Raw genomic sequence first — 144,179 nt, forward strand, 5'->3', positions numbered from 1 at the left:
ACTATTTTTTATTTATTTTGAATACCATTTTACTCATCTTGCAGATTTTCCAAGCTTGTCCCATGTGGGCGAGCGGGGCCCAGGCCCCATGTATAGCACCCCAGCCAGATCATACAGCACCCCAGCCAGACCAGGTAAGAGTGGCATGTACTGCTGTGGTGTTGTGGGGTCTACCTGTCTTGTCTTTATTTAGTTTCCCTCCAAATGCCAGAAGCCAAAGCCAACACCATAAAGTTTCCTGCTAATCCCTTTAGGTTTTCAGTTAGCTCTGTGATTGGCTTTTTTAGATTGAATACCATTTACTCATCTTGCAGATTTTCCGAGCTCATCCCCTGTGAGCGAAAACCATGCGAGCCCAGGCTTCATGTATAGCACCCCAGCCAGACCAGGTAAGAGTGGCATGTACTGCTGTGGTGTTGTGATGTCTACCTGTTAATGTCTTAATTTATTTTCCTTCAAATGCTAGAAGCCAAAGCATGCTGCCAACACCATACAGTTTCCTGCTAATCCCTTTCCTTTATCCCTTTTGTTTTTCAGTTAGTTCTGTGATGCCGTCGCCCAAAAAAACGGCTCCAGCACCATTGACTCCATGTACCCCTCTACCTAATCGATGCTGCTCTGCAGATGCTGGTATGGGACTACTTCATGTTGCATGCAGGGATATATTTTGAGTTTCATTTAGTTTTATGTCAATGTACTTATAGCCACATCTGTGTTTATCTAGATTTCCAGAGGTCTGTACATCAGCAGTTCTCAGAGATGCGGGAGCAACTCCGTGAGCTTGCACGGACTGTGAGGGAACTGGCCCAGAGCATGCGGCCTGGGGAGTCTGGAGCCCAGGGAGAAGTGCTGGATGTACTGAACCCTGCCCAAACGGACGAGGAGCTGCAGGTCTGTGAGGCCAGGTTGAAGGACCGGGAACATCAGAGGAAGATGGTGAGTGTCTGCAGGGCAGAACTTTGTCTTATTTTTGCAGTGCAGGGAAGGGTACAGTAAATGACTGTCTTTGTTTTGCAGACACAATACCTAGGTGCCATTGGTGGCAGAGACTTGGGGAACACAGTCCGGCGGGTGCTGTCAGCTGTAGCCACACATGCGGTGTGGAGCGCCTACAGTGTGCGCGGGAAGAAGGGGAAGAAGCCACTGAAGAGTATGACACTCTTCAATGTTCTAACACGTAAGAAATGGTTCATATTTTGAATATTTTTTAATACATCGTCTTTGTTCCATGACCGATGTGAATTGACACCATTACCTTTCTTGATAACTTAAAGGTGCAGTGATGGTCTCCATGCCAAAGGCTACGATGGCGGAGGTGGCCGCCCAGCTGCAGGAGACATTGAAACATCTCATCTCATCTCTCTCTCATCATGAGATGAGAGATGAGACATTGAAACATGCCCCTGCTAAATGCAGAAGGGTAAGTGATGTCTTTTTTTTTGGTTTCTCCTACCCAGTGACACTGCATGGTTCCAAAGATTGTGTACCACTTTTTTGTGCATTTATGTGCGTTGTGTATTTACGGCCATTTCATTGTGTCTTTAGGTATCTGCAGAAGTCCGCCTGAGCACAGCCCATCCAAGAACAGTCCATCTGAGCACTCCCCAGCATTCTGATGAGAAATAAATAACTTTTTTTGTAAATAACTGTTTTTGTATTATTTTGTTTTAAATCCTTTTTGTTTTTAAACTTGTTTATCATGTTGCAGGCCAGACATTGTGTACTTTTTTAATAAAATAAATTGTTCGTGACTGAATGGTGTTGTCATAACTTTTGTACCATAATTTTGCTTGCTGCATTGACTATGACATTAATAGGCTCTTTGCACAAGCTCCCCTACTTCCTGACACTCTACAGGCGTATTTCTTTCCTGTCCTATACTAGTGGATGGAAGTGATTGATCAGGTGTGCTGCACACCGGATTCATCGCAATTGCTATCCAATAGTATAGGACGGTAAAGAAATATGCCTGTAGAGTTTCAGGAAGTAGTGGAGCTTGTGCAAGGAGCTGATTTGTTTTGTAATGCAAATTATATATGTAGCCAACGGAAGTGTAGACCACGTTGCAGCAACGTAACAAAGTAATATATTAACGTGTATACAACGTTGCAGCAACATATATCGAAAACATCACGGAAATCACAACGTTGTGTACACATTGCAGGCACGTTGCAGACACGTTGGACCTGCACGTTGCAGCAACTTGTGTGCAGATACCGCGTTTGCGTTGCATGCACGTTTAACTTGACGTTGAGTGGACCATACAAAAGTCTAAATTGCACATTTCTGCAACATTGCTGCAACCTGATTGTGTTAGTAGGGAACTAACACAAACCCTACAACATAGGTATGTATTAGTTTAGAGTTTAGTTTATTGGTTTGAGTGTAAAATGTTTATCTTTTCAATTATATTTATAGTAATACATGCTTATTGATGGGTTTGTGAAAACCATTACTAGTACACCACGCTGCCTGCGTCACATGGTTGCAGATAATATATTAGATATTATGACACGGGAGAAATAGGGCTACTATAGCTGTTCTAGCAAAGTTGCTATGAGGACTTATATTTTGATTTAGAAAAATGTTTTTCAGTTTCTAACTAAACGTAGAATGTCCCCCAGTTAAAGGTATAACATGGTCATTTTCACTTTTTTTGAGTTTGTAAGTGCTATTTGCACAAGAGGACATTGAAGAAACACAATAAAAACATTAAATATATCCGTTTTGTAGTTTTGAAGAAACTGAAAGCTTAACATTTTCAGTCCAATTTGACTCGGGGTGAAAATGCTCCAAATTCGTGACGTTTTTCCCTTTGTTGACGTCACCCTAAAGTTTGAAAAACCCTCCTCCACTCCCCTGCACCCGCCTCCAACAGAAATCTGTCTGGCCCGCGCACCTGCTGTCTGCGCCGTTTCACCATCTATCCAACATGGTAAGGCAGCTCTGAACCATTTCTCATCTTGAGAATAATTGAATAGTTGCAGTCTCAATGATGACCACCTCTTATTTTAATATAATTTGTACGTTTTATAGGCCTTATTGTATTTGTGGTTGTCATACAAATTGGGAAGTTTTTACCATGATCTCCGTGTCTGAGTAGCCAACCTAGCTAATGTTAGATAAACAAACCATAACGTTAGCTGTAATTGGCAACAGTTTTTAAAAAGTTGTCTGATCCAGCTAGCTATCTGTCTTTATCCAGCATGTTGATGTTAGCTAGCCTAATGTTTGGAATGTCAGCTAGCTGTGTTAATTATCCTAGCATGCTAACCTTAGCTCTCAATGCATTTGCTTTTGGTAACGTTAGCCCTCCTGAGCAATGGCAGAAACACAGCGCACCATACTGTACTCTTCCCTGGCATAAAATCTACTTGCACCAGGTGCAAACTGTGCTGTAAGGTTTCCGAAGGGATAGCCTACCATAACTGTTGTGAGCGTGCTTTGTTGTATAGGCCAATACAATAGGCAACGTTACGAAGTCAAAGTTGGATATAAGTCAGTTTGTCTCCACAAGAATCTCCCGATTATCTCTCGCTCAAACTTAATTCGATATAATGTAGACTTACTGATAAATAGCCTATTGTTGTAATTTATGCTGTTTTGCATATGCAAAATAACGATGCTATTACTAATCGCTTTTATAATTTGCCCTCTTTTCTTGTAACCAGATCACCAACTACATTTCCAATACTGGGACTCGGGAGGTCCAGGTCCCGCGCTTCAGGGCTCGAGGTGTGCAGGTCCTGGACAGGTTGCAGCCAATGTCACCTAATGATATTATAAATATGTTACAACACCGCCCTGTTTTAAGAGAAAGTAGCCTGTGTCTTAATTTAATGTCATGTTGTATGCGCAACAATTACCTCGGAAAATAAAGACGTAGTCCTACAGTACCCGTGCGGGTTTTTGTCATTTATTTATTCTCACATTTGAACTTGATCAAACACACCTGCTGTGTACTGAATCGTTTGTCCTAAGGTCTTGTATTGCAGTGTTGTGATGCGCATATAGAGGCTATTGTGCTAAAATTATGACTTCATTTCAGGGTGGGTGGAGGTGAAGATATTAAGTCAAGTTATTATGTTCCTTTCATAATTTACAACTCCAAATAATTGTAATTCTGCAAAACATTCTGAAAGTTGTGTAAGCCTAATCATCACTGTGGCATCTGCTCCACATAATGTTGATCATCCCAGTACCTCGATCCGACCCAACTTCAGGAAGCATCGCGCATTTTGGGATTAAACAGCTCCAGTAGCGATATTCTATTATAACCAGAGGGCATTACAATAACATTCAAAACGAGATCTATTGACTGCATGACCTGTTAGTCTCCAGACTCCGGAGTAGGCTATACCCCTTGACCTTGAGTCTTGGAGCACGGCCCTCTGTCTCCAAACTCATCGATTATGTTGAATCGCTGCGCTACGCATGCAGTCTGCCACATATTAGTAGGATCAGTAGGCTAGCCTATATGTAGGCTACATCCCCAGCCCCTTTCTGCAAAACTTATTGTGTTGCCTTTGTATGTGAAATGAGCTATAATGATTTAATTGATCTGACTAATAATCAGTTATTGCAGTAGTATTCCGCTTGATTCCTTATATCACCACAACTGACAGATGTTGAACCCAGAACAGTAACGTTTCAGTGTTCAACTGACTTTGTTGGAAACCTACTTAGATAAATAACGTTAGACTGGTGAACAATGCGGATGTTATGTCGGTTTCACAGTGCAAATGATCTGTCTTCTGGCAAGACCCACAATTGCAATCATTTGACTAAATAGGTACTGTTCGTAGCTGGCTGAAAGCTATAACGTTAGTCTAATAGCCCAAGCCTCCAAGCTTGCGTGGCCGGCTTCAGGGTGCTTTTTCCTCTGTGTCGTGGGGGAGACGTGTCGTCGTCATACCTTTATCGTACTTTTCCCAAATAGGCCTAATGCAAATTCGAGGATACGGCCTGTTAGGTAGCGTGTATCTTTATAATGTTTGGGGGTTAATATAATATTAAGGACTTTGTAAATGCCCCTGGTTAGCAGCTAGAAAAATGGCTATTGATCTGGCTGTTGCGCGATCTAGCTCTTGTGTTGTCTAGCTCGGAGCGGTGGTAGCTATGGTAACGGGGCACACGCATGTCAATCATAATGATTCCAGCTGGTCATTTGCTCCAGAGAACTGTCAATCAGTTGTTATGAATCACGCCCAGTTTTGAGTGAGTGAACTTTTTGAGTGGCAGATTCAGACCTATAAAAACATATTTTAAAAGATTTTTTATGGATGAATTCTGAAATAGTTAAACACATTTGTTTTGTTGTTGCCTAAAGATATCTGTAAAGTGTTATATTGAATTACCATGTTAATCCTTTAAGGGTGGTGGTTGGGTTCTGACACTTCATAGTTTGTTAAAATAAAAACATACAGGATGATAAGGAGGAGGAATTATACTTAATAATTAATAACAATAATAATAATATATGTAAACAGCAATTCTGATGTGTTGAAAGCACAGCAATTGCAATGCCAATTAATATTACGCTAAAGAAATGACATTTCCCCTCAGTTTAAACCGTTTTGAACCGACTTCCGGTTTAAGCCCCGCCCACTTCCGATTACGAATAATTAGCTGTCAAATACAAATACAAATAGTGGGCTCCCGGCACACCCCTACAAGGTACCATGACATATTTTGTCACTGGATGTTATAGAAGTAATGTAACGAGCGTGGGTCATATTTGTTAATTATAGACCCTTACAGCCTAGTCAGCACAAGTATGCGCACGTGTATTCTTGAAAAAATAGCAGAGGAAGACAGACAAATTCGCCTGTGGCTACAAGCCATTATTAAGCGTACGGACTGAACTGAGGACATCATCAGAAATGCCCGTGTTTGCAGTGCCCATTTTATATCAGGCAAGTTATTTTGACTACCTGGTTTCACTGGAATGTCTGGTTGAAATGTAGAGTAATATCTGAAGTAAACTGTAACCCATAACCTGGCTGCACGCCAAGCTAAAGCTTAGTTCAGGAAATGAAGCCCAATGATAGCTAGATAATGTTAGTGTTAGCTAGCTAACTCAAGGCCCGGGGAGTCGGAGATACTGTGCACTTTCTCTCAAAGTGCTTTAGCTAAGGTTAGCTACTACAAGCTAGCTAGTCCTTGTCACCAACACTTGCCTCACAACGTACGTAGCTAAACTATTCACACAGCAAGCAAACTTGTAATCTAAAGCTATGCTACGTCAGCTGACTGGGACATTACCGTCCTACCAGTCCCGCACAGAAACAAGCCAGCCAACGCATATAAGCCAGGCTGGACCTGGCCTGGTTCATTACAGCGATGCATGCGCAATGTTGAAAGAGGATGATGACGTTGCACAGATTATGTTCTAGACAGTGTGCGCATTTTGGCAACCAGGTCCATCAGTCAAATGCATCGATTTTGACCTGGTGGTGCTATGTCAGTTTTTGAATTCCTGTGGTAGAGCCATCGCCCATAAATAATCGAGCATGGGTCATATTTGTTTATAATTAAATTGTCCCAAGTGTTGCAAATTATTGGTACCCCTACCAGTGGCGATTGCTCCTATAAACCATGGTAAGCCTGGCTTACCCATACAAATCCAAATAAAACTTGATTTTTGCGACTTTCAGACTGTTTTTGACTTAAATGCGTCTTGTTTTCTGCCATATTGCTTCATTTTCATCCGTGTTTAGCATTTTGGTAGTGCTCGGTCGCCCCCTACAGTCCTCATTCAAATACAGTCCACGTTACGGTCCGTTGACACCGATCTTACTAGCACGAGGCTGAAGTTAGAACCCGTTCCTCAGAACCCGTTTGGAATTATCCAGTCCACCTTAAAAAAAGGTTAAAATCGGGATTAAATCAAGATTAAAAGAACACTACCCAAAATGTCACAGATTCTATACGACACAGTGGTAGTAGACCCCCTCCCGGTCTGACTCGTGGAGTTTCACGAGATTCTGATGTGTCATTTCATAATAAATAAAATAAAAGCCTTCTAAAGTCTCAAACTGCTTAAATCAGGATTAAAAGAACTACCCAAGATGCCACGGGTTCTATGCTACACAGTGGTAGTAGACCAGGCCCCCAGGATTCGAAATCTTAAGTGAAGCCCTATAGGACCGCGCCATCTTTGGAAAAAAAACACCTCATTGGCGCCTTTGACATGCGCAGTCAAGGCGCCAATGACGCGTTTTTGTAGTCCACGAACAGTTGTGAAATGCAAACGCGTGTTCATGGCTCTCCGCACTCTGAGTTAGCAATGGAAATCGGCTTGCTTATTAATCTACTTTCATCAAATATATCCATTGGAAAACATTTTTTTATCCAGGCATCTTAGTTTTAACAGTATAATTGTGACTGAACATGTTTTGTTTGCCAGTAGGTGGTATTCATTCTGTTCACAACAACGCGATGGACAGCCAGGCGAAATAGCTTCAGAGGACCTGGTCCCAGGCGAGTTAACAGCTGTCCACCCAGAGACGGGATCTCTCGTTGCGGCATGAAGTTTGCGGCTAACCCGCCGAGCTCGGGGGGCTCACAGGCCAGTGCGGAGATGTATTACCAGTAGGCTAATTATAGTGGAATTGCTGAATGACAGTTTATCATTTAATCTTTATGCCTACACATCAACTCATTTCCATGTATGTGAATAAAGTTAATTCCAGTTATTTACAAAATATCACGTCTCTGTCCATTTCTGGAAAAGGCAAATCATTTCTGTCAAATGATCACTCAAGTTTTATCACCAACCCCACAACTATTTTGAGTGACTATTGTGAAAAGCGCTACACATAAAATGCATTAGTATGCATAGGATGTTGTGCTGTGGTCATTTTAACACATTTGATTAATCAGTCAGTGTAACCTTATGCAGCCTATTCCGAAAGTATGGAGTAGGCTATACTGCATCGAAGGTGGGTTGGCTTACACTTGACAGTGCACGGTGAACTGCGGGAGAGACGACCTTGGCTACAACCTGCAGGACCTCCACGAGCGGTTTCCGTTAATGAAGATCACCATCTCCCTCATCAACGAGACGCAAGTGGAGGATCCCCGTCAAGCAGGCGAGACTCAACAAAGCTCGGAAATTCGTGAACAATGTGATGGTCACATTTATTAGGGAACTGGGCGGCAACAGTGTTGGGCATCCTGAAATAAAACATGACAACTCAGATTTATTTGAGCCTGATGGATGTCATTTATCCACTTTGGGTAATGACCTTTTTTTTTGTAGAAACATCTCGCGGGCCCTTGAAGCCACACGGAGTGTGTTAAGTTGCTTTGGCCTACACCTCCTCTGGATTGCAACTTCAACGAACTAAGCATTATTTTTTAATAAGAACAGCTCATTCCCTCTCTTTCTCAAGATCAGGCTGCTGTACTAGACTGCCCTATCAGTCTTGAAGAACTTAAAGCTGCTTTATCATCCATGAACAGAGGCAGATCTCCAGGGTCTGATGGATTGCCGCCCGAATTTCTGCTGGCAATATGGGATTCAATGGGCCAATTGATAATCAACTCAATTAACTACTCCATTTCCATATAGATCAAAACATAGCTCTTATATCCCTACTCCTTAAAAAAGGGAAGGACCCCCTGAACTGTTCCAGCTATCGGCCTATAAGCTTGATCAACAGTGATGTTAAACCTTTTGCTAAAGTCTTAAATACTAGAATGGAGAAATATATGACACATTTGATCCATCCAGATCAGACTGGATTTTTGAAGGGGTGACTATCATCCGCTAATATTCGACGACTCCTCAACATCATCCACTCAGGCCCTACCTCAGACTCGTCATGCGCCGTTTTCTCACTGGATGCTGAGAAGGCGTTTGACCGCCTAGAGTGGCCATATATATGGGCCACACTGAAACGGTTTGGATTCGGCAACATATTTATTCACATGGTCCGTACCTTATATAGTAACCCCACTGCGATGATTCTAACTGGACATAAAGACACTCCCCAGTTTTCTATTCAGAGGAACGCGTCAAGGCTGTCCTTTGTCTCCGGTAATTTTCCGGTCTCTCTCTCGAACCTTTAGCCCAAGCCATAAAACAGAGCCCACACATCTCTCCCATTTTCATAAATGGAACTCAGCACCATATCTCATTATATGCTGATGATGTGCTTCTTTATCTATCAAATATTGCAAATGCTGTACCAAAGGCCTTAGACATTTTCAAAATTTTGCTCACTGTCCGGTTACAAGATCAATTGGTCAAAGTAAATTTTAATCCCATTAAACTCTGCAGCTCATTTGGATCCCCTTCCATCGATAATCCCAAAAGGTACCAGTTTCACCTACTTGGGAATAAAAATGTCTCCACATTGCAAAGACAATTAAAAATAACTACACCAATACAGTGGAATATATAAAGAAGGACCTTGTTAGGTGGTTACCAGTCCACCAAACTATGCAGAGCCGAATCTCTACTATCAAAATGAATATTTTGCCTCGTGTGAATTTTCTGTTCTCCTCTCTTCCTCTACCTCCTGGGAAATAATTCTTCAGTCACTTAGATAAAATGTGCAGGGACTTCATCTGGGGGAACAAGAGACCAAGAATAAGCTACTCGGTTCTGCAATTGCCAAAGTCTCAAGGTGGTCTTTCAGTACCTAACTTTAAACTGTATTACTGGGCCTTTCAATTGAGATCTATAAGAATATGGCTATAGATCCTAACTCCAAAGTATCATGGAGGACTATAGAAGAATCCACAGTTAAACCAATCAAGATACAAGACATATTATTGTCAGGGACAAAGAGATCTTCATTTACCAATCCAATTATTTTAAATTCTCTGCTGGTTTGGAATGATGTCACGCATTATATGGGAATAACTAATAACTTCTATTCACAATCTCCTATTTGGAATAACAACCTATTCCGCTCTGGCACTAAACCTTTTACCTCTTCTTTATGGAATAACAAGAATATACATACTTTTGGTCATCTATACAATCACAATGGATTACTCTCCTCGGACCTGAAGGGGACATCTGCTCTTCCTGGTTCTGCCTATTTTTTATATTTACGGCTTCGTTCAGCCATGAAGGCCTACGGAGTACCTTGGGACTCTCCACTACCATCGCATCCTCTAATTGATGCACTTACTTCTATGAGTTCATTTACTGGACTTACCTCAATTCTTTATAGGAAATTTCAATCTAACCAAAGGAAATCCCTAGCTGTTGTTCATGTCTGGAACAGAGAGCTGGTTGGAATGGCTCCCGAAATCAACTGGAAGCTGGTATGGGAAAATGTACTCTCCTCTAAAAACGTATCCCATCAACTCCTACACTTTAAGTTTATTCACAAATTCTATTATACTCCACTCAGACGGTTCCAAATGAAACTTGTGGAAGAAAATACTTGTAAGAGATGCAATATGAGCGCCATTGGAACATACCTTCACATGTTCTGGGAATGTTCAACTGTCTCCAGGGCTGGACTGGGACAAAAAATCGGCCCTGGCATTTTTGGCCCAGACCGGCCCACCACAATCGGTCGGACACAGGGCTGGACTGGGTGAATATTTCCTGCCGGGAAATGTAGCCCCAGTCAGGCCACAAGCCGAGCCGACGCGGTGAGATGGAACACCTTCAGTTTTGTTTTGTTGACGGGGGGGGGGGGGGGGGGGGTGCTGCTGCGCGATTTGTTGACGGGGGGGGGGGGGGGGTGCTGCTGCTCTCCCCACAGAGGGAGGGGTGGGGCCTACATATGCTTGGGCCAGCCCAGTGTCAGTATAGAAAATGGACCAATGGGCCGCTGTCCCTGCTCTATGGGCCGTTCGTTAGCCCTTTTTTTTTTTAGATCGGCCCACAAGTAGGTCCGGCCCACCGGGCATTTGCCCGGTACGCCACATGGCCAGTCCGGCCCTGACTGTCTCTCAATTATGGACTGACGTGTCAACTACTCTTTCAGACATGTTGGCAATGCCTGTTCCTAGGTCTCCAGCTGCTCTGTTGCTGGGCGACATTTCTGCTCTTTCATTGAACCATCAGAAAATGAGCATCCTTGTGGCGGCATCAACAGAAGCGAAGATATCCATCATTAAGGCTTGGTTCGACCCAGATATCAATTTGAAGATCACATGGCTAACATTTTATCTAGACATTCTAATCTTGGAGAAGTCCACCGCCAGGATCCATGGAGCTAATGCATCCACAGTAGCAGCATGGTCCACTGCTGTCGACCAGATATGTTTGCTTATGAGTCCTAGAAGCTAGTTTATTGTTTAAATTTAAACTGTTTAAAAGTTAAATGTACTGGTTTGTCTTATTATGTCCTGTCTTGTCATGCATTGTCCATGTTCTGTCTTGTCATGCATTGTCCCTGTCCTGTCATGCATTGTCCCTGTCCTGTCTTGTATTTTATGTTATTGTGTTTGTTTGTTTGTTTGTTTGTCCTGTATTGTATGAATGGTGGAGTGAATGTATGCGGCTCTTGTCTGGTATGATTGAATGAATGGATGAGGGAGTGAATGGTTGTGTGAGAGGATGACTGTCTTGTAGGAGTGGGTGAATGAGTGAATATGGGTGGATGTATGAGTGAGAGGATGGGAGGACATGCTGTTTTCTTGGTCCTTTGTAAGTTCTTTTGTTTAAACAAGATAAAATTATATCTCAATAAAATACATGTAATTAATTAAAGATAAAGGACTATGATGGAAAAAAAAGAACAGCTCAAATAAATCAGTAATTTTTATGTGATGAACATACTGCTGTTGCTCCTTTTTTGTTAGTTTAGTATACATAGGCTAGTACATTTTTGTACCAAGACACATATTTGTTGCCATCACATTGTTCATTAATTTCACTGTTCTTCCTCATCCCCTTCCCAACCCCCTCCTCCTCTCCCTCCTCCCCAGCCAAACCACCCAGTGGGTCTGTTCTGTTCTCTCCTATATCCTATTATGGATGTAGCTGTCCCAGTGGTGTCTGTCAGTTCTATGTGCTCCATGGCCATGAGTCCCCACATAATTGTTTACTTTTAATTATCTTTTTTTCATCATTATAAATAAATACTTAAAACTATCAGTAAAGTATGTTCGTCTGTCTGTGCAAATTACAGTAGGCTATGTGTATAACTATCACATTACATCTGCTAAACGGGTACATATTGCAGTGTTTCCGAGCGAATTTTGTGAAACTATGGGAGATGGACCTTGGAACAAACAACTACATGAAGACATTCACAGTTTGACTGCTGTAACCATTACATTTTGGAGTAGGCTGCATAAGGTTACACTTAACACTGCATACAGAAAACGATCAAAAAGATTATTTGCCTTTTCCAGAAAGTGACAGACGTGATATTTTGTAAATAACTGGAATAAACTTTATTCACATACATGGAAATTAGTTGATGTGTAGGCATAAAGAATAAATGATAAACTGTCATTCAGCAATTCCACTATAATTAGCCTACTGGTAATACATCTCCGTCCCAACACGTCATTGTCTTGATGAATCGCTAGTTGTGCTTACATAGAGCATAGGCCTGTTGTGGTTTTTACATGCCATGATCTGTAGAAACGTCTTTCGAAACGAAATAGCTTCCTCACTTGCTCCAGCACTAATGCGCACAGTGCGCAATCGTTGCTCCAGCACGCTGTGCGCATGCGTGCTGGAGCAAGTGAGGAAGCTATTTCGTGTATAAAGACGTTTCTAAAGATCATATTACAGAGGCATGTGAAATACCACAACAGGCCTATGCTCTCTATGTAAGCACAACTAGCGGTTCATCAAGACAGATTGATGAAAACAACCGTTTCGCGGCAGAAAATTTATTTTTAGAAACTGCATTCTAAGTGCCCCGACCACCGCCATTACATGGATATACTGGCTCGCGCTGGATTTTTAATTTCTTCTACATGCCTCCGAACTACACCAAAGTGATCTCGGTGAGTCAAACATCTTATAATATGTCGTAAATAAGGTCCAGGTTGTCAAAAACAAGCATTGTCCTTTAACATTGTAGGCCAGGTAAAATGATTCTCTTACGGAAGTCAAGACCAAATCAAATCAAGACCAAATTAAGACCTGGAGCAGTGGGCTAATACGCCTAGTAGGCTAGTAACCCAAACTGATTAGTGAAGTAGGGGAGTAGGCTGTAGTAGTGCTGTGCCCTAAGGGGGTGTATTTTATCGTCCTGTCATTCTTTTCGTGGTGCTTGGCCATTGTTGTCATATAATGGCTCTGTAGTTTATTTAGGGTGTCCCTAAAAGCTTGGTTGTTTCAGCCTAATTGCCCTCTTATTTGCTTGCTCTCAAATTATTGGCCTTTGTTGATGCGTTTAAAAAAACATCAGTAGCCTAGGCTACTATAGTTAGCCTAGGCTACTATAGTTTTCCCGTATGTTTTTACATATAAATGCCAATCCTCAGCGCCCTTCTGGTGCTGTGAAACCCATCAGGGCATGCTTTGAAAGCGCACACCCCAAAAAAATCGTTGGTCCTGGCTTACCCGGTTCTAGGACCCACCAGACGCCACTGAACCCTACGTGCGTAGTTTCTCTCCCTATCTGTGTGTTTACGGGGTGGGCGGGCACAGGTTGGGGGGCATTGGGAGTAATAACAATGTCGGAGAAGACCCTGTGCAAGACCCCACGGTACGCTACTGCATTATAGACAGACAGTCCTCATTACAATAGGAGTAGGACACTTCAAATCCTATAGCAAAATCAACCCGCCGATCTCCACTGCACAAGTAGAGTAGTGGGGAGAGCATTGGACTCCCACCCTGGAGACTGGGGTTGAAGACCCGGTAAGGATGACTTTATCATCAGTTTAACTGCTTTAGCCACTGACCGCTACCATTAATGTTATGGAAACTGCTGCTAGTTGTTGTGAGCCCATGAGCTGACTGGCTATCCTGCTCTCATTGTGCTGAATTAGCATTGGAAGCATTGGAACTGATGTGTCCAGGTGACAAGACCCATCTTTATTTATCAGACATTATTTCATGTCATTTCAATTCACAGCTATTTCAGTGGCATGACTAGCTTCCGTCCTACCAGTCCTGAACAGAAACAAGCCAGCCAACGCACATAAGCCAGGCTGGACCTTGTCTGGTTCAACTATCCTGTCCCCATTTCACAACAAAACTGCCAGTGTAGATATTGTCCGTATAGTAGCCTACCGCTCAACAGCAGGCCCATAGGATCCACCTTTAGAGGACAAACATGCAGCATAGTATGTACTCTGGTAAAACGGCACACATTCACAAACTCCCCATTCTTCTGCTTCCTACATTCTTCCACAATTTTAAAACATTTTTCCTCATCACAGGCAGTGTTTGTCTCATGCGCCGCTAAGCAGAGACAACCCGCTACCGTTTCTCATAATGAGTGTTGCCTGACGTTTACTCTGGCCAACTCAAATCCAGCGCAGTAGACTACAATAATTGAAATCCTCCCAGTTAATCCAGCTACCCTGTCCCCATTTCACATAACACGGCTACACAGGCATAAGTGTGTATATTATAAATCCGTTCTTACGTTCACATATCATTGCTAGGTCTGTCCACCTTCCTCCTTTACAGGTGCGGTAGGCTTTGCCGCCTGTCCACGCAAATCCCAGGTCACATCTGTAATGCACCCGAACCCCGTCAGGGAAGGACGTCGGTCTTCTGTACTGGTCCTTCAGGTGGAAGTTGGACACGTTGTCTGGTTTTCCACAGTCTACGGACCGACAGATGGAAAAATAATTTACACACCAACATCTTTTGACAGGTGAATGTTGTGAATTTTACCACTGGGGGTAACAGACACTCAAGGAGGCGACAGAGGACGCAAAAAAGGTGACATTTAAATATCAGGTCCATTAAGGTGTCTGCACACAGCCACAACCAACTCCCAACACTCTAAAGCTGTTGTTAGAATGTTGGAAGTTAAAAATTCAGCTGCAAAATCCATCCAACCGACAGTCACCAACAAACGTGGCGCACCAATCCAACGTTGGTGTTGGTTGGGGCAGTGTACAGATACCTCTACATTGTAAAGGTATATTCAGAGATTGCATTGAGAAAACATTGTGATTTAGAAACCTTACCTGAGGAACATGTAGGAATCTCACCAACCCACTTTCCCTCCGGGGAACAGGTAACTTGTGCTGCACCTTTGAGTCGGAACCGTTTCTTGCAGGCGATGTCAATGACTGAGCCGGCTTTTTTGTTCTTTTTGTGCTTACCGTTTGGTATGTTCAATTCGGGGCAAAACGCGACTCCTATGACACACACACAGGCACACACGCACACAAAGATGGATAAATACCACACGCTTTATTAAAAAGATGGATAAATACCACAATCTTTGAAAGACAAACTTGCATTATATACACTGTAACCAAACATATTTTGGCTTGAGAAGATTTTGAGAGATGCTCGGTGCCCTGTGCACAGTGGCTCAGGTTGCTTTGCATTCCATGGCCGAGGAAAGATGCAGATAGAGGATTTATCTCATGCTAAGAACATGGCCAGGCCCTATAAATTCATGCAACACAAACATTTTTTGAAGGAGGGTCATTAAAATGGAAGCCAATATTAAATATAGGGACCGTGGCAAACAGTCTCAGCATTGAGAGGATCTCATTACTCCCCCTTCGACTTCAGACACTGAGGGGGCTGGGGCTGCTATTGGCTGTCTTGACCACTGGTGACCTGCTGGGATCCAGTCGTAGAATCCCTGGGAGCAGGTGAAGTTCACAGAGTCTCCGAAGTGGTACACTGACCCAGCGCCACTAGTCATCACACCATTGGCTACTGAGGGGTCGTGGCAGGTGATGTCGACAGCACCTCCCTCTGTTTACCAACAGGACATCACACTTAATATATGTCTCTTTTTTGCACTCTTGTGTGCAAAATGATTTGAAAGATAGCACCTCAGAGTTGACACTAAACAGCATGAAGCTATGCATCAGCATCTTGTGGTTGGTGGTGCATCAGCATCTTGTGGTTGGTGAATGACTAAAGTCCCATCAGAACTCAACAACAGAACCATGGTGTGGAGTGTCTGAACTTGGGCTCCCCCGTCCCACATCTCTTCGCTTTAGGATGGAGAGTACATGGACCAAACCACTCAGGACTGAAGTTTGGGGTGAAACCTGCCATGCCAATGGAGACTCACTGGGCACAATAAGCCACAGTAAGAAGCCTGTAAGTACTGTAGTTATCACCCCACTGGGCCATGTTATTAGGCTACTCCAAGCACTAGCTAGTTTGTGGGGAAATCTCCAAAGTATGTTTAGAAGTAACGTCATTTCAATATTCATAAGAAATTAGAGAACAAGCATTAGGTAGGTTAGAAATGTTTGTCAGTAGGAGGGGAGAAAAAAAAAAAAAAAAAACTTACTTTGACACTCTAATGTGAATGGTGGGGTCCATTGTCCATTTACACACTGGGTGGAAAGACTTCCTGTGCGCCGTTCGTAACCTTCGATGCATTTGTATCGTACTTTATCTCCATCGCTGTACTTCCCAACCTCGGTGAAGGAGTTGGAGGGAGGTGGACTGCAATCTGTTGAGTCTGCAATGTTAGAATCAACAACAAATCGCCATTAGCTGTGCATGTTTTCCAAACAAGTAAACATGTTGTCCCACAGACCCCCACCCATAATGCTTGTTCCTTTGTGGTAATGAAGGAGTGGAAACGTGATATTTAATTCATGAATACAGGTATGTGAAATATTTTAACTCATTGATTTTATGTGCATTTAAATCCAGGAGCTCTAAAGTCTGTGAAAAGTAAAATGGCCCCTGAGCACTTCTCTCTTAAATCAGAGTGAATCGGGCAGTGTACTGTATGGTGTTGACATTCGGCAGGGTGTACTGCTCAGAACCCAAGTAGAGAACTTGTCCCAAGCGGGGATCAAAGTGTTGGTCTCTCCAGATCTGACTATGGCCGGATCCCACAATTTTGGGATCTCTATCGAGCTTGTCCAGACTGATGTGCGGAGAGAAACAGAATGTGTGGAGAGAAACAGAATGTGAGCTTGCAAGATCATGATGGTCTGGTCTCACGTAGACTCATGAATCAGTCTCTAAATGCTGCGCTCAGCTAGAGACTGAAGGCACATCCTGATTTCTGGCATAAAAGTGGGTGGAAACAATTTGTGTTAAAAAAAACTGCATTGCAAAACCAATCCAACATCTTTAGGGCGGCCCTTCCTAATGGGGCGTTGACATGGAGAAATTGTGTGTGAAACACAGCGTTACCATACTGTCAAACATTCATCTGTTAGAAATGGACTGTTTTATTAGGACAGGATTCGTCCAACTGGCCTGACGTCTCATGTATGATTGAGGCTGGATGATGCCTGCACGTTCTTGTTCTAGTGGGAACTAGCTAGTAAAAGTCTATCTAGACCTCATAATTATTTTCATGAATAACCAAAGACATATTACCGAACGGGCCTACCGGGCCCAGGAGCCCAAGAGCTCAGGGGGCACTTTCTTGTCGCATAGTCAAAGGGCTTAAGTCATTCATGTCAATAAGAGACCCAGAAATCCTGCTGAAAAAGTGAAGTAGCCTCAACAGTCACTTTTGAAGACATCACAAGAAAGAAACCATCATGATACTTTTTCAGTGAGTGTTTACTGTATCTATAGTACTTTAGAGGGGCAGAGTACTCTATGCAGGCCCTATAACTCTTTTAGGGAAAAATCCCCAAAGTCCGCCCCACAGAGTTGAGGTACCTCAAGTCAAAACTGAGCTGGGTAAAGTTGCTTTTATTGTGAGTTCTCTCAAATTATCTTCAAATACAGAGTGCCTATAGAGTGCCTAAGCAGAAGCAGGAAGAGAAAATCCCCATGGGACCTTAAATCAGAAAACATATGAACAGTAGTATACTGTAATTTCTTGATCCCGATTGAATTGTGCCATAACTATCACATATGTTTGTCAATTTAAAAAAACATACATTTTACTCATCTCTGTTAACTCACAAGTTAGCTAATATTAGCTAGCTGACATTACACTCGTTTAACACTCACCAAAACCTTGCAAAGCCGACCTCGCATGCCAGCTCTTGCATAACTGACTAACTCGCATTCCTGCAGCTCTCAACATGGCCACTAATAGTGATTTTCACCTCTTTTAAACATTTTAAATACACTATATGGATTAACGTATTAATCATTGAAGTCAGGTGTTCCATTCAGTCCCATTGCCACAGGTATAAAATCAAGAAGCCATGCACTCTGCCTCTACAAACATTTGTGAAAGAATGAGTCGCTCCAAAGAGCTCACTGAATTGCAGCGTGGTACTGTAATAGGATCACACTGTTGAAACAAGTCAGTTCGTGAAACGTCTTTCCTCCTAGATATTCCACGATCAACTGTAAGTGGTATTATTGCAAAGTGGAAGCGTTTAGGACCCACAGCAACTCAGCCAGGAAGTGGCAGACCATGTAAAGTTACAGAGCGGGGACACCGAGTGCTGAGGCGCATAGTGTGTGAAACTCACCAGCGCTCTGCTGACTCAATAACTGCAGAGTTCCAACCTCCTCTGGGTGAACATCAGCATTAACATCAGCACACAACCTGTGCGCCGGGAGCTTAATGACATGGGTTTCCATGGTCGAGCGGCTGCATGCAAGCCTTACCTCACCAAGCGCAATGCCAAGCGTCGGATGGAGTGGTGTAAAGCATGCCGCCACTGGACTCTGGAGCAGTGGAAACCTGTTCTGTGGAGTGACGAATCACACTTCTCTATCTGGCAGTCTGATCAACGAGTCTGGGTTTGGCGAATGCCAGGAGAACGTTACCTGCCTGACTGCATTGTGTCAACTGCCCAATACCTTTGTCCATTTTAGTGTAACTGCTTTACAGTCTTGCGAAAAACTGTGACTTTCTTGACTTGCAAAATTATGTTTTAAATACAAAAACGTGTATGGCCATGGCACAATTCAAACAAAATCAAGAAATTATTTGTTTACCGACATTCACTGCCATACATATTTTTGTGAGTGGCTGTAAGCCAGTGCACCATAGATAGCGTTTGTCGGGTTGTCACTGCCTCAGTTTCCCCCTCCCTTACTCTGTTGGATGTTGACCTGGATTTCTCTGTTGGCACCACAAGAGGCAGTAGTCCTAGCACACCAAAATAAAGAAGGACACCAAAATCAACCCACTGGTCTCCACTGCACGAGTAGAGTAGAAGTGAAAGCATCGGACTCCCACCCGGGAGATCGGGTTTCAAGGCCCCGGTGGGGACGATTTTAGGAAACCATACCCACACCCTCTGCTAGCCTGTGGGTTTATTCCTACATTTACTTTCGGCCTTTCAATCCCTCTCCCTCCCTCCTTTCACTCTCCTTTCCCCTTTTTTGGAGAGCCATGCGGCAGATCAGGGTTCGGTCCCCGGTTGAGGACGAACATGTTTGAATCCTAACTTTAGCCATGACCATTCTTCCTCCCTTCTCTGCCCCCTTCTTTTTTTTTTTTTTAGACGGATGGGAGAAATCCCATGGGAACAAAACTTTTTTTTTTAAAGGAAAGGTACAGTCTATTTTGCAGATGAATTATCTGTGTCAAACTGATTGCAGAAACTGGGTGACCAATTAAGTGACCAATTACAAGTCCCATTGATATACTAGACTTACTGTTATGTTTCTCTGTATATGCAGCTCTGTGTTTTGTTTTCTGCTCCTCCTGTTCTCAGTCCACTCCCAGATTCCTGAGTGGATCCAGTTATAATAAATATAATTAAAAGCATTTTAATAAATATGAGCATTGGGATTTGTTATTTGTGTTTGTCACCGGAAGTTATGTAAAAATGTGGTTACTTGGTGGTGCCATGTCAGTTATTGAATTTATGTGCAGTAATTGAACATTTGAAATAATCCTGTTTTGAAATTATATCTACAGTATAGGTGTCTCAGTAATTACCCATTATATATATATATATTAGGCTATACTTTGCATGTATTTACCAGGTAAATGTTTAGTAATTGGGGGACTATGAAAAAAAGGGTTACCCAAAAACAATTCAGAGTAAGTTCATTTAGCAATAGAAATCCATAAGCCTAGGGCCAATGGATATAGACAATAAACTACCGGTGGAATGGTATTGGAGCAATAGCGGGAGCATTTCGGATTACTAGCGGACTGCTGTCCCTGACGCTAATAATCCACCAGAGGTCCGCTTGCCATTCAATGTGCAAATTGCCAGGAACCCGCCAGCGGATTCACAGCTATTTCAGTGGCATGACTAGCTTCTGTCTTACCAGTCCTGAACAGAAACAAGCCAGCCACGCACATAAGCCAGGCTGGACCTAGCCTGGTTTCAAAAATACGGTCCACCTAGGCACTCTTGAGACGTCTCCAATCTCCAAAGTCTGGCATCACAAGAGGTCTCATGAGGCTAACAGCCCCTCTCTCTGCTGGGGATATACAGTACTTTATACAACGGTTAGTTCTGGTTCTTGATTCTGATTGGCTGGAAGCCGTGTTAAAATACTTTATAACACACCTGGGACCGCATATCATTCCATTTTCAGTATTAATGCGCCTCCCATTTGATCCAATGCATTGTAGTTGTTGTTGTTGCTTGGCAACTCATTTGTTAGGGGAACTATTTTGCTCGGCGGAATTGAGGGAATGATGCTTCGTTTTGAATAAATGTTAATATTTTACATTGCTGTGTGTTTATTTTACACTAATAGCTGTAGTAACTGTTGTATAAAAGCAATAAACCACTTGAGGCCGTGTGTTAGTGATTTTATAACAGCTATGGGGGTTTTAGGCACTCCGCTTCGCGTCGTGCCCAACAACGTCCCCTAGCCGTTTTAAAATCACTATAACACACGGCCTCTCATGGTTTATTGCTTAAGTAGAACCCCAAGACCATCCTTCCATTCATCCATCAACTGAGGACACTACTGTAGCCTAACCTACTAATCACTAAGCACTTAAGTCCAGCCCATGAAGATATGAAGCCGTCTCTTTAAATCAGCCAAAATGCCCTGAAGTCCAGCCCACAAAGAACTGAAGCCTGCATGCATAGTTTGATGCTGCATTTGTGTCGGAGCTGGGAAAATGAGCATAAATGCCCCCTCAAGTCGGAACAAGTCGACAAGTCTGCGAAGATTTTGGTATACGACTTGCCGACTTCTGACATCATAGGCAGGAAGTAGTGGATGAAAGCGGACGAAAGTAGGTTAAATGTTTAGTTGTGGTGGTAATAAAGTTTATTTTTGGTTCACATGTAATTTGTTAGGCAAGCCATATGGTATTAGGTTGTAACCGTTAGTTGCTGTCCACAGAATGATCTAAATCAGGGTTTCACAACCTGGGGTCCGGGCCCCCCTTAGGGGGCGCCAACGATTGAGGGGGTGTGCCAGGCCTCAGATAAATCGAGGCCTTAATATCATATATACAGTAGCTAGACAAATATTTGTTTAAATAATCATGTCATTGACATGTCACACAGCAGTTACAGTATAACAAAATACATGATTATGTCTGATAAGGCCAAAAGCCTACTACACTACAATTCCACGTATATAAATTCAACAAATTAACCTGAGACTGAATCGCGTCAACATTGACGTTACTGCTAAATTGTCGAAGTGCTTCATTGTGCATTATTGTCTAGCTTACACCTAATGGAATTTTATTTTATATATTTTATTAAAGGGTTGAGATTCAAGTCTTGCCATGATACACAGAAATGTTAACCTGAGCACAGATTTACCTATAGGCCATCTGCTGGGGGAAACATGTGAATCAAAGTAGCCTAGGCTATGTAGTAAATGTGCGGTAAAATGCAGCTTCCAAAATTGTAGGAAATTCTGTCTGCGGATCCGACCTGAGGAGGGCGCCACAGAGCTGTTCAAACACAGCCGCCCATTCACCTCCATTCAGTTTTTGGACTTGGGACTGTCAATTGTGTGTGTGTGTGTGTGGGGGGGGGGGGGGTCTTGAAACTGCCATAATATACCAATCTCCACATGGGGAGGTCACAGAGACACTAGGGCCCAATCCCAAACCAGCCCCTACCCACTCCACCACCAAGTGTCACTCCAAATGAAGTGTGTCACTCCAAATGGAGGGAACTCTCAATCGAGGGGGAGGGTATATAAATGGACAGCCAAACGTGGGACGGATTCCTTACTCCACCGGAAATGACCGGAACAGGGCCATCACCATGGCATGTTTAGGTGATTAATGGGAAAAATGTTTATGATTTACAAAACATATAAGCTAAATCACTATAATTAAATATATAGCCTATATAATGAGAAATGGTCCAAAATCCAAACGGAGTTATGTTTTTACAAATGAACTCGAACTCTAAATGAATACCTTAACACTGTACCGAGACAAATACAGCGAGAGCAAGGGCGTAGGTTTGGTTTCAACAATGGTAGGGACCATATAACAGTGTAGCCTGCATACACAATTTTTGCTGGGGACGAGAGGTTAAAGCTCTTATATATTCATATATTTATGAAATTGAATAATACTAATACAATGTTGTTAGTCTACTGTATCACATCCTGCCTGCTGCTGCTGCGTCCCTCCACACTCTCTCTCTCTCTCTCTCCTGGTTGCTGCCGTTTCATGCATAAAAATGATTTGATTAAAATTGAGATTTTCATTGGATTTTTAGACTGACATTCATAAATTGATATATCTGTCCATTGGGGGAGTAACAAAATACCAGACAGTAGGCAATACCAATTGCGAAATTCCACAATCCTGGATACTCAATTCAATACCCTAGTTGGAAAAAATAAATCCCATGTACTTCAACATACACTTCTTTATTTAAAACACCTTCCGGCCAATATAGTGAGAGGAAAATTATGAGATTCCAGTTAGCAAGTATACATTAGCTTATAACTAAGAGAACAGGCTACACAGGGACGGGCTATAAAGAAAAACAGACCTGAGCCCTCATAAAAGTAACGTTAATGGCTCTAATGGGCTGGCTAACCTCTAGATCAGTGTTTTTCAACCTTTTTTGAGCTACGGCACATTTTTTACATTAAAAAAATCCCACGGCTCACCACCATCCCAAAATGAATAATTAACATGGAAAGAAGTATATAACTGGTGCACACGGTCAAATTTAGGCACTTTTATTAAATGGAGCGCATGAATATGAAACGACACCCTTTAGGCCTACAAAACAAAGAGCATTTAACACTTTTAATATAATACCTGACAGGCACACGCGCAGCTCTTGTTCAACAGCTCTCAGTCTCTCTCTGTTTTTTGTTTTAATTTCAGTTAGGCTTGAGAAGCTGAGCTCGCAAAGATATGTTGTGGAAAAGGGAAGCAGAGTTGAAAGGTCCTGTCTCAGTTCAATTAGTTCTTCTTGCTCCTGCAAAGTCATGTCCTTTCCGAAAAGAACAGATGAGCTGTATGGGTTCCTCACCCAGTCCAATGAGTCAGTGGAGGCTAAGAGGAAATAAAATGACATCTCCTCGAGGCTTTCCAAATGTTCCCCTATTGTCTCGTACAACGCTGCATGTCCTTGACATTCTTGAGTGAGAGGTAACATGTCAAGCGATTTCTACTTGATTGCATACGATTGCATAGCCTACATGTCGGCTAAAAAAGTAATTGTCAGTCAGTCATGTCAGTCACTCAAAATAATAATTATAATTTTAATATTATTACTGACATTTGTCAATTTTCCACGGCACACCTGACAATCTCTCACGGTACACTAGTGTGCCGCGGAACACCGGTTGAAAAACACTGCTCTAGATAACGTTACCGTATGAGTATTCAGTTTCCCCTATAATTGTAACAAGAACCCCAATACCCCAATGTATTTATTTTTATATCAAAACTTACGACTTTAATATCACTGACATTTTTAGCATAAGTTAGTGGGAGTTTAATATAGCGAAAATTAGCATCACGTCTAGCACAGACTGGGTTTTACAAAGCTATAGCTAATAGACCATCGGCTAGTATTCATTGCGGACTCTTACGGTCATTAGTTGTGAGGACGCCATGATGTCCTATTCAATTAAATCTCTGGTGGGCAGCTAATGTAAAATAATGTAATGGCTGCTGCTATCCTAATGTTACAGGAGGATAGAAGCCATCTTAACAGTTCGCTAGCTAGCCAGCTTATATCACCGGTTGATAATTTGCCACAATGGAAAGACAAGTGATGTTAGTTTAGGTAACATTAGCTAGCACCAACCTAGCTGGTTTTCAAGTGGCTACTGCCTAACGTTAGCTACTTAGTTTACCAGCAGCTAGCTAACCTAGCTAACGCTAACGTTACTTACAGTTGCGGAGAAAAAGCTCCTGAAATCTATCATCCTCTTCAGAGGGGGAGGCGACATGGTGGTGGATGTAGCCTACCTAAATGGCTGTCAGAATCACAACTGTATGGCTTGCTGTCAGGGTCTGTCTGTAAGGCTGTTGCTGGTCTTCAGATCAAGCGGAAATTTGAAAAATGTAATGATCTATCTCAGCCAAATGAGCCAATCAAACGTGAGTTAAAAAAATATAAAAAGAATACTGGGATGGCACATTCACAGTGGAGGAAAGGGGTAGGCTAACGGTCTAATATCTATAATGCTAAATGATTGGTACGGTCAAGGTTGCTTAAAAGTTGGTAGGGACAATTGGGCCTCCCAAAATGTTGGTAGGGACATGTCCCGACCGTCCATACGCAAACTTACGCCCTTGGGCGAGAGTTTAGGAGTTGGTTTGAGATTGGGCACAGGATTGGAGTGGTAGAAAGCTCTCAACCAAGCACGTGCACAGAGCCATGCAATGTAGGCTATTCATGGGCGGAGGCCTGTGCTCTGAGCACCATTTGTTATCCATATCGTATTGAGGATGTGTATCTACCAAAGTAGACTAGTAAACGGCGGTAATGGTTTGAATTAATGAGAAACTATATAAATTGCTCACCCGTAGTGTTTGGTCTTGCGAGTGAAATTTAAAGTAGGCTAACTAAAGTGAATTCCGAGATTTTCTCAACACATGAGCCTATACTACGTAGAAAGTGATTGCTGTAAACATGTGGAAATTCCGTTAACTATGTAGACCGGTAAACTTTTTCAACATTTTTATTTTCCTGACTTTTAAAACAAGATGTCATGGAGCCCTTTTTTAGGAACGCGCATTATGCGTAGTGTTGCGTTGATAGTCTTGAGAAAGTCTTGAGAAAATCTTGACCCAGGTTTTCTAAAGAGTTCTGAATGTTTATTACTCAGATTATTGCTTAATGTGCTTAACTTGACATAATATAAATTTTTACTGTTTCGAACCATTTTTTCAGGCACTTTAAAACCAGACGTAGGCAATTTAGTTGTTTAACACCTTCGTTATAAAATGTGGCTGCGTGTGTCTAGGCTATACTCATAGGCTACATCATATCTCTGCCTATAGATAGATACGTCCTCGCGGACGAACAGCTAATCTGTTTGAACGACGTAGAACTGGAGCTTGAAGAAATATCCAACAGCGAACTGTAGCCATGCAGCGGTGGAACGTGTCAAACAGGTCTAAATAAATAATACAAGTAGCCTAGGACGGCCAATGTGCCTAAAATGGGCATATTAACATAGCGGAATGCAGAATTCTGATTTTGTAAACTAGGTCAGATTACATAATATATTTTCTGCGTGCACCCTATAATAGCGATGGAACACTGAAAACGGGGTCCAAATTTCTAAAAACGGACATACAAAACATTCTAAACATGAGTAGGCTATATCAAAAGTATGTCGGCCTAGGCTACTGTACGTCAGATAACGTTATAATGTAATAATGTCTTACCCGAGGCATGTACAAACGACAAGAACACGATACACCATCCAACATTCTCCATTTCTTTATCATAAGCTGCTATTTAGGATATAACGTTGCACAACGAGCGTGCTCTTTATACGATAAACGGAGAGGCGGTGACTAAACGCTTGAGGTCAAACTTGAACATCACTCACCCTAAAAGCCTACGTCCGCTTAATCGCTCATTTGCATATGCCACAGGTGATGGTGGGTAGCTCATCAATATTGCCATTCCTCACGAGCGCCGGTAACACGGGGAAAGGGGCAGAAACAGCTGCACCTTCAGATAATTGAGAGGTAGGTCTGTGGTTTGCTTTTAACATACAGTTAGGTTACACCAGTGGACAAACAGCGCTTACATGTGTAGGCTGTTACAGTAGGAAACAGTAGGTGTAGGCTGTTACAGTAGGAAACGGGTGTAGGCAGGTTACAGAGATAATTACAGTAGGCTGTTACAGTAGGAAACAGTAGGTGTAGGCTGTTACAGTAGGAAACGGGTGTAGGCAGGTTACAGAGATAATTACAGTAGGCTGTTACAGTAGGAAACAGTAGGTGTAGGCTGTTACAGTAGAAAACGGGTGTAGGCTGTTACAGTTGGAAACAGTAGGTGTAGGCTGTTACAGTAGGAAACGGATGTAGGCAGGTTACAGAGATAATAGTAACAAGGGGGGAGGCAGCTTGTATGTCCACTATGTGGCACTGACTGACTGGACGTTTCCTAATGATGAGGGAACTGACTCATCACAATGCGAGATGAGGCTATCAAAATTTAAGTTAGCGTAGCTATAAAAAGTACATAGAAAGCAGATAGCGAATATGGTGGATGGATGTCCATATCCAGAGTGTAATCTACTATAAACAGTAAAACATGTTGTTTCTAGTACCATGTCTCTGACGTCGGGGGGATAGGCCTTCCATTCCAGTAGAATCTTTGTTAAAGTATATCTGCTACAGTACAGTATGTCCCTAATATATCTGTTTGTCACACACTCAAGAGCTGGTTGATTCACTGCACTCATTCAGGGTCTCGCACTGTGTCAGCAACACAACACAGCAGTTAGAAACATAGGATACACCAACCTATCCTACTGACTGGATACACCAACCTATCCTACTGACTGTATGTGACTAAGCCATACATTGTCACCTGATCCACACCTTGTTTTATTCTATCATACAGTACTCTCAAAATAAACCAACACTACAGACAGGTAGGCATACTTAGCTCATGCACTTACAGTAGCTCAGGTTGGAAAATAACATATCCATTCAAAACATCATTTCTGATCTGATTAAAGCCATTATACAGTATCACTAAACCTGGGCACACAAGGGCACTTTTTAACCAGCACTGATTTTAACACCACGGCAGTAACAGTTTCATACACATTGCTGGACATAGTGTTTGGTAAATAACTACATTTCCTTACTTCCTTATTCAAGGGCGTTAAGTTGTTTTCTTTCTCAGAAGTAATCAAGAATAAATTACATCTGCAGACACAGACAGGAAAAGTATAGTGCCAAACATAGAAAATAAAACACAATTTAATTATAAATATGATTGAAACATTTAAAACTTCAAATAATTGCATCCCAGCCCCCCTACCCAGTGATCAACAAGTACAGTGCAAATATCCATCATTATCTATTATACTACTCCTTGTGGTATCATTCAATCATACACTAGGTTGTCAGCCTAGGTGGCACAATGACATTGACAGGAATGCTCCATACACATAACATGAAGAATGAAGCCATATCCAGCATGTTTAACAATATGATCTATGAATTGGAGTTCAAAATCAGCTTCCAGCATTTCCATCCATCTGTCTGAGGAGAAACAGTGTGGAATGGGAATGCTCCTAGAAATGTCCCATTAAGTTCTTTTTGGCAGGTGATTTACAATAGATGTAAGGCAATGCATCATTATATATCTTAAGGCTGTGAATAGCTTGTTGTTCAAGGTACTGTATATAGAAGACCAGAATCATAATTGTGCATGGTGCAACAACAGTACAGTGGACATAATAAAAATCACAAAAATCACTGAAAGGGTTTAAAATATATCACTTGTGCCTGCAACTTTGTGTACAGCTAATTCAACATTGACTGCTGTGAAAAGGCATGTTGGTGTAATACACACCCACACACATGACCATAGAAAAGATGACCACAGAAAAACACTGGCCACTGCATGGCCATATTTAGACATCTGTAGCTGTGGTTACTGGCGCTTATTCAACATCTTTCTATTGGTGAGTATGGTACGGATATGACCTTATATTGGCCTTGTAAAGGCCTTGTAATGGACGAACGAGGGACTAGAAAGAGACGAGGGCTGAGAATGAGGACAAGTGGAGACGTCTGCTTCCTCTTCAACTACGCACACAGTCGTCTGCTTCTCCTGGGCTGAAACAGTTCAGAGACACCTGGAGGGGACAAGAGGAGGAGACAGGGAGGAGACAAGAGGAGGAGACAGGGAGGAGACAAGAGGAGGAGACGAGGGGAAGATGGACGGAACAAGAGGAGGAGACGAAGAGACGAGGAGGAGGCAAGAGGAGGAGACGAGGGGAAGATGGACGGAACAACAGGAGGAGACGAAGAGACAAGAGGAGGAGACGAGGGGAAGATGGACGGAACAAGAGGAGGAGACAAAGAGACGAGGAGGAGGCAAGAGGAGGAGACGAGGGGAAGATGGACGGAACAACAGGAGGAGACGAAGAGACAAGAGGAGGAGACAGAGAAGACGAGGAGGAGACAAGAGGAGGAGACGAGGAGACGGAGAAGACAAGAGGAGGAGACAAGAAGAGGAGACGGAGAAGACAAGAGGAGGAGACGGAGAAGACAAGGAGGAGACAAGAGGAGGAGACGAGGAGACAGAGAAGACAAGAGGAGGAGACAAGAGGAAGAGATGGAGGAGACAAGAGGAGGAGACAAGAGGGGAAAATGGATGGAACAAGAGGACACGGGGAGGAGACATGGAAGGGAAGGAAGGGGGAGAGATAGAGAAGGAGACAGGGGAGACAGACAAAACAGATAGAAAGAGAGAAGGAGAGAGAGAGACAGGAAATGGGGAGGGGGAGACAGCGTGAGTAAGGCTGGGCATCGTTGAGAATCTTTCGATTCCGGTACCAATTTCAGTACTTGAATTCCATACTGGTTCCTAAACTTATTTTTTTCCATTCCTATGGTGAATGAGTGCATTTAAATCTTCCATTAACTTGTATATACTCCTCTCATTAATGTAGTCCGTTATGCACCAACGCCTAACAGAAGGACAAGGGATCATGTTGCTATGAAGCTAGTTGCCCCCAGTCAAATCAAATTCAAATTTATTTTGAGCAATACAGCCTTATTGCTCACACACAATTAACAAATAAGCACACAAAACCAGTGCAAAGTCTGGGACCACCACGAAACAGAACCCCATGGAGTCAACATGAAGATGGAAAGTTATAGTTTTTTGACTGCCGGGAAAAAACAAACAAAGCAGAAACGTTGAGGGGCAGCAGCGCCCCCGTCCCCTGCTGGGCCGTCCTCCAGTGAGCCCTTATAACACGCCCCCGTCCCCTGCTGCCCTTATAACACGCCCCCACCCACAGAAAACCGTCCTATCCTAACTAACGTGAAGCTGCAGGTTCTGACTTCACTGCATTTGTTGGATCTGTTGGAATGGTCATTGTGTTTCCTGAAGTGAAGCCACACTTTAGACCGGCGCCGAGGCATCTTGCTTCTTAATACGTAAATGTGCGTGAAGTCGGCAGGCAGATTATCTCCCACGCTCGATCGCGACCCCTTGCCATTGGCTGACAGTGAGATTAATTCTTACGACACACTCTATTTGTTTTATGTCATTCAAAAGAACCAACAGCTGGAACTGAACTGTCGGACAGGTTTCGGTTCTACTTGGAATCAATGGACCTCATTCCTGAACGCAGTTAAGAAGAAGTTAAGAAGAAATTTCTTCTTAACTCCACTTACAGTACGAAGTTCCCGGGACAATTCTGGCATTCCTGAATGGTTTCTTATCTCGGATTTGTTTTTATCTAAGGATCTAACAGGATTTAAGAACGCGGAAATGCAGTCGTAGGTAGGCCAGATTGGAGTGCGCCCGTTCGCAAGGGCTGAATTTATGAGAAATCCGAGGTGATTGCGTTCACATCAAGTCTACAGATATCCTAGGCTTGAATAATAATCATAATCATAAATACGAGGATATTTGTATCATTTCCAATTACGTTTCACATTCATGAAGGCATCGCGGTGTCCTAAAATAAATAAAAGCACTACCCAGCAAACACGCGACGTCAGAGAGACGTTCAGTTCATGTCTTATTAACGTCCGTCGGTCCAGAACCCCATTTGTACGTCCGCTGGACGTGCAAAAAGGGTTCAATATTCAAACGTTTGGCTTGGACCCCTCTAAGACGTCTGGGGACGTGCAAAACGGGTTCAATATCTGAACGTCTGGCTAGGACCCCTCTTAGACGTCTATGGACGTGCAGAATAGGTTCAATATCTGTACGTCTGGCTTTGGACCCTTTACCACGTCTATGGGCGTGCAAAATGGGTTCAGAATTTGAACGTCTGGCTTGGACTCTTCTGAGACGTCTGTGGACGTGCAGAACGGGTTCAATATCTGAACGTCTGGCTAGGACCCCTCTTAGACGTCTATGGACGTGCAGAATAGGTTCAATATCTGTACATCTGGCTTTGGACCCTTTACCACGTCTATGGGCGTGCAAAATGGGTTCAGAATTTGAACGTCTGGCTTGGACTCTTCTGAGACGTCTGTGGACGTGCAGAACGGGTTCAATATCTGAACGTCTGGCTATGGACCCTCTTGAAGGTCTATGGACGTGCAAAACGGGTGCAGTATTTGAACGTCTGACTAGGACCCCTGTTGGACGTCAAGTAGACATGCGAGATGGGCTCATTATCTGAACGTCTGGCTAGGACCCGTCTTGGACGTCTGTGGACGTGCAGAACGGGTTCAATATCTAAACGTCTGACTCGGACCCCTGTTGGATGTCTGTGGACATGCAAGACTGGTTCAATAATTGAACGTCTGGCTATGGACTCTCTTCCACGTCTATGGACGTGCAAAACGGGTTCAGTATTTGAACGTCTGGCTAGGACTCCTTTTAGACATCAGTGGACGTGCAAGACTAGTTCAATATCTGAACGTCTGGCTATGGACCCCCTTCCACATCTATGGACGTGCAAAACGGGTTCAGTATTTTAACATTTGGCTAGGACTCCTCTTAGACGTCTGTAGACGTACAAGACTGGTTCAATATCTGCACGTCTGGTTATGGACTCTCTTCCACGTCTATGGATGTGCAAAATGGGTGCAGTATTTGAACGTCTGACTAGGACCCCTTTTGGACGTCAGGTATACATTCAAGATGAGTTCAATATCTGAACGTCTGGCTAGGACCCGTCTTGGACGTCTGTGGATGTGCAGAACAGGTTCAATATCTGAACGTCTGGCTATGAACCCTCTTGAAGGTCTATGGACGTGCAAAACGGGTTCAGTATTTGATCGTCTGGCTAGGACTCCTCTTAGACGTCTGTGGACGTGCAAGACTGGTTAAATAATTGAACGTCTGGCTAGGACTTCTCTTAGACGTCTGTGGACGTGCAAGACTGGTTCAATATCTGAATGTCTGGCTATGGACCCTCTTCCACGTCTATGGACGTGCAAAATGGGTGCAGTATTTGAGCGTCTGACTAGGACCCATTTTGGACGTCAAGGATACATTCAAGATGGGTTCAATATCTGAACGTCTGGATATGGACCCTCTTCCACGTCTATGGACGTGCAAAACGGGTTCAGTATTTGAACGTCTGGCTAGGACTTCTCTTAGACATCTGTAGACGTGCAAGACTGGTTCAATATCTGAACGTCTGGCTAGGACTCCACAGGCTAAACACTGAAGAAGGCAGAGCCGAAATGCATCTGTCAGGTCTGTCCACCATTATGAATTAAAAGAGCATAAACATAGTTTTGAGTGCGGACCCTTCTTTATTGTTGATCAAAGTTTTTGTATATTGGTCCTGCACCGGTTCTGAGTGCTGTGGCCCCGATTATTATTGATAGGACTCCTCTTGTTCAATATCTGAATGTCTGGCTATGGACCCTCTTGGAGGTCTATGGACCTGCAAGACGAGTTCAATATCTGAACGTCTGACTCGACCCCTGTTGGACATCAGGTGAACATGCAAGATGGGTTCAATATTTGAACGTATAGCTAAGGACCCTCTTGGACGTCCTTGGATGTGCAAGACTTGTTCAATATCTGAACGTCTAGCTATGGACCCTCTTGGAGGTCTATGGACCTGCAAAACAGGTTCAATATCTGAACGTCTGACTAGAACCCCTCTAGGATGTCTATGGTCTAGAGGTTCATTATCTAAACGTCTGATCATCAATTCAGTAGAATTACACGCACAGAGCATTCACTTATTGAACACTGTTAGTAGATCTTGTTTGCAGGTGGTATTAGTTTAGCACACGTTTTTACACACGCAAACCTGTTGGCTGTCTTCATCATAAGGTCATAAAATTGTCTATAAAAATATTGCACAAACTTGATGAAACATGATACACAATCAATAAAAACACTGCAGGTTTACATTTTTGGAATTATGTTGGTTATGTTGTCCCATCTGGTGATTATGACAGTTTGGGACCCTCAGTGCCCTCACCCAAGCCTTCAAGCTAGTGCCTACCATCCGTGAGTTTCCTACCACAAGCAAGCAAGCTTCCACCTCACAAGGCACACTTTGAATATATGGCAAGCAAGTGTGACAGCTAGGTTCATTGCGTCACTCGTCGGTTTTGCTTCACTTGCCCACGGGTTCAATCTCGGGTCCTCTGACTGGCCAACACACATGACAAACTCTCATAATCGCTGCTTTAGCCATACACCACTAAAAAGCTAGCATTTTGAGGGTGTGGGTGGGCTGTGAGTTTAACCAAACCAACTTGGTTACCAAACCAACTAACCCCCCCAGCTGGTCGAGCTGATCTCAGGGTAGCTGGATCACGGCACCACTGTCACAGGTTTCACAGAGTCACTCGTCAGTATCGCTTCAACCCTCGACTTGCCCATGCTGGGTTCTATCTCTGGTTCTCTGACATTGTTTTAGACATCATAAAAACTGCTTTAGCCAGAGTTATTGTCTGCAGCAATATGAGGAAACAAGCACAAATTGCCTATTGAATGCAGGTGAGATGCCCCCCCCCTCAGCCCTGAGCTGACCTTCCACCCCCTGGTCCTGAGCTGACCCCCCAACCCTGGTCCTGAGCTGCACCCCCCTCATTCTCAGCCCCCCCCCCCCCCCCCCCCCTGTCCTGAGCTCATCCTGGGATGCCCCCCTCGGTCCTGAGCTGCCCCCCCCTGTCCTGAGTATCAGTTTAAATCTGTTTAATTAATGTACTGAATATTAATTAAATCAAAGTTTGTAATTTGAATATGCTTAGTCTGCTGCCCAATTAGGCTACAAAGGTTTTGGATTAGTTTACCCAAAAACGTATGCTATGCCTCCATATCCTCAAATGGACAGGTAACATTGTCAGACTTATAGAAATGTATCGTGTTGGGGTAATGTTTTAAATTTATGGCAAGAAGGCAAAGAGATCCCCAAACTGTCACCCTTCACCACTCAGTGTGTGCCTGTCCCTTTAAGAAAGCAGCAGCGCCATTTTTGAGCAGTCGTACTTAAAATGTCTAGTCTGCAAGTCGTACATATTGCTTCAGTGCTATTATCATTTATATGATTATATTTAACAAATACAATATTTTATGATAAATATCATTTTATTATATATACTACTGGCCAATCGCACCTTGATCATGCACTCATTGTCCAATCAAAAGCAGAGAAGCTGTACGAGCACACCTTCCTGTCATGCCTGTCTTTTCCGGTGGTGAAAACAGGTGAACAAGACGGCGAGTGTTTTTAGGTGATCGAATTACGTTTGGTAGCGAGGAAGATTGTCTGCAGCCTTCTCGCGATTGTGGACGTTTGTTGGTAAGGAACGATTCTTTCAGTCTCTTCGAATTTTCTTTAACGCGGGGCATGATTTATTTTTAGAGGTACCAGCATGTAACAGCTGGCTACTAGCCATAGATGCTTCTGGCTAACGTTAGCTAGCTAGCATAATGGCGCATGGAAGCTGCGTTCCTGTTCCGATGCCTAGGGCCTATGCTGCGTATCCCCCAACTGTTATCTGAGGACCCTCTTTTGTATGCGCAAAATCCAGCGTAGTGCGTTATCTACAGGTTTGGCAAACAAAGCTAGTTAATGTCCATCTTTGTTCCAAGCTGTAGTTTGTCTACTGTAACACGGTTACCTCGTGGGTGACGTCTTTCTCCGTCTCTCCCACCTAATGCTGCGTTCGATTTTAACTGGGAGGTCGCAGATTCCCAGTTCAGCACCAACGTTAGCTGGCTTATGCTAATGTTAGCTAGGAAAAGCTAGCTCATGCTAACGTTAGCTAGATTGAAAACGCTAGCGTTTGCTAACGTTAGCTACGGTTAGCTACAGTCAGTACGTTACTGGTCACACACTGTGATATGCGTCATTGAAATGTTTCACTCAGTAATATAATTTCAATATGTCTCATTGGCACAGTTCTATATCGTGGAGCTCCGCCCCACAGGCTTCGCTCCTAGTGGCTTGACCAATCGTAGCTAGCTACGCGCACTGAACAATTTTTACTATGCACGCACCTCGACCAATGGGAGTAAACCGGTGCCTTGCCAGAAAACCCGCAAACCCAGGGTATAAATAGCCTGTCATACCATCAGTTCGGCTCCTTAAAATCTTCAGCTCGCGAAAGAACAATGAGAGAGAAGATTCCTCCGATTAAGAGGATGCCTTCGGCGGCGCTGGCAGCATCAGCGCCCCCGCCGCTACCTTCTTCTTCTTTCCGCTGCCGCTGCCCCAACCCACGGCGGGCAGAAGACCGGCACTCCCTGTGCTTCATCTGCCTGGGGCAGCGTCATGCCACCGAGGGACTGGATCCCTCTCCTGCATGTGGGGAATGCCGTCTGCTTCCTGCGGCGGCTAGGATGGAGCGGGCGGCGTTTTTCTTCAAGCAACAGCCAGAAGATACGCTGGACCGGCTCGACTCCTTCCAACCCACACCTGCCTTGGATACTACACTCCCGGCGTGCCAGCTGTCACCGCCGGCAGACGCCGTTTCCGTCCCCCTTCAACCCGACGCCGTCAGTGATGAGGAAGGGGAGGAAGTTTGCTCGGTGCCGGATTCAGAGCTGTCTGGCCTCGAAGATTCTGCCGCGGTTTCCGACGCTGGGGCGTCCACCGCTCCCTCTGCTGCTCTGGGAGACGACCGTGAGTTTCGCCGTGACCTACCGCTTCTCATCGGCAGGGCGGCATCCCTCCTCGGTGTCCAGAGTCCGGAGGATGAGGCGGAAGAGGGGCTTCCGCTCTGGAGTCTGGTACGCTACGGCCAACCCGGTCGGCGTAAACGCCAGCTCCTACCCGCCATGCCTGGCCTGGAGGTCTGGGTCAGGGCGGAATGGGAGAGCCCTATCAACATCAGGGCTCCCCTCAGGGCTCACGCTGCAGCTACTCGAGTCCACGGCTGGAGTGCCTGCTCCCAGGCCGTCTCCCCGCCGCTGGAAGCGGAGCTTGCTGCGGTCCTCGTCCCTGGTTCTTCTGCCTGGGGGTCCTCCAAGAGACCTTCCATGCCTGCGGCCAGGGATAAGACCACCATGGCCTTAGCGGAGAAGAGCTTCGAACTAGCTGCCCAGGCAGTGGCAGCCTGTTCATCCATCGCTCTTCTGGCCTGCTACATATCCAACCTGGTGCTATACGACAACAACGCTCCAACTGAGTCCCTCAAATCCGAAGTCGCGGATGCGGCGGGAGCCATCAGCAGGCTGGTCACCACCAACGCTTCCTGCCTCGGGGGTGTTATGGCTTCCAGCGTGGTGCAACAGCGCCATCTATGGTTGTCACTCACCGGTCTCAAAGAGGAGAGCAAGGCTGCTCTCATCAACAGCCCCATTTCTACGGAGGGTCTATTCGGCTTGGCCGTTTCCAACCTCCTGGAACAGTGCAAGGCTCGTGACCAGGATGTGGCGGTCCTCTCGCGCCATCTTCACACCCAGAGGGGCTCTCGGGCACCACCATCTCGCCCTCCCGACGGCCGTCCCGCCTCCTCAGGCGCCGCCAGACGCAGGGCTCGAGGTAAGACGGCTGTCTCTCGTCCCGAACGGCACGGTGAGGCTCCGGCTTTGCAGCGGCCGCCCTCCCAGCCTCCATCGATGCAGCCCCGTGTCGCCCCGGCTTGGGGCTCACGGGCACACAAGAGGCAGCCCACGACTACTCCCATCAGACCTCCGGTGCCCAAGTTGCCGCGTAGCTACTGACGGGTTGCGGGGATGTCAGACAGTGTTGAGTGTCCCAGTTCTGCTCTGTGTTCGGGTCCTCCGAGCGAGTTAGCATCGGAGAGTGCCCATGTAACTAGGACCGAGTTCAATAAACACGCAGCTGCACTTTATTCAAGTTGTCACGGCTCGGTTTATGGGTTTTCACAGTCTGCATCCCCTGCTAGTCATTCTACTGTTTTCACTCCGGTTCTGAGCCCCGCGCGAGCGCTCGGAACCGTAGAGAGAGACGGTACTTTATCCGCCAGCGTTTCTGGGCCCCATGCGAGCAGCCCAGTCACGCCCCACGCCTCGGTTCCGAGCCCCGTGAGAGCGCTCGGAACAGGTGAGACAGCTGATGGTAACTCAGTCAATTCTCTGAGAATGTTGCCTCAGTTTTTTCCGGGGGGCGTTACGAAAACTGCGCATGTTTCATGGTCGCGCAGTTCGTCGTATGACCACAAGCCGGCGACATACACCACGCCATCGGTGGGCCCCATGAGAGAGCCTGCACTCGCTAGCTCGGGGTTCACATTTGCACTGCCCCGAGCTACGCTACCCGGTGTGAGTTTCAACGCTTCCTTTTCGGTAGCGGGCCCTGCGAGAATGCCCTTCCCCGTTCAGGGGAACAAGTCGGCGGCTAGCTTTGTGAATGCGTCTAGCTCCGCTTGTGCTAAGGGTCACACAGAGCCTACGGGCTCGTGTGTTTCTGTCAATGAGACCTCGCGGTGTGACATGCCTGTTAATGACAGTTCAGCACGTCACCGCTCGGCCAGCATGTCTGCATCTGGGTGCACGTCAAATAACACACCCACTAATAATGACAGTGTGGCCTGTCATCGACGGCACTCGCTGGTCAATGCAAAGAGCTTTGTCCCCTCTGTTTGCTTATCTGCTAAATACAAGGGGCGCTCGCAGTCTGCCTCAAACGGTATCTCTCGCAGGGTTGGCTGTTCGCCTAGTAAGGCTAAAAACCCCAGCGCGATTCAGCCAGCCTTTTCGAGAGACGTGTCAGTACCGGTTTCGCAGAGGTTTTCGCCCAGTGTAGAGGGCTTGATTTCCTCGCAACCGGCTACCGATCTCAGGGGTACAGCCGGGTTTTCACCTGGTGGGTCTTGCTCGTTAGCTTTTAACCCCTCGGTGCCCAGCTCACATTCGCTGCGCGCGCCGGCCCCCCCTCCAGTCAACCTGCGGGTTTCGCGGGAGAGAGGGAGGGGGAAACGGCCTCTCGTTCGGCATAACGCGCGGAGCTCTTCCGCCGTGATGTCTGATGCGGCGCGTTTTCAGCAGGCTGATAACCGGGTGGGGACTTCTGGGCCTCATGTGGTTTCTCCGGAGCCCTTTCGGGGGCGACCCCCCATGGCCCGTGATTCTGATAAATTTCAGTTTTACGGGGGCGGTCAGGGTCGAGGAGGAATATACCCAATTCCTCTCCCAAATACCAAGGTTTTCAGCCCAGCCTCTCTCAGACCACTTCTCCACCTGGATGGCGTTATGCTCCCCATCCAGCTGGCTCAGTCGAGTTCTGAGGGAGGGATACTCCATCCAGTTCCGCTGTCCCCCACCTCCTTTCCGGGGCGTGGTGGAGACTGCGGTCTCGTCCCCTGCCCAGGCCATGGCTCTCATGGGAGAGATCACGGAGCTATTGGCCAAAGGGGCAATTACAGTGGTCCCTCCGGAGCAGAGGAATACGGGTTATTATTCCCGCTACTTCCTCGTGCCCAAAAAGACGGGCGGTGTGCGGCCAGTTTTGGACCTGAGCCTCTTCAACAAGTCAGTCTCCAAACTGAAATTCCGCATGCTGACGGTGCGTCAGTTACTGGAGATGTTTCTCCCTGGCGACTTCTGCACCAGCATAGACCTGAAGGATGCTTACTTTCACGTTCCTATGGTGCCTCGGCACAGACGGTTCCTGAGGTTCGCTTTTCAGGGCGTGGCTTACGAGTATACCAGACTCCCGTTCGGTTATGCTCTAGCACCGCGGACATTCACGAAATGTCTGGACACAGCTCTTGCACCGCTGCGCAGACAGGGCGTCAGAGTACTAGCCTACCTCGACGACCTGCTGGTGTTAGCGCCGTCTGCACGGCTGGCGATGGTACATACCGCATGTCTAGTGAGCCATCTCACTCGCCTTGGATTTGCCATCAATTGGGAAAAGAGCTCTCCATGGCCCTCAGGCCAGGTGACCTATTTAGGTCTCAATCTGGACACGATAGCCATGTCAGCGTCTCTTTCCGTGCCAAGGAGGGGAGCCCTGGAGATTTCTCTCCGGAGGGCTCGCCCATTAGCGACGGTCTCAGCGCATTCTGTCATGCGTCTGCTCGGTCTCATGGCAGCAGCTCATGTGGTGGTCTCCCTCGGCCTGCTTTACATGAGACCGTTTCAGAGATGGTTCGCCCAGCTTCGTCTGCATCCTGTGCGTCACAGACGTCGCCGTGTGCGGTTACCCCTGTCACTGTCGACGGGTCTGGCTTATTGGATGGACCGGCGCGTCGTCGCTCGCGGGGTTCCACTGGGCCGAGTGTCAAATTACGTTGTGGTGTTCACAGACGCTTCCCTCGATGGTTGGGGAGGGACTTGCGAGTCCCAGGCCGTCGGGGGAGTGTGGGCCGCGGGAGAGCGGCGGCACATCAACCTCCTGGAGTTAGAGACAGTGTTGCTGGTTCTGCGCCACTTCGCACAGCTGGTGCACAGCCGCCATGTGCTAGTGAGGTCGGACAACCAGACGACGGTGTCCTATATCAATCGCCAGGGCGGTGTTCGCTCTCAGTCACTTCACCTCCTGGCCGTGGACCTGTGGGTGTGGGCGGCAACCAACCTCAAGTCCTTGAAAGCCCTTCACATAGCTGGGCGTCTGAATGTCGGGGCCGACCTGATGTCTCGAGGCGGCCCTAGACGGGACGATTGGAGCTTGCACCCCCAGATTGTGAAACTTCTGTGGGCCCGCTTCGGGAGGGCGGAGGTGGACCTGTTCGCGTCGAGAGAGAACGCGAAGTGTCCCCTCTGGTACTCCCTAGCTCCTCAGGACAACCCCCCGCTAGGAACGGACGCTTTCGCTCATGCTCCGTGGCCGGGGGTTCTCTTATACGCATTCCCTCCAACAGCCCTCATTCTGCCGCTGTTGGCCAGGGTGCGGGCAGAGGGGGCCTCAGTGATTCTGATAGCCCCGGCTCTCCCCACAGCCAGATGGTACGCGGAAGTGGCGGCGTTGGCATCGGAACAGCCATGGCCCCTTCCGCTGTGGCCGAACGCGTTGTCCCAGGCCAGGGGCGCGATTCGCGTTCCCCCGGTACTGGGCAAGCCATTGGTGGCCTGGCGGCTGAGCGGCGGAGACTGTCCCGCAGAGGGCTGTCTCCAGCCGTAATCAGTACTATCCAGAGCGCCCGTGCTAGCTCCACTGCTAAGCTTTATTCTAGCAAGTGGGCGGCCTTTGCACGCTGGTGCGAAGAGAGAGATTTGCTCCCCGAGTGCTGCTCTGTGGAGGCTATTCTCGAGTTCCTTCAGCACCTTCTGGATCATGAAAACGGGCTAGCGGCGTCTACTATCCGAGTGTATGCCTCTGCTATCTCCGCCTGTCACGAGGGCTTTGCGAGGACTACGGTCTTCGCACACCCCTTGGTCAGAAGTTTTTTGACGGGGGTTCGGCGCCTACACCCTGTGAGGAGGGCAACGGCGCCGCAGTGGGATCTTCCTCTGGTGCTGAACGCGCTTTGTGAACCGCCGTTCGAACCCATAGAGGAGGTGTCGCTCAAGTGGCTCTCAATTAAGACCGCTTTGCTCTTAGCTCTTGTCTCAGGCAAGCGGGTCAGTGAATTACGGGCGCTGTCCATACAGCCAGGATGTCTCGTCATCACTGGTGACGCGAGTAAGGCTGTTCTGCGACCGAACCCTTCGTTTGTTCCGAAAGTGGTTCAGAGTGCATTCAGCGCGCTCCCGGTTGAGTTATCGGCCTTCTTCCCTCCGCCACAGGCAAACCAGGAAGAGGCTCGTTTTCATCGGTTGTGCCCAGTACGTGCTTTGGCACAGTATGTCCGGCGCACGGCCGGGGTCAGGACCACATCCCAGTTACTAGTCTGTTATGGACCTGGGAAAGTGGGCTCGCCCCTCTCTAAGCAGCGTCTCTCCCACTGGTTGTGCAAGATGACACGCCTATGAGGCGGCAGGTCGCCCTCTGCCTGAGACTGTGAGGGCGCACTCCACAAGAGGGGTGGCCGCTTCGGCGGCCCTCTTTGGAGGAGTAGCGGTTGCGGATATTTGTGCGGCAGCCTCTTGGGCTTCGCCTTCGCCTTTTATCCGGTACTATCTCTTGTACTATCTCTTGGATATGCCCCCCTCCTCTTTCGCCGCCTCTGTTCTGGGCACGGCGGCTCTGGGCGCACGGTAGGTTTCTGTGTTCCACCTTGGGGGGCTTATCTTATTATGGGTTGAGTCCTGTTCTGGCCGTTTCCATGCGTATTCGCCTCGGGTAGGACTCCCCGCATGCACCTTACCGCCTCTTGTCAAGGGGCGAGTGGGCGGGACTTCGGGTACAAACACTTGTGTGTGTGTCTTTGTACTTGGGGCGTGGCCCTCGGCCAGGCTGACCTATGTTGCAGGAATGGGTCCAGCAAGAGTACATTGTGCGGTTCGCTCCGCTCCGCCTATGCCACTAGGAGCGAAGCCTGTGGGGCGGAGCTCCACGATATAGAACGATGGTTACGACTTGTAACCCCAGTTCTATGAGTGGAGCGAAGCCCCACAGGCAAGATTACTTTGCTGAACCCCCTTTGGCTCGCTGAAGATTTCTTTAGGAGCCGAACTGATGGTATGACAGGCTATTTATACCCTGGGTTCGCGGGTTTTCTGGCAAGGCACCGGTTTACTCCCATTGGTCGAGGTGCGTGCATAGTAAAAATTGTTCAGTGCGCGTAGCTAGCTACGATTGGTCAAGCCACTAGGAGCGAAGCCTGTGGGGCTTCGCTCCACTCATAGAACTGGGGTTACAAGTCGTAACCATAGTTTTAGCAGTGCTTACACACTCTTTTCTAACATCTACTAATGTGTGCATCTTTCCTTCTACAGATGTGTTGTTGACGTGTCTAAGCATTGACTGTCCAATACGACATCCAACGAGGTGAGTTGCTCATTAGGACCTTAAAATTCAACTTTGGCTTGGAGTGTGAATGTAAAACTAAGGCAGGTGGGTTTAATTATTTAGGCTTCACCCTTGTCAGGAGGTTAAGCTCTGGTCCTGGGCGTGTTAGAGAGGTTCTCTCTAGCACCCTGTCACACACTGTGATATGTGCCATGTCCAACAGCCACTTAATTCTGTAATAAAATTCCCTACCTACCAGGACCACAAGGGAAATTAGCCTTCGGGGTTTCAAATTTAAGGTACCTGTACGTGTATTTGTATTTTGATGATTATTTAAAGTTAGAAAATCAGATGACAATAAAAAAAAAATCCTGATTTTGGGGCAGCCACCTCAGTCAAATTTCATGCAGCCTTGCGCTTCAACCCCCCAAAAACATAATTGCAACGTCTTGACTCCATGTGTTTTCATCATTTGTAACTGCAATTGCAGTATTGCCCATGTGGTGGTGCTGTATCGTAATCCACACTGCAACTGCCCAGGCAAAGACAGGACAAAAGCTCTGGAATGTTGAAGTGTTTGACGCTCAAACGACAACAGTCTATTGCCAAGCAGTGACATCAGAAGCACACAGATTTGGCTGATAAAATGTTGAAATGGTAGTCTCACTAGATCAGTCAGACCTGCAAGTCAGTCATTTTGACAGATTAACAGAGGGTGGCGAAGCAGCACAGGTTCGCAGAAGCATTGCAGGTTAGCAGCGATCCTAGCGCAATGGAACCATGAAAGTATATGAAGGGAACAAGTAGAGTTTGATGGCGAACTTCTGCAACGCTCTTTTCGCTAACATCCGCCATCTCCTTGCAAATCTTTGAAAAAATTGCATTACATTTATTGTTGTATTAACCAGACTAATTTTACTAGGGATGGGTCGAAACTCAATTCTTTTTTGTTATCTACGGAATCACTTCTGGGTATCAAAGCATAAAAAAATGCCAATTTTCAATACTTAAAATACTTTTATCCAATCTCTACCTGTTAAAAATCTAACGATTAAATCACCTCAGCGACTGGATGAGGTGGGAAAACAAATGTTCATCCATGCTTCACTTCAACCCAGCCCTAAATGTTACATCACAATCTTTGACTAGTGCATGATTTTCAACGACATCCTATTCATTCAAATGATTCTATTATACCAGGGGTGCCCAATACGTCGATCGCGATCGACCGGTCGATCGCAAAGGTAGTGTGGGTAGATCGCATGGCATTGAAAAAAAATAATAAACACCCCCCGCCCCCCAAAAAAAGGTTAGCCTATCATCCATCCTCACTATGGCATTTGCCACTTGATTGACGTACAGGTATGCCAGTCTGAGATCTCATCTTTTCAAACACACGGTTCACCACGCATGCGCGCCAGTTGCAAATCTCCGGCGAGCTGATTAGCCTACCTAGTTAGCCTTCAAATTTTACTATTAAAAAGGGTATAAAAATGAGTGGGGAAGCTGGACCAAGTAAGAAACCAAAAACGTACAACTTTCATACAGAATGGGAGGAGGACTTTTTTTTCACGATGTCATATTCGAAGTGCGTTTGTCTAATCTGCAAATCTGCTATCGCCATTTCGAAGAAGGGAAATGTGGAGCGGCACTTTCGGACCGTTCACAGAACGTACGACACTAACTTCCCTCAGTTCCGAGAGCTCTGTCCGGAGATAAAGGAGTTTCTCCTTGTCACTAAACATGCAGAATACAACCAACTAAATGGCTGCTGGACTTGGCATTTTTAACCGATCTGACCAACATGTTGAATGATCTTAATTTAGAGCTGCAAGGAAAAGACAAAACCGTGGTCAATAATTAGGTCAGTTAATGCTTTCAAACGAAAATTGCAACATGTGTCCTCAAAACTGCAGCGCAATGATTTGGCGAACTTCCAAAACCTTGCGTCAGAGTTGGAGATGCAAAAGAAGGCTTGTGCGCAACTTGACAGTGCGCGTTTCGCAGAGCAGATTGGGACAATTGTATCAGAGTTTGACAAACGCTTTCAAGACTTTGCTGTACTCGAGCCAGTCGCTACATTTATGTGCTACCCATTTCAGGAAGATGTTGAGGTTGATTCACTCGCATCAAAAATCGCAACGCTGTTTCACCTGAACCCGTCTGGAGTGGAGGACGAGATGTTGACACTACAAGCTGACATTCAGCTGAAGGCCAGGGCTCATGGACAGTTCTGGAACTTACTCACAGAGGAAAAGTACCCAAACATGAGGAAATGTGCTACCTTCTTGACTGCATTATTTGGCTCCACTTATTTATGTGAGTCAGCCTTTTCCCACATGAAGATTATTAAGTCCAAATACCGTTCCACCATGACTGATGATCATTTGGAAGCCTGCTTGAGGATGGCTACCAGCAGCTACTGCCCGGACTATGCAACCCTGGCTGATTCCATTCAGTGCAAGTCATCAGAGTAAGGTAGGCTAATGACCAAAAATGTTGTGTTGTATTGTGCCATACGGGTTCATGCAGGTATGCAAGGTACACCAACATAAGATATACTCAGTGTATATATATATATATATATATAAATATGTTTAGCATTTTTAATGTAGGTAGATCATTTGGACTTGGTCATTTTAAAAGTAGCTCCCAAGCTGAAAAGGTGTGGGCACCCCTGTATTATACCATATGTATTACAGATGGCTTACTTAAGAGAATGGCGCAGACGGAGAAAAGAATTGGATCAGTTCCTGCGTTCAGACAGTGACGATGACCATGAAAGTCAGACTTCAATCTCTGACCGATCAACCAGTGTGTCACATGACGAGCAGGCTGGCAGTGTGACCAGTTTCATTTCGGCAACTGACAGTTTGACCGAAGAAGAATTGGACTTTGAAACCGACGTGGAGTATGCATCTTCTGAATCGGAAAAGGAAGTTTTAAATGAAGCTGAGTTGGATTTGCCTGATTTTGAAGAGAACTTAAGACAATGGTCTACAAATAACAAAATCACACTAAGATCCTTGAATGAATTATTGGCAATATTAAGAGAGCAAGGACACCGGCTACCAAAGGATGCAAGGACACTCCTTGCTACACCACGAGCTGTAGGATCTGAGCTGAAATGTGGTGGGCAATACATTTATTATGGATTAGAAACGGGAATTTGCCATTTACTAAGTCAGGCAACGTCTTTCAGACATGATCAGGATTCTATAAACCTCAGCATCAATATTGATGGAGTCCCACTCTTCAAAAGCAGCAAAGTCCAGTTCTGGCCAATACTGGCTAAGTTTCATAACTTTGAACCATTTGTGGTAGCTCTCTTCTGTGGAGACAAGAAACCAGATCCACTTGATGAATATCTTGATGACTTTTTGATTGAGTACAAACGTCTTACAGACAATGGGCTGATTTTTTATGAGAAGACCTACACTGTCCATATTAAAGCATTGATCTGCGACGCACCAGCTAGATCTTATCTGAAGTGCATAAAAAATCATAATTCCAATCACAGTTGCGAGAGGTGCATCACCAAAGGTGCTTACGTCACAAGAAGAGTGGTGTTCAATGAACAGGGATGCACCTTGCGAACCGATGACGCTTTCAGTACAGTACAATACAAGGACCATCAAACTGGTACCAGCCCTTTCATTGCAGCAGGTGTTTCTTGTGTTCGCTCTTTTGTCTTGGACTACATGCATATGGTCAACTTGGGAGTAGTTCGACGCATGCTGATATTTCTGACTCGGGGCCCACCAGTTTGCCGCTTATCTGTAAGGCAAAGGGGAGACATTTCTCGACAGCTAAATGCACTGAGAGGAAAAATGCCTAGTGAATTTGCTCGCCAACCCCGCGGTCTAGAAGAGTTGGACAGGTGGAAGGCCACAGAATTCCGTCAGTTTTTGTTGTATACTGGACCAGTCGTGCTGAAGAATGTGTTGTCTTCTGAAACATATTACCACTTCCTGTCCTTCACTGTAGCCATATCAATAATGTTGGAGTCAGATGACAGGACTCGGAATGCATACCTCCCATACAGTATGCCCAAGAACTCATGGCACACTTTGTCACCCGCTGTGCTGACCTGTATGGAAAATATTTTGCAGTGTACAATGTACATGGACTGACTCACCTTCATGAAGATGTCCGCCACTTCAATTGCTCACTGAATGATATTTTAGCTTTTCCTTTTGAAAATCATCTCCAACAAATCAAAAAACATGTGCGGAGTGGAATACATCCCCTAGCACAGGCGACCAGACGAATTTCAGAGATCGAATATGCACATGCAAACAAAAGCAAAACACAGCCTGAAACACTGCCTCGAATGTATGTTTCGACAAAAGAAAAGGACAGTTGTTTTCTGTTGCAAGATGAAAGATTTGCATTCGTCAGGGAAAGAAGAGATGGCACTGTAGTGTGTGATGTCCTGCATAAGCGTCATACATCAGCATTGTTTGATAAGCCATGCAGCTCCAAACTTCTCAATATAGTATTCACAAGAAATGGGCATGGCAGGATGAAAAGAGAACTGCTTCTTGAAACCGATCTGTTCCGCAAGGTGGCCTGCCTCCCTTGTGAAAAAGGGGGTTTTGTCCTCATACCCCTCCTCCATGATATGGAACACAGCATTTGAAGGTTGGCTATTATCTGCCATGTAGAAGTGCCACTGCTACCAGTTTAACATAACTTTCATGAAACATTTGGTTTATAAATGGGTATATAATAGCAAAATGAAAATTCTTGGCCGAAACACTGAGCGCGTACCGGCATTTTTGTACCAGATCAGTCAAAAAAGTGACACACTGCCCATTGAAGCAGTGTGTGTGTGCGCTAGTGTTGCACCGATACCATTTTTATCAGACCGAGTATGAGTACTCAGTTTTCAGTAGCCTATTGATAACAGTACTTTTAAAAGAAAGTTGTATGACTGTAAATCCAATTGGGGTGGAATTTTTCTGTTTGTAGCAATTTCATAGTTAAGTAGTGTCCAAACATGCTAACACTTTGAATGTGCTGTTACTTTCCAGATGTATGCCAGGGCTGTGTGGGTGGAGAATGGGAAGGAAGTGGAGGGATGTGCCCCAGATAATTGGATAAATGTTCCTGAGAAAACCATTAGATGGCCGAAAACAAAGGAAAAGGCAGCCTTCCATAATCGACACCTCCCCCAGGATAACTGGAAGACGTTCCAATTAATTAAATGCAAAATGACCTCTGGTAAATTTGTATAATCTATTAAGGTTTATTACTCCTTGTCCAAAATAAATATTGTAAGGCTGCCAGATGAAACATGATAAAGTATATAAAATGATAAAAGTGATAAGAGTACAAGGCTGTACTTGTTGTACTTGCTGTAATTGTATTGTCTATGACTTAACCTTGCAGTTGACATGCAAGAATGTGAAGATTATAATGAAACGAGCCATGTTGAGGAGCAGCTGGATGAGGAGGACAATGTTAGGAGGAAAAAGAAAAGCCACAAGCTGGATGACTACATTCTTGGTATACTTTTGAGAAATGCTATATTCAGTGAATAGATCAAAGTCAATTAACAATGTATACAGGGCCTCAAGTTTTAGGTCACTTTTTAAAAAACGTAATGCATGTTATAAAATGTCAATTTGTACAATTACAGAATCTGACGATATGACAGAGGAAGAGGAGAGCGAGGAAGAGAGCATGACTGGCAAGTTTCCAAAGCTGACATTTCTCAAGTAGTTATAGAGTTCCAAGTTTAGTGCTCTATTTTAACAAACCCTTACATTTTATTTACTGCATCTAATGATGGGTGCCAAGGGAACCCTCTTTCCAACTCCTCCACAAAAGTTGAGGCCCACCCAGATGGGTTCCGAGTCTAGGTCCACAGGTCAGTGAGTTATCACATGAAACCAGTCACCATCCCAAGTGATTTAATCAACCACATTGGGTATGAATCCAACATATTTCTTTTGTATGTCTCTTGTATTTCCATTAACCTGCATTTAGCTGTAAATTTACTTTAAATCATGAGCACAAAACAAAAAATATTGACCATTATGAAAAAATGATGTTTGACCATTATGAAAAAATGATGTTATCTTAACGTGACCACCTTTTGCCAGAAGTGAGTATGTTCCATAGACTGTTATAACTGAATAGATTCTCTTTTACTTTGGATTTGTTCAATTGTGATTTTGTGAAAAAGTGACAGCCCCTACCATGCCGGTATCACATTGCTCACCACATTTGCTGTTTATAGTAACAGACTGCAAAATGTATGTTCTATATAAGATCTACTTTCTATTTCTCTACACTGTTCAAGCATTCAACAAACTTATATTTGGCATTTTCTTTCAGATTCTGAAAGTGTTGCATCCACGCGTGCAGAGTCTCCAAAAGACTCACGATTTCCAATGCCTACAGCAAGTAAGTGGAAGTGCCAGTATAAAACCGCACCCAAAATTGATTGAACAGGGAAATATAGCACAGCCAGGGTTAAGTTTGTACAATGGTTAACAATAGCATAATTTTCCCACTGGCACCTTTAAACCATCGTGGTGACTTAACTCGGGAGTAGGAAGGTCTGATCGACACGACCACATAGCCCGAGCACGAGTTAAAGAAAACTTGCAATGCATGTTGGTTTTTGAGTCCCTCAAAATTTTCTTGACTTTGCGATCATTATTTTGTTTACATGGAGCGAGTCCAGAGGCCTGTACTACGAAACAGGATTATGGGATTAGCTTGATAACCTCTGGTTTAAGACAGGATTTTCAGTGTCACGAAGGTGGTTCGCCTCTAATCAGGATATCACCATGGTAACCCATGCTGCACACCAAACCTGGTTTCGTTTGAGATCACGAATCAACTCGTATAAAGCACTGCCCACTGACCAATCATTGACGCCCCCTTCCTAGACAATCATGTATTCTGGCTTATATTGGCCAGCTGTTAGATCTGTACATTGCTAATCCAGCACGTCGCAGGCGTGCGCTCACTGTCCCGCAGACGATATAGGATAGTTTACTATATGCTGATGCAGAGAACACTTATTTTTATTCAATTTTCAAATCTTTATTGTTAATGTATTAGACTAGCCTCCCGTTCCTAGGAACAAAGAGAAGTAGCCTACATTTTAGTTGAATTGTTAGCACCCATGCCTCGCTATAATTGACGTTGTACTGAAATACTTTTTCGTATGCTAGGCTACTTCTCCACCTCAAGCTTCACTTTTCCATCTTAATATATTTTATCTTAATCTTTAGTTCAGAACTCCTTGAATAGAAAAATCACATTGTCTGCTTCAACCTGAAACAAAAAATAAATTATAGCCTACACTTGCTTTATGCGTCCCTTGCCAGGCTCACAGGGTTGCAGCTGAAATAATAAGATATAGGAATAGGTTACAATTGCTTTACAAGCCATAAGAATAGGCTATACATATGAAGCCCAAATATAGTGATCTACCCTACTCGTGTTCATGGGGGTAGTGATAAAACATAGCCTTCAGTCTGCAATATTTTGCCAATTTTCATTCTTGCCTTTGGCAGCAATGACTGTGTTGTGCCTGGATTATATAGTTCATATTTCTATAATAGTGCTGCTCTTTTAAAATGCGGTGGACAGAGTTATATTGGTTATTATGCGTGCTTGCTGTCAGTGCTGTTTGCCTTGTCGATGGCCGTGTCCAAATACCCATACTAAGGTTGCGATTGGTCATTTTGTGCAAATACCTCCCTTCTTACCGTGAACGCACTCATATCTAGATTGGACCAGCTGGGTCGATTTACCGACATCATAACCACCTTCATGATACCACTTATTCCCGAGTGTGCTTGTTAGGGTTAGTGAAGCCGGATGACTGAAGATAATCCCAGATTTCTCAAACTTGCTTCGTAGTACAGGCCCCTGGCAATTGAATCCCCATCACCTATATTTATGTATTGGACTTTATTTGTATTTCACTTAAAGGAACTATATTCACCAATGCTCTATGAATGGGATATCCTTCTTCCCGGTGGCAGTATATAGAATTAATGAAGTACCGTCAATGGGGTGTGATGCATCTCTTTAGACTTTGCAGATTTGTGCAGGGGGTCACTGCGCCTTTTAACTCCGCAGGCCTAATAGTTGTTGTCTGAGCTGGCTACCCCACTGCTTCTGCACTGCGTGTTTCTAAGTCTAATTAGCTACAGCTGCGCTTACCAGCTCTTTTGTGAGCGCACGGTTGTGTATCGCGCCGCTTGCCTTCGTGCCAGCGCTGGAGAAAGCTCTGGCTGCACTCATTACCATTCAAGGAGAGAAGCTGTATTTCTTTAAACCATTCACAATCGTCTTGGGCTAAGCTAAGCCCCAACAGCAAATGTTGTAAAACATATTCTTTGTATCTTTACAGTTATCCCCTGAAAAGAACCAAGCTGGTCTGCCTTATTGCACAATCCAAATCTTTGTTAAATAAATAAAAATAAATATCAGTGTGTAGGTTGCGAGCTCCAAGGTTATTTTTATTGCACATTTTTTCATAGTGCCCAAATATCTCCAAAGCTGTCGCTGCTAATCGCTCGTTGACAAAATCTCTGAATAGCTGTAGTTTGGATATTTTTACGGTGTTAAAATGGTGCAGTGAACAGCATGAGGTTTCATGTGATATCAGTCTGTTCTAGATTTCTTGCGATCTCTGTTATGGTATGGTATTTAGTACGGGCCGTGCTGTGTCCACTCAAGTGTAAAATCAGCAATGAGGTTGTGCGAGGGAACATGAATGCAAGCACAAGTTTATTTTTTCCCCTCAGAGTTCCAGAAGAAAATGTTGGAGAAATTAGTGCAAATCCAAGCCGGGATAACGAGGCTTGAGAGAAGAGAGCGTGACCCTATCCCTCCATCTTCCCAGTTTGAGAAGCTGGGGACCATAGAGGACTTTGAGAGGGAGGAGGAAGCGCTTAAGGATGAGCGGACCTTCGAAGCTCTGGTATGATTTGCAAGACACACTCTCGCAATTGTATGCTACCTTTTAATTATCAATATTATTCAGGAGTATGTCAGTGAAAATAGGTATGACTTAGTGTTTTGCAAACATTGACAGGAATAATTACCCCCTCTCAGGTGTTGAAACTTCAAAGAGTTGGAGGGAAAGATGTAAGGGACTGTGTCCACAAAAGTCTTGACAGGTATCTGCCCTACATATAGAACTCCCTACATGAAACGGATAAAGCTAACGTTACTGTGGTTAGATATTAGTGTTGAAGTAGTCTTGCATAGACAGACCTATTTCCACACTTGAGGTCTGGCTGGACTCCTTTCCATTTGTGGATAATCAGATAGTAATGCAGCCTTTTTTATTTATTTATTCATTTTCTTTTCAATCAAGGCTATGCTTGGAAATAGAGTACCGCAGTGTTGGGCATGTTTTTGTAGTCCCGACCCTATGGAGGGAACGTCTATGGCAAAAACAATGGGGTTTTCGGTTATATGCATAAATGAAGCCTGTGGTTAACACAAGCTTATGCGGATGCGAACGTGGGTTCATCATGGGTCTTAGCATTCATCCTCTTCCGGACTCATTACTGCGGTACTCTATATGAAACTTTTCCCATAACCGGTTGGCAAACATGCAAGGACGTCCTATGTATATCAAGTGTATATCATTATAATCATCCACCCTAAGAAATAAGCAGGCCTGCCTTATTGCACAATCAAACTTTGTCAAAACTTGCCATTTTCCACATGAAGATGCTACCTCCGATGTTGTAGCGAAGGGGACTTTGAAAACAGTAACACAGACACCAGAAGGGGAGAAGTCTTGTCTAAATTGAATCTGATTGGGACCGATCACTATAGTTGCCGATTGTTGATACTGCAGGGACAATGTCAGGGACGTCATTGAGCTATCAAATGGTTGCCTTCCATCAGACGCTTTAATTGGTTCCAGAAATAGACGGTGTCCCAGAACCACATCTAGTCTACTCGTGGCGCACTCACCCATGCTACAGTTGATGTGGATCACTACACAAGTAATTTCTAAATTGTGTAATTTCGGTTCCTTCAGACTCTTCACTAATGGCTTGATGACCAAATTCAACATGAAGGGCAAGGGCAAACAACAGAAACGCCCTCTGGAGTTGACAAGAACATTTGAAGCGCTAAAAGGTATGTTGTCTTGCACCAATTCTCACATATAGAATCAGTGGGTCAAGCAGCAAACTGATATGATTTCAAATACACAGGACATGTTAATCCAAGTGCCACCTCTTATTACCCTGTGATCCTGATGGTGATGGAAGACCTGCAGAACAGTGATTACTCTATCTAAAAATGGAAGTTAATAGTACCCAAAGCCATTACATTAGGGCTGTGTTAGTCTCTCTCTCCAGTCTCAAATATTACATTGAATCGCTGTGCTCAGCATACTACATACTGTATGAGTCTGTGCCACGTTTCTGCCCTACTGTTTGAGGGCAGGTCTTTCTGTTCGTTGATAGAATTCAAGTGGCGAACAGTGTGAACATGTGAAGCAACATTTGTAAACAATGTCGCTTCACATGATCACGAAAGTCGTTTCTGATTAGTAGCATGGATTTGTGCGGGTGACCTGGGCTGGGGTTGGCTTGCTCTACTGGGACAGGGTTGTTGTCCTGCAGACTGGACTATTTGTCTTGGTGAACTTCAGTCGACTTATTTGACCTACTTAGCCTCAGGTGTGCTGATCACCAAACTCGTGGTCGCTGCGGAGTCATCTCATCTGGTATGAGTCATATTCCGCCCTTACTCTCGCTGACTGTATTTTTTCATAGCAAAGGTGGGTTGGATCCAGCACATCCTGGATCCTGCTGCCACGGGTAGCTAGCCCGTGGAAGCCCCGGTGGGGTCAGTTCCCTCCTGCCAGCTGTCTTTCCATGCTGTCAGAAGGCTAGAAGTGTCCCAGACCCAGAGAGATCTGCAGCATGCAGTAAAATAGTTAGCATAGTTACGTAGTGTATCAGCGTAAGAACTGTCATCGGTCGGTGGTTGAGACTAGGGCAGTGTCTGATTTGGTTTAGTGGCAGAGGTTTTCTAGCGATGCGAGTGATCATGCTGCACTCTTGTATGCTGCCGTGTTCAACCAGTAACTATGTAATGGGTCTGTACAGTATTGGCACTTGATATTTCAATAGTATATATCAAGTATATAATATGGTTTAATGTTTTTCATAATTAATATGGTTTCACTTTTATGTACTTCAATCCTAGGAGTTATCCTGTGATTTGTGATTTATTTTTTTCATATACAAATATGCGAACATGCATACTACAATATAACTACTCTGTCTTTGAATATTCCTAATTTTTGGTTTTGTTCACCTCTAGCAGTGTCAGTCATGCGATGGGACAGAGGGGCTACAGAGACGGTCATCAGGCTGCATGCAGCAGAACACCTCAAGCATGCACCCGGGAGGAAGGGAGGTGGAGGCCATGCAGGGCATTAATTGAACTGATTGTATCGGTAATGGGGAGGGAGGGTTAGTTTTTGGATGGGGATGTTTTTGTAATTTGGTTGGGGAGGGAAGGGGGCTGTTGGGTGATGGGGAGGGAGGTGTAAGGGCAAGTTTCTGGATGGGATGTTTTTATTTGATTGGGGAGGGAGGGGGGCTGTTGGGGGAGGGGTGTTTAAGGGCTAGTTTTTGGATGTGGATTTATAGGATTTATTTATAATTTGATTAGGGAGGGAGGAAAGCTGTTGGCTGATGGGGAGGTAATTAGTTTTTTGGATGGGGATGTTTTTATTTGATTAGGGAGGGAGGGGACTGTTGGGTGATGGGGAGGGGGTTAAAGGGCTAGCTTTTGGATGGGGATGTTTTTATTTGATTAGGGAGGGAGGGGGGCTGTTGGGTGATGGGGAGGGAGTTCGTTTTTTGGATAGCAATGTTTTTATAATTTGGTTAGGGAAGGAGGGGGGCTGTTGGGTGAGAGGGAGGGAGGTGTAAGGGCAAGTTTTTGGATGGGGGATGTTTTTATTTGATTGGGGAGGGAGGGGGGCTGTTGGGGGAGGGGTGTTTAAGGGCTAGTTTTTGGATGTGGGATGTTTTTATAATTTGATTTGGGAGGGAGGGGGGCTGTTGGGTGATGGGGAGGTAGTTTGTTTTTTGGATGGGGATGTTTTTATTTGATTAGGGAGGGAGGGGCGCTGTTGTGTGATGGGGTTCGTTTTTTGGATGGGGATGTTTTTATTTGATTGGGGAGGGAGAGGGGGCTGTTGGCTGATGAGGAGGGAGTTTTTTGGATGGGGGATGTTTGTTATTGATTTGTTTGGGGGATCTTTTTGTTATTGATTTCCAAAATAAATTCTATTTAAAATGTGTTTGCTTGAAAGACATTACGTTTGTTTCCCAGCATGTCTGCCTTTTCCCCTTTAGCCTGTGATTCTTTGATCACACCCCCACTGCATACACCACACACGCATGCACACATGCGTAACATCGTAACAAACATGAGTTGTTGAGAAACCTGTTTAAACCTGTTATTTTATTGAGAATAAGCTCTTTAAACCTGGTTTAACGTTAAGTGAGATATGCAGTGTTAAAGTTAGTACATTAAGCAGAATGGGACTGTAAAGTTGGTTTACAATTGGCTTAAATTGAGTCCAATGGGGCCGTCTGATGTGATAACTATAATTTTGAAGCTGTCATTTGGATGTTTGACGTTGAAAAGATGTTTTAAAAGGTTGTAAATACTTGAATCATGACGTCTTTTAATGTCAATAGTGAACGTGTAAAAGACGTCAAAATAATCTGGCTCAGTGGACATCCGACAAAGACGTCCAAATAAAATTAATAGTGAATGTGTAAAGGTCAAATAAATATTATTCTGGCTCCTCAGTGGACGTCTTCTGAATGTCCCACAAAGACGTCCAAATGACGTAAATAGTGAATGTTTAAAAGATGTCTCAAAAAGACGTCAGACAAACTTTAACTCTGGCTCCTAAGTGGACGTCTAATGAATGTCCGACAAAGATGTCCAAATGACGTAAATAGTGAATGTTTAAAAGACGTCTCAAAAAGACGTCAGACAAACTTTAACTCTGGCTCCTAAGTGGATGTCTAATGAATGTCCGACAAAGACGTCCAAATGACGTAAATAGTGAATGTTTAAAAGATGTCTCAAAAAGACGTTAAAAAAACTTTCATTCTGGCTCTGATTTGGGCATTTTCTGAACCTCCGACAAAGACGTCCAATTGACGTAAATAGTGAATGTTTAAAAGACGTCTAAAAAGGACGTAAAAAACTTTCATTCTGGCTCCTAATTGGATGTCTTTGAACGTCCGAAATAGACGTCAAAAAGACGTCTTTTATACGTGTCTGCTCAGTGGGTACACAAACACTGCAAATGGCAGTGAATTAATAAATAAGCACTAAACTCAGTCGCTTTACTCAGACTCGGCACAACAGCACCTTATATAGTCGTCAGAATGGACACATCCAAATTCTGTAAATACTGTTAACATGTGAATATCCATAACTAAAATATATCATATGGTCCTACATAATATAGATATAGGGCCTATCAAGATCCATAAGTAGCCGACTCATGCATTTAACTAAACCCAGCTGGCACACGACCGACCTTCAACTTTGAAATATAGTTGGATTAATGTCAGTCATCGTTTCAACCTTGAAACAATATTGAATGCTCAATGGTTGAAAAAGGTTGATAAAATACTTATAAATCAACATTTAAATTCTGTTGAAGTTGATGTACAACAATGTCAACATGATGTCTTCAACCTGCCTTACACCGTGTCCTAACTACACGCGACGCGAGCGAGCGTCAGCGACAAAATGCGTTCCATTGCTTTGTTTTCTTTTGTTATGTCCTAACTGGACGCGAGCGACGCAGCACGAAGCGGCGCTACGTTTTAACTGCCCTTTTGACGCTCGCCCTGTTCCTATTTTCCTCCTGTCACTCGCGTTGACAGGCATTCGTTCTTTAACTGTCTTCAGTTGGGAATATAGACAAATGACGTAACAGAACAGGAAATTTAACGGTTTCGGTTAGGACAGCAAGCATGCGATGTCGCGTTCTGTTGCTTGCGTCGCAAGCAGTTAGGACACGGTGTTATAGCCCTTTAATGCACAATATGGGTAAAAAGTGGCCCAACAAAGGTTTTGCTTTATATATATCGTTGCAATAAATTATTTTTATTGGTCACAAATCCTTATTTTGCGCTTGCACAAAGAATGAGATTCGAATTTCCTTTCGTGGACATCTGAGGATGTCCTATTATGGACACGGTAGTTCCTTTGGAAATTTTGGTGCGGTGCATCGTGTGTAATGTTTGTCTCGCACTACCTGGACGTAGCTAGTAGCCTATCTACTTATATACAAGCTGAGCAATATGCCAGTCATTCCCTTGTTGTCCAACTTTTGCCGCTACTTAGATTGTAAGGTTAATATATTGCTTAGCTTGCTAACTAAGTTGGTTTTGCTTTCGCGTTTTAACATAGGCTACATCCTGGGTGGTATTCTGCTGCAGAGGTTGTATGTTTAGAAAGCTAAAAACTGTTACCAGCCGGCAGATTGACTGTGAATGCCTTTTTCTGTAGCATTGCTGTATAGAGGTATGTCACAAAATGTGTTTGTGTGTGTGCATGCCAGTGCCACAAACATTTAGCCTATTGTTCAAATTATTGTTGGATTGATGTTGTTGCTATTTGCACAGTTGTCAGTGTTGCAACCCCATTCACTGCTGTTGTAGGCCTACATGTGCATCTTGATTCTAATGTAAAATAAAATTGTAAAAAGTTCACGCCTTTTTTCTCCCTGGCTACATGATTGAAAAGTTGAAACAAAGTTGCAGTTTCAACAGTGATGCAAAGTTGACTCAAATACTAGGCTACCTTAATTTACCCATGTTGAAAAGTAAGCTGTTGAAACAAAGTTGATTCACCTTTCAAATTCAACACATATTCAACAGTGATTGTAAGACCTTAATTCACCCATGTTGAAGAGTAAGATGTTGGAACAACGTCGCGATATCAACGTTAATTCACCTTTCAAAATCAAAACCTAATCCAACGTTGATTCACATAGTCACATGACGTTGAATCACCCGTGAATCAACGTTGAAATGCCAGCTGGGAACTGTAGGCTACAATTCAATCTGCTCTCAGCACATCCCATCCCTTTCATGTAGGCTATATATTTTGCATATTGCATTAAAAGCCCATACAGTATATACCGTCTTGTTTTCTTTTGTTATTTTGTATTGGTTTGTTTCACCTTGCTTAAGCTTAGTGTGCACGTTATAAGAGCCAGCGGAGAAACATCTCACTGCTCATTTTACTGGTAGGCTATGTTGCATGTGACGAATAAAACGTCGAATTTGCACGTGCCCTTCAACATCAGGCATGTCAATTGGGAACGTCTCAACTTTTTCCGCGTTGTCTGGGGATTTTGTGTGCACACGACCCTGTAGTAAGGAGCTGGCGGGACGTTTATGTATGCAAATCCAGGTGTACGAGAACGCGCATTCAACTTAAGAAGGGGAGCACAGCTGAGAACACTTTGGCGGTTTAGGAACACATTTCCACCCATTGATGAATCCGGCGGGGATCTTTCTTAGGGTTGGTCTTACGAAGTTCGTAAGAAGACATTTAAGAAGACACTTAAGAAAATGTTCAGGAATGAGGACCAATGTGATTTGACGGATTCCAAGTAGGAACCATCTCCGCTGCCCAGCGTGAGAGGAAAAACTGAACAGAGAGACAGAGGAGGAGACCGCAGGCGAGAGAGGGGACAGAGTGTTCTCCAGATACATGCGGTCATGGCTGGAGTCACTATGACATTTGTTTTGACTGGCTTGGTTACTCTTGAGCTCAGACTAAGGTCATTTACAAGACAAAATAAACTGTTTTCAGCTCTTGTTGGTTTCCGCTGTTAGAACTACACCCAATTCAACAAGACAAGTGTGGAACCACCGTAGGTATAACGTAAATACTGCGTGAAGTTGGCCTATATAAAAAAGCAACAGTTCCCACCTGGCTGGCTGGCTGGCTGTGCAGCAGCTCTGCCACCTCCGACGCCTCAGAGAGATGCATGCTGGAGAGGTAGGGGGGTCCGAGGGGCAGGTGGGCTGCGTCCCCCACGCTGAAGAGGCGCGAGCGCCTGATCTGGTCCAGGGTGGACAGGGGGGTGAAGCTGTTCCGCCGGAAGAATGTGGGCCGCATGACGTCCGCTCTGACCTTACCCTGGTTAGAGAGGAGGCAGAGAACAGCAGCATCAATGTAAAACAGCAAAAACCACCAATCTGTGTGTGTGTGTGTGTATGTGTGTGTACATAATTATCCTGAGTATGTGTGTAGCCTACACGCCCACACCTGCTTGAAAATAAAAACATTACAGGCGGGCACAGTGGTTGGAAGGCATAGCTGCGGTTGGAAGCAGACATGTTATTGTCAGCCCATTTCAGCCCTGTGGCTCTTTTACGAGTGTGACGCCCACCAGCCCAGAGATTTCCATGAAGTGAAGCTACACTTTAAACCGTCGCTGACACATTAACTTCTTAATCCACACATGCGCATTCAAGTGTGGACACGCACTTGATCGTGTGGCCAAAGCAGACTTCATTGAGAGTTACTTGCATTGCTATTGGCTGACAGTGAGACGAATTCTTACGACAAATTGTTTTTGTTTTATGTTATTCAAAAGAATAACAACTGTCATGAGTATGGACTGTATGTTTTCTGATATATCCCATACACTCTTGTACAGTATAGTACAGTACATATCCAGAGGTTTCCCTGGGACCAGGGAACTGATTATTCAGGACTGTACAGATTTCTTAACCTGACGTGCCAGATCTGGGAACTCTCTGTTGGATACTGTTTGGAAAAGCGCAGGCACTTTCAAAAATACTTGGCAGGTGATTGGACAAACCATCTGGAAAAAAATCAGAAAAGGTCTTATCGGCGCTAACGTCATAAACCCGCCCAACGTAGCTGTTTGTATTTCAAATTCCTCAGAACCAGCGCTGATAGGCCAGTTGGTTTTCCGACTGGGCTCAAAATCTTCTCTATCCAGAGTATCCAGACTGATTTGTGAGTAACAAGGTGAGCTTGCGTCATCAGGACGGTCTCACGAGGCTAGCGAGTTCTAACAGTGGAGTTTGGACTGGACAGTACTGTCCTGGATGATGAATAACAACAAGGGGCTAACTCACTAATGGTCTGTCTCTGTGGGTGTTCATGGCCTTCACCTTCAGATCAAACAAGTCCACCTTACACCCTGGAGGGAGAAAGAGGGAGAGATCAAACGTTTCCTCCTTACCCCCTGGGGCGGTGGGGGGGGCAGGGTACCTTACCCCCTGGGGCGGTGGGGGGGGGGCAGGGTACCTTACCTGCTGGGGCGGTGGGGGGGGCAGGGTACCTTACCTGCTGGGGCGGTGGGGGGGGGGGCAGGTTGACAATCCATGACAGCCTGATTGATACCAGGAGGAAGGAAGGGATGCAGGATAACAGTCCAGGTCAAAACCAACAGAGAACCACTGTAGAGTGATGTCCTACCATAGGCCACTGGGGTGAGCTTGATCACAGTGTGAAGAGGGCATTTGATGTACGGCAGGTCCTCTGGAGAGAAACAGACAAGTCAGTTCCGCCGTGGCGTGTGTTATGTTGAGATTATTCACACAACACAATGACAGATTACAACACCATCCGCTAACTTGCTAACTCAATTACTTATCATTACCCGATATACTAGTATAACCCACAATATAAGAGTAGAACACCAGTCTTCCCCACACCAGCAGCGGTCAGACGCCACCACACACCTGGGCCTGAGGAGGCGTGCTGCGGTGACTGTGGTCATAACTGACATAACAGACGCTTCCCCCAACCGACATCAGACCTCTCTAAGATCACGTGTCGCTTAGCTGAGGCGTACGTTCTATTTATACTCCGCCTCGGTCGGAGGACGACTCCCCTTTAAGCAGAGATCAGCCAGAGGGTTGTTTCAATGTGAAATAAGCACACGCCTATCCTGTAAATGTTTACAATCAACTAGTGCTTCTCGATAAATGTTCATCTTATTGGAATTAGTGTTTGACTTGGTGTGTATGAACAGGTGCCAGTGTGTGAGTGTGTGTGTGAGTGCACCTGCGCTCTTGTCCAGGAAGTAGGCTAGCAGACAGCGCGTGGTGGCCTGGTGGCTGATGACCAGCACGTTGCCCTGTCTCTCCAGCTCCATGATGACCGGCTCCAACCGCTGCACCAGGTCCTGGTAGGACTAAGGCGAGACGAGAGGGACATACTGAGTACAACCGGAGGCGCTGAGCCCCAGAGATGTGTCATTTCAGAGGGACAGGAGTTACCTCTCCTCCTGGGTAGCGGTAGTGGTATTTGTCCTGATCCCTCATGGCGAACTCCTCAGGGTAATTTTGCTCGATCATCCCATAGGTCATCTCCTCACACACGCCCTGAGGAACACACAAACGGTTTTAGAACACAGTGGGTTCCCCGGGTGTTGACCCGCGGCCAGTGGGCGTGGAACTGACGGCGTCTATCTCGTTGAGGATCTTCCACTGCTCGTAGGGCACGCCCAGCTCCTCGGCTGTCTGGATGGTCCTCCTCAGCTGGCTGGTCCACACCTTCAGGTCCGACAGGCCGTGCTCCTCCACGAAGCCCTTCAGAGCCCCGGCAAACTGGCACACAGGGGGAAGAGGAGGCGCATCAGGAGGACAAAGCTTTGCATGGAGCTAGTGTCTTCCAGAATTATTGTCACCTTTGGTAAAGATGAGCAAAACATTTTTTTTGTGATACCATTGCTCAGAGCATTTTTTTGTAACACCACATTATTTTTATTCTGAACTAGAAAGGGTGCTCAGAGCCCAGGACTCCGCACATTAATGCATTTTATTGATATTTTTTATTGAAAAAAACATCTTTGTTGAGATTAGAACCCAGGACTCCTAACTATTGGAGCCGTGTTTTATCCACTCGGCCACCAGGAAGTATGGCAATCCTGGTCCAAGTGTGGCCTGTGTATCCGTCCATTGATTCAGATCCACTCCAAAATGCGGGTTCTAAGTTGGCCCATGCTACAACCCTCCACTGAGTTTCGTGAATATCGCTCTGGTAGTATTTGCGTAATCCTCTTCAGTGGTCATCCACAACTTCCTGTTTTGCTGGGGTATTAATATGAGGTGACACACAGACCAAACTCCCTCAATCACACATCATACCCATCTCCACTATTGGGGCAATCATTCATAAGTATCTGAGCTGTGATGAACCTGCTCGAAAAAGGATGTAAGAATGGATTTTGCCACCATGCACGTAAGAAGGATGGTTCGAGGCAAAAATGGCAGAATTAGAGAATTGCAGAAGTTGGTTGCATCTTGGGGTCCGCAAGTCAAGCTCAGATGCTGTACAAGCCCTCGGCGCATGCTTTTACCAGTTGAATGAAATGTCATGTCTCTTGATTAGTAGCCAAGACATGCAAACTGCTTTGTAGATTATCCAGTGACAGTTTTGTTTTAGCCAAAGACCTCTAACTATCTGGTTGTTATTCATGAAACAAGAAATCCAACCTAGCTGGCCCCAGAATCCCCCTGGTCTCATTTGCATAACTGTTTCTACCTACACTGCACAACCAATCAGGTTTCACTACAGTCTCCGACGTTGCTTTCATGATACATTTTTTAATGATTTGAATTTGTAGCAAGTAACCTGAAAGATTTCAACCCCTACCCCTTGTGGCTCAGTTCTGAGGGGCTACTACCCAGTCACTCCAAAACTAGGGGTAGGGCCAAGGGAATTGGGCTTAGGCCAGTCTAGACTGTTAGTCAATGGCGCCCCCTAGAGGCCATCTGACGCTCTACAGGCCATCTAACACGTGGTACAAAGCATTCATGACTGCCTGCCTGGCCTGAATTTGGCCGGTGATACCCACACACTGCTCTGCGTTGCACCATGGGAAAAAGAGGGATAGTCATGCAGATAGAACCTAATACCCACTGTGAAGTGCGGTGGAGTATCCGTGATGTTGGGGGGCTGTTTCATTCCAAAGATCCTGGGAACCTTGCTAGGATACTAGTGCAGTGTGAAGATTGGGGAGCGACAAATGTATTTTTAACAATTGTGCTTTTGCTGTATAGAATTAATAGAGGCCTGTGAGACAGTTAAAATAATCATAAGGGTTGCCCATATAAGAATGGTGTGTGTGCGTGTGTGTGTGTGTCCAGGTGCAAGTCTTGGTCTATAAGTAGATAGGATGGGTAGGGAGTTAAAAGTTGGCAGAACATCCAGAATTATATGAATAGGACACTTTAATTCATCAAGTTTAGCAACACTTCAGCTCATTCCTTGCTTTTGCCCCGTAGTATAAAGAAAGCTGTCTCTGAATGAATCTTTCTCTATGATTATGATTGTTTGTGCTAACCAAAGCTCTCAGGTCTGTTTATGCACTCAGGTCTGGTCTTGCATAGCCAGATCTTTCTCCACACTTGGTTGTAGCGGTGGAGAAGGGTCAGGCAGATAGGGGGGAAAAACACAGTATTTCTTTACACCAGCCACAATCGTCTAGGGCGGCACTAAGCTTCTTCTAAGAATTATTTTCAACGGTGCCTTTGCAAAAATAGCGTCTGGGGATTGAATCTGATTGCCGCTTCTGGAGAGGCTTCTCTAAAAAACCTACATCCATTTTGCCAGACTGATGCACAGGTGAAACAGGCCCAGACCATAACCAACCACAAGGACCAGCATACCCTCGAACCTGGGGTCTGAGTGCTGATACAGAACCACACCCGTACCAGCTCTCCGGACCTCAGCAGGTCCTACGGACGGAGGTCAAGAGCAGAGGAAAGACCACCTGGAACCCCTGCCCTCTAACTCCATTCAGCAGACTGACAACACATACTCAGGCTAGCTGCTATGGTGTCCAAGCATACCCAGAAAAGTGGCAATGACATATGTTTGTGGCATCACTCCTCACACCACAGAAGGTCTCCCCTTGATGGTCTTGCCTCTATTAAAATAATCGTGAGGTTTGCTCATATAAGAATGTGGTGTGTGTGTGTGTCCAGGTGCAAGTTTTGGAAGGGTCCAGAAGTACAGTAGATAGGATGGGAGTTGAAAGTTGGCAGAACATCCAGAATTATATGAATAGTACACTTTTATTCACCAAGTTAAGCAACACTTGAGCTCACACCTTGTTTTTGCTGGTATAAAGAAAGCTGTCTCTGAATATATCTATATAACTCTTTGGGGATTGAATTACCTGCAAGCTAAGATCACTCAAAAGTTGGGGATGGCAAGGTCCCTGGTTCGATCCCAGCTCCCGGCATTGTGCCGAAGTGTCCTTGAGCAAGAGACACCGAACCCTGAAATCACTCACGTGCGGCCCGGTGACGGAGTGTGGAGTCTGCATGTTCTCCCCGTGTTCGCAAGGGTTCCCCCCCAAAGAACCCAATATGAAAAACATGCAGAAGAACCGAGGCTCCAGGACTGAGCACTTGTACTTGGCTGCCCCCGGAGGACAGCTTGGATGTGAGAAATGCAGGGAACAATTTCCCCCGGTGACCACCGGAGATGTGTGTGCGCGTGTGTGCGTGTGCGTGTATGGGGTGTGATTAGTGCCAGCACACCATACTGAAACGCTTGACTTGCGCCTACTTAAGAAGACGCGATGACATCAAACGTCTAAACGCACGTGTATAATTTCCATTGACAAACAATGGAGAGACAGACGTCTCATAGCTGTAACGTAACTGTCACGCAGACGCTGTGCACATGTTGTTTACACGTATTGCGCATCGTGTGCGTGACGGCAACACTACAGGTTAGATGCGCCTCACATATGCGACACCAACACTACACATGACAGTTTGGTAAAATCATAGATGTACGTACGTACGTACGTCTTGTAATGTGTGCAGAAATTGCATAGCGACGTGTCAAACGTGCCAGTGCCTTGCTAGCGCAGCAGACGTGTTAGCGGCCGCACGTGTAAGGTCAGTTGCCTTTAAATCATAGCTGGTTCTAATCTCGTCCTTGCCAATTGTTAATGCATTCTCAATAAATGGAATTCGCACATGTTAAGCAACTTGTTTTTAATAAAGCCTAATATCTGAATGACTCTTTCTTAGCAATTTAAAACAAATGTTCAGATACACGTGTTTCTTATCAATAGAGGGCTATCTATTTCTAAATAAAATAAATCAAATGTAGGTAAATTACCAGATGTCGTTTTGAAGCCAAATTTTATTCAAACATTGGTCCACAAAAAAACACATATAGAATAATGTAAAACTGCAAATAAAAATAAATCGAAATAAACAATAGGCCTACAGGTCTTTCTTTGGGGAGGAGGACTATGCCGTCAACTCAAGATGAGCTGGAGCGAGCGAAGACCCACTTCTGTGGTGGCTTTTTTTACACAATAGGCCTATTATTTCGATTTATTTTTATTTGCACTGTTTATATACATTATTCGTGATTCATCAATGGAAAGCATGATTGAAAATATTGCTCGTGTTTCCTCCCTCACAGAAAAAGACTGTCTCATTCTCTCCGTCTCTCAGAGCGGGTCTCCTGGCGCGCGTGGCTATGTTGCGCAATACCTGCTTTGTGTTGCGCAATACCTGCTCCGAGAGCGAGTGAGACAGATATCTCTTCTGATATTTAGGAATAGCGGAATTAATAATGATTAAGTTGAGTCTTACAAGCCTAACATTTGGTAACGAACTATAGCAATACATGTGCTTCATTGTTTTTGATTTAGGTGATTGTCATCATTTTGCACATAATTATAACACATACATTATGCTACAAATATAAATCACCCGCCTGCGACATCTGCTGACAGAAAAGAGCACTGCAGTCTAGACAAATGGCCGAAATGTAAACATGTGATAAAAATGCTGATATCTAGGAAAAGTAATGAAAGGAGGGTCCTTGAATTTGATCGAGTGCAAACAATTATCATTTTGATTCACTTGTGTTCAAATTACCACCACTCGGTGCTTCTAGTGCCCGCAGTTAACACGTAAAGGCGTGTGTGCGCGTGTTCTATGTTTTGAACGTTGGCACGGCACTTTTGACACGTCACTCCTAATATGTGCATCAAATACCTGACACCTAACACTACACCTTATACAGATGTGGGAACATAAGAATGTAACTTGACCCGCGGTATTCTAACAGGCGCTTTACGTCATTCCGCACCACCGCTCGCCTGCCCATAGGGGCGCAGTAACACCACTCATTGACCCAGCGCTGTAGCTCATCTCGCCTACCGTTCTCAAACTCCTTGTTCTCTGTCTGGTTGTAATTTAATTATTACGAACAAAGCCTATCTATTTATAGTTTCTATCTCTGTAAATGTCGCCGGGTATATATCTGTTAACTGTCGGGACAAGTAGAAGTTTAATACATTAGGCTGACTGAGTGTTCTCATATGGAACATGGCATCAGGACGAGGAAGATGGCTAACGGAGCTGACCAGAGATGTGTTTGAAATGGTTCACTCACTCCCTCCCTATTACCATGGATGTATTGAGTGTGACTCATAGTGAACTACATGGGGAATGATTTAACAGTTTTGGGACACTACATGGAATGTAACTGCGTAAGATATTCATGACTCAAACAAGCAGACGCGCCGATCACAGATGGCAGCAGGTTGAAATATCAGGTAGTATTCAGGTTCCATGTTTAGTTGAATGATAAATCCCATATTAATGGTTGGAATTCTAATGATGTGCAAGTGTGATTTTGTCAACTTTAGTGCTGTCTGCTAATAGCAGCCTGTGAAGCTGCACGATAGTACAGCTGTAGCTATTTTGATGCTATTAGTTCAACTTCTGTTTCTCGGGCAGGAACGGAGACGAACTCGCATTAGCAGCAAAGCAGCTAGAGGAATGATCTTAACATTAGCTAACTGCTTTAGCTACTGCTAGCTACCGTCTTCTTCACTTCTCCTTCGGTAAAACATGACACCGTTGTGTTGTGGTATTGTGGAGGGCTTAGGCAGAAGCAGGAAGAGAAACCACTTTTGCCCCATATAAGTAAAATAATGGTCTCATAAGCATTTTCGATTGTAAAATTGTGTTCACTTGTTTTAGTTTGCAAACATATGCAATTTTCTTAGCATTCCCAGCTTTGTATGTAGTTTTAATGTGAAAGATACATCTTGAATGCAGTCAAGACAAATTATTTTGCCTCATAACTTTTGTCAAACCCCCTGGTTCCAGTCAATTGGATTATAGGCTATAGGCTACTTTCGTTTACAATGACGTTACCTTATGAACACAAATAGCTTAATCTATAGGCCTACATAAAAACAATAGCCTAAAACCATGTTTATTTACAATGTATTTTCTTTCATTGATAGCATGCCAATAGTTAGGGTGAGGAACGACGCGCGGTCTCTTTAGCCCTGAGACCATCAGGCAGGCAGCTCACGAGGTCGTTGAAGGCTATATATATTATTATGATATTATGTCTAATAATACATTCGTTGAAAGTACACAGGCTGATCTACTATACGGAATTGGACCGAGGAGTGTTCTCATATGGAACTAGTCTGCGCGCCCGCCCGCGACAAGAGCTGAATTGTAGTCAGCTTTCCCCGCTGCGCGCAGGACGCGTGCGTCGCCTTCTCCGAGCGAGAACGCAGGCGGAATGTCGCTCCCCGTCTGAAACGGCCTTGACTCCTGGAATCCCAAGGTCTTTCATATTGAAATTATCTTGATGGTCTCGGGAGTTGAGACGTGTTAAGGGAGTGCATCAGTCGTGAGCCTTGACAGTAGGCTACCAGCCTGCGCTGCGCTCAGAACAAAGTTGGATGAATGGATGGACTTTTTGGAATCCTGTAAAATGTTTATTGCGCTCTAAAATCATGAAAGCATAAATGTAAAAATGCAGCAACAGAAGTAGTCTAGATGAGATGGTGGTTTAAATGAATGGCAACACATAAATTGAGACATAAATTGAGACTGGTGATAATGCTGATAATCTGCCTACCTCTGGCTGAGTTCATGCTTAGCCATTCATCTCTTACACATGGGCCTATACAATACTTGCACAATCTACTTTGGACCGTTAATCCATCCATCTATCAATCAAACTAGCGAATTCAATGGCCGGTCATGGCAAAGCACCCGCTAACGCAGGCTACCCCCCTCCCACGATCCAGGGCTAGGAAACCGGTTCATCCAGTTTATTTGAATATAAAAGAATTTGGGGGGGGGGGGTTACAATAGTCTAGTCCAGGTTCGCTGGAGGACCTGTATTTTCAGTGTTTGCTGGTAGCGGACTGCATCGATCAATGCAATGACTCTCCATGTTTTTCAGTTTTATCATTTTCATCAATAAAACATCATTTTTACAACCATGTCTCATTGATTGGGAAGCCATTTAGAGCTGCCGGTCTATTAGCCTACATTCGGACTCAGAGGATGACATAACTGTTTATTGAGAAACAATTGGCTATATAAAGAAATACCACAATGCATGTAGTCTAGATATATTACATTATGGTTATACACTTTATGGTAGACTGCCCTCTCGCTCGCTAAGCAGGCTACATTGTGGCTGTTTTGTTCATCGCCTATAGGCTACACATTAGAAAAATGTTTTTTTTTATATAGACCTAGAAGGAATCAGAATATGTGGAAATTTAATTTTAGCCTATTTTAATACAATTCAAATTCTGCTTAGAGGGAATTATTTTCAACGGACATTATGACCTGAGCATAATTAATAATTATTAACTGCTTTAGCTACTGCTAGCTACCGTCTTCTTCTCCTTCGGTAAAACATGACACCGTTGTATTGTGGTATTGTGGAGGGCTTGGGCAGAAGCAGGAAGAGAACCCCGTCATGGGACCTTAAATCAGAAATATGGAATGGTAGTGAACGGTGTGAGAAGCTATTGTAAGCTAGACTGCAACGTAAACAACCAACACATGACACAGGGATCAGCTAGCTAGCTAACTACTGTACCAGTTAGCTAACATCTATGAACTCAAACTCCTTGTTCTCTGGTTGTAATTTAATTATACTGAAAGTAGGCTATACCAGTAGCGAAATAAAAGACAGAGTCTACAGTCTACTGTAGATATAAAAATACATTGATTGCAAGGTGCATGAATAAAGGCAGAACGTGAGACAGGGAATCCATTCTAGTACAAGGCTACTGCGTGCGTGCAAGACTGAGTGCGTTCACATTTTCCATTTCCAAACGGTTTTCCACCTCACCTAATTTCGCTGTTGATTGGTTTCAGCTAACGTTATATTATAGTAGCCTAGGTACAGTACTGGATATTAATTTAAACCGAAAATGGATTTTAGTAAATTAATCATCATTCCATTGTTATTGCTCCAGAATCAAATGACAACCGCTTTCATGATACTTTTGATCCTAACAGAAAGAGAAATACATCTCTAAGTATCTAAGTTAATATAGGCATATGAGAACGCATCATTTTGTACGGTAGGCTAGGCCTATGCGTCTTGTAATTGTAGCCTACTGTACAAAGTAAGGCGTTCAATAGGCCCTATTGAATTTCTTTTATAGCCTAAGTAGACAGTAGATAGACAGTTCTGTTCTTGCTGCAGCAAGGGGGGTATTCTTCTGTGGACACTGCGAGGGGCGCAGCCGGTGGCTGTTTGGAGGCCAGAGCGCGCAGCTCTTCAGCCAACTGGAGGATGTCGCGTCTGGGGAGGCTCTGCGTCTCTCCACCAGTCCCCAGCGAGTCCAAGCTATTCCCAATGAATAAAACTTATTTATAATAGCCTACATAGCGCGAAACTGTGCATATAATAGGCTGTAGCCAGCGCGAAACTGCGCATTCCCTATAGCCGTTCATTGAACAGCTGGCGGCCGGTATAAATAAATAAAAACATACACGATATTTTGTTATTTGAATGATCTTGAATATATATATATATTCAAGATCATTCAAATAACAAAATATTGTGTATGTTTTTTCATTTATAATTTAACAATAGGGGGTGCAACAGAACACAATTTTAGGGAAAGTCATTGACAGGCGGACTTCAATGTTTTATATATATAAAATATAGTTATGTGCAAATGAAAACCCACAATCGTCCTATGGACCTTACCCCGATTTTGGAAATCAGATAAAGGCGTTCACAAGACCATTTCAATAATCGCATTATTACAATTATCGGTTGATGTCTCACTGTCAAACCTGCCGCTATATGCACAAGATAGTTAATGTCCGGATATGATTGGCAATGAGTGATCTTTACTCATGGCGACTATTTCAATTTTGTATGGACCCACACCTCCGATCAAGCTTATTTTGTCTTTGTATCGGTGCTGAAGCCATATAGCCTATTGCGCTCAGACTTGGCTACATTAGCTGGTGCCCTGTCTTCAAATTTACTTCCGGGGTTTACGAGTAGCCTACCAGTTGAATGCGTTCCAGAAACAAAACGCAAAACCCTCACGTTCACCACATCTTTACTAACAAATATATTTACAATACTGTTATTTTGCGCATTTGACTTAACAGACACCACGTCTTGACCCGACGTCAGTTGCCGAGATAGATAGGCTACTGTAGGCCTAGATATATTATAGGTGTTCGTAATAATTAAATTACATCGAGATGGATAAAACATGTGTTTGAGAACAAGGTAATAATAACAATTAAACGTTATTTGTATAGCCCCTTTCATACAGATACCTTCAGCTCAAAGTGCTTTACAACAGAGCATTTAAATTAAAGAATTTGAAATTTAATGATGCTTCATTCGTAGACTATAGGAGAAAAACACTGAGCCCAGCCTGCTAAATCTACTCAAAGACGCCACCTGGCGGTGGTGCATCACTAAAACGAAATAACACCCGTCTGAAATCCCACGAGATTTCCAACGGGATTTCCCTGCCAAATACCGCGACGTGAAATGCTGCAGCAAGTTACATTTCTAACTTCCAACATCTGTAGTTTGATCAAACGAATAGTGCGTATAGACACGTTTGTGTGGTTTGCTAATATTATAGTGTGACGTGTGGAACGTGCCATGCCAACGTACGCAACAGACGTTTAAACGCCCGCACGTGTTAAGGCTGGCATGCCATGGTTTGACTCCTAAAACTGAAGCACATCTAGCATGATATTTTACAATGAAAAGCAAGATCAATTTATAGGCTACACAGGACGCATAATTACGCACAGCTGGGATTGATAATCATTAGGCTATGGAGCCCATCCTAGTTGATTGTAGGCTAATTAGTGTAGCCTACACTCACAATCCCTTTTGCGCCATAGCCTACTGTATGTGAAAATACAAAATACATTCTTATACTATTATAGCCTACGTGTTTTGGTGCTGATCCTCAGCACCCCTATGCTACAGCTAGTTGATGATGCGCGCTCTTATTTGAAAATGTAGCGATAGTGGAGATAAAACGACACATATCTAGGAAAAGTTATGCAAGGAGGGTCCTGGAATTTGATTGAGTGCAATAAATATTCTTAATTTTTATTCAATATGGACAAATGAGCCCCGCTCGCAGCTTCTAGTGCCCGCTGACTTAACACGAGCGTGCAAACGTTACATGCATGTGCGCAAAAATGGCACGGCACTTTTGACACGTCACCCTCTGAGAATGCGAGCGACTCGTAACGCGTGCGTATATGCACGCCTATTAATCAGCTCGCCAAAGTACCTTTATACACGCAATGCAGGCGACGAAAGCACTGAGTGTTTGTTACGCTGGCACGAATCACACCCCATAGTGCGTGCGTGCGTGTGTGCTGTGTCGCCCTCACTCACGTGTGTTTGTGTGTGTGTCACGCGTGGCCAAATAAAGACCCCTCGAGATCCAGAAAACTATCTTCTTCAAATGCCTATTCAAGTGCTGCGTGTGCTCGTTCGTAAATGCACTAAATAAAAATGAATTTACTCATACAATAGGTTACTTGAAACAACTTAAATAAAATAGACTCTATTTTTTTTCCCAAGTCATTTCACTCACTACCAAATCCATTTGTAATGTATATCAAACATTCCGATGTTAGGACTCCAGTTCCTCGTATGCATTGTGAGTTATGCATGCACAGTAGTTACATATGAGCTTTGCTGGTTAGCTATTTGTATACTTATAATCACATTCTGAACCTATTCATGATAATAAACATTCATACATTCATCATTCATATAAGTTAATATAATATCTATATATGTCCGTTATCCAGGTTTCCCCACAATATAGCAAATACACACTGTTTTTGTAATATTGGGTGATTTTAATCATACTACCCTGGGTTCGACGCACACGTTCTATAATAGTATGTGGAACCCAGCAGGACAGCTGACCTTCTGTATGCCAATGCTGACGAGGCACACAGCGGCACCCCTCTGCCCCCACTACGAACACCTGACCCCAGCCGGGTTTACCCACGGCCTCAGAACCGGCCTCGGGCTCAGAACCGGCCTCGGGCTCAGAGGCAGCCCACGACCAGGCGCTCCTGCGAGATCAGTGCGCCGCTTTGTGAATGACAAACCCCGGATAAACTGGCGACATCGAGGACCTCCTCAACGAGAGGAAGGGGGCCTTCAAAGACAGGAACCCCCGGAGCTGAGGAGCGTATGGAGGGAACTCGCACTCCACCTGAGAGAGACTGAGTCCTACAGGAGGGAAGGGGAGGACAACCAGCAGAACCACACCAGGGAGGTCTGGGAAGAGGGGAAGAACGTCACGGGCTGCGCTCAGAGAAACGGCAGCGCAACAGAGAGTAACGCGGAGAGAGAGCAGACAAGTTCAAGCTTCACGCCTTCGACACATCTTTAACCCCGCGACCGGGGAGACCTGCTGGATGACTCAGCAGCACGGCGCCGGCCAGACCGACTGCAGCGGAGCAGATCCCAGACCAGGGAGATGGTGGTGGAGTTTCACAGCTCTGGGCCCGTCCCATAACCAGTCCCCATTGAGGGGGTCGATGCTGAGGTGGTCGGGTCCTACAAGCGCCTCGGGCTGCAGCTGGATGACGAAATGGACCGGTCAGAGAACTCGGACGATCTATACAGGAAGGGGCAGAGGGGTCTCTATGTCCCGAGGAGGCTGAGGTTCTGGTCCATGCTGGTGTGCTGGGGAAGCAACATCGATGACAGTGATGCGATGCAGCTGGACAAAGCGGTTGTGGATCTGGAGAGATTCTGTGTGGAGGAGAGGTCTCAGATCCCTCGCTATCATCTGTGTTCTCACACCTCATTAAGCATTATAGGCAGCGGGATAGTGGAGGGTATACAGAGGTATACGTAGTGTATCTACTTCTTTATCCATGGACCCACAGTAGACCCACTTCTTTATCCATGGACCCACAGTAAACCCACTTCTTTATCCATGGACCCACAGTAGACCCACTTCTTTATCCATGGACCCACAATAGACCCACTTCTTTAAACACCACTAATGTTACAGGTTTTACATTTATGCTACAGGATACCCACTTCTTTATCCATGAACCCACAGTACTGTATACCCACTTCTTTATCCATGAACCCACAGTACTATATACCCACTTCTTTTAGTCAGAGTATTCCCACTTGTATAGTCACCCCTACACCCCTCATTATAGGAGGACTCAGTGCTGATATCTTGGCAGAGAGAGGGGTGCACAAAGTACTAAGCACAATAATTGTAATTGTCAGTATAAAAATGAATTTGTGTAAAGAGTTTTTTTTCTCTGGGCAATGGCATCACAATAAAGGCAATGGTATCTCATACTGCTGAGCATACCTAATCATTTGTTGAACTAGAAAAAACGCGTAGCGGCTAAATGCCTCCGCCAACAATGCAAGTTGCAGTTAACATTCAGTTGACCTTTGACATTTGAATACCAAAATCTAATCCAATTAATCTAATTAAGTCCAATTAGACATTTTGGCCAAATATGTACAAATTCTGGTCAAGCCTTTCTTGAGATATCGTGTTCAGCAGGCCAAAAACACCTTTTGTGAGGTCAGTGACCCTTGACCTTTGACCCACACAATGTAATCAGTTAATCCTTGAGTCCAACTGGACATTTTACCCAAATATGAACAAATTCCGTTAAATTCGCACTGAAACGGACGTTTGAGATCATCTAACTTCCGTAGTTTGACGTATTTCCGACGCAAACAAGCTATGAGGGTGGGACATATGTTTAGAGGAATCTGATTGGAACATTGACAAGTGGACGGGTTTTAAGAACTTTAGACAGATTCAATAGAAGGATAGCGTTGATTGACGGGTGGATGTTGTGAGATTATTAAAATCTAAGGTACCTGTTGTCGTCATTGCACGTGACCTACCGTTTTCCAGGAAGTAAGAAATTATATACTTTGTTATAAGATTACAACAAAAGTAGAATTTTGTAAATTTTTTGGCATACATCGTTGAATAGGTGAACACTATGACCAATTATGTGAACCAAAATGGGACAGAATGCTTTTTTCATTTCATTGCGACTTTAAGCCTTTCTTGAGATATTGTGTTCATCAGGCCAAAAACACATTTTGTGAGGTCACAGTGACCTTGAACTTTGACCTTTGACCACCAAAATCAAATCAGTTCTTCATTCAATCCAATTGGAAATTTTGGCCAAATACAGTATGAACACATTCTGTCAAGCCATTCCTGAGATATCGTGTTCACTAGGCCAAAAACGCTTTTGGGAGGTCAAAGTGACCCTTGACCTTTGACCCCCACGATCGCCTGGCGGAGGTATAAAAAGAAAGTTAATTTGATACATTTTTGGCTCATCTTTTTCCTAGGGTGCCAATAATTAAGTATGAAGAAACCGTACAGTACAGTGTGTACAGTACTTTAGGTGTACAAGGGCCTCTTTATTCATCACCTATGGATTCCTTGAAGAAGCTGAAGGTACCTGTCTCCCCCGGACGGACAGCTCAGGGTCGCCCCCGATACGCCCAACTATGTTGTGGTCACTCTCGCCATGGCGACAAAGGTAGATGGAGTGAGAGTGCACGTGGATGTTCATGAGGAAGTAGACGATCTTGCTCTGGATGTAGTCCTGCACCCGGTTGACCAGTAAACGCTGTCCCACATTCACCACCTGGATGAAAGGCAGGTCTCTAGGATGGGGGGGGTTCAGAAGAGAGGTTGCATCATCAGAGACCTGATATGACCTCTGTCCTGCTCAGATATGACCTCTGTCCTGCTCAGATATGACCTCTGTCCTGTTCAGATGAAGAGACGCTTTGAAGATCTCAAAGGAAAGAGGATGAATAATGAAGTAGAATATTCTCACACTAGCGAGTACCTGTATGTTATGACTCCATCTGTTACAGAAATCACAGTGGAAATACAGCCCGTTCTTCACTGCACAATTTGCACCACATTCCAACTCTGCCATAAAGTACTTTAGATGGACCTGGTTGTAATTAATATTATTCTATATAACCAGGCGTGTCAGTTAAAAACCTTTTTTACAATGACAGCCTAGCAACAGGCACACAGCCAGGGTGTGTAACAGACGGATATTTATCTTAAAGGAGAATGCTTGTTTTTAACAATCTGGGGCCTCATTTATAAACGTTGCGTAAGTACAAAAGCGTGCGTAACCCATGATGAGCAACTTTCTACGCAACCTTCAGTGTTTATAAAAAACGAGCTTAACGATAAGTTGGCGGAAGGTGTGCGTAACTCTACGCACACTCCGACCCTCCTGTAACTACTTTCCACGTTTCTGGAGAAAGGGGAAAACGCGACTCGGATGGCAGAGGGATGAAACTCGGGAAAGTCTGCGAAACACATGACATATTGAATAATAAATACATCGGTCGCTGCAAGAAACCCTCCAATGTGTCACACAGTTTAAACGGAATCAATCGCCACCGTAGCCTAATCACGAAATAATGTCGGCATTGCTTTGGATGTGTCTGTGAATTGACCCATTTGTGTCGTAATATAATGTTATGTTGAGGGCCTATTCATTTATAGGCTATCCCGAGAAGCATCACGGGCAGTAGCCTATGAATAAAAGCCACATTACGTTGATAACACAACACGACACAAGCCTATAGGCTTATCATAGTAATGATTCCGTATGTCGATAGCCTACAACTATAAGGCCTATACCGCACCAAACAAATGTTGCATTCGGCGTTGAAGTATATTTATTCAGTTAATCATTTATTTAGTTAATTATTTGTATGTTTAATTATCCACCTATTTATTCGTTAATGTATTTATGTATTTATAGCCTATATTTGATTAGGCTTTTATGTAAACCCGAATGACCACTGAGGCAAGCCGCAATTACAATGATGTTGAGCAGTGAATGGAAATGTCCTACTTGAGGCAACTGTAGGCTACATTAGGCTATATTGTACATCATCATATATCCTCATATTGTCTTATGATTGTCATGTAGCAGGCATGCGAGGAATGTGGGCCTAAAAACGCATGTCATCCCAATGCTCACATGCCGCTTTGGTAGAATTAGCTGTGCGCAAAACAGCGCATGGAGGTGATGCGTCTCCAAGTTGTAAGAACACAAGGGAGCAAGTTAGATTATTAATTTGCCGAATCTTCATGTGTGTAGCTATAATTACGCTTTATAGAATCACATGAAACTCATCCATGGACCCCATATATTTACAAGACCTCGATACAGGCACTGATATAGCTGGATTATAGTAGGCCATGACGCACGGGGCCTTGGATATGCCGGGACTTGGCACAGATGTTCTAATATGTGCTTGGCTATCCCGCAACATCCATTAGAACACGCAGCTTCTATAAGCCTACAGAATGTATTGAGAAAGTTTATGCACGATATCCCGGAAAATACACAAATTGGCTGCTGCAAAGAACCCTCAGATCTGTCGTACAGTTAAATTGGGGATACTTGCCTTAAGTAGTCACTATAGGCCTACATGTTTGCATTGTTATGGATGTCATTGTAAATTGACCCGTTTATACGTTGATAAGTTAAGCCTTTTATTCATGGGCCACCCTGTGAAGCATTAGGTTACGTGCAATATAGATCCAAATAGGCGTATCACTGACCATTTACAGGCAATTGTGGGCGTTAATTGGGGTGTGATCAGAACGCGCGTTCACGTGCGCCAAGTTAAGTGTTGATTGTGATTTATAAAGGGCAGCTGGCGTTGGCGTGGCCTAAGTGAACATGGGTTGTGATACGCAGCGTTTTATAAATCAGAGATTTTTTGTGCGTATATTTTCGTACTTACTTAGCTAAGCAAACTTAGTTACGTGGATTCTACGCAACGTTTAGAAATGAGGCCCCTGGACCTTATTTACGGCATATTATAAGACGTTTGACTCACTGAGATAAATTTGGTGTAATTCGGAGGCCTGTAGAAGAAATTTAAAATCCAGCGCGAGCCAAGTATATCCATGTAGTGGCGGCGGACGGGGCACTGAGAATGCAGCTTCTAAAAAATCTATTTTCTGCCGCAAAACGTTTTTTTTCATCAATCTGTCTTTATGAATCGCTAGTTGTGCTTGCATAGAGTGAGGGCTTGTTGTGGTTTTTCACATGCCTCTGTAATATGATCTTTAGAAACGTCTTTAGAAACGAAATAGCTTCCCCACTTGCTCCAGCAAGCATGTGCACAAGCTCCAAGTCTCACCACCGCCTGTTGCAACGTTGATTCGTAGCGCCACCTACTGGTTAAACTATGCAAGTACCTACTGACCTTTAAGGCGGGAGTGCATTTTCACAAGAGGAGAAAAGATGCCGGTGCCACTCTCTCTTACTTGTCGTGCTCGTCGGGGTCTAGCGGTTGGTAAGTCACTTTGTAACACTCTATCCTCTTCAGGAAGTCGTCCATGACGCTCTCTCGGTCACTCTCTGGGTAGTCTGGGCTGGACACCTTCACATCCTTCAGGAGAGAGAGGGACACTCAGTGGTGTGATCTCAGGGTCCTACTCAGCGGCTAGCAGGGGCAGGGCTGCTGTCACTGAGCTGCTGTGTCCGTGTCGGTTTTGCATTGTGTACCAGAATGTTTGCGGCGATGACGTCCGGATCGTCACACACAGACTCGACAAAAAACACCTGCAAAAAAACATACCACTCAGACCATATACAGTATAAATATACAGTATTATCTCCTTTAAAACAACGGAAACTTGTGAATATTATATAAAGTATGGATTACGATTAGAGTGACAATAAGGACAGCACGCAAGAACAACCAACACAGACCTTGTAAGCGTTGTCCCGAACAAAGTGAAGTATCAGGTTCCTGCGCTCCCTGGTAGTGTTGGTGGCATCAAAAACCTGAGACACATTTCACAAGGGCCAAATAAACCACATCCACTTATGAACTAGTATAATCTAACACAGGGGTGCCCACACCTTTTCAGCTTGGGAGCTACTTTTAAAATGACCAAGTCCAAATGATCTACCTACATTAAAAATGCTAAACATATTTATATATATATATATATACACTGAGTATATCTTATGTTGGTGTACCTTGCATACCTGCATGAACCCGTATGGCACAATACAACACAACATTTTTGGTCATTAGCCTACCTTACTCTGATGACTTGCACTGAATGGAATCAGCCAGGGTTGCATAGTCCAGGCAGTAGCTGCTGGTAGCCATCCTCAAGCAGGCTTCCAAATGATCATCAGTCATGGTGGAACGGTATTTGGACTTAATAATCTTCATGTGGGAAAAGGCTGACTCACATAAATAAGTGGAGCCAAATAATGCAGTCAAGAAGGTAGCACATTTCCTCATGTTTGGGTACTTTTCCTCTGTGAGTAAGTTCCAGAACTGTCCATGAGCCCTGGCCTTCAGCTGAATGTCAGCTTGTAGTGTCAACATCTCGTCCTCCACTCCAGACGGGTTCAGGTGAAACAGCGTTGCGATTTTTGATGCGAGTGAATCAACCTCAACATCTTCCTGAAATGGGTAGCACATAAATGTAGCGACTGGCTCGAGTACAGCAAAGTCTTGAAAGCGTTTGTCAAACTCTGATACAATTGTCCCAATCTGCTCTGCGAAACGCGCACTGTCAAGTTGCGCACAAGCCTTCTTTTGCATCTCCAACTCTGACGCAAGGTTTTGGAAGTTCGCCAAATCATGGCGCTGCAGTTTTGAGGACACATGTTGCAATTTTCGTTTGAAAGCATTAACTGACCTAATTATTGACCACGGTTTTTTCTTTTCCTTGCAGCTCTAAATTAAGATCATTCAACATGTTGGTCAGATCGGTTAAAAATGCCAAGTCCAGCAGCCACTGATCGTCATTTAGTTGGTTGTATTCTGCATGTTTAGTGACAAGGAGAAACTCCTTTATCTCCGGACAGAGCTCTCGGAACTGAGGGAAGTTAGTGTCGTACGTTCTGTGAACGGTCCGAAAGTGCCGCTCCACATTTCCCTTCTTCGAAATGGCGATAGCAGATTTGCAGATTAGACAAACGCACTTCGAATATGACATCGTGAAAAAAAAGTCCTCCTCCCATTCTGTATGAAAGTTGTACGTTTTTGGTTTCTTACTTGGTCCAGCTTCCCCACTCATTTTTATACCCTTTTTAATAGTAAAATTTGAAGGCTAACTAGGTAGGCTAATCAGCTCGCCGGAGATTTGCAACTGGCGCGCATGCGTGGTGAACCGTGTGTTTGAAAAGATGAGATCTCAGACTGGCATACCTGTACGTCAATCAAGTGGCAAATGCCATAGTGAGGATGGATGATAGGCTAACCTTTTTTTGGGGGGCGGGGGGTGTTTATTATTTTTTTTCAATGCCATGCGATCTACCCACACTACCTTTGCGATCGACCGGTCGATCGCGATCGACGTATTGGGCACCCCTGATCTAACACATGTAGCACCAACATTCAGTTATAAGTTTGGAACACTTGAATTGTCAGTTGAACAGTTCTGTGTTTAAACAGGCCGTTATCTGCTGGTAAAGCCCCAAGTAAAAAGTATTTTTAAAGTATTTAGAATGTTCTGTGTAAACTTACAGCGATCTGTCCCCCCTCCTCAGTCAGATAGGCCTTGACATCCTGCAGCGCCACCAGAGCACACTGCCTGAGAACACAGTCAACACAAACACAGTCAGCACAAACACAGTCAACACAAACACAGTCAACACCAACACAGTCAACACAAACACAGTCAACACAAACACAGCACCAACCCAGTCAGCACAAACACAGTCAGCACAAACACAGTCAACAAAAACACAGTCAGGACAAACACAGTCAGCACAAACACAGTCAGCAAACACAGTCAAGACAAACACAGTCAGCACAGACAGGACAAACACAGTCAACACAAACACCGTCAACACAAACTCAGTCAACACCAACACAGTCAACAAAAACACAGTCAGGTCAAACACAGTCAACACCAACATAGTCAGCACAAACACAGTCAACATAAACACAGTCAACACAAACACAGTCAACACAAACACAGTCATCACCAACAAAGTCAACACAAACACAGTCAACACAAACACAGTCAGCACAAACACAGTCAGGACAAACACAGTCAGCACAAACACAGTCAGGACAAACACAGTCAGCACAAACACAGTCAGCACCAACACAGTCAGCACAAACACAGTCAGCACAAACACAGTCAACACCAACACGGTCAGCACAAACACAGTCAACACAAACACAGTTAACACCAACACAGTCAGCACAAACACAGTCAGGACAAACAGTCAGCACAAACACAGTCAACACAAACACAGTCAGCACAAACACAGTCAACACAAACACAGTCAGCACAAACACAGTCAGCACAAACACAGTCAGGACAAAAAGTCAACACAAACACAGTCAGCACAAACACAGTCAACACAAACACAGTCAGCACAAACACAGTCAGCACAAACACAGTCAGGACAAACAGTCAACACAAACACAGTCAACACAAACACAGTCAGCACCAACACAGTCAGCACAAACACAGTCAACACCAACACAGTCAGGACAAACACAGTCAGGACAAACAATCAGCACAAACACAGTCAACACAAACACAGTCAGGACAAACAGTCAGCACAAACACAGTCAACACAAACACAGTCAACACAAACACAGTCAACACAAACACAGTTAGGACAAACACAGTCAGCACCAACACAGTCAGCACAAAAACAGTCAGCACAAACACAGTCAACACCAACACAGTCAGCACAAACACAGTCAGGACAAACAGTCAGCACAAACACAGTCAACACAAACACAGTCAGGACAAACACAGTCAGCACAAACACAGTCAACACAAACACAGTCAACAAACACAGTCAACACAAACACAGTCAGGACAAACAGTCAGCACAAACACAGTCAGCAAACACAGTCAACACAAACACAGTCAGGACAAACAGTCAGCACAAACACAGTCAACAGAAACACAGTCAGGACAAACACAGTCAACACAAACACAGTCAGCACAAACACAGTCAACACCAACACAGTCAACACAAACATACGACAAACACAGTCAACACAAACACAGTCAGGACAAACACAGTCAGCACCAACACAGTCAGCACAAACACAGTCAGCACAAACACAGTCAACACCAAAATAGTCAGCACAAACACAGTCAACACAAACACAGTCAACACCAACACAGTCAGCACCAACACAGTCAGGACAAACAGTCAGCACCAACACAGTCAACACAAACACAGTCAACAAACACAGTCAACACAAACACAGTCAGCACAAACGCAGTCAGGACAAACACAGACAGCACAAACAGTCAGGACAAACACAGTCAGCACAAACACAGTCAGGACAAACACAGTCAGGACAAACAGTCAACACAAACACAGTCAACAAGTTACAGTCAGGACAAACACAGTCAGCACAAACACAGTCAGGACAAACAGTCAACACAAACACAGTCAGCAAACACAGTCAGGACAAACACAGTCAGCAAACACAGTCAACAAAACAACAAAGGGCTGTCAACAAAGCTGTGAACAACAAGACAACAACGGCCCATCGACAAAGCTGTAAACAACACGACAACAACGGTCCGTCGACAAAGCTGTAAACAACAAGACAACAACAGGCCGTCGACAAAGCTGTGAACAACAAGACAACAACGGGCCGTCGACAAAGCTGTGAACAACAAGACAACAACGGGCCGTCAACAAAGCTGTGAACAACGGAGCTGCATGACGCATCCCCTGACATCTTCACAGGCACAGAGCACTTGATATCAAAGCAATTCCAACGAAGCATCTTTGAATATCACTCATGAAACAACAGCATATCTAAATGGCTCAATAATTCATATCACTGGAGGGCTTCCATACAGCCGCTTCCACACATCCGTAGAGCGCCAAGCAGTACACAATAAACTGCAGGTGAGAGAAATGGGAGCCTGCCAATTAGACTCCCTGTAAAACTAATGACATGCTTTGTTCTGATTTAGTAGGGAGCCTTGTAAACTACAGAAGGTTGTTTTTTAATACAGATTGCACGTGCCTGGCAAGTAATGGAGAGCTCCTGTTTCGGAACCCCCCCCCCCCTCACACACACGCTCCTCCCCAACCAGCTCACTCCTCTGTCCCTGTCTGACTGCAGGGTGCAGGGTGAGGAGGAGGACACTCACTTCCTGATCCTCATGGCCTCCTCGTTGTCATGTCTGAAGAAGTCGTAGGACTTGTAGGACTTGACAGCTTCTCTCCTGTAGACTCCCAGGTTGAACACTGTGAGGACGACAAGACTTTTCACTGAACCCTCTCGGTCAAACTGGCTCTGTAGATACCTGTAGGTGCTCGAAATAGAAACTTTTTGCAGAAAAGTATCACTTATATGAATGTGTTATTGCTCTGACCAACACAGACTCAATAAGACTCAAAACACAATAAGACACATTGTTAAAACCCTTCTCTTTGTTTACCGTGGGGCGGAGTCGCTGCCCACTTTTCACCGCAGGCTTGAAACTCAACTCTTCAAGAAATACTACTAGGATCCTCCCTATTTCTATTTTGCTACTCATGCACTTTGGCTTCAGATTATGCTCGTAGTCAGTTGTTTAGAAAGGAGATATGGTGAGTAGGAGTAAACTGACGTCCTTTAAATGCAGTTATTAAGTTGCTTGGATAAAAGCGTCTGCTAAATGACTAATGTAATGTGATGTAATGCGTTAGTACTGTGAGGGGGGTGTGAATTCCTTCTCAATGTGTGGTCCGGTGTTAACCCCATCTAAATAAATACACGTTCCTTTACAGGAACTGCAATCTATGCCGCTGAATTCGACCCCGCGTGACGGCAGTGTACGAACCCTTGGTTGGCACCCCTATCCAGTTGAGATAGCGCGTCAGCTTCTTAGACATGTAGGTCTTTCCTCTGGCAGGCAGGCCCACCATCACAATCACCGTTGGCGAGTTGGTCATGTAGGACGCCCACGCTGCGGACACACAGACACAGCTTCTCAGATTCACGCTGCTGTTATGGTGCGTTCGTTTGTGGTCGGACGTGGCAAGTCGCAAGTGGCAAAATACCTACCTCCGACCTGTGTGCATTCGAGCTATAGCGAATGATATGATGATGATATGATATGATATTGACATCAGCTGGCAACTGGGGGCTGGGAAACATATCCGAATTTGCGACGAGGAAGTGTGAGTTCATGCGGCGTTTTATTTAATCATTCCTAGTAGCAAGTCGCTAATTTGCCACCTCCTAGTTATAAACGAACGCACCATAAATACAGGTTCAGAGATCAGTTTATTGCCATGGTAGTTTACATATACTAGGAATTTGTTTAGGTTGATGGTGTACAGTATACACGGAGACGACATTAGACAGGGTGCAGGACAGCGCAAAGACAGTGCAAAGACAGGACAGTGCAAAGAACAAAATACAATGTATCCCCCCCCAAAAACGTACAAATGCAAAAAGATTAATTGCAAGAGGGGCCGGTCCATATAGGCTTACATTCCCATGTCCACCCAGAGCTCCTTAACATGTGGTTTGCTTTTCCTCAAACAGCAGGTGTTTTGCTGACTGCCCAGGCACTATTAACTATGTGGTAAGAAGATATATTCAAAGCAAAGGCTGGACCTTTTGGAGAAGGTTACTGAAATGGATGTGCTCTGTTCTGGTAATACAGAAAAATCCAAAGAAAAATCCAAAGAAAAGACCCCATTTCTTTCTCCACAAAAGCCCGACCCCACCTCAACGCAGACTACTGCGCTCAGCAAGACCGGACCTGACTCCCACATTCTGTACATTCATAAAAACAGCTGTCTCAAACTCAGATGGGCAAGCAAACAGTAAAGGCACGAGCAACAGAACCGTGGAGCAAGTTTCTGATTACAGATTCCTAAAGTCGCACTGAAATGAAAAAAGCATTCTGTCCCATTTTGGTTCACATAATTGGTCATAGTGTTCACCTATTCAACGATGTATGCCAAAAAATGTACAAAATTCTACTTTTGTTGTAATCTTACAGTATATCAAAGTATATAATTTCTTGGAAAACGGTAGGTCACGTGCAATGACGACAACAGGTACCTTAGATTTTAGGCCAATAATCTCACGACATCCACCCGTCAATCAACGCTATCCTTCTATCGAATCTCTATAAAATTCTCAAAACCCGTCCACTTGTCAATGTTCCAATCAAAGTCCTCTAAACATATGTCCCACCCTCATAGCTTGTTTGCGTCGGAAGTACGTCAAACTACGGAAGTTAGATGATCTCAAACGTCCGTTTCAGTGCGACTTTAAGATGAACTGGCAGGTTAAAGCCTAATTAACTTCCCTGAGCATGCCTGTGTTTCCACAACTAATCTAGTTTGAGCAGCACGGTGACGTCTCTGCTCTAGGTTATAGCGCCTTTCTACGCCAAGGAGGCGGGCTTACTGTGTACTCTATACTTTCAAAGAGAAGGGTCCAGCTGCAGGCTTGCAGGCTGCAGTTTCAGGGCTGCAGAAATAAGGCTGCAGAAATAGGGCCCGCAACAGTGCCACATAGTGGATACTATTGGTAGTGCTTGCAGACTGCAGAAATAGGACCCTTTATTTTCGCACAGCGCCACCCAGTGAATTGAAGCAGTGCTTGATACTATTGATACTATGTTTTCAATTTGTAGCACTTTGAGATTTCTTTAAATGTAAAGTGCAATACAAATTCAATGTATTATTATTATTATTAGGGGCCAGGCAGCGTAGCTGCCGGAACCCTATTGTATTTGCCTATATTATTATTCTCCATCTTCCACTGAAGTCTAACTTCCCGTGGACAAAAAATCACCAAAATTTGCACAAAGCTCCAGTACTATACCCAAAGTCCTCAACCTGCAAAACTGTAAAACCTATCAAACCTATCTCCTCCCACATTTTTTGTTCAATTGACACCAAAATTGATATACTGTATCTTCAGACTGTCCTTACCAAAGGATCCTCACAGATTTTTGAAATATGAAAAATAGAGCCCACAGCACTTCAAAAAGTTTTACTGTTAACAGTTCTGTATACAGTTCCTATTAATTCTCGCCAAATCAATGTCTGATCATCCTCATAAAAAGTGACAACATTGGCCACATATCCAAGATGTAGTATGATTTTTTTCAGAATTTTATCTCAAAAATTGAATTTTTTAAAATATGTTTAATTCTGTCCTCTGAAACCAACACTTCATACAGAGAAAACTACGTTACCCACAATCCAACGCAAGCTCCACGAATCTGAGACATCGCTGTTGGCAACCCTACCCCCCCCCGCCGAGGATTACAATGACTAAATCGATTGATTGGCAACTGACTGAGTACACAGCTGCTGAAGTTAATGTTCAATTATGAAGAAAAGCAAACAAAACCTGTAAAAATTAATAAACATATCTCATCCCACATTTTTCAATCAATTAACACCACACAACTTGCTCCACTGGATGTTCAGACTGTAATTCACAAACTCATTGACCAGATTGTTGAATTATCAAAATCAATCTTACAATGCATCAAAATGTTTTGCAAATGTTTTTTACGATACGATACGAATGTACAAAATTAACATTGGAATGTCAACTTTCTTGTTGTCCTCCTATTCGCTCGCTTATTGCTCCTAAACTTGTCGCAAATTGCCTGGCCCCGCCTCATCGCTGCGTAGCAGCTTTAATTATTATTATTATTGGAAGGTCACACCCTTTAATGCTGATTGGTCCTCAGTTTTTGTTAATAACTTTGGTTCTAAAGGTCACAGATCTACGATGACTGGTCCCTGCCGGCGCTTGACTGGTCCGTGGCCGGCCAGACTGGCACATGACTGGTCCGTGCCAATGTTGGGTTGTACTGGCACAGCCTGCCACAGTCTAGTACAGCCTATAGCCTACAGCCTGTCACAGCAGAGTACAGCCTAGTTGTTACCTGCTACCTGCCAAGTGATAAGCCACTTGCAATCCATTGATTTATCAATTAAGTTCAGGTGCACACTGTGTCAGGGCAGCGTTCAGTCCCAACAAAATGTAGCAAAACATTTATTTGAACAGCATTGAACACCCTTTTGTGTTTGCAAGGTGTACACACTTTGTTACACCTTTTGTTAAATATTAAATTCATCGTCATTGTTCTATTATCCTCATGTTTGGTTTTGTTTGTCTTTCATGTTTTCAATCTGTAGCACTTTGAGATTTCTTTAAATGTAAAGTGCAATACAAATTCGATTTATTATTATTATTAGTAGTAGTAGTAGTAGTAGTATGATGATGATGATTATTATTATTACTTTGCACACAGTACAGTACAGTACAGTGACATGCGCGTCATGAGCCAGTCAGACAAACATGGACGACAAACCAAACGTAAGTAACTAACATGCGTTGAGTTTAATTTATTTAAAATGCGATGTAAATATAGGATAATTTCCCAACAAAATGAACAATATGAAGCCGCATGGGATTTTGTGTAACATTAATGTTAAGCTAACAATGACGATATGGTATTAAGGGCACTAACGGCGATGAGCCCTGAAACTGCTGCCTGCAGCACTACCAATAATATCCACTGGGTGGTGCTGTTGCGGGCCCTATTTCTGCAGCCCTGAAACTGCAGCTCTGAAACTGCAGCCTGCAGCTGGATACTATTGCTATCAAAACCAGTGAGGAACAAAATGGGTCTACGATACGATACGTCAGAGATGCGGACTCGAGTCTGCGACTTGCACTCGAGTCGCACTTAAAGCTACATGAGATAACTCGGCACTTTGGCGGCCCCTCTGGTTGTGATAAAATCAGCACTGCATTTTAAGAACCACACTTCACACAATCCCCCACTCACTCGCTGTAATGATGGGGAAAAAATTATAACAAACGCGCATGGCGCAGACTGGAATGGAAGATTGTAGCTACTTTCTGGAAGGATGGCTTCAATGCAGGTAAATGCCGGTCTTCTTTCTTTTATGTGCATGTAGATTTCGTTTCGCGGGGCAAAGTGTTCCTGATATTGTGACACACAAAACGCGTCACTTCCGCTTCCACCAAAAGATTTCCCGCCAGTGTACTAGCCAGTACATCGAAATACTAAAATAATAAATTCACGGGGTCTCATGCAGTCTCATGTCATGAAAACGATTTTTGGGGTCTTACTAAGGTCAATTCATAAACTAATAGCAAGTAACGGTCAATATTGAACTACAATAAAGTTATCTCATTGAGCTTGAAGTCGCACACACATGCAACTTCAGACTTGACTGAGTCTCTTCCTCAAAACACTTGACTCCTACTCGACATTTGGGACTCATGAACAATGTATTTATTTTCTGTATTTTTTATTTACTTTATTTTTGGGGACGCATTACCAGAAATGCTGTAGGGTGCATTTTGTGGCAGGTGCGCGCGGCCACAGACAGCAACGACACCATCATGGCGAGCACACAACGTTTGTTATAAGCATTGGTTATAAATACTTCATCCAGGGGCCAAATAAAAGAAGTGCAGTCTTCAAAATCTGTGGGCTAAACATAAAAGATGCTGGATCCACGACATCAAATATTCTTCGGCACCTGAAAACCCACCCAAATAGGTTAGTCACATGTTAACGTTAACTAACGTTACACACATTCGTCAGTCACTCGTATGTGTTGCTTAACGTTTGTGCCTATGGATAATAGAGCTGTCAAAAGTGCCATGAAATTGAGTTCGAATATATTCAAATTAATTTAGTAGAGTTCGAACGATATTCGAATTTGTTTTGTTTTTTTAAAGATTTCTCATGAATATAATAGCCTTATAAAATAACCCTTGACTGTAATATTGTACTGTGAACACTTACTTCTCGCTGTTCAACGTGTTCAATGACAGGTTCACAAGGCCAAATCGAACACATCCAATCATCTTAATTGCACGATGTGTCCTGAACAGCTTACACTGCTGGGTATTCAGGTACTAATAGCAGATAATGGATTCAGATCAGGTTGATATTTAATGACAATGGCTTACCATTTCATCTAAACACCAAGGTACCATACTGGAGCATAGCAGTCAGGAGAAAGACAGACAGGAGAGGCCTGGCTGACCTCCTACTTACATTTCTCTGTAGTCCTCTTCACGTCTGCTGCGTTTTCCTCGGCTGTGGATCTCTGCTGGCTGGCAGCCATGATTGTCTGGGGCTGTCTGTTGGGCTGCGAGGCTGAGGATAGCTCATCTGCTCTGCTGAGGTTTCTGCACAGGATGACAATTCTTTGAGACACACATAAGGGTACTTTCCCCATAGACATCCACTGTAGAAGCACTTTGTTTGCACTTTCAACCCACGTTTGTTTGCGCTTCCGACCCTTTCACTTATAGGACGAATAGCGCATAACGTTATAGGCAAAAGAACGGCTGATTGATAGCCTAATCCATATTGATTTGGCATTGAGCTGAAAGTTACAGTAGCCTACACCGAGAAATTGTAAGCCAACGCAATTTGACCTAACTTACAGATGTGGAAATTGTTTATTGTTCTGGATCTGAATGGCTTAACATTTCAACCCTGTTAGTAGAGGACTGGCTCATCAGAATAATGAACCACAGCATCATCAGCATCCGTTTTAGCCGACATAAATCGAATTAGCTCTCTTACGGGGCAACTTAATCGCTTTACATTTATTAACAAAACATATACACAGGAACGACCATACCGCAGATTTCGCTTCAGTAAAGAAATAATTCTGCAAGAAACTTACCAAAAGAAGACCTGCATGTGTGTAGCACACGCAAGAATTATCCGCTTATTTCTGCTTTAATTCATATTCAGACTCTCTCGCGTCTAGACTACGTGCTCATCTGGGCGTTTGGTTTTTAGCTCCTCCAAGTAACGTCTGCAAGAGGAAGAGACGCTCTGGTCGGAGGGTCAGTGAGGGAGGAGAGGCCAGTATCCTGGATAGAACTCTGAAACTTTCAAAATAGAGGTCCGGGTTTGATAGACTGACATCTTCCCTCGTACGCGGGCCGGTGTTATGCCGAGTTTTGCACCCCCGGCGCCCGATGCACAACGCGGGAGCGCGGCTTTGCAGCGTTCTTATGGTGCGTTCGTTTGTGGTCGGAGGTGGCAAGTCGCAAGTGGCAAAATACCTACCTCCGACCTGTGTGCATTCGAGCTATATACCATTATATCACAGTTACCTAGTTATATCTAGTGCATTCGAGCAACTGGGGGCTGAGAAACATATCCGAATTTGCGACAAGGAAGTGCGAGTTCATGCAGCGTTTTATTTAATCATTCCTAGTAGCAAGTCGCAATTTGCGACCTCCCAGTTATAAACGAACGCACCATTAGACCTATGTAATTACCTCATCGGTGGGTGCGCAGGGAGGCTCATGCAAAATGTGTGTTATAGTTTTAATATTATCTTGATTCTATGACGAACTTCCATGTGGCAGTTATAGGAATCCAGCATTTAATCCATAAAGTTATCAGCCCGTACAGGTTACATTCCTAGCCGAACCACTAACCAGTGCATATAACTCCACCTACAATAATGTCAGTGCGTGGCACTATATACTACATCCTCCTTTCTCAACATGAAAGCTAGACGATATTTCTATTATAAACTTCTGAATTGTCTCATTACTATTACTAATAAACTAACACATTTAATTTAACAGAAGGAAACAAATGAACTTGTAGCTCATATTAGTCCAAATTAACATGACTAAGAGCACCATATCACATCATATCCTTCTCACTGCACAGAACAGAAACATTTACAAAACCTTTTTTTTGTGTGTTGGCTGTAAGCCGACACACCAAGAAGAGGGAATCCTTTTTGTCGCTCCCTTTCTCCGTCCCTGTTGGCGTTGTTGACCTGCGGTTCTATGTTGCTACCACAAGAGGCAGTGGTCCCAGAACATCAAAACAAAAAGACTCCACAGATTTCCCAGGTCAGTGGTGGCCGAGTGGATAGTGTGCTGCCTATCACCGCCTATCACCGCCTATCACCGTGAAGGTTGTGAGTTCAATCCTTGGTGTGGACATACCAAGGTATCATGACATATTTTGTCACTGGCTGTTATAGAAGTTATGTAACGAGCGTGGGTCATATTTGTTCATTATAGACCCTTTTACAGCCTAGTCAGCACAAGTATGCGCAAGTATGCGCAAGTATGCGCTCGCATTCTTGAAACAGTAGCAGAGGAAGAAATCGCCATTATTAAGCGTACGGACTGGACTGAGGACATCATCAAAAATGCCCGTGTTTGCGGTGCCCATTTTATATCAGGTAAGTTATTTTGACTACCTGGTTTCACTGGAATGTCTGGTTGAAATGTAGCCCTTCTCAGTCCCCCAGTGAAGTTTCATGTTTATCTGACACTTGTAAATATGAGCGCCTCTCCTAACTAGGCCGACACCGATTTATTTTGACGGCAAAGTCAATGGACCAGCAGGACTGTTGTCTGGCATGAGCGAGCGGAATGCGACAACGGGACGGAGAAGGGCTAGTTGAAATGTAAAGTAATATCTGAAGTAAACAGTAACCCATAACCTGGCTGCACGCTAAGCTAAAGCTAAGTTCAGGAAATTAAGTCCAATGATAGCTAGCTAACGTTAGCTAGTGCTAGCTAACACGCTAGCTAGTGTTAGCTACCTAACTCAAGGCCCGAGGAGTTGGAGATACTGGCCGTGTCCGAAATGCATACTACTTGCTATATAGTAGGCGAGATGCAGCATGCTGCATCAAAACTGTGCATACTGTATTTCGCCTACTATATAGTAGGTACTATATAGCAGGCGAAATCGGCGAAAAAATGGCCGAAAATGTAGCATAGTCCAGAGCATACTGTTCCGGAAGTCGAGACGTGAAACGTCACTGGGCAGTGAGAAAAATAAAAAAAGATGGCGAACGAAGAGGTCTCCGGGACCGCAGCGGGAGTTTTCAAATGTAAGTATTGACTTAATTTGTCAATGAAAAAATTATTTTTTCTGACAGATATCTTAGTTATAACGACACAGAGCTACAAATGCAGTTTTGTGTATATAGGTGGGGTAGAAATGACATTTCGAAAAAGAACGTCATGATAGCTAGCTGCTTGCATTGATCTCTGTGGTGGACGTTACGCTAGCTAGCTAGCCCAGCTAACGTTAATAGGCTACTAACGTTACAGGTGTTCAGACGGCTCTTGCTCAAAACGTATTAATGTCATAGCTTAAATGTTATTATAGCTAGAATCAAGACAAACAGAGTAACATTTCCATGTAATATGACCATGATTGCTTAAGAAATGTATAAGAAATGTCGAAATTGTGATGAGTTGTTAAATGGCTAACCTAAGCCACCGAGCCTAACGTTACTTTAAGTTGTTTAAACAATTGTCTGTTCATTCCATGATTTAAACGAGTTCAACTGTTCATATATTAATATATTAGTATTCATTGTCCCATAATACTTCTGGATGTATTACAGGGACCAACGACCACACCAGGGACGATGATCCTCTGGAGGACTGCCAACTCCTCCCTGTTTACGGTGTAACCGCATGGGTGGCCCCCATCGCCTCTTCCAAGACCCCGTACCACTTCCACGAAGCGGCTGTGGCCTCCCCTCCCTCTGTGCTGACCCCAGTTCTGGGGCTCTTTAGGTCCTATGAGGTTAGATAACAGTTTTCTAGTGTCATACAAACTGTGAGTCCCTATCAATATCTTTGCTATCATGTAGCCTGTAGATCAAAATCACCTTGTACATGGCTACAAGGTTCTCTGTGTGCTTTATCCAGGCTGTCTCCGTCGTCCCCTGCAGCCCAGCTTCTAAGATGTAGGTCCTACATAAATCAATATTCAAAGTAAACAGACCGCTGGATTGCTTCTGAACAACAATGCATACGTTAGTTAACTTACTCCAAGCCTTTCAGCGTGGTGTTTCTCTTCCCCATAAACAGGGAAGAGTTGGCCGTCCTCCAGAGGGAGGACCGGCTGATGTTGAATGGGGGAGAGAGAAGGCAGAGATGAAGGCTGAGTGGAGGGAGGAAAGGGGGTTGTTTAAGGAGAGGGAGGACCGGCTGATGTTGCTTCTAGAAGCCTCAGTCAAAAAAAACTGTTTTATCTTGTTCCATTATTGTTTTTGTTATTTTTTATTAAATGTATTTTCTTGAATTAAATTGGTGTTTGTGTGTCATTCCTTGTAATGTATTCCCAGTCAAAGAACAAATGTCACTATACCTAAAACCAGTCATTAGAGTAAAAGAACATTCCTAATGGACATTGTAGTTTGCAATTAGGCATAAAAGACGGAACACACATGTTGGTTCACAATGCTTCATTGGAATTATTCAGAGACGGTTATGAAAGCTTCACTGTTTAATGTGTCTGACTAACGACTACTTGATAAGGGAGTTACATGTCCAAAGCGCTCTGCGTGTTGTGTTAAGACCTACTGTACATGACCTGTAGACATATCAAGACAATGTGTCTGATGTGTAGATATTACACTTTGTTGAAATGTTAATACATCAAGAAGTAACCTTTACATGTATAATGGAAGAAACACAACCATAAACATTTCTTGGATATTTTTATTACACAATGGTCTTCAAATATACTTTTGACTTGTTTATATTTGGTCAGATCATTAGCTTTCCTTGCAAAAGGTACTGACAGGAGAACGCTGATCTGTTGTCTCCCCCTAAAATACTTAAACTGATTACTATGTACAGTGTTACACACAAATTTAAATACAAATACATTTAAACAAATGCCTCAAGGCTGCCTATAACCAACTGATCGGTGTTTAAAGCCTCAAGGCTGTCTATAAGGAACAAGGCAAAGCACACATGAACTGATAGACTGACTACTTATGGCAGGATGGGGGTAGTCGTGCTCACCAAGGGCTGCGATCCAGGGAGCTTGTGCTGGTGCTGATGCTGCCGCTGCGAGACACTTTCTGAGGCCATCTCCAGGGTTGGGATGATCTGCAGCAGCAGGACCATGGCCACCATCAAGGTCTTCAACCTTTAAATGGTTAAATGCAATTAGGCCTACTGTAAGTCGCTTAGCAGACACACAAAAGTGTCTGCTAAATAAATGACTAAGGTAATGCTGGACAAAAGTGTCTGCTAAATGACTGATGTAATGTTACCTCCAAAGACTAGCACCTGTGTGTGAATGACAAGACCATTGTAAAGGGTGAGTACTGAGAAAAGCTCTAAATGCAATGAATTATTATTATTGTTATTGCTATTATTAGCACCTCCATGGTCTTGCCCCATCCTCCTGACCATCACCAAGGTTCCTCTGTGTCGATTTTGACAATCTGAAGTCCCTCCTTGTGTCCGCGCCGTCAAAATAGGTCCTCAGCAGGGACGTGGAGGTTGACTTGGTGAGGACCTCTGTCTTCCATGTGAGCTAACAGGGGGAATATTATTAGGGCAAACTTTAACTCATTTGTGCGTATGGCATATACTTGTCTTTACAATATGATAATAGATAGATGTCATTATCTGTAGAGCTAAAATGTAACATTACAAAGCAGGCGTGTAGTGATGAGTAAACCCAGGTAAACTCAGTTTACCCACCTCTTTAAAATGAGTTTTGTTTTATTGTTTTGCTTACCTGCCTCTAAGCATCTATTTAATATAACATCCCTGGTACAAATGTAACAGTATAGCTAGCCCCAGGCCAGCACATGCGGGGCTATCAACTAACCTAGCTAACTAGCGTAGCTAGCAAGCTAACGTTCAATATTTACCTCAACTACAAGCATGTCGAGAAGATCTCATGACGGCTCTTCTCCTTGCAGCGTTAACACGTCTTCTCCTGGCGGCAGCAGCAGCCGCACATCCCATGCCAGGAAAAGGCTACATTTTTGTGGATAATACACAAAATGATCACAGAAAACACGGATAATTGTACCACAGCTTCGCGGGAGTAAACAGTATCGTATCCCGTCACTTCCGCTGGATGACTCGAGTAGCATGCTGTATTTTCTCGCATACTACACGCGTTTTGTGGAACAGTAGGTACTATATAGTATGCAGTATGCCTACTATACAATATGTTTTTATTCACCACCATATCATGTTATTATGCAGATTAAATGTACTGTATGTCTACGCGACACAAAAAAGGCTTTATATAAATGTTATTTTTGGCCAATATTTTATTGCACTATTTTAATGCACTATCTATCTCCCTTCTGTTCTGTTGCTGCTTTGATGCTGGGATGCCTGGTGTGGTTGAGGCCAGAGAACACCAGTCAGGTGTCGGCTGCAACGCTGATGTCCAGCCCCCCCAAAGATGGTCTTCAGGTGCAAGCCCCACCCGGACAGGACATGGCCAGACAGCAGTATCTGATCATGGATGGCTGTGACTGTGTCCATGATACAGGCAGTGCAATTACATAACATGTCAAGTATACTGTAGTATACAGTAGTGCAGTCAGTTGTCTATTGTATAGTCGAGGTGTTCAATTGCTCAAGTGTTGCCAGGTGTTGGTTCGAGTGTACAGTGGTGCAGAGTCAGTTGTTTATAGTACTCCGGTTGTACTATACATAGGCCCTCACTCTAATTATAACAATGGCACACATGCCACCCCCTGGACCAACAAGTGAACACGTGACACCTTGCACCTTGTCTATACAATAGACAACTGACTATGCATCACTGTACACTCGAACCAACACCTGACAACACTTGAGCAATTGAACACCTTGTCTATACAATAGACAACTGACTCTGTACTACTGTGCATTACATGCCTCTCTTCTTTACAAAGATGGTCACAACCACAACATGTCCTGAGAGCACATGCAAAATAACAACTTATGGCTACTTTTAATGTGCATGTCTGTATGTTTAATAAAGCATTTAGGAAAAGTTTCAATCAAGACTTCAGTATAACCACAGGCCTGTGGTCACCCACTCCCTTGGTGTTTGATCCCAAGGGAGTGGGTGACCACAGGCCTGTGGTTATCCATGATAAAACCATCTCACAGGTCTCCTCATTTAAATATCTCGGTGTCTTTATTGACAATTCACTATGCTGGAGTACCCATGTAGACAGTCTCTGTAGTAGGCTACAGCAGAGACTACATTTTCTGCGACGCCTCAGAGTGCATGGTGTTGACCAAAAGTACATGATTGTCTTCTACCGGGCAGTTGTAGAGAGTCTTGTGAGATACGGCATCGCGGCTTGGTTCGGGAATCTTTCTGTGCAACTAAAATCCAAGCTGCTTAGATTGATGCAGACTAATTTAATCTTTGAAATTGAGACTTTAACATGTTTTTTTGAATGATTTTTCACGGTGCCCACCCACATCCATTTTATGACCAAAACGGTGGTAGAGCAATTATCAGACTTTCTCAAAAGTGCTAGTTTTATCAACGTTTTGATCGGAACCATTGTATATGATCATAAGTAACCTTAAAACATGGCTAAACATGCATTTTGCCTTTACTATTCATTTAAGCTTTGAACTGAGCCTATAGCTTAAATAATGAGCAAGTTGTTTAAATTCTGCTTACTGACCCTTAGAGAGCATGCATATTAAGTAGAATGGCAAAAGGATGATGCTTTAAGCAATTAGACCTCTCAGAGACACCGACCTGCACCCAGGGGTGAAAACCCTGTGTCTCCACCCCACTCAGGGGCTGAGTCGTGGGGTCCGTGGCATGGATAGTGAAGTGGTGGTGAGACTCCGCCCCCTTGGGATAGAATGGGTCAGGGGCAGTGCAGAGCCCTCCGGGCAATCTCCATGCACCCACCAGACCACTCAGGTGCCGCCCATGTCGGGGATGATGCATTACATCTTAAATGGTGTTGAGAGAATTTAAGATGTAATGCATCATCCCCGACATGGGCGGCAGCATTGAGTAGGCTAAACAAAGCGGAGAGCGCCGATTAGCCAGTAGAAGAAGACAGTCGATGCGCTGTGGATATAAAACATTTAAGTGTACAAATTTGCCTTTTATTTGAAAGGTGGGGGACTACAAACTGTAGCGACTTAGGAGTAAAGGCTTTCATCTTTCCAACGATGTGTTTACTTTAGTGAGTAACGAAACGGTTTTGTCTGTAGACTCGGACGACCGGGCCGATGAAGCGCTTTCATAGGCAAATTGCATTGAGAGTAACAGGGCGTTATCCGTAGGATATCGCCCTGGACCAGGTCTAGTCCATGCCATGGTTCATGCTGGCAAGTTTCACCTCTTTTGACATTAACGTCACTATACCGGCTGGCTGTCAAATACTAGCACTAATAGCCTAACGTTAAATCATAAACATCAAGCCCATACATAAATCCGGGCACCAGAAAAGAGTGGGGAGAGAGAGGCCAGGAGAAAGGGCAGCAGAGCGGGAGCCCATAAGCATTTTTTTCCACAAGAAAGGTGAGAGTAGCTATAAGACGGTCGGTCAGTTGCCCGCGGTCTCACATTAACCATGACAACGAGAGCCGTTAGCCTAGTGTGTGAAGAAAGTGCTAAGCTAACGTTAGCTAGTTAGCCCTTCTCAGTCCCGTTGTCGCATATACATCCATGCATTACGCTCGCTCATGCCAGACAAGTCCTTTGCTGGTCCATTCACTTTGCCGTCAAAATAAATCGGTGTCGGCCTATTTAGGAGAGGCGCTCATATTTACAAGTGTCAGATAAACATGAAACTTCACTTACCTAAGCAAAAGGGTCTATTTTTAACAAATGCTGGGTTTTGAAGCCTCGGCGCTACCATTAAATAACTTATTTAGACGCGTTCTGTCCGAGTGAAATTATTTTTCTGAGGTAGTCTTCTTCTGTGGTGGTGGCGGTTAGTTATTTAATGGTAGCGCCGAGGCTTCAAAAGTGTTAAGTTAATTAATAGAAATTAATATAGAGTTGATTTCTTTTTAAAACCTGTATGTCCTGCTACTCACAGAATCAGCTGTGGCCTCGTCTGACCTAGACACCCACCCCCAGCCCACAGAAGATGCTTTAGATCAGGGGTGGCCAACCAGTCAGAGACTAAGAGACACAAAAATGACTGGTACCACCCAGAGCCACACCATATATACCAGCGTTTCTCAACCTTTTTTTCAGTCGCCGCACCCTTCATAAGTACTTAAAATCCCAAGGCACCCCAGTCTAAAATAAGAAGAAAAACGTTATTGTCCATTAAATATACATTTAAAGTTAATTTATTTAAAATTAATACATACAACAAGATATTTTCTGACATAATATATTTTGGACTGGGTTGGGTTAGGCTGGGCTGGACTGGGCTGGGTTAGGCTGGACTGGGCTGGGCAGGGCTGGGTTAGGTTAGTCTGGACTGGGCTGGGTTAAGATGGGCTGGACTGGGCTGGATTAGGCTGGGCTGGACTGGGCTGGGTTAGGCTGGACTGGGCTGGGTTAGGCTGGACTGGACTGGACTGGGCTGGGCTGGGTTAGGCTGGACTGGACTGGGATGGGCTGGGTTAGGCTGGGCTGGACTGGGCTGGGTTAGGCTGGACTGGGCTGGGTTAGGCTGGGCTGGAGATTTGAGGCTTTGAAATAGTAAGTAAGTAAGTAATGTCCCAATGATATCAGACAGAATGGCTTACCATTACGTTTTATGAAGAAAAATGACTCTCCCACTCGGGTAAAAAATGTCCTGTGTTCGTCTTCATATTTTCTTTTCACTGCGCATTTCTTTCCAGCCATTCTTTGGTTGTGTACAGTAGCCTAGGCTACGTTAGCTTTTGTCGTAAAAGAGAATGACCAACGCGAAGCAAATTATTTTGTTTACAATTATTTTGTTACCAAGGTGATTTGCTACCTATATGATTGGTTTGAAGTGGTTCTCACGCGACTTCCTCGCGACCTAGCGAAACGAATCATGATTTTATGACAAATCTTCAATAAACTAAAATGGGCGGGAAGAAATGCACAGCAAAACTAGAAAGAGAGAGAGAGAGAAACGTTCTTATGGAATTAATGAATTTATTGTTTTAATGAAAGGATGGAAGAGCCGCAAGCCAATTTTTTTTAATGAATGGATGGAGGAGCCGCACATTGACGGGCAAAGAGCTGCATGCGGCTCGCGAGCCGCGGGTTGGCCACCCCTGCTTTAGATGGTGAGTGAGTGAGGTAGACACTGGTTGGCTAGTTAAACTTATTACTGAACTACTGTACTGAATAGCAACATGTAGATGTAAACCAGGTTAAGATAGCCTACATATGAAACAGTTACATTACATAAAGAAATTAATGGTTAATAAGTAAATAAAGTTGTTAATTCATAGAAATTCATATAGTTTATTTCAGTTTAAATGCTGATTTGTTCAGTTCATTTTTGTTATTTTAGAGGGTATTTGCTCTTGAAATAAGAGGTGTTTATTATCCAATCAACAGCCGCCTAGCCAGCTTCCTGTAAACTCTACAGTGCTACATAGATTTATTCCCAAGTCTTAAGAATACACTGTTCTTACTGTCTACAACAGGGGTGCCCAACCTTTTTTGAACCAAGATCTACTTTTCAAGAAGCCAGCCTGTCGAGATCTACCAGTCCAGTTTCAACATCGCACACACACACGCGCGCACACACACACATACACACGCGCATACACACATACACACGCGCATACACACACACACACGCGCATACAACACAGACACACAGTTCCCAGTCTGCATAGTAAACTCACAACATACTTTTTTTCTCTTTGTCACAGCCACTTGTAGACCATCACAAACCCTCCCCCTTTATCTCTCTCTCTCACACTCTCTCACACACACACACACACACACACACACACACACACACACAGTAGGGAGCCATAGCCCTTACTGGCCTGTATGCAATATGCACCCAACAAACAGAGAAGCAAACCAGATACAAAATAGGTATCTTCGCCTCTGGTGTGCCCTTTCAATGGCAAAATGGTGAGTAGCTCTTCCTTGGCGCTCATGTCTCCAAAAACCATTCGGATAAACACACACAGCTGTGCTACATCCACCATATCAGTTGACTCATCGAATTGTAGAGAAAAGCACTCACATGCATCAATATCCTTCGTGAGTTGTTCCTCGACATCGACAGCCATTCCCCCACATCGCCTTGTAGTAGTACTCCGGGACAGCTGTACGTCCTTAATGGCCTTCACAATCTCCGTTTTATTCTTGAAGTCGTTGAAAAGGCTATCCGCAACCTCAAGAAACGCTTCTTTCACAATTTCGCCGTCCTTGAACGACTTCTTGTGTCTGGCAAGAACGTGACTGGCACGATAGGAAGCTATAGTTGAGGCTTTACCCTGGGCCTTGGGTTTGGTGAAGACTGACTGCTGGGCTGCTAGCTGTGCCTTCAATTCACCAACTTTTGTGGAGCGTAGAGCCGTCTCCCCGGGTAATCCTTCTCATAGCGCCCGTGTACTGACTTGAAATGTCGCTCCAGATTGCCCTTCTTTGCTAATGCAACGCTTGCATTGCAGATGAGACAAACTGGCTTTGAGTGTGAATAAACAAAACAAAAAAATCCTCCCATTCAGGGTGAAAATTGTAGGTTTTTGCTCTTTTGCTTGACGTTACTAGGCGCTTCGTCAACTAGCTAATATTAGGTTGACCTTGACTGAACTTTCACACGCGCCCAGACAACAGATTCACGTTAACGTAGGCTATGTCTATAAAACGTGCCCAGCGTTGTTGTCTTTTATGTGTTGAAGTGACGGGGTACACGGCAGGAATGATACACATTTAAAGAAAGATTTATATAAAAATAAAACTTTTTTTCCTAAACAGCTCGCGATCGACTTGGTATCAGTCCACGGTCTACCGGTAGACCGCGATCGACGGATTGGGCACCCCTGATTTAGAGCAACAGAAATCAATGTAATTTATTATAACCATAGCCTACATATTTTTAAACAAATCACATTATACAAACCCATGGGGTTAATAATCCATACATAAAAATAATGAAACCAAAATAATTATAAGGCTACTTAAGATGCAGATAAGCAAGTCCAGCTGAAAACATGAAAACATATTTAGGGCCCGAGCACTGGCGGTGCGAGGCCCTATTGAAACTCGAAGGATTATTATTCTTCTCCTTCTTCTCCTTCTTCTTTACTCCAAACAAATGCCTTTTAGGCGGCCTGAACATCGATGAAAACGGATGAAACTTTGCAGATACGTCAGTCCCGGTGAAAAATTTGATAATTCATGGGTGACGGAAATGGGCGTGGCAAAACGGCTCAAGAGCGCCCCCTGGAAAGTTTAAAATGGCGAGCCCCACCTTTCAGTTTGATGTAGGCTAACGAAATTCGGTGGGCATATGTATTTCATCGAGCCACACTTAAATGTCTCTTGGAGCTATACCCAACATGCAACAGGAAGTCCGCCATTTTGATCTTAATGTGCCATTTTGTCCTTGTTTTGACCATTTCCATGCCTCGTACTTCGACGAACTCCTCCTACAGATTTCATCCGATCAACTTCATATCGGGTCAGCTTCATCTTAAGACCTTTGTGATCAAAAGTTATCAAAAAAATTGAGTTTTCACCAAACACCCTTGCCGTGGCGCCCTGCCAAAGTTTGACATTTCGCCATAAAACACGAAGTCCTCATAACTCCTCCATACATTATCCAATTTGTCCGATATATCTCACGCTTCATGACGGTTCTGTCCTGAACACATCTATGTGTCAGTATTGCGTCATACTTATAGCGCCACCTATTGGTGAAACAGGAAGTCCTCATAACTCCTCCATACATTATCCAATTTGTCCGATATAGCTCACGCTTCATGACGGTTCTGTCCCGAACACATCTATGTGTCAGTATTGCGTCATACTTATAGCGCCACCTATTGGTGAAACAGGAAGTCCTCATAACTCCTCCATACATTATCCAATTTGTCCGATATATCTCACGCTTCATGACGGTTCTGTCCTGAACACATCTATGTGTCAGTATTGCGTCATACTTATAGCGCCACCTATTGGTGAAACAGGAAGTCCTCATAACTCCTCCATACATTATCCAATTTGTCCGATATATCTCACGCTTCATGACGGTTCTGTCCTGAACACATCTTTGTGTCAGTATTGCATCATACTTATTGCGCCACCTATTGGTAAAACAGGAAGTCCTCATAACTCCTCCATACATTATCCAATTTGTCCGATATATCTCACGCTTCATGACGGTTCTGTCCTGAACACATCTATGTGTCAGTATTGCGTCATACTTATAGCGCCACCTATTGGTGAAACAGGAAGTCCTCATAACTCCTCCATACATTATCTAATTTGTCCGATATATCTCACGCTTCATGACGGTTCTGTCCTGAACACATCTATGTGTCAGTATTGCGTCATACTTATAGCGCCACCTATTGGTGAAACAGGAAGTCCTCATAACTCCTCCATACATTATCCAATTTGTCCGATATATCTCACGCTTCATGACGGTTCTGTCCTGAACACATCTATGTGTCAGTATTGCGTCATACTTAAAGCGCCACCTATTGGTGAAACAGGAAGTCCTCATAACTTCTCCATACATTATCCAATTTGTCCGATATATCTCACGCTTCATGACGGTTCTGTCCTGAACACATCTATGTGTCAGTATTGCGTCATACTTATAGCGCCACCTATTGGTGAAACAGTACGTCCTCATAACTCCTCCATACATTATCCGATTTGTCCGATATGTCTCACGCTTCATGACGGTTCTGTCCTGAACACATCTATGTGTCAGTATTGCGTCATACTTATAGCGCCACCTATTGGTGAAACAGTACGTCCTCATAACTCCTACATACATTATCCGATTTGCACCAAATTGCTGATGCTTCATGAAGGTCGCATTCTGAACACATCTATGCTTCGGTATTGAGTCACACTTACAGCGCCACCTACTGGTGAAACAGGAAGTACTCATAACTCCTACATACGTTATCCGATTTATTCAACATGTCTCACGCTTCATCAAGGTACCGTCCTGAACACATCTATGCTTCGGTATTGAGTCACGCCTAGAGCGCCACCTACTGGTGACAGGAAGTTTCTCTCAGTACTGCACACCGAAATAGCACACCCTTTAACGGCGCCACACCCCGACAAGCGTGGGGTGCGAGGGCCCGCTCACTGCTGCTCGCAGCACTAGTTTGTTTTGTAACGTGAACGTTAGGGTTGGTTGATCTGTCCGTGCTTGTTTATTGGCCGTTCTTCAGGTAACCCAGTGTTTCACGTCACAACGATATGAACTGTGGGTAATTCCCTTAAGTCTGCAGAAGTGCAGACTTAAGATGAATCCCAAATCGCGCACTTAGGCGAAAGTGCAGAGCACTCGCGGCCTTGTGGCCTTACATGCGCGTTCCCGCTAAGTCCACAAGGGCTCAGGGTAGTCCCAAAACGGAATTGCTAGGTCCACAAGTGCGCCACTGCCGCCATTTTGTGCACTTTAACCGCACTTACCAAAAAGTCCGCAATTTCGCGGACTTAGGAGCAGGAAATACCCACAGCGTCTCATGTGACACAGTGCTTGAGTGCATCCAAGTCATGATCCGAGTGCATCACACATAAATGATGACATTTGCAGATACAGTAACACAACATTTATCTTGAAATCCACATGCTGCAAATAAATCCAACCCAACATAATTTTTTTATTATTATTAAATTAAAACAGACGTCAATCGGTCAATTTGCAGAGCCGAGCGGAGAGCTGAGGGGAGTGTCAGAGCAGCCTCTGCGTCGGAGGGACGCGGCAGCCAATGAAAACGAAGTGGGAGGGGCATTGAGCTAAACTGGCTTGGGAATCGTTGGCACGCCGCTGGAAGTGCTGTCCCATTTAATTCAAGGCCCTGCACCCTCTGGCCCTTCCAGCTGACGTCAATTAAGTGCTCAGGCCTCAGGCCGCAAGTGCGAGGGGCCGCAAGGGTGGTTTGCGTACTCAGATTGGGATTCAGCTTTTCGGTAAGGGGGCATAAAGGGAAATGTCTGCCAGAGAGCCCTCACGCACTTCCGATTTGACATTGGGACACCCCTAAGCCCTCGCGGACTTCGCGGGAGCACGCCCTTAAGTCTGTGAGTCTGCAAGGGTGGACATTGGGACTGGGCCCACATCAGCAGCAAACTGAATGGGCGTGTTTGCGCTGGGATATTATTAGCGCAATGTCTTTAGTGAATGGGTTTTTACAACGGTAACTGATTTAGGATGACTTAAGTGTTTTCTAAGATACAGTGGAATATTTGAACATGATGTATAATATGTATGTATAAGATATGCACCATAGGTTCTTTTTTAATGCACTGAGTGAACTGTACCAGGAGTCAGCTGACCCTGATACTTAGCACAATGGGTTTCACCTGTTTAAAGAAAAGGGGTTAATTGTCTATCCCATTAGGGTCATGTGCCCCTCAGATACCATATAAAAGTTGATGTGGCTATGTTTATTCAGTTGTCTGAGGAAGAGCGTTGTCGCTCGAAATGTCACATTTATATTTTTGGTCCATAAAATAATCTAAATGGGAGATACAGTGTGCGGACTCTTGCTTTCTTTGGTACATGTTTTAGTCCAGCACCTGCCTTATTAATTATTTTGGGATGTGCGCGACCCTGAATTTTTTATTTTTTTTACAACGTAAAACATAACTGGAGCAACTGACGCGCAATGTAATGGTGCAATTAACTGCCGCAATTTTGCTTTAGTGAATACGCCCACACACACACACACACACACACACAATAATAATGATATTGTTAACTTATCTTACAAATACTAATACAGTACATAGACAATATCTGATGTTTGACTTAATGATGTTGAGTAATGATTACTTACTCAGGATGTATTGCTTCTCTCGGAGCACAGTCTTGGCCATGAGCACACCCACACGACCATATCCCTGATCTTTGCTGTCCATTTTGTTACAGAGGCTATTGTGTACAGACTTTGAGCCCCAAGATTGAGTGTGTGTGCGAAGCAGGGTATTTTAATGATGTGCAGTTTTTTTACTGCCACATCCATGTTGGATGTGTAGCAGATGACTTTCTGCTCACTCTGCGTTGTGTTGATTTTGGTCAATGAATGAGGTACACCGGGCTGAAGGTCGACTCAATGGAGTTTATTCTCCTTTCACTTTCACAAACATGGGGAAAGCAGATCACAGTCAGTCTCAATCTCTCTCATTCTTCAGCTTTGAGCCTACGCGCTCTCTCAACAAATATGCAAATATATAACAAATAAACTGACTATGAACTAGACTAAGATAAATAGCTAGCTAGTGATTCAACCAAACATACCTTTCACAAACATGGGGAAAGCAGATCACAGTCAGTTTCAATCTCTCTCATTCTTCTAAAAAAAAATAAGACACGATACACCATGAAATATTGTGTTAACAAGGCAACATACTTCAACCAGAGCACATTAAAGGACAATGCTCGTTTTTGACAACCTGGACCTTATTTACGACATATTATAAGACGTTTGACTCACCGAGATCACTTTGGTGTAGTTCGGAGGCATGTAGAAGAAATTTAAAATCCAGCGCGAGCCAGTATATCCATGTAATGGCGGTGGTCGGGGCACTTAGAATGCAGTTTCTAAAAATCTATTTTCTGCCGCGAAACGGTTGTTTTCATCAATCTGTCTTGATGAATCGCTAGTTGTGCTTACATAGAGCATAGGCCTGTTGTGGTTTTCACATGCCATTATCTTTAGAAACGTCTTTCGAAACGAAATAGCTTCCTCACTTGCTCCAGCACGCATGCGCACAGCTCACAATCGTTGCTCCAGCACGCTGTGCGCATGCGTGCTGGAGCAAGTTAGGAAGGTATTTCGTGTCTAAAGACGTTTCTAAAGATCATATTACAGAGGCATGTGAAAACTACACCAAAGTGATCTCGGTGAGTCAGACGTCTTATAATATGTCGTAAATAAGGTCCAGGTTGTCAAAAACGAGCATTGTCCTTTAAACATGAACCCACGTCAGTGCGCGCAAAACCCCATCAAAGCTAACCGTTAGCTAGCAACTACGTAAAACTAGCCAACCGCACACAGGCAATTCGATCTAAAATGAGAATTGTCAGATTATTCTTCAATAGAGGCTAGATCAACAGATTCATAAACTGTAATGGATCTTAACTGATCTAGTCAAAAAGGATTTACCAAGATTCGCTCAAACAGGTTAAGTCTGGTTTATTGAGAAAACATACGAGCGCAAGGACTTCCGGACAACGCACATGAGTGGTTGATCCAAAGAAGGTACCGCCCCCTGGTCTTGCACTGCCTTATATTCAAGCAAAACACAGGTATGGCGCTCCGGGATGTGATTGGCTAACCCATTGTACGTCATATTAAATGGCAGGCGTCATCAACAGTGGTCGAGAATACAGACACGTGACATGAGAAAAGGAGGTAATAGTTGAAGAGACAATGGGACAAAGGATGGTTATTCTGGAGTAGACAGATTTCTAGGTGTGTGGACCTCCTGGAGGTCATCCTGTCATGAATTAGGTTAGCACATCTATGTGAAAGGTTGAGGGAGGTGGTGAATTACAAAAGGAGAGAGAGGACAAAGGTTTAAAGGTGTTTGGAATAGCAAAAGGCAGGGGACTGGATCAATAGGTTTTAAGAACAAAGGCTGAGATCTGAAAGGTCTTCAGGCCAGTTGTAAATTCTATGACAAAACACATTACATAAAGTTACAATTCGTGTGTCACTAAAGCATACATTCGCTAAAAGCTAAAAATAATGAAATAAGAGAGAGCATTTGCAGATGTGACTCACCAGCTTTGAGCCTACGCGCTCACTGAAACTGGACCAGAAGGTGTAACACCATATAAATTCCCCAGGGGAAACAAAGAAAGTTATGCTATAAACTAACAGAGTGGGAACCAATTAACAGAACACATTTTGGAGAAGTTGACAATAAAAGTGTATACACTTGCAAAAAAAATAAAAATAAAGGGGTACCGTATATACCACCTCATACACTATTACACAAGGTAACCACATATACCTTTTCGCAACAAGGAGTATCTAGTAACTAACTAACTAATCACTGCTACCGTAACACATGCCCAATCAAAGTATTAAGATAAACAGAGTTCTAATGTACTGTTCTACAGAGGCACTCGTCGCACAAGCAAGGACCTGGCAAAATCAGAGACTTTGGTCTTCTGTGCCATATTCTGAATAAGTCTATCAACAGGTTTCACTAACCTACCTACTCTTGTCCTAATTCTCGACACTGTGCTGCCTACTGCGCCAAGGGAGTCATTGTTGTTGAGCATCCCATCAACCACACTTGGCCTCTCGCTAACACTATCATCCAGCTCAACATCTTCAGGTCCTTCATCCTCATCGTGGCAGTCTGAGGGCGGACTGGGGACAGGACTACTCAGAACCCAATCAGTGGTTCGGTCTTCTGTAACTATAGTAGCCACCTCCATCACCTCACTACGTGTATCATCACGACTGGACTCACTTGACTCAGCGAATGATGATTCCATGTCTCCATCCTCCAACTCAAGTGGCAGGAAGTTTTTGATACGGTAGGTATGACATCTCGGGTCTCTTGAAACCACCACATACGGGACTGACTCCCACCTATCCGCCAACTTCCTGCACCCTCTTCCACCCTTGTTGGCCAGCAGAACTTGTTCTCCCTCCACGATATCATGGCCTTTGGTCGTCCTGTTATACATCTCGGCCTGGTGTTGCTGGCTGGCGACGGCATTGACCTGGGCAGATGATAACGCCTCCCTTAGTTCTTCCCTCAACTTCAGGACGTACCTGTCATAGTCGGCGATGTCGCAATCTCTCTCCACATTGTGGAACATCACATCGACTGGAAGTTTAGGGATTCTCCCATACATTAGGTAGAAGGGAGCATACAGATGTGGGAACATAAGAAAGTAACTTGACCCGCGGTATTCTAACAGGCGCTTTACGGCATTCCGCACCACCGCTCGCCTGCCCATAGGGGCGCAGTAATACCACTCATTGACCCATTGCTGTAGCTCATCTCGCACATTAGATGAGCCTACTGTTCTCAAACTCCTTGTTCTCTGTCTGGTTGTAATTTAATTATTACGAACAAAGCCTATCTATTTATAGTTTCTATCTCTGTAAATGTTGCCGGGTCTATATCTGTTAACTGTCGGGACAAGTAGAAGTTTAATACATTAGGCTGAGTGTTCTCATATGGAACATGGCATCAGGACGAGTAAGATGGCTAACGGAGATGACCAGAGATGTGTTTGAAATGGTTCACTCACTCCCTTTTCCCTATTACCATGGATGTATTGAGTGCGACTCATAGTGAACTACATGGGGAATGATTTAACAGTTTTGGGACACATGGAATGTAACTGCGTAAGATATTCATGACTCAAACAAGCAGACGCGCCGATCACTGATGGCAGCAGGTTGAAATATCAGGTAGTATTCAGGTTCCATGTTTAGTTGAATGATAAATCCCATATAAATGGTTGGAATTCTAATGATGTGCAAGTGTGATTTTGTCAACTTTAGTGCTGTCTGCTAAAAGCATGCTGTGAAGCTGCACGATAAGACTGTGATAGCAAGTTAGCTCACGACAGCAGCTTCCATAATATTAACGGTAGCTGTCGGTGGCTAAAAAACAGATAGCTAACTTTACAACGATGATTCCTGTAGCTATTTTGATTTTGATGCTATTAGTTCAACTTCTGTTTCTCGGGCAGGAACGGAGACGAACTCGCATTAGCAGCAAAGCAGCTAGAGGAATGATCTTAACATTAGCTAACTGCTTTAGCTACTGCTAGCTACCGTCTTCTTCACTTCTCCTTCGGTAAAACATGACACCGTTGTGTTGTGGTATTGTGGAGGGCTTAGGCAGAAGCAGGAAGAGAAACCACTTTTGCCCAATATAAGTAAAATAATGGTCTCATAAGCATTTTTCGATTGTAAAATTGTGTTCACTTGCTTTAGTTTACAAACATATGCAATTTTCTTAGCATATCTACTGGCTACATGATAACATAGCTGCAGGGGTGCGCGAGTGACATTTGGGCAGAATGAACAGGTGAAATGAAAGCTCTCGAAGAGATCTTTCTAATGCTATTGGTCAGCTTTGTATGTAGTTTTAATGTGTGATATGTAATGTGTGATGTGTGAAAGATACATCTTGAATGCAGTCAAGACAAATTATTTTGCCTCTTAACTTTTGTCAAACCCCCTGGTTCCAGTCAATTGGATTATAGGCTATAGGCTACTTTCGTTTACAATAACATTACCTTATGAACACAAATAGCTTAACCTATAGGCCTACATAAAAACAATAGCCTAAAACCATGTTTATTTACAATGTATTTTCTTTCATTGATAGCATGCCAATAGTTAGGGTGAGGAACGACGCGCGGTCTCTTTAGCCCTGAGACCATCAGGCAGGCAGCTCAGGAGGTCGTTGAAGGCTATATATATTATTATGATATTATGTCTAATAATACATTCGTTGAAAGTACACAGGCGGATCTACTATACGGAATTGGACCGAGGAGTGTTCTCATATGGAACTAGGCTGCACACGCCCGCCCGCGACAAGAGCTGAATTGTAGTCAGCTTTCCCCGCTGCGCGCAGGACGCGTGCGTGCCCCGCTGATCCGAGCGAGAACGCAGGCGGAATGTCGCTCCCCGTCTGAAACGGCCTTGACTCCTGGAATCCCAAGGTCTTTCATATTGAAATTCTCTCGATGGTCTGGGGAGTTGCGAGACGTGTTAAGGGAGTGCATCATTCGTGATCCTTGACAGTAGGCTACCAGCCTGCGCTGCGCTCAGCACAAAGTTGGATGAATGGATGGACTTATTGGAATCCTGGAAAATGTTTATTGCGCTCTAAAATCATGAAAGCATAAATGTAAAAATGCAGCAACAGAAGTAGTCTAGATGAGATGGTGGTTTAAATGAATGGCAACACGTAGCCTAGAGGAAAACATAAATTGAGACTTGTGATAATGCTGATAATCTACAGTAGGGCCTACCTCTGGCTGAGTTCATGGTTACAACCATTCATCTCTTACACATGGGCCTATACAATACTTGCACAATCTACTTTGGACATTAAATCCATCTATCAATCAAACTAGCGAATTCAATGGCCGGTCATGGCAAAGCACCCGCTAACGCAGGCTACCCCCCTCCCCACGATCCAGGGCTAGGAAACCGGTTCATCCAGTTTATTTGAATATAAAATAATTTGGGGGGGGGTGTTACAATAGTCTAGTCCAGGTTCGCTGGCGAGTGACGAGCTAGTCAGATGGCGCATGCATGTGTGGACATTGTAGGCCGATTCTGTAAAACCTAAAGAATAAAAGTAGGCTACGTTCAACATTCATTGTAGTGGTCCAGTTGGATAGGCTAGTCTAATCTAAATAAATTGAGGACCTGTATTTTCAGTGTTTGCTGGTAGCGAATGCCACAGACAGACAGGAAATCTTTTCGTTTCATTGTTTCATTGTTTGTGCTCTGTATGCACAAGATAGTTAATGTTCGGATATAATTGGCAGTAGGGCGGGAAAAAACCCTATCAAAGGCCAAGATTAGAAGGGATTTGAAGATGTAATTGGTCATTTTAAATGGGCCTACTTTATCTTTTGATGCCTATTTGAACGGACTGCATCAATCAATGCAATGACTCTCCATGTTTTTTAGTTTTACCCTTTTCATCAATAAAACATCATTTTTACATTCATGTCTCAACCATTATTATCGAATTATCTAGTTGATATATGAATAAAACAATAAGTCGTTTTAATGGCTATGGGCTACTAGTTGTAGCTATACACGAGTTGATGCGCTCTGCTCTTACGCACGGTTGAGGCGGCAGCTCAAATACAATTCGCACATATCCTCTGCTATAGCCTCTCACAGACAGCTAGGTGCACTTCATGCATTGGTAGACAGTTCTGTTCTTGCTGCAGCTTGTCTTCACCATGCAGGTGAAGACAAACAGCCGGTGGCTGTTTGGACACCAGAGCGCGCAGCTCTTAAGCCAACTGGAGATGTCGCGTCTGGGGAGGCTCTGCGTCTCTCCACCAGTCCCCAGCGAGTCCAAGCTCCCCCAATGAATAATACTTATTTATAATAGCCTACGTAGTGCGAAACTGTGCAATAGGCTGTAGCCAGCGCGAAACTGCGCATTCCCTATAGCCGTTCATTCAGTCAATTTTGTATGGATCCACAAGTCGATCAAGCTTATTTTTTCTTTGTATCGTGCTGAAGCCATATAGCCTACTGCGCTCAGACTTGGCTACATTAGCTGGTGCCCCGTCTTCAAATTTACTTCCGGGGTTTACGAGTAGCCTACCAGTTGAATGCGTTCCAGAAACAAAACGCAAAACCCCCACGTTCACCATATCTTTACTTACAAATATATTTACAATACTGTTATTTTGCGCATTTGACCTAACAGCCACCACGTCTTGACCCAACGTCAGTTACCGAGATAGATAGGCTACTGTAGGCCTAGATATAGGTGTTCGTAATAATTAAATTACATCCAGATGGAGAAAACATGTGTTTGAGAACAAGGTAATAATAACAATTAAACGTTATTTGTATAGCACCTTTCATACAGATAAATTCAGCTCAAAGTGCTTTACAACAGAGCATTTAAATTAAAGAATGTGAAACTTAATGATGCTTCATTCGTAGACTATAGGAGAAAAACAGAGCCCAGCCTGCTAAATCTACTCAAAGACGCCACCTGGCGGTGGTGCATCACTAAAACGAAATAACACCCGTCTGAAATCCCACGAGATTTCCAACGGGATTTCCCTGCCAAATACCGCGACGTGAAATGCTGCAGCATGTGACATTTCTAACTTCCCACATCTGTAGCCTGTTGACTCATGGGCGGTGCAGTTATAGCGAAGGTCAGTGTCTGCAGCATCTGGAGCCACTTCTGCTTCAGTCTTGGAGGTAGTGTCCTGATCATTCCTCCCAAGGTCCGGTTAAAGCACTCAACAGCACCATTTCCCATGGGATGATACGCCGTTGTCCTCGACTTCTTCACTCCAGCAATCAGCAGCAACTCTTGAATCAACTGACTCTCAAAGTTGGCTCCTTGATCAGAGTGGATCCTGTCTGGGAAGCCGTAGACGCAGAAGTATCGGTCCCAGAGTTGGCGAGCAACTTGCTTTGCTGACTGATCATGACATGGGAAGGCGTGAGCCATTTTCGTTAAATGGTCGGTAATGACCAGGGCATCCACATTCTTTGCATTTGGGACTTCAGCTGTCCAAAAGTCAATACAGACATCTCCAGAGGGCTTGTTGTCTGTATACTTTCAAGAGGGGCCCTACCCTCGGGTTCTGGTGTCTTGCTCACCACACAGCGCCTGCAGGATTTGACATACTCCCGCACATCCCGTAACATGTCAATCCAGAAGAACCTCTGTTTTGCCAGGTATAGGGTTCTGTGCTGTCCTTGGTGCCCAGCGTCATCATGGATGCCTTGCAGGGCTTGCTTGACCAGTGCTGCAGCGACGACATACTGGTAGCGCCTCTTCCCAGTCAGCGAGTCTTTGAGCACTCTGTACAGGATGCCGTCTAACATCGTCAGCTTGTCCCACTGCTTTAATGTTTTCTGGACTCTAAGAGGCTCCCTGGTTCGTTCTCTCCTAGATGGTCTCCTGCCCCGTGTCACATAGTGGATGACTCTTGCTAGTACAGCGTCTCCCTGTTGCTTGTCCTGAAGCTCTTTGAGAGAGAATACAGGTAACGCACTTTGGCCTGGTGGGGTGAGCTTTTGTACATCATGGGCCAGCCAAGAGATCACTCTTCCTTTTGGTCCCCTCTCCCACTCAGTTTGGCCATCCAAGACTGCCGTTACCTCTTCACTGCTCATGGAACAACATCCCATACCAGAATCGCACTGTTTCACCTCTTGACAGTTCGTGCTCAGCCGGAAGAAGTTCTGAATGGGATCATCTGATATCTGATGTGCCTCTTCTAACAAAGCTCCATATGGCTCCGCCATGAGTTTCTTGCTGACTCGTGTCTTGACAAATGGTTGTCTGCTAAGGGCATCTGCGACAACATTCCTACTGCCTGGGATATACTGGAGGCTAAAGTCATAAGGCGCCAACTTCGACACCCACCGCTGTTCACAAGCGTCCAGCTTTGGCTTTGTGAGGATGTAGGTTAGCGGGTTATTGTCTGTCCAGACAGTAAAGGGCTGTCCCTTCAGCCAATGGCTGAATTTATCACACACAGACCATTTGAGAGCAAGGAACTCTAAACGATGGGCTGGGTACTTCATCTGTGCACGAGTCAGGGATTTACTTGCGAACGATATGGGACGTGCCTTGCTTCCTCCCTCAGGCACTTGAGAAAGTACTGTGCCCAATCCATCCAATGAGGCGTCGGTCGAGAGGATGAATGGGCGACTGAAGTCAGGATGGGCCAGTACTACAGAGCTCAGCAGGGCAGCTTTTAGCTGGTTGAATGCATTACTCTGTTCTTGAGTCCAATCGCCTGGGTTGAGCCTCTTGAAGTGTGCAGCTCGTCTTGCATTGGCCTTGCCCTTTTCAGCGGCAGTCAGGGAGAACAGAGGCTTTGCTATGCTGGAGCAGTTTTGTATAAATCTCTGATAGTACATCACCATACCAAGAAAAGACTTGATCTTTTTTGGTGAGGGTGTGACTCCATCTTCCATCATCAGATCTGCTTCACTCATATCGGTGATGGCCTGCACTTTCTCTGGGTCGGTTGCGACTCCATTCTCATCAATGATATGCCCCAAGAACTTGACGCTACGCCGAAGGAGGTGACATTTCTTCTGAGCCAACTTCAATCCATGTTCTCTCAGCCGACCAAAAACCATTTCGAGTCTCTTGATGGCTTCTTCTTAATTTGGGGCAAAGACAAGCTCATTGTTGAGGTAACACAGTAGGGTCAAGAAGTTCTGGTCTCCAAAGATATTCATCATGAGGCGCATGAAGCTTGCCGGGCTATTACACAAGCCTTGTGGTAGCCTGTTGAACTCATGGAGGCCTACTGGTGTAGTGAAGGCGGTAAACCTCTTGTCCTGCTCGTGCATGGGAATGTTATAAAACCCCGACGTCAAGTCCATGGCGCTAAATATAGCATTACCCCCTAAGGCAGCCAGACAGTCAGCTTGGTGGGGTACTGGATGAGCGTCCTTCACTGTGCTTGCATTAAGCCATCGGTAGTCCACACAGATACGCAGATCACCATTCTTCTTCCATACAAGTACCAGAGGAGAGGCCCACTCACTGGAGGGTTTGCGTATTATATCCTTCTCTTCCATCTCAGACAGGGCTTCTCTCAGCTTCTGGTACTCACCTGGTGGAACGCGACGGTATGGTAGTCGGAATGGGCGGTCATCCGTTAGATGGATGCTGTGGACAAAATCCTTGGCCTGGCCACAGTCCAATTTGTCCTTGGAAAACACGTCTCCATACTTCTGTATGAGCTCCACTAGCTGGCCCTTCCAGTAGGGTGACACTTCGCAGGAGTTGATGTCAATTTCACCCAGACCGAGACTGTTGAGTTTGTCCTGAAAGATAGGGTTCATAGGGGTGTCTTGGACATGATCGTCCTTCTTCTGTGTGCTTTGGTTTCGCGCCTTTAACTCTGTGTCAGGGGCCTGGTTCACCGTGAGCTCGAAATCATCTAATGCCACACATGGCGAAACATCAGCTAGCTTAGTGTTCCTCCTCAGTGTTACAGGCTTGTCACCTGTCACCACTCATTGAGGCCACAGTCCTCCCTACCATGATGAATGGCACTTCCCTCCGAGACAGGAGCATTACCAGGAAGCTTGCCCCGCACAATGTGCTCATGCCTGGGCATTAGTGTCACTGCACTAGTGAGCTTCACGGTTCCGATGGTGTCTGGAATTCTTTATCCCTTCCATCTTGTTATGCCTGCGAGCATGCTTAAGAACTGTTCGACGCCCCGCTCACCAGAAGAGTCGGCTTTGTTGATCACTTGACAGTAGCTGGGGTCTTGCTTGAACTGACGTAACAGGTGTTTGAGTACATTGGTGCCACTACTATCATTTGGTCATGTTGGCCTGGTACAACCAAGATGGGTACGCTTACTTCCTGTCCATAGACACTCAACTTCAACTGATAAATGCAATCGGGCTTGACTTGTACACCGCCGCAGCCCACCAGGACAATATCCATGCTTGGTTGAGTGCCCTCTGTTAACAATCCTGCTTTGCAAAGCTCCTTTTCAGCATCTTCACTCATCGTACAAGCCATTGAACCACTATCAATCAGGGCCTGCAATACAACTTGGTCGTTCACTAACACGTCAGTATAGAATAGATTATCGGCTTTTTCGAGCCTGTGTATGTTCTGGCAAATTATGGTACTACCGTTCCGTGCAGACTTGCAACTTTCTTTGTATATGGAGCTTAGGTCTACTTCTGTTTTGAGTGTCTGACACGATGCACTCACACCATGCCCTCCAGAATGTGAGTGACTTAGTTTCCCTGATTTGGAGTGTGGCTATCCGGCTGGATTTGGTGTGCCGTTGCTTTTGTACAGTCCTTCTTTAGGTGACCAGGTTCCAGACACCGAAGCACCTTCCCTCCTTCCTACAGTGTTCACGTGTGACATGTGTTTTCTCACCACACACACGGCAGGAGGTGGGATGTGTCCACTGTGTCGACTGTTGGATCGGTGAAGCCGTCCTAGCCAGGACGCTCTCTAGCATACTTAGGACTCGCTCTAATGCTCCCGCTTCTGAGGCGGTGACTACACTCACTTTCGCCTGCGTGGGAGGTTCTTGAACACTGGCTCTCATTGTAGTCAACTCCTCCATCACAGAGCTGCAGGTAGCTGTAACTGCTGTCGCCACCTTGACTTTTTCTACTCTAGTGGCCCTCCTATTTGCCCCATGTTCTCTTTGGTGCTCATCAATAGCCTCTTGAACTTCCATGGCGGACCATTTGCTAATGGGCTTACATCTAAACACGCTAAGGGGATCAGGATTGGAGCAGTTCCTGATAAACATCATAGCAAGTTCTGAAGACATGTTCTCCATTTTTCCTCCACTCTTTCGCAGGTGCCTGTCAGCATGCTCAGCTGCTGTGTTCAGTCGGACCCAGTAGTCCACTGGGGCTTCATTTGCCTCTGGCTGGGTGGCGTAGAAATCAGCCATTGGTAAGCTGGACATGGGGCAGTCACTAAAGTATCTTCTGAGTATGTCATATATTGCTTCAGTGTGCACAGCCTTGTCAGAACTACTCTTCAGTCCCACCTTGACAATGTTCTTTGCCCGTCCCAAGAGATGACTGAGGACTTCATCTACCTGTTCTGCAGTAGGGAAGCTCTTTTTACGTAGATACGCTTCCATCATATCTATCCACTCATGGACTGTGTATTTATCTGTGCCACCCCCCCTAAACATTGCTGGTTCTTTGGCATCCCTCTTCACTACTACGTTCAGTTGAGACATGTCTAATGTGGGGGGTACAGGTTCTGATGGTGGGATCATTATAGGGGATGGAGGACTTCCTATAGGGAAGGGTATTTGATTGGCTAATATACGACTAACAACAGAATCACCAATCTGGGTCCCTAACTCTCCTAGGAGGTCACGTAACTGCTCTAGAGTGTCACTATTATCAGCGCCAGGAGTGGAGGATTTAGGCTTCACTACCGGCGTGGCATCATCCATAGCTACATTACCACTAAAGCCTAGCTGCCTAACATGCCCCCTGTCTGAGGCATCTGCATATGCTAACACACCCCTCCCCCTCCCCAAACTGGCAACTGGTGTAAATTCCATTGTAGTTCAAATAAAGTCAGTACAGTTCAATCAATGCAATTTACTGAACAAAGTTGGTGTGGAAAACAATCAGTAATATTCAGAAAAAAAGAAAAAAGAATGCTTTTGTCAACAGTCTTTAAGACCCTGGAATCCTTCTGTCCACGGCACGATACGCTTACTTGTTCACAGCTTGACCTCGGCGATCTGCAGTGGCTGATCTGATGAATCCGGGTCACGGCACCATTTGTAGCAGATGACTTTCTGCTCACTCTGCGTTGTGTTGATTTTGGTCAATGAATGAGGTACACCGGGCTGAAGGTCGACTCAATGGAGTTTATTCTCCTTTCACTTTCACAAACATGGGGAAAGCAGATCACAGTCAGTCTCAATCTCTCTCATTCTTCAGCTTTGAGCCTACGCGCTCACTCAACAAATATGCAAATATGCAAATATAACAAATATATAAACTGACTATGAACTGAGTCACATGGTATACCCTCCTAAGATGGTCGCATAGGAGAAGAGGGGCTAGCCAACTCGTTAAAACTCTCAGAAAAATATATTATTTGATCGTGTACTACCGTTTGTCATGTGCGTGAAGTTTATTAAGACTTAAGATGTCTCAAAAAAGTCATTATTTCAGTCGTCCGTCTCAAAATCTGCGAAACAAGAACACTCCAGCCAAGACTGAACCAACGGACAAGATGGCTAACGCTCCACTCAATGATGAAAGCTCTTCAATAGCTAATGTAGCTACGGAGCTGCAGGGCATCCGAGCCATTCTTGAAAATCTGGCTAAAGACATGTCAGGAGTGAAAAATGCGGTAGAATCGTTGAATGTCACTGTTAACCAGATGGGGAATAGAATCACAGAGGCCGAATCAAGAATATCCAGGCTAGAGGATGACGATGCTTAGAGAGGCCCGGAGGTGGAACGTGTGGTGAAGCAAAACAAGCTCCTGAGGGAAAGGTTATCGGCTCTGGAGGGTTACTCCCGACGCCAGAATGTCAGAATATCTGGTGTCAAAGAGGGAATGGAGGGTCAAGATTTGGATGCTTTTCTCAAGACACTATTGAGTGAGAGCCTGGAAATAACCGCAGACGACTGGTACGAAGCCGACAGGGTCCATCGCGTAGGCCCTGCTCCGGCGGGTGACAACCCCAGACCGAGACACATCATAAAAAATAGTAGGCTATGAAAGCCTAAAGATGGAAGCAGCACTCATGTCTCTTTTAAAGTTAAAAAAGCCTTTATTTGGGCATGGTGGCTTTGCTCAGCCCTGCGCGGTCGGCTTTTGGCCTTCTCAGGGGTATCTGAGCAAACAAACATTTCATACGTTTTTAAACAATACAGCCTGTGGCCTTAGCCAATCAGCAGTCAGTGTCAACATACATCAGATGATCAGCTGGGAAGTTCAGTCACGTGACTCACAATTAAGTACAATGGAGATGCAAAACATTTTCTACTACAAATACATCAAATGTGTAACAATCATTATTTTACAAGTTTCAGATTGGTATTGATTGAGTTGATATATCTGTGAAAGGACAATAAATCTTCTTTTGAAAAACAACATCATGTCGTCAATTTGTAGCACAGGAATTTCAGTTACACTTCTGGGGCCTCATTTATCATTGAGGTACGCCTTCTTTTACACGGTCTTTTTCGCGAGTTCAGGCGTACGCCATTTGCCCCCCCCACATTGCGATTTATCAAGCCGTAAGGGCGAAAATTTAGTCGCCTTTCTCCGCGCTTTTGTAGGACACCTCTCAGCTTGTCCTACCGATTTACACGGTGTTCTACGCCCTTCTTGAACACAGGGGGAACTGGCGACGCAGGTGGTGCGTCGGTGAATTACTATGTTTGACGGAGAGAATAAGAGCGACAGTTCATGAACGCACAATCATGTAGGCTAATAGCCCAATTCAGCACCAATATATATCGCAATGCTAGATTAGACGTGTCCTCTAACCGGCTCATTCATGGTCCGATATGGATTTGTTCCCCAAACGGAACCTATGCGCTGTCCCAAACCTTTCCGCGCTATATGTCACACACCTAATGCAGGCACTCCATCAAACGGCAATAATTGACCAATACGATTGTCATTAATATGTGATCATGTGGACCTGTTTGCTCTTTGGTAAGCATATAAATGACAGTCCTCCTGTGCGTAATGCGAGCCTAAATGAATCCGGCGCTACTCGGCCTACTGGCCCGAGATAGAACTCCAAAGAGGTGACGGCGATGGCGACTGCACCCACATAAGGGCACCATCAGTGAATGAATACGTCTATGTGAATCGCTAAAATGTGCACACTATAAATACCCAAATCATATGTGACATGCTCATCACAAGTGTAGTGGCACGGTGGCCTGGCTCCACGCATGACTCATTCATCCTGGCGCACAGCAGGGTAGGGCTAGACTGGAGGCAGGCGCTGCGCGTGACGGCTGGCTTATTGGTGTGTGCATAGCCAAGATACATATTCTTTGTCTTATTTACTTTAATCTTTATTAGCATTTTCCATCCATACAACGACAATACAATAAAACATAAAAACTTACAATAACAGCTTATGGGTACTTCCATCCATGCAGCTTTTTTTTCTTACTCAAATATGACAATTTTAATATTAGTGGTAGCCTATCATCACACTTCCTTCTATAATCCATCCATTTTTCCCATCTCCCTTCAAACTTTCCTTCATGCATCCTCAATGCATGCGTGAACCTCTCCCTAACATACATCTCCTCCACAACACCCAGCCACTGCACCTTGGTTGGGGGTTCCACCTAATACCAAGCCCTCGTTATTGTCTTTTTACTAGCAACCAATAGTACTTTCACTAGGTATCTGTCCCCTCCTTGTACATCATCCCGTGTTATGTTTGCCAAGATATATATTCAAAGCTGATAAGAAGGTGGAGGCACTGGAGGGTGTGGCGCTGGAGGTGGAGGCTGCAACTCGCGGGGGCACGACCGTCAGGTCAAGGACCACTGCAGACACCCCCTCCTCTGAGTCCCACCCCACGTCAGAGTCTGGAGAAACAATTTCAATCATTTTCTTTGAGTTTGTCTGTGAACTTGATTATGCATTAAACATTTCATTGTGCAGCCATATTCATTTGATATGTTTTTCTGTTGGCAGTCAAATAAATGCTGTGATTTACCGGGTGATTTAGATGAGTCTTAATTTCCCAGAGGGGAAAATGTTTAATGTGTTCTAACATTATGAAGTGGTCATCTGCGTTATTGTTCCCTGTTTTTGGTCCTAATTTAATCATAGCCTACCACAGAATGTTTGCTTCACTCGCAGCCACATGTTACAGTATGTCCGTGTATGCCCAATCCTAGATGCACAACACGTAGCTAAAGTAGGCTACTAAGCTGTAGGAGCAAACAGACAAACGTAGGCGATTTATACCTTCCGAAGAGGATTGCCTTCCTCACGTGGACCTCACCAACTAGCACATGCACCTCCGTCTCCGAAAAGTTCCTCTTCTTTGCTCTTCGTTCCATGTTTCATTGTCCCGCCTGGGTGCTCCACGCTACCTTTTTAAGCCGGTTCCTTCCGGGAAACCACGTTTGGCCACTCATGCTTTTGACCATATATGGTTGGATTAGGGCGTGGAGGGGGCGGAACACGGGGCGCGTGCGCGTACGCTCTCTTCCCCGCCGGTCTCGGATTTCCCGTGCAGAAAAGGGCATACGACATTTTTGATAGATCCGAAAAGCGTGTAAATATTCTCGTCGTACGCTACATTTCGCATTTTCCGCGTTTTCGTCGTACGCCCTCTTTTACACCTGAATTTACACGCTCTTTGATAAATGAGGCCCCTGGGCTCTAATTGCCCCAGTTTCTCATATTCATATAATACAATACAGGTACACTCAATTTAGACAAGAACCTTCTGGCGCCAGAAAAAAATATAAAAAGAAAATAATAAAGAGGATCCCCAAAAGAAAATTATTAAGTTTCATTTTTAGTGAAGGGATTTTTTTATTTGTATTTTTGTTTTTTAATTTTTTTATTATTTTTGTTTTTTATATTAAAGGAAGGGGGAGAGGTCTAGTTCCTCATTGAGTCCTGGTTTTTTCATGGCGTTTAAAGTGTAAATCCAAAAAGATTCTCTTTGTAATAAGCGTTTACTGACTGAGCACCTCTCTTTTTTAACTTTTTAAACCACAGCCTAAGAAGCGTTCTTTTTCCTCTCTCAGAGACACATCATAGTTCGGTTCCTGCGTGATAAGGCAAAATCTGCGGTACTGTCAGCAGCGAGGAAGAAGAAGCAGGTGATGTAGAGAAATACTAGGATTTACTTCTTCCAAGACTACGCCCAGGATATACAGGAGAAACGCAAGAAGTATGATGAAGTGAGGCGAATGCTGCAGAAACGCAAGATTGAATATGCTCTGCGTTATCCAGCCACGATGACTTTCACACTGAACAAGCGGCGACACGAGTTCTCCGACCCAGGAGAGGCGAATAACTTTCTCAGCGGCTTGGGTGCTTTGGATGAAGCGGAGGCTGGGGCAAGAGGACCACGCTCTGGCAGTGAGGATTGACTCGGATACTAGGGACTGAGAATGTCTGATAGATGTAGTTATGACTGATTCTTGGTTTGAATTGGAGAGCACTCGCGGAATAAACAAGCCTACGGGACTGCACCTGCTGAACGGACACAACAGGCTATAAACTGTAACCGAAGGACATTTTACTTTTCTCCGTTTTGCTAGCCTACATCAGGCTAGCTGGGTAAGGTTATTCTGAATAATAATAGAGGCCCAGTTATTTTTTATTTCTTTATGAAGTGACGTAGGCTACAAGTCCTTCTTCCCTTTTTGATGGTTTCAGTTTTCTATGATGGCTTATATTTTCGGTTTATAGTAGGCCTAACATAAAGCTAGGTGTGGACTGGAATGAAGCCTACTGTATGATAGTCTGGCACAAAATATGTAGCCTATAGCATACGTGGGATGTTAATTACTGCTCTCTTCGTATTTAAAGTTGGTGCCATTGCGTCGTTTAATATCTAAAAATAGAATATCAGCCAGTACGTTGATTCAGGGAAATTAATCATTTATCAGCACGGGACAAAACGGTGCGCAATCAGTTATAGTTGTTAAAATCAAAGAAACTGAGCAGGTTAGGTCGAACTCATTTGCATTAATAATATAGTAGTATTTACTGTAGACCTACCTGCAAGGGCTGGGAGGAGGGATTGGTGAGCCAATATTGGAGCCATCAATGGGAACAACTAGTTCCACGGACCCACTGTTGTTAAACTGCGGGAGTGGCTGGCATATTGACCAGCATTTTGTTAGGGTATTTTATTTATTTTTTCTGTTTGGTTTGAGTGTTGCGTTTATATGTGTCATGTCTAGTCATGGGCCGTGTCCGAATTGCATACTACTTGCTATATAGTAGGCGAGATGCAGCATGCTGCATCAAAACTGTGCATACTGTATTTCGCCTACTATATAGTAGGTACTATATAGTAGGCGAAATCGGCGAAAAAATGGCCGAAAATGTAGCATAGTCCAGAGCATACTGTTCCGGAAGTCGAGACGTGATACGTCACTGGGCAGTGAGAAAAATATAAAAAGATGGCGAACGAAGAGGTCACCGGGACCGCAGCGGGAGTTTTCAAATGTAAGTATTGACTTAATTTGTCGATGAAAAAATTATTTTTTCGGACAGATATCTTAGTTATAACGACACAGAGCTACAAATGCAGTTTTGTGTATATAGGTGGGGTAGAAATGACATTTCGAAAAAGAACGTCATGATAGCTAGCTGCTTGCATTGATCTCTGTGGTGGACGTTACGTTAGCTAGCTAGCCCAGCTAACGTTAATAGGCTACTAACGTTACAGGTGTTCAGACGGCTCTTGCTCAAAACGTATTAATGTCATAGCTTAAATGTTATTATAGCTAGAATCAAGACAAACAGAGTAACATTTCCATGTAATATGACCATGATTGCTTAAGAAATGTATAAGAAATGTCGAAATTGTGATGAGTTGTTAAATGGCTAACCTAAGCCACCGAGCCTAACGTTACTTGAACAATTGTGTTCATTCCATGATTTAAACGAGTTCAACTGTTCATATATCATATATTAATATATTAGTATTCATTGTCCCATAATACTTCTGGATGTTTTTCAGGGACCAACGACCAAACCAGGGACGTTGATCCTCTGGAGGACTGCCAACTCCACCCTGTTTACGGTGTAACCGCATGGGTGGCCCCCATCGCCTCTTCCAAGACCCCTTACCACTTCCACGAAGCGGCTGTGGCCTCCCCTCCCTCTGTGCTGACCCCAGTTCTGGGGCTCTTTAGGTCCTATGAGGTTAGATAACAGTTTTCTAGTGTCATACAAACTGTGAGTCCCTATCAATATCTTTGCTATCATGTAGCCTGTAGATCAAAATCACCTTGTACATGGCTACAAGGTTCTCCGTGTGCTTTATCCAGGCTGTCTCCGTCGTCCCCTGCAGCCCAGCTTCTAAGATGTAGGTCCTACATAAATCAATATCCAAAGTAAACATACCGCTGGATTGCTTCTGAACAACAATGCATACGTTAGTTAACTTACTCCAAGCCTTTCAGCGTGGTGTTTCTCTTCCCCGTAAACAGGGAAGAGTTGGCCGTCTGACCGGCTGATGTTGAATGGGGGAGAGAGAAGGCAGAGATGAAGGCTGAGTGGAGGGAGGAAAGGGGGTTGTTTAAGGAGAGGGAGGACCGGCTGATGTTGCTTCTAGAAGCCTCAGTCAAAAAAAACGTATCTTGTTCCATTATTGTTTTTGTTATTTTTTATTAAATGTATTTTCTTGAATTAAATTGGTGTTTGTGTGTCATTCCTTGTAATGTATTCCCAGTCAAAGAACAAATGTCACTATACCTAAAACCAGTCATTAGAGTAAAAGAACATTCCTAATGGACATTGTAGTTTGCAATTAGGCATAAAAGACGGAACACACATGTTGGTTCACAATGCTTCATTGGAATTATTCAGAGACGGTTATGAAAGCATCACTGTTTAATGTGTCTGACTAACGACTACTTGATAAGGGAGTTACATGTCCAAAGCGCTCTGCGTGTTGTGTTAAGACCTTCCAAGTTACTGTACATGACCTGTAGACATATCAAGACAATGTGTCTGATGTGTAGATATTACACTTTGTTGAAATGTTAATACATCAAGAAGTAACCTTTACATGTATAATGGAAGAAACACAACCATAAACATTTCTTGGATATTTTTATTACACAATGGTCTTCAAATATACTTTTGACTTGTTTATATTTGGTCAGATCATTAGCTTTCCTTGCAAAAGGTACTGACAGGAGAACGCTGATCTGTTGTCTCCCCCCAAAATACTTAAACTGATTACTATGTACAGTGTTACACATACATTTAAATACAAATACATTTAAACAAATGCCTCAAGGCTGCCTATAACCAACTGATCGGTGTTTAAAGCCTCAAGGCTGTCTATAAGGAACAAGGCAAAGCACACTCATGAACTGATAGACTGACTACTTATGGCAGGATGGGGGTAGTCGTGCTCACCAAGAGCTGCGATCCAGGCAGCTTGTGCTGGTGCTGATGCTGCCGCTGCGAGACACTTTCTGAGGCCATCTCCAGGGTTGGGATGATCTGCAGCAGCAGGACCATGGCCACCATCAAGGTCTTCAACCTTTAAATGGTTAAATGCAATTAGGCCTACTGTAAGTCGCTTAGCAGACACACAAAAGTGTCTGCTAAATAAATGACTAAGGTAATGCTGGACAAAAGTGTCTGCTAAATTACTGATGTAATGTTACCTCCAAAGACTAGCACCTGTCTGTGAATGACAAGACCATTGTAAAGGGTGAGTACTGAGAAAAGCTCTAAATGCAATGAATTATTATTATTGTTATTGCTATTATTAGCACCTCCATGGTCTTGCCCCATCCTCCTGACCATCACCTAGGTTCCTCTGTGTCGATTTTGACAATCTGAAGTCCCTCCTTGTGTCCGCGCCGTCAAAATAGGTCCTCAGCAGGGACGTGGAGGTTGACTTGGTGAGGACCTCTGTCTTCCATGTGAGCCTATAGGGGGAATATTATTAGGGCAAACTTTAACTCATTTGTGCGTATGGCATATACTTGTCTTAACAATATGATAATAGATAGATGTCATTATCTGTAGAGCTAAAATGTAACATTACAAAGCAGGCTTGTAGTGATGAGTAAACCCAGGTAAACTTAGTTTACCCACCTCTTTAAAATGAGTTGAGTTTTATTGTTTTGCTTACCTGCCTCTCAGAATCTATTTAATATAACATCCCTTATACAAATGTAACACTATAGCTAGCCCCAAGCCAGCACATGCGGGGCTATCAACTAACCTAGCTAACTAGCGTAGCTAGCAAGCTAACGTTCAATATTTACCTCAACTACAAGCATGTCGAGAAGATCTCATGACGGCTCTTCTCCTTGCAGCGCGAACACGTCTTCTCCTGGCGGCAGCAGCAGCCGCACATCCCATGCCAGGAAAAGGCTACATTTTTGTGGATAATACACAAAATGATCACAGAAAACACGGATAATTGTACCACAGCTTCGCGGGAGTAAACAGTATCGTATCCCGTCACTTCCGCTGGATGACTCGAGTAGCATGCTGTATTTTCTCGCATACTACACGCGTTTTGTGGAACAGTAGGTACTATATAGTATGTAGTATGCCTACTATATAGTGCCTACTATATAGCAAGTAGCAGGTAGTATGCATTTCGGACACGGCCACGGTCTACAGGTGAACGTTCTACAGACAGTATTGGGCCTAGGTAAGGTGCAGGTGTACTTTTCTTCGGATGGGTACATCCATGGGATGAATAGCTTAAAGGCAACCTTCATTTTTCTTCGCACGGGATCTCTAGTAGTTAGGTATGGGTTTACTTAAAATAGTATCTTGGAACATAGCAGGGTGCACGCATGTTATTAAAAGGAAGAAAATCCTAACATATTTGAAACAAAAGAAGGCTGATATAGCGCTTATTCAAGAAACTCATTTGAATGAGGAAGAATCTGCAAAATTAAAAAGGGATTGGGTGGGACAGGTTTATTTTAGTATGTTTTCATCTAGGAAAAGGGGAGTGATTGTTCTGGTTAGGAAAAACATAGATTTTCAGGTGCTGAATCATTTTTCACATAAGGAGGGTAGGTGGGTGATGCTATTATGGGAGGTCAAAGACTGACGGTAGCGAATATATATGGTCCAAACTCAGTATCCCCAGACTTTTTCCACGAAGTCTGCAATGTTATTAGGAAGGTAGGGAATGACAATGTCATTGTAGGGGGAGACTTTAACCAAGTGAGAGACCTGAGTATGGACAGGTCCTCGCAACCACCTCGAACTAGTTCCACATCAATTACTGCAATAGATACGATGATGGAAGAGTTGGGTCTAATTTATATATGGAGGTTATTACATCCGCTAGAAAGAGATTATACCTTTTTCTCTCACCCGCATGCCACATACTCAAGGATTGATTATTTTTTAGTTTCTAGGGCTCTGGTGGAACAAGTATTGAGTACTACGATTGGCAACATTGTTCTGACTGATCATGCACCAGTAGATTTAGTTATATCCCCCCAAGAAAATGAGCGGCGGGAGTTCAGATGGCGCTTTAATAGTCTCATGCTAAATAGAGAAGAATCCTGTACGTTTATAAGAACGGTGATGGCTGAGTTCTGGGAATTTAATGAGGGCTCAATCTCGGACTCTAGGGTGACATGGGATGCCTTTAAAGCATATGTGAGGGGGCGTCTTATTCAACACTAGAATAGAAAGTGATAAAATGTTGAAACTAGAACGGGACATAAAAGAACTTGAAAAGCAATACATGCAGCACCCAGAACCAGAGATATGGAATAACCTTAATAAACTAAAATATGATATGAATAATATATTACAAAGGAAGGCTGAATTTTCTTTGTTCTGTACAAAGCAAAAATATTATGAGCAAGGAGAGAGAGCGGGGAAATTATTGGCACATAGAGTAAAACAGTTACAAACTCAAAATGTTATTCCCTCAATATATGATAGCGACAATACATTGATCACAAATAAAAAAGGAATTAATGAGGTGTTCAAGACCTTCTACCAAGAGCTCTATACATCACAAGGCGCAATGGATGATTCTAAACTGGAGACTTTTTTCTCGTCAATTAACATGCCGAGCCTAACTGAAGCCCAAAAGAATACTTTAGAAGGAGACATCTCTATTGAAGAAATTCCGCAAGCAATTCTCAATCTTAGCCTGAGAAAGGCGCCAGGAAATGATGGGTTCACTTCAGATTTTTATAGAAAATTAGCCCCAAGGTTACAAGTTGTATATCAGGATGCCTTGCAGAAAGGGAAGCTTCCTGAAAGCATGAGATCGGCTGTTATAACACTTATTCATAAAAAAGGAAAGGACCCGCAGTACTGTAGTAACTTTCGCCCAATTTCATTAATTAATGTGGATGAAAAAGTGCTGGCTAAGATTCTAGCGACCAGACTAGAGGATGTGGTTCCGAGTCTGATTCACCCGGACCAAGTAGGGTTTGTAAAGGGTAGAAACTCAGCTGATAATTTGCTTAGACTATTGCACCTCATGTGGAATTCAAGAAATGAGTAAGATCCAGTGGTTGCCTTCTCTCTAGATGCGGAGAAGGCGTTTGATAAGGTGGAGTTCTCTTTCTTATTTTATATTTTGGAGAAATTTGGTTTTGGTCCTTCATTTCTACATGGGTAAAGCTGATGTATACAGATCCAATGGCCACGGTACTTACCAATGGCATTATGTCACCTTCTTTCAAGCTGAGTCGTGGCACAAGACAGGGCTCACCTCTTTCACCTCAAATTTTTGCTCTTTTTCTTGAACCATTAGCAATTGCCTTAAGGGGGGAATAAGAATATAGTGGGGATAGATGCGGGTCAGGAAGAACACAAACTTTTCTTGTACGCTGACGACATTCTGGTGGTTTCTAGTAACCCTGAAACAGCAGCACCAGAGATTAACAGAGTGATAGACTCCTTTTCTGAAATATCAGGATATACTATCAATTGGGCAAAATCTGAAGCCATGCCCCTGTCTAAATTATGCCCTCCAGCCATTAGAGACAAATGGCAGTTTAGATGGATGCCTTTGGGCCTGACATATCTGGGGATTAAGCTAACACCGGGTTTGAATAAGATAATGCATTCCAACTTAAATCCCATTATTCAAAATATTGACTCTCTATTACAGAATTGGACTAAGATGTATATATCGCTGATGGGTAGAATCAATTTGGTGAAAATGATTATAGCTCCTAAGATACAATATATTTTGTACATGTTACCACTGTCACTTCCACACGTGTTGTTAAAGCGATACAACAGAATAATTGAAAGTTTTATTTGGATGGGAAAAAAGCCCTTATTTAACCGTACTGATTATATGCAGATAAGGATAAGGGGGGATTATCACTCTCAAGGATTGACTGGTACCACTTTGCCTTTTCTCTCTCCCAACTCTCTAAAATGAACCTTCCGCCAGAACAGGCTCCTGCTTGGGTGAGGATAGTGGAAGAACTAGTGTATCCATCCTCCTTGGAGGCCTTTTTAACTCAAATGGGTAGAGCGGTACCGTATAAGAACCCAGTATTGTCTTTTGCTACAGAATCTTGGAAAATGGCGCATCATTACACAAAATCTTGCCCATTTCTCACACCTAAAGCTTCCATATGGTACAATAAGAAACTTTTGATAGGCAAGAAGGCCTTTATATGGGGACATTGGGCCAAGGCAGGTATCCATCTCCTCGGAGACTTGGTTGGGAAGAAAGGATTGAGATCCTATGACGAGATAAAGAAAGAATATAATTTGGACAAATCAGAATTCTGGAGGTTCTTACAAATAAGGCAATGTGAAATCTAAATTAAATCAACAAACTAGGATTCAGGAATTATTCCATGTAACATGGCATAGAAAGGGTGGTGCCTCAATATTTTATGAGCATTTTAGGGATGCGCACACACCGCGACTAGAAGGGCTAAAGATTAGTTGGGAAAAGGATATTGGGGAGGGGATCTCAACTGCTGATTGGAATAAACTTGTTGCGTCCTGGCATAAGTGTTCACGTGAAATGCAATCACAACTTATTCGTTATAAGATAATCAATAGAAGCTATTGGACCCCATGTAAGTTGGCTAGACTGAAATTAAGGAACAGTGACATCTGCTGGAGATGTGATAAGGAAGTTGGGACCTCAGTGCACTTATTGTACTATTGTGAGAAAACAGAAAACATGTGGGATAAGATTTTTGTTTTATTAAATGGGATTCTGAAGGTACTGCTGATCAAAACCCCCAAACTCTGTCTCTTGGGATTGATACCAGATGATATTGAAATGTCAAATCATCGGAGGTTGTGGTTGCAACTGGCTATGACAACTGGCTGTAGAGTAACGTTAAGACACTGGAAGTCCTCCGCCCCTTCCACCTATAATGAATGGTTAGAAGCAATGTTTAAAATGGCAACATATGAACGAGTCACATATAGTTGCAGGTAGGGAGGACTTGTATAAGGAAGTATGGGGATTGTTTGTGACTGAAATTGAAAGATTTAATGCTGGATGTTGAGGGAATTGGTCTGTAGGTAAGAATGTAGGCATGTTGACTGTTTTGTCCGTTAAGGTCAAGGTCAAGGTCAACTTTATTTATAAAGCACGTTTAAAATCAACCGAAGTTGCACCAAAGTGCTGTACAATATATAAAATAAACTAAAACAAAAAACAGAATAAAGTGCACATAATCACAGAACAATAAAAGGACAGGACACAAAACAGGACAGGGGATGTAGGCTATCAGGCCTCAAAAGCCAGTGGAAACAAGTGCGTTTTAAGCTGAGACTTAAAGAGCCCTAGGTTCTGTGCGTGTCTAATGTGTGGAGGGAGGCTGTTCCAGAGCTTTGGGCCAGCCACCGCAAAAGCTCGGTCACCCTTGGTCTTAAGTCTCGATCTAGGGACTATTAAAAGAGTCTCGGAGGAGGACCTCAGGGTTCTAGATGTTGCCCGAACTTGAATTGAGCCTTAAAAATAAACATTAATATTTTTAAATCAATCCTGAAGCGAACAGGAAGCCAGTGGAGGGAGGCCAGCACCGGTGTGATGTGGTCCCGCTTCTTGGTTCCAGTCAGGAGGCGCGCAGCAGCATTCTGGACCAATTGCAGGCGCCTCAGTGACCGCTGGTCAAGGCCCACATACAAGGCATTACAGTAGTCCAATCTTGAAGAAATAAAAGCATGGATGACTGTCTCCAGGTCCTTAAGAGAGAGGTACGGTTTCAGTTTGGATAAGAGCCTCAGCTGGAAAAAAGAGCCTTTAACCACAGAGCCAATTTGTCGCTCAAAATTAAAACCAGTATCAAAAGTGACACCAAGACTTTTAATAAAAGAGCGATTCTTGGCAGCGAGGGGCCCTAGGTTGCTAACATGGCTGTCTTTATGACCAAACAAAATAACCTCGGTCTTCCCATCATTCAGACTAAGGAAGTTTAAGTCCATCCAGGTCTTGATGTCATTTAGCGCAGATGTTACAGGCTTAAAGGAATCCTTACAGTTAAATTTCAGGGGGAGGTACAGTTGGACATCGTCAGCATAACAGTGGAAAGACACATTGTGTTTCCGTAGAATGGAACACAGGGGCAGCATATATAAAGAAAATAATAAAGGGCCTAAAATGGATCCTTGGGGGACAGCGCAGGTGAGGGGGGCCACACTAGAGGAGAACTCACCCAGCTGGACAGAGAAGCTCCTATCAGTCAGGTAAGACTGTAGGAACATGAGAGCAGCACCTTTAATGCCAGCACACTGTTCAAGGCGGGTAAGAAGGGTCTTGTGGTCCACAGTGTCAAAGGCTGCGGTCAGATCTAGTGTAACCAGGATAGCAGCACACCCAGAGTCGACAGTAAGAATAATATCATTAAAAATCCTTAAGAGAGCCGTTTCAGTGCTACTGTATGAGCAATTCTAAAACCAGACTGGAACTTCTCATACACATCATTCATCGCTAAAAAAGAGTGCAACTGAATGGAAACAATCTTTTCCAGTACTTTGGACCAGGAAGGCAGTTTAGAGATGGGCCTAAAATTAGAGAGAACATTTGGGTCAAGACTAGGCTTTTTGATTAGTGGCTGCACTATAGCATGTTTAAAGGAGGCTGTAAAGACTCCAAAACTAAAACATGCATGGACCAGAGTAAGAATAAAAGAGCCCACTGAATCAAACGCATCTTTAAAAAGGCGAGAGGGAACACTGTCGGAGGGGCAGTTTGTAGGCCGCAGCTCGTGGACAACGTCAGACAGTGATGTCAGGGATATGAGTTTAAACTCATTGAGACTAGCTGGGCACGAGGATGAGGCAGAGGGATCAGGGTCAGCAATGGGGGGTGCGGACCGAAGAGACACGATTTTCTCAACAAAGTAATTAAGAAAATCATTACAGAGAGCAGATGACGGTACAACCGGGGCAGTATCCCGAGGGTTGACGAGAGAGTCCAGAGTGTCAAAGAGAACCTTGGGTCTCCCAATGTTATTGGAGACAAGGTTGGAAATGTACCCGGTTTTGGCTGCCTTCACAGCTCTCTGAAACTCCATTACACAGTCCTGCAGAATCCCGAACGAGACATGTAGCTTGTCCTTTTTCCACTTTCTCTCAGCACGCCTACAAGAGCGTCTGAGCGCACGGATAGAGTCAGAAATCCACGGTTCAGAGCGTGTCTTGGGACTTCTACTCCTCAAGGGGGCGACAGAGTCCGGTATAGAGGTGCAAGTGGAACTAAACAGCGCCACAAGCTCGTCCCCTACTAACACAGTACGTAAAACTGACGGGACACATTGGTGTAATTGTGGTAACTTTGCGACGTCACCAGCAGCGGACCTAGCTGACACCGAGCTGACACTTGCCTTTTCAGTCGCAAAATAACCAAAATAGCCGTCCTCAAGTACACTGTAAGGGAACGTAGCCGCCACTGCTGCTTAAATCCGTAACTACGATGTAATTAAATAACGTGACAATGTGGTTACATCGCAGTCCCAATCTGACTTTATTGGAAATGTGTCACAGTGGGTCAGAACATTTGTAAATTACTTAGGTTTTAAAATAAATTTTGAAGTCATACAGTTACAGAATTGTAATAATGAGGAGAAATCCTGCATGTCTGCTTTGTGTGTAATTTCTCATTTACAGTTAATATTAACACTAAAGATTTGCAGTCTAGGCCTAATAAAAATAATGATAAAAAATATGCCTATGAATAAAGTCCTAATTTTGCAACCTAAATGTGAGCAATGAACGCTGAGCAGTGAACGTAGAATGCAAGGCATTGGGCTACTTTAGGTGACACTAGACAAACAAGTTACACACTCTGTGCCAGTAGGTGGCGGTATGCACATCCGCCACTAAACCCAGCGAAGAAGACACACTTGGAAACTTCCGCTCCGTTTGATACAGAAATTATTGAGAAAGACCAACACTCCCGTCTTTGTGTCGACAACACAGATCCTGTAAGTATCTCAATTTCAATGTATACATACATACTATGTATTTTGGTATCGTCCCAGATAAAACACCAACGTTATGTGCAAGCTACCCTTTTGTAATGATTCTTTGTCTGCAGATGCTCTTTCCAATGTTAGCTAACTAGCTAGCCAGCTAACGTGATTAGCCTTTTTCTGTACATGGCTAGCTAAGTAGCCTACGTAAAATTACTCTCGCAATTATTGTTAAAACGTTCGCTTTTGTGTAATTGTAGCTTAAATTATAATGTTGGCTTGGCAACGTGAGAATATTTCAGTTGTGTACACTATAACTTTTATGAAGTGTTGTTGTGGGCCATTGTTTCCTAATTACAGGCTTGCGCGAGCTCCTGCACGTTCGTACTGTTTCATCGCTTGGAATAAAATGGGATAATTAGCTAACTCATTGATTTCGCATTAACCCACGACACCGTTAGTATGTGTTTGTTTTTAGGCATTCATTTTTCCGATTTTAACGTTAACAATACTAGAAGCCCCAACAACGGAGCTAGGCTAGCTAGCAGGATTTGTTATAGCAGCCATCTTGGCTTTTGGCACGTGGTCCTGTGGAGTGTGCATGTCAGCCAAGGAGAGGGTCACCCACCCACTTTCTCTCTCTCTCTCTCTCCCTCTCTCCCCTCCCATGCTCTCAGTTGCCAACCTCCCAGTTCTTGTTTGAACTGAGCAGAAGCAGGTGAGCGGGGCAGGAAGAGGCGCTAAGACGGGGACAGGCGTGGCCAGGGGCAGTCCTGGGACAGCACCACAGGCTCTGTGAGTCTTGTTCAGTTGAATGCCCTCATGAGTATTAACAGAAGAGCACCATATACATATGCACACATACACTCTAACATGTCGCTCTCTCCTCAGCTCAGCCCAATGGTCTCTGATGGTTCTGTCTGGCCAGCCCTTAGGTGGAGAAACACCTGATCATCAATATAGGCAGGCACACGTAAGTACAAATGCACATACGTTTCCATAGACGGGATAAACAAATGGGAATATTGATATTGAGTTAGCGGTAGACATGTGAGATTCATAAGACGCATCACTGACGCCAGTGACGCCACAATATCAGGGAAATTGAGCAATTGCTTCCCTGTAGTGCAAACTTGCAAGATTCGCTCAGTTATTAACCCTTCTTGCGTTTTTTGTTGTTGGTTTTCTCTCTCCTCCTTCCTCTCTGTGCAGTTCTCCTGTGTGCTGAGCCGCTATCCCATGTATTGCCACTGCTGACAGGGTAGAGCTCAGCCCCATGCAGAAGTGAGTGATGAGGAGAGGGAAGATCATTTTCCCGTTTTTTTTCCCTCCAGTTTTAGGAACCGTCTCAAAAATGTGTTCCCCACTTTTATGCCTTTAAATCAGGGTTGGAGTATTCCAGGTGTGTGGCCATGAACACCAGTAGAGGAGGGAACCAAGTGTCTCATTCTCTCTCCACAGTTGTGTGGTTGTAACCCCCCACTAGCTACATATTCATTCAATCTTTATTTAACCTCGTGAATCAATTGAGAGTAAGCTCTCATTTACAATGACGTATAATCACTCTATATTTGAACTTGTACTACAGGTGAGATAATCCTTTTTAATGGTCTCTCTCATTGCTGTGCAAGACTTGGGTGTTCTCCTGCTCTGAGTGCCCATTCTCCTATACCTCCCAGATCTACCTCCACAAGCACATCAAGAGGAGCCATGACAACCTCTGTCTCTGCTGAGGAACACACAGAGCATTATGAAGTAGCCAGTGCCTTGGCGAAGGTGTTTGAGCAGCAGTCATCAATGGATTAACTCCCAAGACACAAGGAAGAGACAGCGCAACACACGCTATGACTCCAGTGACGAAGGTAATATAATAAAGTGCATTCAACAGTCCCAAAAGAGTACTACTTGAGTTGACTAATCTGAGCTAATTTACCTCTACTATATGTTCCAGTGCCCAGGCAGCCGGTCGGCAGAACTCAGACCAGACCAGCTATGCCAGGTGCCAGAGCCGGAAGGCCTGCTCTGCCAGTTATCAATGCAGGTATCCATGCATGTTTGTGTTGGTGAAATGTCTATGCATATTTGCACACTTACAGTTAACTCAGGAATGTCTGAAGACTAATGTACTCAGTTCACTAATTCGCTCATCTCACATCTCACTACTCGGCAGTAGATGTTCATCGCCCGGGTCCTTTGAGCCAAGGCGCTGTGAGCCCAGGCCCTTCAGCCCTTCAGACGTCCAGGCACGAGCAGCATGCATCAGCGATTAGCACCCCGGCTAGACCAGGTCAGGGTCTGACATGTCTCATGTCGAGTTGATTCTTCCCCTTATGCCAGAATCACTACGCCGCCAGCACCATAGTTTCCTGCTCATCCCTTTATCCTCTGGTTTTCAGGTAGTTCTCTGATGCCATCGCCTGTGAGACCAACAGCTCCAGCAGGGTTGCCATCAAGCTCTGCAGATGCTGGTACGCTGAATTTTGTGAACTACTTCATGCTGCATGTAGGGATATACTTTGAGCTGAATATCCATTATGGGACCGTACAATTACTTATAGCCACATCTGTGTTTAATATCCAGACTTCCAGAGGATGATGTGTCAGCAGTTCTCCAGCATCATGCAGAGTCTGAGGGAGATGGCACAGACAATGATGAGGCTGGAGCAGAGACTGGAGCAGAGACTGTCCGGCGAGTCTGCAGACAGCTATCGGGGAGCAGTACTGGATGACCTGCACCCTGCTAAAACGGAGGAGGAGCTGCTGGTCTTGGAGGAGCAGCTGAAGGACAAGGATCATCAAAGGAAGATGGTGAGTAACTTCAAGGCAGAACTTTGTTCCTTATTTTTGCAGAGAAGTGTTAAGGAAATGTAAAAGTAAAGGATTGTCTTTATGTTTTGCAGACACGATATCTGAGTTCCATTGGCGGCAAAGATCTGCCAGATGTGGTCTGGCGGGTGCTGTCAGCCATTGCCATACACAGAGTGTGGTGTGTCTACAGCGTCCATGGGAAGAGGGGGAAGAAGCCTCTGAAGAATATGACCCTCTACAATGTCATATTACGTAAGGGATTGTTCATATTTTCGCAAAATAATACATTGTCTTTGCTTCATGCCATGTGCATTGAAACCATTCCCTTTTTGGTTAAAAGGTGCAGTTATGGCCTGTAAGCCAAGCACCACTGTGACGGAGGTGTCTGCCCAGCTGCAGGAGATGCTGAAACATGCCCCTGCTCGATGCAAAAAGGTATGTGATGTCAGGCAGTTAATTTTCTCGTATCCAGTGACATGGCACGCTTCCAATGAACGTATGCGACTTGCTTTTACAGCCATTTCATTATGTCCTTAGGCATCTGCTCCAGCCCAGCTGACCTCCCCAGCCCAGCCCCTGACCGCAGCTCCAGCCCTGACCACAGTGGAGTATTCAGATGAGGATGACCTCTTCTGCCCAGACCCTCGATTCAGATGTGGGTGACCCCCAGCCCGTCTCCCTAAACCTGCCTTTCCAGCCTGCCAGGATGGATGCCTTTTTTGTAAATAGTTTTTGTAAATTTTAACCTTTTTTGTGTGGGATACAACGGTCTGTTCCCGGTCTGCCTGCCACAGAATGCGCACTGTTTCATTTTTGTTTTTAGAACTTTTGCAATTGTCAGATAATGGGTTGCTAGCCAGAGCTTGTACATGCTTTTTTTTGCTTTTCTGGCTATGCGTAAAGTGACAGACCGTAAACCTCATCCTTGTAAATATGTATAGCCTACTTATAATTTGTAATGTACTTTGTGTAATAAAATGTTCTAAACTGTTCAGTCTTATATTGGTTTGTATCATAATGCTTGCTGCTATATCCCCATATAGCATTAATTCGTTTTTGTACTGGTAAATGCTAAATATAGCCAGTGGTACTGCAAGTGCTAATATAGCCAGTGGTCAGGGTTTAGTAAGTAAGTGACCATATTTGCACCGTGCGAAAAAGACGTGCAGACCAAGTCATATAAATACCTGTAAATCTAGTGTCAGCCAGGTGAGTTTATGACGGAGGTTCCTGCCCACGTTTTTTGCACGCGGCCGCACCGTATTTGCACCGTGCGAAAAAGACGTGCAGACCAAGTCATATAAATACCTGTAAATCTAGTGTCAGCCAAGTGAGTTTATGACGGAGGTTCCTGCCCACGTGATCACGTGCGTTCTTTGCACGCGGCCGCAACTTCGGAATGACGTGTCGTTCTTACGTAGCGTCTACTAAACGGCAGATCTCGCGTTTCCGTAAATGGCCGCGTAACTTCCGCACGCGGCGCAGACGAATCGTCACCTATAGCGGCCGTATGTCGAACGTTTGCGCAACCTGCGTGTGTTAGTAGGGTCCACACTGAGCGCACCAAGGCCATCCACATTCGAGAGGGTAGAGCCATCGACAGCTGCCGAGAAAAGTGCTGAGATGTCCGAGTTTATCACTCGAAAACGGCTCACAGGAGCACGTGAGGGGGCAACAGCGCATGGGACAACAGCAGTGAATAGAACAGGCATGTGATCAGAAATACAGGCGTTATCACAAATTTCATTTACACAGACAGTAAGCCCATGCGATAACACCAGGTCCAGCGGGTGGCCTTTATTATGCGTCGGTCCCGAGACCCACTGAGTGAGGCTGAAGGAATCAGTCAGAGCCAGGAAGTCTTTGGCCAGAGGACTGGATTCACAGCAGACATGGATGTTCATATCAACCGAAATCATAACATGATCATAATCCACCATGGTTCCAGACAGAAAACTCTCAAACTCCTGGATAAAATCCTTGTTGTATTTAGGTGGGCGATATACAATCGCACACAGCAGAGGGGGAGACGCGTTTAGTTCAAAGAGTTGCAGCTCAAAGCTCGAGTAAATGACAGATGGAATCTGCTGACAATGAAAGCTGGACTTGAAAACACACGCAAGCCCACCACCTTTCCCAGTGGTCCGAGGGGTGCTGATACGTACAGTCGGGAGGGAGGAGTTCGGAGAATGGTATAGACTCACCAACGTGTAACCAAGTCTCGGTCAGGAACATAAAATCAAGCCCACGGGAAGTGAAAAAGTCATTTAGTTGTGTTTTTTGTTATTGTATGTTTCTATATCTATAATTTAGTTTTGGGTTTTTTATATATATATATATTTTTTTTTTCTGTTTGTTTCTTCCGGGTGAATGTGTTGAACAGATTCCATGTTCACCGGGTCTGGTTTGTTTTGCCAGAGTGGGATTGTGTTTGGGGGTGGGTATGTTAATGTGTAGCTTGTTTTTGGGGGGCATTTGTGTTGGGGGCTAAAAAGGGGAGAAAATTATGACAGTTATTTGAAGATATGTGCATTGTGCGTTGTCAAGTTTGTACCTGTCAAAATATCAAAATAAAAAAAATAAAAAACTGACTATGAACTAGACTAAGATAAGTAGCTAGCTAGTGATTCAACCAAACATACCTTTCACAAACATGGGGAAAGCAGATCACAGTCAGTCTCAATCTCTCTCATTCTTCCATTCTTCAACCATGAAATATTGTGTTAACAAGGCGACATCGCCATACTTCAACCAGAGCACATTAAACATGAACCCACACCACAAAGTCAGTGCGCGCAAAACCCCATCAAAGCTAACCGTTAGCTAGCAACTACATAAAACTAGCCAACCGCACACATGCAATTCGATCTAAAATGAGTATTGTCAGATTATTCTACAATAGAGGCTAGATCAACAGATTCATAAACACATTACATAAAGTTACAATTCGTGTGTCACTAAAGCATACATTCGATTTAAAGCTAAAAATAATGAAATAAGAGAGAGCATTTGCAGACGTGACTCACCAGCTTTGAGCCTACGCGCTAGTGGCCCAGTCCCCCAATGTCCACCCTTGCAGACTCACAGACTTAAGGGCGCGCTCCCACGAAGTCCGCGAGGGCTTAGGGGTGTCCCAATGTCAAATCGTCAAGTGCATGAGGGCTCTCTGGCAGACATTTTGAGCCCTTTATGGCCCCTTACCGTAAGTCTGCACTTCTGCAGACTTCGCCTAAGGGAATAGGCTCAGTGCACCAGCTCCACTACTTCCTGAAAGTCACTTGGCATCTTTATTTCCTGTCCTATATGATTGGATAAAGTGATTAATCAGGTGTGAGGCAGACCCAGCGCACACCTGATTAATCACTTAATCCAATTATATAGGACAGGAAATAAAGATGCCAAGTGACTTTCAGGAAGTAGTGGAGCTGGTGCACAGAGCCTATTACCCACAGTTCATATCGTTGTGACGTGAAACACGGGGTTACCTGAGGAACAGCCAATAAACAAGAACGGACAAATCAACCAACCCTAATGTTCACGTTACAAAACAAAATAATGTTTCCATATTTTCATCTGGACTTGCTTATCTGCACAAGTAGCCTTATAATTATTTTGGTTTCATTATTTTTAAGTATGGGTTATTAACCACATGGGTTTGTATAATGTGATTTGTGTAAATATATGTAGGCTATGGTTATAAATTACATCGATTTCTGTTGCTCTAAATCATATGATTTCCCAGTTAAAAGGCCTGTTTTTAACTAGCGTATTGCCATATAACCAAATCACCAAGTCACGCATGTAAACTGTATTACTGTTGCATCTCTGTGTTTTCTGTTGTAGCCTATATTTCCGTCTGTAACTCTATGTTTGGATTGCACTGCTGCCTATCTTGGCCAGGTCTCTCTTGAAAAAGAGATTTTTAATCTCAATGGGACTTTTCCTGGTTAAATAAAGGCTATATATATATTTTTTTTTTAAAGCGTAGCGTTACTGCTGCTGCTAGCTGATCTATCTGAGGCATTGGGAGAGGGAGACCTCACCACATCAAACACGGTGCATTCTTTAACATTCACGCCGTGTTGTGAGAGCAAATAATTCGCCATGTTCGAAGTGTTCCTCCCTTGCAAGATATCAGTTTACTGCATGTGTTGCATTTCGCTGTATCCCTATCTTTTTTCGAATAGCTCAGCATTTACTTCGGTCAGCCATGGTGTTGTCTCCTCTTCTCACGTCCTCGACTACTGCGCGCACAACAAATCCGCGTTCTTGTAAAATGACTTGAGTCGGTAGTCGAGAATCGGGAATCGGGAGTTAATAAATAAAGTTCACTCGTGACTAGAGTGCAGGAACCGAAACGCGGATTCTAAATGCATATTTCTTATCAAATCCACGGTTCTTGGAAATTTAGAACCGGTCCCAAATTGAAACCGGTTCTCGACACCCAAACCTAGTCATAACTAGACCACCGAGGGTCTGGAAAATGTGTGGTGTCATAGTGTTTTTGTTTTGATGTTCTGGGACCACTGCGTCTTGAGGTAGCAGCATAGAACTGCAGGTCAACAACATGACGGAGGAAGGGAGGTAGGGAGAGAAGGAGGGAGAGAGGGAGTGACAACCGGACATTTGCTATCCTTGGTGCGCTGGCCCACAGCCATGCAAAAAACATGTTTTGTTCCCATGGGATCTCTACTGTCGCAAAAAACAAAACATTTACCTTGTAAATACATGCAAAGTATAGCCTAATATATAATGGGTAATTACTGAGACACCTATACTGTAGGTAATTTCAAAACAGGAGTATTTCAAATGTTAAATTACTGCACATAAATTCAATAACTGACATAGCACCACCAGGTAACCACATTTTTACATAGCTTCTATAACATCCAGTGACGAAAAAATATCTCTCACACTGGGGCTTGAATCCCTAACCTTTGACACGGGAGTCAGGTGCTTTATCCACTACACCACTGAGGATCTGGAAAATGTGCAATGTCATAATGTTTTTATTTTGGTGTTCTGGGATCACTGCCTCTTGTGGTGGCAACATAGAAATGCAGGTCAACAATGGGACTGACATTTTGCAGGTCAACAACCCGACATTTGCTTTCTCTGGTGCGTCACCACGCACAAATATCCTGTTACCTTTCAGTTGTTCCTCATTCTTCAGTTTCAATCTGTTTCTCAATCCCATTCACTCTTAATGTCTTGAGCTGATAAAAATCATCCTCCTCAATTAAAAAAGAAAATGGCAAAGCTATCACTTATTAGAGCACAATCGCTTCTTTCAATCCACCAGCCGTTTGGTGACCTGCCTAATTACCCCACTGCTGCCAATGCACCTGTCTGTCCCAAACAGTTCAGTCACTGACATGCCCCGAGCAATTCACAACCTTTTATTACTCAGCCCGAGGAAAGAGCCGCCAAACCAAATCATTCATTATTTGAAAATTAACACTTTAAAATTAAAATGTTAGTCTGAGCGCGCCAGACTGAACCGAGTCATAAAGGCACACACACACACACACACAACATGCACGCACACAGACACAACCATACACGTAGTACACACACACACACACACACACACACACACACACACAAAGTGATCATAAAAGACGCATGATACATTTAATATAATATAAAGTCTTTAAAATATAAATTGAATGTTAAGTAAAACTTGAGCGGTAAGTATGGGAAAACAGTTGACCGGTAACACAAAAAAAACAACTTTGGGTTTCTCTCTCACTCATACCAGCACCTGATTGGTGGAAAGAGATGCCATAAAAACGCCTAGTAAGGGTTAATTCCCTTTGCGCTGCCATGGAGACAATGACAGGCCTTCAGTACTCCGGCCCTGTCATCGCCTTTCTACCAGAGACAAGAGAGGGGCTTCAGGAGGAAGGGGGAGGGACATCGGCCAACAGCCGCCAACGATTGGTCGATTTTAATCACGTGTCTGCTTTTGGAATGCTAATTCACGCTGGACCCCCCCCCGCCACACACACACACCCCTCACTTACAGTACCTCCTCTCCCCTCAGTTTATTGCGCGGCTGGTGGGCAGAGTGAGACCCAGATATGGTGTAGGATAACAGCAGCGAAAGAGAGACCAGCACAGAGGGGGCTGCTGAAGGTATGACAGGCTTTATGCCCTTCTATGAAGGCTTTTTCTTGCTGCCTTATTGCTGCTGATGCCACAACCCTGGCAGCTGGCTCTTTAAGAGGCAGACCTGACTGTGTGCATGTGCGTGCATGCGTACGTTTGTGTGTGTGTTTGTGTCTCAGTGCATGCTTTCTGTAAGAATACATGAAAATATGTGTGTGAGTGAGTGCATGCGTGCTTGTGAATACCTGGTGTGTGTGTGTTTATGTGTTTTTGTGTGTGTGCATGTGAATGTATGTGTGTACATAGGAGGAATCTGACAGATCTGGTATAGTCAGTTTTCTTGTCTCTACATCTTGGTTGAAGCAGCTAAACAGAATTGAGCATTTCACCTGTTACCCAGGCTAATGATGTGTATGTGTGTGTGTGTGTGTGCCCTGTCCTTACTTTGCCTCTCAAACATCATGCTGTCTGCATACTCTCCAAGAAATGTACTCTCTGTAGACGGTTGGGACAGAGGCCATCCTTAGTCTGCTGGTCTGTGTGGACTGGGTTAGTCTGCTGGTCTGTGTGGACTGGGTTAGTCTGCTGGTCTGTGGACTGGTTTAGTCTGCTGGTCTGTGTGGACTGGTTTAGTCTGCTGGTCTGTGTAGACTGGGTTAGTCTGCTGGTCTGTGTGGACTGGGTTAGTCTGCACTGACTCCTTGACAAGTGCTCAAGAGAGGGGATAGGTGAGGAATTACAGCAGCCCTTTAATGGTCTTACTGTACACCTCATTTAAAGCAGTGTCACAACACAAGTAAGCTGGTCTGTTTTCTATCTAATTCTGCTTAGTGCCAAATTCGTGTGATCCCATTCCCCCAACACGTGGTCAAAAGCAATGCTTTCAGAGCCAAATATACGTGAGTATATATGTCTGTGGTTTGGGACTCATTCACAGAGGACACGCACGTCTCGGGGTTGTGGGCGGACGTCTAGACCTTGTTCTGTACGAGCGCTGACCATAAAAGGTGTATGAGAACCCAGCTGACAGCCCAGCTTAGTGTAAGTCAGGGTGCCGTTAGGAGGAAGGGGCTAGGCGCAGACAGGTTGAGGTTTCTGGAGCTTTAGAGTTGAATGTTTTCTGCGTGCCCCCCTCCTGTAACTGGTTAGGGTTAGGGTTCCTGGGGATGAAAGTCATTTCCACCCTCTACATGTCCCCATCCACTCATAACCAGGTGTTTCTCCTCCTCTCCTCTCTCTCTCTGTCTAGCACTATCCATGTTCTCTCTCTCTCTCTCTCTCTCTCTCTCTCTCTCTCTCTCTCTCTGTCTAGCACTATCCATGTTCTCTCTCTCTCTCTGTCTAGCACTATCCATGTTCTCTCTCTCTCTGTCTAGCACTATCCATGTTCTCTCTCTCTCTCTCTCTCTAGCACTATCCATGTTCTCTCTCTCACTCTGTCTAGCACTATCCATGTTCTCTCTCCCTCCCTCCCTCTCTCTTTCTAGCACTATCCATACTCTTTTTCTCTCTCTCCCCGCCTCTCTCTCTCTCCTTCTGTCTCTGTCTAGCACTATCCATGTTCTCTCTTTCTCTCTCTCTCCCTCTCTTTCTCTCCCTCTGTCTCTCCCATCCATGAAGCCTCAGTAAGGCTTCCCCTGGCTCTCAGTATGAGCAGCAGCTGTGTGAAGTTATCCAGCCATCATCTGGTACAGCTTCAGATCTCGTGACCCGAGCACATGGTGTAAAGAGGTTTCTCCTGTCGCAAGTGTGGTTTAGGTTAGGCATACCGGACCCAAGTAACCGTCTCTCAAGTCCTAGCGCTGTTTTGGGAAATACAAATGTAATATGGATCGTTTTTGCTTTTTCGTGAGAAACAAAATTCCACTTTCAAGCTTCAGTAGGTTCAAGGTTTTGACCCTGAAATGGAGTGTGTGGAGTTGATTTATTCCCCAGTGAGGACCCAGTGAGGAGACCCAGTGAGGAGACCCAGTGAGGACCCAGTGAGGACCCAGTGAGGAGACCCAGTGAGGAGACCCAGTGAGGAGACCCAGTGAGGACCCAGTGAGGAGACCCAGTGAGGAGACCCAGTGAGGAGACCCAGTGAGGACCCAGTGAGGAGACCCAGTGAGGAGACCCAGTGAGGAGACCCAGTGAGGAGACCCAGTGAGGACCCAGTGAGGAGACCCAGTGAGGAGACCCAGTGAGGACCCAGTGAGGAGACCCAGTGAGGAGACCCAGTGAGGACCCAGTGAGGAGACCCAGTGAGGAGACCCAGTGAGGACCCAGTGAGGAGACCCAGTGAGGAGACCCAGTGAGGAGACCCAGTGAGGACCCAGTGAGGAGACCCAGTGAGGAGACCCAGTGAGGACCCAGTGAGGAGACCCAGTGAGGAGACCCAGTGAGGACCCAGTGAGGAGACCCAGTGAGGAGACCCAGTGAGGACCCAGTGAGGAGACCCAGTGAGGAGACCCAGTGAGGAGACCCAGTGAGGACCCAGTGAGGAGACCCAGTGAGGAGACCCAGTGAGGAGATGTGATGGCGTTAGCTGGAGCTGTGCTGTAAACCTGCTGAGATCACACCACCTCTGAAAAGAAGCGACTTGACTCACATGATCCACCTATAGTCGCCATGTCAGACATGATCTACACAAATGTGCAATGAATCAATTATGAGCTCGCAAGGTAGCCTCACCACTACTGCGCACACACACACACACACACACACACACACACACACACACACACACACACACACACACACACACACACACACACGTCCTGTAGCAGCTAATTTATATGTAAATGAGGAGGGGAAAAAATCAATGCATTTCAAGATTTACTTACAATCGATATTGTACTGTTCATTTGAAGGTTCCCATCATTTTTCTGCGACCGGACTGCATGCGTCACTGATCTGGCAACGCTGGACCGATCTTTCATTCTGTGTAGAGAAATCAACAAACAAACACAGAGAAACCCTGAGTCTCTATGTGACCAAACACAGAGAAACCCTGAGTCTCTATGTGACCAAACACAGAGAAACCCTGAGTCTTTATGTGACCAAACACAGAGAAACCCTGAGTCTCTATGTGACCCCACGCCTTGACGATGCAGTGGTGTGACTGCACACCGAGGGTGAGACTCACTGAGACTCAGCGAGCGTTATGAATCCATCATATGATGGCGAACAGCAGAGACAGAAGGATGAAAGGCCCATCCCTCATAGCATCTATGTTTTCCCCTCACAAAACGATGGTGCGTCGTGAATATCGTCACCGCCCCCCCCGCCCCCTCAATCAATGAAACCCAGACAACAGAGGCTGTATATCACGCTGCCTCCCCTCGCACAAAGGCCTGTCCCGTTGCAGACAAAGCGGGCAGGTTTACAGCAGATCCTAAGGAAATAAGGGCCACAACCCCCCCCATTTGCCCAGTGGTGAGGTGGAGCAGGTTTTAGCCCCCCCTTCCCAGGGACTGACAGAGAGCTGGAGCATCACGATTGGCCTCTCCACTGCATCATCCGGCGCCCCCATGTCACAGCCGGCTTAGAGATTTACCTCCACGATGAGAGGAATAGATGAGAACAAAAAAAAAGGGAAATCGAAATTGGCTTCTTCATATTGAACTGACTGGAGGAAACGTCTAGCAAAGAGATTCTCCTGCCTGAAATATGGGGTAGTTCTCAGTCACTGAGTAATTCAGTGTAACGACCCTCTGGGCAGTTCTGGGCTGCCTATTGGCTGGCGGGAGGGAAGCTACTCTGCAGACAAAAGGCAGTCTCTGAATAACAGGCATCCTGAGGGAAGCCATGTCATAAAGTGACCCAGAGCGTTTGATGGAGGGCTGATGAGGTAAGGCTAAGTCAGTGCACTCCATCACAAACCCCTTGACACACTCGCATTCACACACACACGCGCACATGTGCGCACACACATACACACACACACACACACACATGCACAGTCCAATCACATGTAGCGCAGTCTCTAGTCAGTACTGTAACTCAGTAACAGTATGTGTGGATGACACGGATGCTGCTGTATATATTTGCATGTGAAATAGATCAGTTTGAGTAGTAGGTCTGTTCTGTTTGCCTGTTGTTGATGGAATCATGTGACCACCTGACATTTCCCCCTGGAGAAATAAAGACATGAGTTGAGGTTTGAACAACAGCACTCTCAATCTGACCCCCCCCCCCCCTCTCTGTCTGTCTCTCCCCGTCTTGCTCTCTCTGTTTACCCATCCCCTCTCTGTCTCTCTCTCCCTGTCTCTCTCTCTTTGTCCCTCCCCCTTTCTCTGTCTCTGTCTTTGTTTCTCTCTCTCTCCCTCTCTTTCAGGCAGCTTTGATCAACCTCATAGTGTATGTTAAGCTTGTCAACTTAATAGATCTGATTTGTGATGAATGTTTAGTGAATACGTTATAATGATCGCCTTGTTGAGAGGGGTCAGGGAAGAATTTTTTCAGCTCACTTATCTGGCCCCCGGGTGATTACTGTTTTTTTGCTTCCCTCTGGAATATGAAGGGAGTGGGTCGTATGCCCACCTCCCTTGTTCTCTGTAAAGCGCATTGTGTTGCCTCTGGGTATGAAATGCGCTATACAAATAAAGCTTTGATTGATTGATTGATTGATAATGAAGCGTCATTCCCACTGAGCCAGCCTTATCCCTGAAGGGGCCATCAGAGGCCCAGGGTTTCCCATGCTGCCCTGCGTCAGGGGAGCTAGGAGACAAACAGCCCGTCAATCAGTTGAAGACCAAAACAAACATTGGAATTGAGCTGTGCCTAACTGCCTTTGATGCTCAGCTCAGCTGAGTTGCCGTTACAGTAATATAAAGCGAAAGAAGACACCTGCCAACCAGAATTTCAAGATCAAGCACTACCTGTTAGCCGGTAGTAGAAAAGGTATAAGGCATCGCATCTGGAATCGCTTGTCTTTCTTGGATGACAGGCGAAGATTCAGACGATGATTCAGTCCTCTGCTCTGTCCAGACAGGCCTGTATATCTGGTGTCATGTCCATCTGCTCGTGGCTCTCCCCAAGGTGGTGCTGTTGGGGAGAGTGTGTGTTTCACATGTCTAAGCCTGTATAAGGATGGAAGGGGAGAGGGCAGGAGAGGAACTCTAATAGTCTCATTATGAACGCAGGAGAGGAACTCTAATAGTCTCATTATGAACGCAGGAGAGGAACTCTAATAGTCTCATTATGAACGCAGGAGAGGAGCTCTAATAGTCTCATTATGAACGCAGGAGAGGAACTCTCATAGTCTCATTATGAACGCAGG

At 44.4% G+C, this 144,179-nt stretch overlaps 2 protein-coding genes across 3 annotated transcripts; one reads left to right on the forward strand and one right to left on the reverse strand.

Moving 5' to 3' along the window:
- Positions 1–28,115: 28,115 nt before the first annotated feature.
- On the reverse strand, positions 28,116–86,853 carry LOC311307264 (6-phosphofructo-2-kinase/fructose-2,6-bisphosphatase 2-like; the record flags this gene model as incomplete). Its single annotated transcript, XM_084436061.1, has 15 exons — positions 28,116–28,234; positions 57,287–57,496; positions 58,468–58,532; positions 58,811–58,873; positions 59,402–59,531; positions 59,617–59,721; positions 59,800–59,946; positions 73,153–73,360; positions 76,014–76,138; positions 76,255–76,311; positions 76,462–76,536; positions 78,242–78,308; positions 80,865–80,961; positions 81,540–81,665; positions 86,784–86,853. The coding sequence occupies 15 exons, from the start codon at positions 86,851–86,853 to the stop codon at positions 28,181–28,183; spliced, it is 1,599 nt and encodes a 532-aa protein (XP_084292187.1). The 3' UTR covers positions 28,116–28,180.
- A 44,829-nt stretch (positions 86,854–131,682) lies between these two features.
- LOC311307071 (uncharacterized protein) lies at positions 131,683–133,601 on the forward strand. 2 transcript variants are annotated; one of them, XM_084435822.1, is made up of 8 exons: positions 131,683–131,859; positions 131,949–132,038; positions 132,168–132,284; positions 132,394–132,465; positions 132,579–132,805; positions 132,898–133,057; positions 133,146–133,240; positions 133,343–133,601. In XM_084435822.1, exons 2-8 carry the CDS (start codon positions 131,990–131,992, stop codon positions 133,466–133,468), a joined length of 846 nt encoding a protein of 281 aa, XP_084291948.1. In that variant the 5' UTR covers positions 131,683–131,859; positions 131,949–131,989; the 3' UTR covers positions 133,469–133,601. The 2 variants fall into 2 exon arrangements, with proteins under 2 accessions (XP_084291948.1, XP_084291949.1); XM_084435823.1 differs by having other exon boundaries at positions 132,171–132,284.
- The last annotated feature ends 10,578 nt before the right edge of the window (positions 133,602–144,179 follow it).

The sequence above is a fragment of the Borostomias antarcticus genome (assembly GCF_949987555.1).
Source record: "Borostomias antarcticus genome assembly, chromosome: 3".
Taxonomy (NCBI): domain Eukaryota; kingdom Metazoa; phylum Chordata; class Actinopteri; order Stomiiformes; family Stomiidae; genus Borostomias; species Borostomias antarcticus.

Excerpts from the sequence above, each read along its gene's own strand:
- LOC311307071 (XM_084435822.1), top strand. The coding sequence starts at position 131,990 with ATGCCAGGTGCCAGAGCCGGAAGGCCTGCTCTGCCAGTTATCAATGCA. Across the intron at positions 132,285-132,393 it reads TAGCACCCCGGCTAGACCAG|GTAGTTCTCTGATGCCATCG; the intron begins GTCAGGGTCTGA and ends TCTGGTTTTCAG. Across the intron at positions 132,466-132,578 it reads ATCAAGCTCTGCAGATGCTG|ACTTCCAGAGGATGATGTGT; the intron begins GTACGCTGAATT and ends TTTAATATCCAG.